The sequence below is a fragment of the Budorcas taxicolor genome, chromosome 18, assembly GCF_023091745.1.
Source record: "Budorcas taxicolor isolate Tak-1 chromosome 18, Takin1.1, whole genome shotgun sequence".
In the NCBI taxonomy this organism is placed as follows: domain Eukaryota; kingdom Metazoa; phylum Chordata; class Mammalia; order Artiodactyla; family Bovidae; genus Budorcas; species Budorcas taxicolor.
The window spans coordinates 35,775,373-35,882,134 of NC_068927.1; the positions used below are offsets into that span (position 1 = coordinate 35,775,373).

The 106,762-nt window shown below is 46.0% G+C and overlaps 3 protein-coding genes across 3 annotated transcripts; 2 read left to right on the top strand and 1 right to left on the bottom strand.

Annotated features, from left to right (window-relative positions):
* Positions 1-11,830: 11,830 nt before the first annotated feature.
* On the bottom strand, positions 11,831-37,440 carry TK2 (thymidine kinase 2). The gene is made up of 10 exons (XM_052656012.1): positions 37,293-37,440; positions 36,384-36,421; positions 30,775-30,849; positions 28,679-28,732; positions 28,015-28,104; positions 25,822-25,895; positions 18,301-18,389; positions 17,652-17,731; positions 14,720-14,800; positions 11,831-13,578 (listed from the first exon to the last, which is right to left on the bottom strand). Exons 1-10 carry the CDS (start codon positions 37,438-37,440, stop codon positions 13,480-13,482), a joined length of 828 nt encoding a protein of 275 aa, XP_052511972.1. The 3' UTR covers positions 11,831-13,479.
* Positions 37,441-39,112: 1,672 nt separating this feature from the next.
* LOC128063915 (CKLF-like MARVEL transmembrane domain-containing protein 1) lies at positions 39,113-71,003 on the top strand. The gene is made up of 4 exons (XM_052656750.1): positions 39,113-39,190; positions 54,255-54,350; positions 68,770-68,868; positions 70,701-71,003. The coding sequence occupies exons 1-4, from the start codon at positions 39,113-39,115 to the stop codon at positions 71,001-71,003; spliced, it is 576 nt and encodes a 191-aa protein (XP_052512710.1).
* A 505-nt stretch (positions 71,004-71,508) lies between these two features.
* On the top strand, positions 71,509-92,943 carry CMTM2 (CKLF like MARVEL transmembrane domain containing 2). Its single transcript, XM_052656672.1, has 4 exons — positions 71,509-71,751; positions 71,882-72,040; positions 92,106-92,207; positions 92,689-92,943. The coding sequence occupies exons 1-4, from the start codon at positions 71,509-71,511 to the stop codon at positions 92,941-92,943; spliced, it is 759 nt and encodes a 252-aa protein (XP_052512632.1).
* Positions 92,944-106,762: the final 13,819 nt, after the last annotated feature.

The following is a 106,762-nucleotide window of genomic DNA, read 5'->3' on the forward strand; positions in this document are numbered from 1 at the left end:
AGCCAGACCACAACAAGGCATCCATCCAGCCTGCCTCCTGGGACCTTGAGCCAGTCCCCATTCCTCTCTCGGTCTCAGGGCCCATGCCCCACCAGCCTACTCTAAGTCAAAGCAGGATGCCAAACGTCCGCCAGCACCCTCCCATCCATGCTGACCTATGTCTCCTACCCAGAAGGGTGATCAGATGTGGCCTGGGCCAGTTACCTAATCTTGCTGAGGTTCAGGATCAGGTGAACTACTGTGTGTCAGAGACTAGCATCCCTACCAGTGGACCTCAGATGATGGATTCAGACTAGCCAAGAGACCCATTCCCAAGCAGCCCTCCCACTGGGAAGTAAGTTCCCAATGGGAGGGGTAGGAACGCTCTGGCCACTGAGCTCAGAAAAGGTGGCAGGAGAGTCAGGGGCTGGGAGCAATGAGACCCTGGGTGCGACCAGCCCAGGTCTGAGGCTGCTCCGAGGCCAAGCACCTGGCAGATCAGATGCCCTTCCTGGTGACTGGAGGGGCAGGAGGCCAGCAGAGCCTGCTAGAAAGCCAATGATGGTCAAGAACCAGATCTACCTCGGCTGTGTGACTGCCAGGTCACAGCCAGCTCGTGCATAGCCACCGTACCTTTCAACAGGCTCTCCAGACAGCGAGCCACTGAGGCCAGGCTCCCATCTGCCTCGGAAGTGTGGAAGGACATGGGCCTCCAGCGGAACTACCCCAAGCACCAGGAGAGAGCCTTGAAAGAACTCAGGGCCTGAGAAGTCAGGAAACAGCACACAGGTTGCCCCTCCTAGGAACTCACACCCCTTAGGAAAGGTCCTCATGCCAAGAAGCCGGGGGATCTTATTTAATCCAGCAGTTCCCAAATGCATTTGGCCACAGGAAATTTTCACTCATGGGAGATTAAGAGCCCCCAGACAAGTGCTCTTCTATGGAGCACACTTTGAGAAATGCAGACCCATGTGGAAGGAAGGAGTGAGTCTCCGAATGACTGAATGAATGAGTGAATCATCACTGAATTAAGTAGTAGGCGAAAGGAAGGAAGGAAGGAAAAAAAGGGGGGGGGGAGGAGAGAGGAGAAGGAAGGAGGGAAGGGATGAGGGCTAGATGAGAGTGCACAGGTGATTGGTCCATCTCAACCCGCTCAAAAACCTGTGCCTGATTCAACCTCTGGGTCTAAGCAGTTTATGTGAGAGGTGATCCCAGGAAGCACAGTGAAGGAACCGGGAACTAAGACAAGGGAGGGAACTGAATCAACAGAGATGAACTTATGAGCAGGTTTTTGCTGTGGACAACTGGGGTGGTCCCACGGGGGACCCTCTCAGACACAGGGTAGAACACAACCTCAGAACAATCCCACCCGTGGCAGGATGCCGGAGTTTGCACCCACAAAGCCTCCTTGCTTGGCCGCAGCCCCAGCCGGCTCCAGGATGAGGAGTAGCAACAGCCCAGACAAGGCCCTGCTTTCTCTTTTGCTAACACAACTTCCTCCTGGGCTTCCTGATTGAGCCGTAGGGCGGGACAGAGGCGGGCCGGCCTAGGCGGCCACGGGAGTCTGCATCCAACCCCTCAGAGCCGCCATGAGCTGGCCCCAGGCACCGGGCCCCAAAGAGGACGCTCTTGAGACCCTCCTCGAAGACCTCATCAGTTTCTACCTGGACGAGGCAGGAGAGGGCCGGCTTGGAGTCTGCAGGCAAGCCGCTCTCACCAGCAGGGCCCAGCAGCTCCTGGACACAGGGCCCCCTCTTCAACTCTACCTGCCTGAGGAGGTGGCCCCTGACTCGGGGGCTCCCCGCTCTGCCCAGCATATCGACCACAAACTGGTGCGGGCGCTGGAGTTCCTGGAATTGGTCTCTATCCACCTGCTCCTGTTTCCCTGGAGGAAGGAAATCAGGTCCCTGAAGGTAGGTGTCGCCACTACCCTGGGAGAGAGGGTCTCGGAGAGTGGCCAGGGCCCTGCCTCAGGGTGGGGGAGGAAACAATGTGTCTGTCATGCCCACTGACATTGGTCCCATTTTACAGTTGAGGAAACTGAGGGCTAAAGAGTTTAATGCAACTGATCTGTAGTCTGAGTCGCTTCAGTTGTCACCAGCTCTTTTCCATCCTACCGCCCTGAGCCCACCAGCCTTCTCTGTCCATGGGATTCTCCAGGCAAGGATACTGGAGTCGGTTGCCCTTTCCTTCTCCAGGGGACCTTCCCAACCCAGGGACCGAACCGGAGTCTCTGATGTCTCCCGCATTGGCAGGAAGGTTCTTACCACTAGCGCCGCCTGGAAATTGCTCTGCGGTCACCAGCTAATACGCAGCCCAGACAGGACTCAGACTCAGACAGTGCCACTCCAAACCACCAGGCTCTCCTACTTCTCTAAAGAACAGGCAACAAGGAGGCCACAGGAAACAAGGGAAAGACCTGGGCTGTGGAAAGCCACTGGAAAGCTTTCATCGCTTCTGGCTCCAGGCCAGGGCACCGGCTGGCTCCTTCTTCTGCTGTGTGACTTGAGACAAAAGTCCTGCCTCTGGGCCTCAGTGTGTCCTTCTGTAAAATGGGACAGGGGTGACGTGCCTGTGGGCCAGGTTTCCTTAAGGCCCCATGCCCTGGCCCTCCTGCTTCTCAGGAGCCTCCATGCCAGTCTTTGATCCTTCCCCTCACAGCCACTCTGCTCTTGCGTGTCCCACCCTAACGAGCACCCCTGTTTGTTTCAGACGTACACGGGGAGCTTTGCCTACTGGGTGCGGCCTGTGCTTTCAGAACACACCCTGCACACCTTCCTGGGCCGGCTGGGCTATATGGCCACCTCTGAGGTTGAGTTTTCCCTGGTCCAGGCTATCAGCGAGGAGGACACCAAACAGATGGTGTTTGAGATCTTCCTGACAAGAGTCGCGTGTGCGGCCGTCCTCAGGACCCGGGGCAGGCAGCTCCTCGGGCCGGGCAGAGAGAGAGTGGCGGGGCCCCACCATAGGCCTGGCTCAGAGACAGGACTGCGGGAGGCCCAGCCTGGCCCGGATCCCTCAGCAGAAGTGAGAGCCGAGAGCGCCCTGGCCGAGCGCCCTGGTGCTCTCTGCTCTCTGCCCGTGGCCTTGAACCCGCCTGAGGTCTCGACAGCCCCCCTCGGACTCCTGACTGGCCCCCTGGTCCCCTTGGGCTCCCTGCGCCGTGCCAGCACACGCTCTGACAGTGAGGAGTTCCTGACCTGCTACAGTGACCTCGAGCTGCACCGGACACCCTTGCTCCCCTGGGACCAGCCCTGGAGCAGGCTGGAAGAGAAGCAACTCCAGGGCCCAGGCCCTGGGCCCAGCCCCGCTCCAGCGGAGGTGGCCACCTCTGGTAGCAGTGGTGAGCAGCCCTGGGTCCCTGACAGGGCTTCTGAGTGTAGAGGAGCCACCGTCCCCAGCCAGCTCCGCCAGAGGCCCGGGTCCTGTCTGTCAGAGAACTCCTTGGCCCCAAAGCCAGACGCTCTGCCGGATCCAGCTGCCCTTGGCATGGACACTGAGCCTCCAAGTGCTTCCTCGGAGATGGAAGAGCTCTGTGAGCACTTCACCCACCTCCTCAGAACCTCAACTCCAGCAAGCTGTCTGGGGGACACCCCTTGCCCCAGGGTTGAAGGGGAGAGACAATCAGAGCTTCTCGTGGGGCCAGAGCCAGCCAGCGAAGGCTGCAGCCCAGACGGTAAAGTTGCTCTGCTCTGGAGGTCTCCGCAGTCCTCTACTTCATATACAAGAGGCCCCAGTGCTCACTACATCCCCCTTAAGGGGCTGGAGGAACCAGTTCCCACACGGGGATCCTACACGAGCCACAGATGAGCATGTCACTCCGAGGGAACAGGGGCGGACTCCCTAAGCCAACCACTCTTCTTCCAGGAAGAGGACACTTGAAGAAATGATGGGTCTGGAACCACAGTGGGGACACCAGCCAAATCCCCAGCATGTCAGCCACGGGGACCAGCCTGCTCATCCCAGCTGGCCTCAGGACCCAGCCCTGCCACCTACAGACTGTGTGACTCTGGGCCACTCCCCACACCTCTCTGAGCCATGCTTCCTTGTCTGCAAAGTGGGGGTGATGTCAGATCCACCTCACAGGGAGCTGAGACAGGTTAGGAGGTGTGTGCACATCGCCGACCTCAGGAGTAGGGGCGCTTCCTGTGCCCTTCACATCCCAGCTCAGCGTGTGACCTTGGGAGCACCATCACCCTGCATCTCTGACCGGCAGCCTCCCTTGGCATCCTTCAGGCACCTGTCACAGGGCAGATTATATGACAGCTGTATAGACAAGCAGATGTGTAATCCGCCCTCCATCTGTTCAGGGTCGTCTGTCAGCCTCCCTCTTCTCTCAGCTAACTTCTGGTTGACAGAGAGCAAGGCCACAGTTGGGAGCCCAGGATGAGCTCACAGGCCTGCTCTGCACCCAGGGTTGGGGGCTCCATCACCCAGGCTGTGTGGAGTGGGGGTGCCCCTCCACCAGCCTTTTCTGCCCCCACGTATGCGTGTATTCATGCACACAAGTGGGTGCAACCAGGGACGTGTACACACATGCACACAGGCATTCCTCACGGTGGCCCAAGAGAGAGTGGTCTCCCTCTCCAGCTGAGAGCCTCTCTGTGGAGGGGCAGGTGGCACCCACCCAGGACCTGCCCCTCAGCTTTGCTTCTGTCCAGTGGGGAGGATGACACCTACCCCTGAGAGTGGTGGTGAACAGGAAAGTTTACAATAAAGGGGGTGGTAAAGGCCCCTTCTGGGGCTCCCCAAGTGGCTCAGTGGTAAAGAATCTGCCTGCCAATGCAGGAAATTTGAGTTCGATCCCTGGGTCAGGGAGAGCGCCTGGAGGAGGGCATGCCAACCACTCCAGTATTCTTGTCTGGAGAATCTTATGGACAGAGGAGCCTGGCGGGCTACAGTCCATGGGGATCACGTACTGTCGAACACAACTAAGTGACTGGCCATACATGCAAAGGCCCCTTCTGGGTATACAGCAGGTGCTTAATGGTGCCTGCCTTGTTGTCCCCAGAGCTGAGCATATGACTCTACCATTTTCAGTCCCCAGATCAAGGGGGACCACAGGAGGGAAGGATTTAAGGAACACTGGCCCCACCTCCCTCCCAACCCGACAACTGGTCAGGCCCTACACAAACTTTGAGACAAATTGGAAAGCAGTCTCTGGGGAGAGAGAGGCATACTGGTCAGGCATCCATCCATCCATCCTTCCTCCAAGCTACCCGTGCCAATCACTCTGCACAGCACCCAGCCGTCAACACCCAAACTGGTGAGCTGTCAGTGTCTGGAGCCAGTGGAGGTCAGAGTGGTGGTTTTGGAGCAGACCCCAGCCATAAGCCTCCATCCTAGGGAAGAAGAACATCAGGACCAGGCTGGGAACAGGCTGGGCTGGGCACAAAGCGGGTCAGGAACCTCAGGAGAAGGGATGAGGTGAGAGCAGGGGCGGGCCTGGGAACCACAGCCGCCAGGGCACCTAGTCCTGGGTCTGAGTCACAGCCCCTCTCCATTCTCCATTCATTATTTTCTGATTATTAACATAATAAATACGCTCAGTCCCAAACCACAACAGAACTTTTGCTCTCTCCGCAGGCTCCTGCCCCCAGTATTCCCCACTTCCTGGAAAGCTGAAGCCCAAGGTAGACATCCTTCTTGATTTCTTTCTCACATCCTTCATCCAACGATAGTTCTCTGTCATGACAAGAACCAAATCTGACCCCGTCCCTCCTCCTTCCACAGAAGGCTGAGCCCCTGACTGAGCTGCCAAGGCCTCCCACTCAGATCCCTGGAGGACACCAGTCCCCTCCCTGGTCTCCCAGCCTCTACCCTCACCCCTGGCAGTCAGCTCCATCCAGCTGCTGAGGATTCTGTTAAAACCTAGATTCTATCATGACTCAGGTGTTCCACTCCTTCCTGGGGCTCCCAAGGCCATACCAAGCCCCATAGGCAGGGCACGTCCTACCCTTCTGACATCCCCTCATGCCCCCTTCCCCACAAAACCCCTGCAGCCGAGCTACCCAGACTTCTTCTGGGCTCTTGAACAAGCTAAATCCACCCCTGCCTCACAGCCTCTGTGAAGACTGTCCCCTCTGCCCTCCCCCCACTGCACGCTCCTCCCCACTTCTCTCTCTTGTTAGTCACGTCTCACCTTATACGCCACCTTCTCACGGAGAACTTCCCTGGCCACCAATCACACCAGCTTCACTCAGCTTTCTGCACAAAGGTATCTTCAATGTGTTTATTCATCTTCCTTTTCACGCACTAGGATATAAACTCCATGAGGGAGACGCTTGTCTCATCCACCAGTGTTTCCAAGTCTCCAACAAATGAAACCGTCAAATGGGTAGGAAACACAGAGAAGACAGGTGAAAGTGAAAACAAAAGCAAAAATGCCCATCATCCCCGCCGTTTGGAGATGCCCAGTGTTATGCTGTGGATGCAGTTCCTTTCAGTCTGTTTTCCTACACAGACGTATATTAAAACTGGGGGATTATAATGTTTATAGTAGTGTTCTGTTTTCATTTCCCATGAAAGGAGTCATTTTAAGGTAACTTTAGACTTAGAAAAAAGTTGCAAAATAGCACAAAGAATTTCCTTCTCTCCCTCACCTGGCTGCCCCTGAAACTGTCATTGTACATAACCACAGTATGGTCATCAAGAACAGGAAACTGATATTGATACAATTATTATCAAACTATGCTGTTTTTTGGTTGGTAAGTCATGTCCAACTCTTTTGCGACTCCCTGGACTATAGACAGCCAGGCTCCTCTCTCCATGGATTTTCTAGGCAAGAATACTGGACTGAGTCCCATTTCCTTCTCCAGGGGATCTTCCCAACTGAGGAACTGAACCCACGTCTCCTGCATTGGCAGGTGGATTCTTTACCACTGAGCCAAACTCTATTTAAATTACATCAGTTTTTCCATTAATTTCCTTCTCTATTCCAGGATCCTCTCCAGGATCCCACATTACCTTTGTGAGTTTTCATCCCTTCCAATCTGTAATAGTTTCTTTTTCTTGTCTTTGATGATTTTATGCTTTTGATCAGAACTGAATACCATTCAGTTATTTTGTTGAATGTCCCTCAGTTTGAGTTTGTCTGGTGTGTTTTTATGGGTGAAGTGAGGTTAGACATTTTGGGCAGGAATACCACCATTCAAAAAGAAAAAAAAAAGGATACTCTGTCCTCAGTGCATCTTATCAAAGGACGTATGATGTCCATGGATCTTGTTACTGGTGATATTTACCTGCTCATCCCTAGAATAAACCACTAGGATCTCTGGTTCCTTGTATTACAGAATAATGTTTAGAGACCAAGATCTAAGTGCCAGGGCTACACATTGTTACTGGGTGTCACTGCTTCTAAGCCCACTCACGGGACAGAGTTAGGAAACACACGTTTGTATACTAACCCATGCATACGCACACATAGCTATATTTCCATATCTAGCTATTATGTAATTTTAAAATCATGAGTTCACACTGAGACCTCGATTCTAATCCAGTACCACAGGGTTTATTCTACCCTTCCTCTTGTTTATAGACATAGCTTTCTAACAGCTCTGAGAAACACAGCTCTCAGAATCTACAGATTATTTAGTCTATTGAGTCTACTAAACTGATTCTAGTATAGTTTCAGAACTGCTAAATATATCCCTATGAGAAATACTTTGAATAACTGTATTTCAGCACTTAACGTGAAGTGACTTTTACCTCTACTCCTCTTGTGTCCAATCTAGATACAGTTTTCCAGGGTTACTTCAGTTAGCTCTTCCCAGCACCTTCACTGTGGTCATTACTCGCTCGTGCTTGATGTGTTTGCATTCCATCTTCCGTTCCCCCTCTATCCTAGTCAACTGTTTGTTTGGGGTGGGGTGGTATGTGAGACATTACTATGGTTCTAAAAGTCAAGAGTTACCCAAAATGATTTATTCACTGAGTACATTCCCCTCTCATCCCAGCAACCCTGAACCCATTCAATTTTCTTTCTTTCCAGCCTTTTCCCACCAACCTGCGTATTTTCTGGATTATCTTTCCTGTCCGCCCTATACATCAGTGTATTTTCCTTAGGCTAGCATACTCCAGTACTCTTGCCTGGAAAATCCCATGGACAGAGGAGCCTGGTGGGCTGCAGTCCATGGGGTTGCGAAGAGTCGGACACGGCTGAGCGGCTTCACTTTCACTTTTCACTTTCATGCATTGGAGAAGGAAATGGCAACCCACTCCAGTGTTCCTGCCTGGAGAATCCCAGGGACGGCAAAGCCTGGTGGGCTGCTGTCTATGGGACTGCACAGAGTCGGACACGACTGACGCGACTTAGCAGCAGCATACTCTAGAAACTCATTTGGACACTACTTTCTTCCCTGAACAGCATGTCCTGGAAATCTGTATCACATCTGTTTGGAGAGCAGCTTCTCATTCTACTTCACAGCTGCATGCTGCTCCACTGTATGGATGTACCATGGTTTATTTAGCCACTCTCTTATATAATAAGAGCCTTTCGGCTGTCTTCAATATTCTGCAGTTACGAGCAATGCTGCAGTAAATAACCTTGGGCATATATATTTTCACATCCTAGAAGCAGGGTTGCTGGATCACAATCAAGATGTATGTACATATGCAGTTTGTCAGGTGTGGTCAAAATTTCCCTCTAGAGGTGTTGTACAAACCTGCATACTCACCAGTAATGTATGAGTGTTTCCCCACAGCCTCAACAGAACGTGTTGAGATGTGTGTATTTTTTTTTCTGCCAGTCTAGTAAGTATCTCAGTATTCTTTTAATTGCTGTCTTAGTCTGTTCAGGCTGCTATAACAAAATACCACAGGCTGAGGGCTTTATAAACAAGACATTCAAATCTCAGGGTTCTGGAGGCTGGAAGCCCAAGATCATGGTGCCAGCATGGTTGGGTACTGGTGAAGGTCCTCTTCCAGACTGCAGATTGCCTATGTCCCCCTGTTCCCTCATATGGTAGAAGGGGCTTGGAACCTCTGTGGGGGTCTCTTACCAGAGCACTAATCCCAACTGAGAGGGGTCCACCTTCATGACCTAATCATCCTGCTCCTAAAGTCCCTCTTCCTCACACCATCACCTTAGACATTAGGTTTTCAACATATGAATTTGGGGGAGACACGAATATTTAGACCATAGCATCTATACTTCTCTGAGTGAATTCGAGTATTTTTCCTATCTTTCAGTGCCACTTTAATATCTCTTTTGTAAATTGTCTGTTTGGACAGTTTTCTCATTTTTCTATTGGAGTTTTGGTTCTTCGTCTATTTTTAAGAATTTTTCAAGAATATTAATCCTTTGTGATATGTTTTGAGTATCTTCTCCATGTCGTCAGATCTCTTTTGACTTTGTTTTCTCACGGCTTTTGTCATAGACATGTTTTAGCCAGATTTAGCCATCTTTTTATTGCTGGATTTGGAATCAGTTACAAAGTTCTCCTACCTTGAGGTTTCAAAGCATTCATTCTTACGGTATGTGCACGGTTTCATTTTCTTACATGTAGATCCCTAAGCCACCTCGAGTTCATTCTTGGGTATGGTGTGACATATGAGCCATCTTTTTACAAATGATGACTCTGTCGTCTCAGCACCATTTATTTAAAAATCCATCTTTTCTCCCAGTTCTGGGCCGTTTGAGATGCTATAGCTCCTGGTTCTCTAACTTTAGGCCGTCTGAATCCTCTGATGGGCATGTTAAGGCATGGTCTGCAGGGCCTGCCCCCAGAGTTTCTAATACAGTGGGATAATCATTGAGATGCCACCTTTATCATGTACTTACATCTACTTCCGGGCTTCCTCGTCTATCCCACAGGTCTATTCATGCACCAGTACCACACTGTTTAAATTATAGACGTTTTATAGTATGTTTCAACATCTAGATCCCTAAAGGTAAGATTTATTTAAAACTTAGCACTTGCCCATGCTCTGGGCCCCTTCCACACATCAGGCCAGTTATCCTCACAACACCAGAAGTGAGCAATGCTCCCATTTGACAGATAAGATAAACCAGCACTCACAAGAGATTCAGTAAGGCATCAAGTTTTCATGGGAATTCCTGGATGTCCACTTCTAGAAAACCTAAAGCTACGAGAAGTGGTCCTCAAAGCGTGCTTCCTGACCAGCAGCCTCACTATCACCTAGATAGCCATTAGAAAATAAATTCTCAGGCACATCCCAGATCCACTGTATTAGAAACTCTAGGGGCAGGCCCTGCAGACCATGCCTTAACATGTCCATCAGAGGATTCAGACGGCCTAAAGTTAGAGAACCAGGAGCTACAGCATCTCAAAGGGCCCAGAACTAGGAGTCATCAGCAGCTGCAGGTGCCCTAAAACAGCACTTACCAACATGCGTTCCAAGGAACACTCACACACCTGGAAGTTAATAACCCCCTAAATGAGGAGTCCTACTGTCAAATGAGTCTGAGAGTCCCTGACTAAAGCAAATTTCAGAAGGCACTTTTATTGCAGGACTTCCTGACTTTACCTAGGCTAACGTACTTTGTGTAGCTCAGAGAGAGTACCCAGGTGCTGGATCTCAAATTTGCTGGACTACAAATCCTTCTTTTCCCAGAGTACCTATTACTATGTCCCCAGACACATGTGTTCCGTGAACCTGTCTTGGAGAAGAAAAAGCCAAAAGATGCAGAAATTCAAGAGGACAGCATTAAGTGCTAATACCCATTCCGATCCCACAAGCTTGGCTTTCTCCTAGCTTCTGTTTAATGACAGCTTTGGCCAAGTTCACCACCTTACGGAAACCAGAGGAACACAGAGTTTACCCCAGCCTCAGGGGGGCCACAGGGTTGAGGTTATTAAGAAAAAGAAGTTGTGTTCCATTGACCCTGGCCTTTGTTAAGTCAGTAATCCACTGCCAAAGCCCAGAAGCACTGGGTGCAATATAATTGTTGTTAGATTCTCAATGGTGGAGGCCTGACATTTCCAAGAGCTTGTCAATTATTTTCATAACTGTTAACTCTTCAGGGTGCAGAGGCCAAGGGAACAAGTGTTACTCATTCTACAGATAATGTAAGCATTTGACATGAGCTCCCCCACCAGGCTCCAGGAAAATGAGGGTGATGCAGATTTGATAGATAGCATCCAGGGGTAGAGAGGTTTTGAAAACACCTCCTACCTGCTCTAGAGCAATAAATACCTCAATCCTGCCTTCCCCAGGTGGGACGCTGGGAGTCTGCAGGAATCCCAGAAGTGTCTCAACCATGCACTCCCCAGGCAGGGAGGCACTTCTCATCTAGGTGAGGGGTTCTGGTGGAAAGGAGGGAGGAATGGGAAAAACCGGCTGGGTGACATCATTTCCCAGAGTCCATGTTTGGCAAGGGGCTCCTGAGAGCTCCACTGTGGGATCCCACTGGCTACCGGTGAGAACATCACAGCACCAGGCAGTGAGGGTGGGTGATGTGAAAGCAGAAGGGAGGGGAGGAGGAGCCCAGAGGCACCATGGAACTGAAACCAGACCGTGTGGCCCAGCCCTCCCGCCTGCCTGTCCCCCACCTCCGAGGTCTCTAGCAAAGTCCACTTAGAACGTTCCAGCTTATCTTAGTTGTGCAAAAATCACCATCCACATCTGAATTTAGGTGTGAATGGTGGGGGAGAGAGGGCAGTGTGTCCGATGCCAACACTAGACAGAATAGGAGCTCCAGAGCCATCTGGACAGTAAGGCCCCTGGAGGAAGAAAGCCTCAAACCAGGAAGTCAGTCTGGGGACAGAAAGGCAGAAAGAGGCTGGGACCCGACGGTCTTGAGCCACCACACCAGCCCTGGACCACCCACAGCTGCACTTCTATGTGAAGGAGATGCATACTTCTATCTTTTGGGGTTTTTTTATTCACATTTCCCCCCAGTACAGATGCTCAAATTGAGCTGTGGGGAAAACTGGACCATTCGTCTGCAAAGTCCCAAAGCTGGTCCCGGCATGTCCAGGTGGCTGGTAGCAGCGGCCGTGGTTCCTGCTGGTCCATCACTGGCGTCTAGGCTGAGACGCATCCCCGCCTGTGCAACTGGCCCAGGACTGGTCCCTCCACGAAGGGCCAGGAGGCAGAGTGCTGCCCTCCGAGCGCTGCCTCTGGGCCCGGGCCACCAGGGGCACCTGTCACCAACTTACATCAGTGAGTTGCGTGCACACGTGCCTCACTCACATGGAGGTCAAGACGAGGCCTTCCAACCTTCAGGCACACCGACCACCACTCAGGAGAGGCCGAGGCCTGTTCCCCCAAGTTCATGATCAATCCGCACCCCCACGTCCGCACACGGCCTCTGGAAGCTCTCTCCAGCCACCTCCGAAGTTCAGGAGCTCCAGTGCTCCAAGAGCCTTTGCTTGCAAGCCCCATCCTTCCCGTCCAGATTGTCCTCGGAGAGAATATTCTTCCTGTCTCTTGCTGCTACTTGACTCAGGAGACAGCTGTGCCTTTGATGCACTGTTACAGCTGAACACAGCTAAGACAGTCTGAGCTAATAAAGATGGTTCACAGTCTGTGGCCCGCGATGTCCCCTTGGATGGAAAAACATTTCAAAAAGACTTAAGGCCACTGGTGTCACTCCCCTGGGCCACAAACTCAGAGAAACTCCAAAGGTGAAGCTCATCATGCAAGCCACTAAGGAGGGAGGGAGCCTCAGAAGCCAGGCTGGAAGCCCCTTGCCCCAGCGTGACACTGGGCACACCAGCCCGGGGGCCACAAGCCACTGCCCTGACAGGTCATCAGCAGCCGCTCAAGCATGACCTCTGTCACCAAGGAGACCAAGCACCATTCAGGAGCCAGTGCATACCTCTCCTAAGTCGGGGAAGCCCTGACGAGGTGGTAAGTACCATATCAGCCTCACGCTAGAGAACGGATGAACCCTGGGCTCAAGCCAAACATGGCACAATTTTGTGAAAGTCAAGAAACGCCAACTGCCCTCAAGGACAGCTCAAAGCATGAGAAAGTGATGATGCCAGCTGCACACACAGCTAGCCCTCCCCTCGCGTGTCTGAGGGTCCCCAGTAGGCAAGGCGGGGCTCTGGGGTGAGGCAGCCTGGGGCAAGAGCTGGGCTGGGAGTCACAGGAGTCTGAACGGTGCTGACTCCACTGTCACTGGCTGTGTGGCCCCGGGGAGCCTCTTAGTCTGTCTGAGCTTCAACTTCCTCCCCTGGGATGGAAGACCACTACTTCACCCTCCGGGATGGCCTGAAGGGCTAGAGACCATGAGCCCAGCACAAGTCAGGCGGAACTTCCCTAGCCTAGAAGGACCCAGCGGTGGGAAACCACCAGGAGACGCACCCGGGGAATGCAAGGCTGTGCCACCAGAGGGCATGGCAAACCCATTGGTCCCATTTACCCACGAGGCCCAGGATCCCAGGATGAAGACACTGGGAAAGGAGAGAAGGCCAGGACGAAGACAACTGTGGGCAGATACAAAGCCCTCCTGAGAGTGGAGTTTTCCAAACTGCTCCTAATAGCTAACTTGGTGGCAGCAGGCATTTCTCGGGCATGATCTCTCCTATCCTATGGACCACGCTTCCGATTCTCCAGAGTTAGGATTCGGTGCCGGTTTTTTTCAAAGAGTTCTAACATTTTCTGCATGTTGTGGTCGGCCTCGATCACCTGGAAATGAAACACAGGGGTCACAGGGCTGCACCTGACCTCAACATCCTCCTCCCTTCACAGAAAGAGAGACAGACAGAGGCAGGCAGGATGAGGCAGGGAAAGGCGCAGAAGCCCAAGGTCACAGGCAGGAGAACGAGGAGGTCGGGACCAAGCTACAACCAGTTCTAGGTCAATCCACATTCTCAACCGTATTTTCACTTAAGAACCCAGGACAGTCATCTGAGAATGCATTTTTTTCTCATCATTTTCTATCACCTACTTTTCTATAAAGAGGGGAAAAAATAAACTCTCTAGAAAAATCCAGTAGAGTAAGATCTCACTTTCCAGCAACCTCACTGCCTGGAAGAGCCATGAGCACAGTGTGTGAGCAGCCCAGACAGATGTCCCCAAGGCCAGGCACACTAGTGGGTGCACAGCCCTCCCTCGGTTCCCACGCTGCTCACACACTCCGAACAGTTCACAGGACCCATCTGCCTGCCTGGAGAAACTCTGAGCAGGAGCAAGTCAGAAAATGAGGGCAAGGGAAGCAGGGAAACACTGACTGGGCAGAAGCATCGAACAGTTAGAAATGGTGAGTGTCAGCAGGAGAAGGTGCGTAAGGGGAAAGCACAGGCGCTCAAAGGCATTAGCAGTCCGAGGCAAACAGTCCTACACACCTCAGCACCTCCTAAGGGCATCCCTGTGTGACAGACCAGAACAGCAACTGGCGTTCCTTTGGATGCCCGGGGTCACCATGAAAAGGTGCAATGAGATTCTGGGCCAGCCACCCCCTGGAGGACGGACAGGTGCATCAGGAAGACCACCATCCCAAGCAGTTAAGGCCAAAACCCAGGTCCAGGGGCTCTGGCCACCTGGAACATTCCTCTAGGGATGATGCTGGATAAGTGAGATGCTACTGTGTCACGGGTGTAGTGACACTGGGACAGGTCACCTTCTCCCAGGTGTGTTCAGCTCACTAAGACTCAATCCAGAAAGGGAACTGAGAGATAGGGTCCCTTCCACCCTCCCTGCTTCCTTCTCTCAAATTCTCCAGCTCTGAGGGACTTGGTCCTTGCTTCCCTAGTCTGCAGACTGGCCGGCATGCCCATGGGTCATTCCTCCTTCTAGAGAATTTTTTTGCCCCCTCAGGGGAACTTACCAGAACGGGGGCTGCCACGGGGAAAAGGCTCCCTTTGATGAGCCACTCCTCGTACAGGTGGTGAATAGCATCCAGGTAGTCCTGTGGAGGGTGGGGAACACAAGAGCTGTCAGGAGCAGGGAGGGGGGCAAACCTCTCGCCTTGGGGGGCTCAGGCAGGTGAGGGAAGGTCAGTGAACACAGAGCACCACCCTGGACAAAGGAGCCTGCAACAGCCAGCCTGACTCAGGTGGGCCAGGCTGAATGCAGCCAAGCACCCCGCTGGCCAGCCCCGACCGCACAAGTCCGAAGTGTCCCTCCAGGGGCTTCCCTGGTGGTCTAGTGGTTAAGAATCTGCCTTGCAATGCGGGGGACACCAGTTCGATCCCTGGTCAGGGGAAGATCCCACATGCCGCAGGCCAACTAAGCCCGTGCACCGCAGCTACTGCGCTCACGTGCTGCAACTACTGGAGTCCACGAGCCCCAGAACCCATGTTCCTCAACAAGAGAAGCCACTGTAAGGAGCCCACACACAGCTCAAGAGCAGCCCCCACTCACTGCAGTTAGAGAAAGCCTGCTCGCAGCAGCACAAAGACCCAGACAGCCAAAAATCACTAATCAATTTTAAAAAACAGAATAGTTATTTAAAAAGAAAAAAATGGCCACCCTTCAGCATACTCGGCTCCACTGGCACTTCAGACACACCTTCCTACCCGGCTGGTCTCGTTTTCTGCCACCTCCCCATCAACCGGGCCATCATGACTGCATGGGGGCCTGGGAAGCCTCTGAACCCTCCCTCCATCCATCCCACCAAGAGGACTGCGGCGGCCCTCACTGGCCCAGGAGCCCCGCTCGGCTGCTCCCACCCCAACAGGCAACTCATAACCTATGGATCCTCGAAGCCTTCAGGACCAACTTCAGCTGGCAGACAAGGTGAGACTCAAAGGAAAACAGGCTCAGCCCTGCCTCAAAGGCAACCTTGGCAGGACTGAGTGGCACACTGAAAGTGAAAGTGAAATCCACTCAGTCGTGTCCAACTCTGTGTCACCATGGTCTATGTCCATGGGATTCTCCAGGCCAGCATACTGGAGTAGGTAGCCTTTCCCTTCTCCAGGGGATCTTCCCAACCCAGGAACCGAACTGGGGTCTCCTGCATTGCAGGCAGATTCTTTACCAAATGAGCTATCAGGGAGGCCCAGGCTGGTTGCCAGCAAACACCTCCTGCTCCCAGCCCCGAGGCTCTCAGGTAAAACGCACTGCTGCCTCTTAATCCACACGCGGGTTCTCAGCAGCAACAGACAGGTCTACAGGCCTTGTCAAAACCATTAAGACAACGCTCTGGATAGTGACTTGGGAGGACTCCAGCCTTGTCATTTCTTCCAAACATCTGGCTCACCGCACAGAGCTGCCATGCCCTGGCCAGCACAGTCCAGCCCCACCGCGTTACACCCTCCCTCTATCACTCCTGTCTCCAGGTTGCAAAGAAGTTGCTCAGACCAAGGCTTGCGACTTCATGGCTGGAATCTACCCTCCTGGTGCCCAGGCAGGTCTCTGGAGCTGGACTGGCTGTCTAGACCCCAGTCTAGCTCACCCTGAGCTCAGACTCCCATATCATCCCAGGAAGTGGTTGCCCAGCCTGTCTGTTCACCTCCAATGGCATTCACACAGGACATTCAGTTCAATATTAACTGAGCAACCCCAAGGTGCCAAGCCCTGGGACACATGTGAGGGATGCAGAAGGGGTAAGATCTAATCTGAAAAGGTTTGTGGTAGCTTTGTAAGGGATGGGGAACAAACACATAAAAGTTTCAGAATATCTGTCCTAAGGGTTGTGACCATAATAAAGCACAGAGGCTGGGGAAGCATAACAAAGGGAAGGTCAGGGAAGGCTTCCTGGAGGAGGTGATACCTGAGCTGAACCTGGAAGGCAAAAGAAACTGCTATGCAAAGACACATGTGTGTAACTCCATGGTAGGGGGCTTCCCTGGTGGCTCAGCTGGTAAAGAATCTGCCTGCAATGCAGGAGACCTGGGTTTGATCCCTGGGTTGGGAAGATCCCCTAGAGAAGGGAACAGCTACCCACTCTAGTGTATTCTGGCCTGGAGAATTCCATGGACTGTACAGTCCATGGGGTTGTAAAGAGTCAGACACAACTGAACCACTTTCACGTAGGGAAAGAGTGTGTGTGTGTGTCTGTGTGTGTGTGTGTGTCTGTGTGTGTGTGTGTCTGTGTGTGTGTGGGTCTGTGTGTGTGTGTGTGTCCGGCATGAAAAGGCGGGGAGTGGAAGGGGACGAAGCCCATCACGCAGGATCCGGATGGCATGCTACAAGTGAGGACTGTAACCTAGAGAGTGGCGAGGCACCAAGGGGGTGGGGCTAGGGAACCGTATGCATGGTGTTCTCTATTAGACACCTCGCCGAGCAGCCGTATTGGGGCTGGATTTCTGGGGGATGTGAATAGTGAGGGGCCAGGCCAGGAGAGCGGTGCAAGCCGGTAGCGACAGCCTGACTAGAGTCGACATGGCCCTGAACCAGCACCTGGAAGGGCGAGGGACTGGACTAATACCAGTGAGTTCCACCTCCTTGCCGGGCACAGTGCCAAGCCCTGGAGATGCAGAAGTGAGCAAGCGGACACATCATAGTGAGGGTCTGGGGGTGAGAGGGCACAAAGGCATGCCATCTTCAGGGGTGGACTGGACAAGCCCTGGGGACACCCGGGCAGGAACTAGAGAAGGACAGCTCTGAGCATGGCAGTGCCCACCACTGAGTCCAGGGGCATAAGAAGTGAAGTGGACTCGGACACGCACAGGGTCTCCAACCTCAGAGGAAGTCAGAGTTCGCCCTCCCACATGTTCAGTTCCTATTTCTCTCCCTGCGACGAGGGCACGATGACCTCACAGAGGGTGGGGCCAGGCTGGGATGCAGTCCCTTTCCCAGGGTAGAGGGCCTCTCACCAGTGGGATGACCTTCTCCTCTTCCCTGCACCTCATCTTCAGCCTCCGGTAACAGGTCTCAGGAGTGGTCCGGAGATAAACTGAGATTTAAAAATACATATACATGTGGTTTTCACTGCTCCATTCAAAGCTTGGAAGTGAAAGTGAAGGGTGGGAGGAAGGAAGGCACAGGGTCAGGGCGTGCAGAGAAGCATCTGCCCGCAGTGCTGAGCAGGGGACGCAGAGCAGCTGTGCGGCCAGACAGGCATCTGACCCTCGCGGCGACTTCCACTGTCTTCCTGTGTCACGAGCCCTGCAGGGTCACTGTAAGGCTGAATGAAGTCCCGTGTGTAGACAAGAGCTTAGCACAGGGCCCAGCACCCGGCTGGTCTCAGTAACCGTTCGGGTTCTGTCCCTCCTCTCTCTCTCATGAACTAAGAAAAACCCATCACATCACAGCAGACCCAGGGGAAAGCAGTTTGAGAAACATGGGCTTCTCCAGGAGGAACCAGAAGCCTGGTTCTGCGTGCCCTTGGGGAGAAGGCTGAGTTAACACAAGAAAGAATCACCTATGGAGAGGGCCCCACCCACCACCCCTGCTGGTTGGGGGCCCAGCCAAGCATATCCTCGGTGGGCCCAGGGGAGGGAGGCCCGGGAGGGGCTGTCTCACCTATCAAGTCAATGGACACGTCGATGTTGCTCACAATCCAGTCAAACCATTCCGACAGGACCACATAGTCCACTTCGGGCATTTTCCCACTGCAACGAGAGTTGTGAGGGTTTTATTCTCCTACGAGATAGCTCCTGGACTACGTCACTCCCCCCAGAACACCTGGGCATGGCTTCTGCCGAAAGGGCACTGCCAGGGGCACCAAAGCAGAGTGTGATCACAAGACACTGGGCGGGCAGTGACGACAGGGACCCTAAGCACCTCCAACCTCCCGATCCCTGGGACGGTTCGTGGTACCAGGTTGGCCAATAAGTTTGTGTCTGTGACACCTCATGGAAAAACCCAAACAAGCTTTCTGGTCAACTCAATAAAATGCAGCAAGTGTCGTGGCACTACCTGAGGGGGGAAATTCAGGATGTGAACTCTAAGCCAAGAAGGGGCTATAAAGCCTGTCCCCAAAGCACAGGGACAGCGCCCAGGCTGGGAGGGGGAGTAGCAAACCCGTCTCACCTTTAGAAATGTATTTTATGGACATGATAGTGGATGCCCACTGTAGCATTCTTTGAAAAATAATGAAAAACTAAATCATGGTATATCTATGTAACAGAAAAACCATGCAGTCACTGAAAGATGATCCCATAAAATAATACTTTATGACATGGAAAACGCTCAGAATCAAGTGCTCATCATTCAGTGAGAACAGTAGGATATAAAACTGTTGCATACGGCATGACCCAACCGTGTTATCAAGAGTGTTCATCCACACATTCTGAAAGAAGATTGGAAAAAAAACCACCAGGATGTTAACACAGCTTTTCTTTGAACAGTAGGACTATTGGAAATGTTTCTTTATCCCTTTCTGTATTTTCTAAAACTTCACAGCATACTAGCTCTCAAATCGCGACTTCACTTTCACTTTTCACTTTCATGCATTGGAGAAGGAAATGGCAACCCACTCCAGTGTTCTTGCCTGGAGAATCCCAGAGACGGGGGAGCCTGGTGGGCTACCGTCTATGGAGTCGCACAGAGTCGGACATGACTGAAGCGACTTAGCAACAGCAGCTCTCAAATCAGGGAACAGAATGGGGGTAAGAATTACTACATATTTAATGTGATAACTGGAAAAGAAGAAAGGAAGGGGACTTCCCAGGCGGTCCAGTGGTTAAGGCTCTGTGCTTCCAGTGCAGGGGGCGTGGGTTTGATCCTTGGTCAGGGAACTAAGATCCCACATGCCACACTTCTCAGCCAAAAAAATTAAAAAACCATAGTAATAATTAAAAAAATAAAATGCTATGCTAAGAAAGAATGCCTGAGAGAGAGACAGACCCAGCGTCTGTCCTCTGCCCTGGTGGAAATGAGCATGGAAGAGGTGGAGGTAGGGGCAGCAGCTGGAGGAAACAGACCAAGAGAGGAATTCGGCCTTTCAACGTCCTCCACCAGTCTTGACCATCATCTTGGATGGACCCAAACTGGGGATGACAAGGCCAGCTACAGGCGAGTAGAGGTGCCTGAGCTGTGTGTAGCTGGGGGAGCTTCTCACTGTTGACTAAAGAAGGGGAGGTGGGAGAAGAGCCTGGGAGAGAGGGTGGTCTGCAGCAGCCTGCCCCACTCCCCACCCGCTGCCCTGCTGCCAGATGCTGGGCACGGACTCCCACCTGGGGCAGGGGGCAGGGCGGGCATGGAGAGAGGCGTTCTGGAGATGACAGGCTTGAGCAGCCCTGCCCGGGGGCCCAAGCGACAGAGCACAGCAGAGACTGGAGGGGGGCTCCTCCTCTAGCGCTTGAGTCCAGCTGACGCCCTCAGGGTGAAAGAGCTGCGCCTGCCCAAGCAGCAGAAGACTGCGCACTGCCGGGGGTGGGGGCTGGGGTACCAGCAGGCTCCCCTGGTGGCTCAGATGGCAAAGAATCCACCTGCAAGGCGGGAGACCTGTGTTTGATCCCTGGGCTGAGAAGATCCCCTGGAGGAGGACATGGCAACCCACTCCAGCATTCCTGCCTGGAGAATCCCCATGGACAGAGGAGCCTGGCGGGCTACAGTCCATGGGGAGGCAAACTCGGACACAACTGAGCGACTAAGCACAGCACCGAGCAGGGTGAGGACCCCCACCCTGAATGAGTGGGGGAGGCTTCGAAGGGGAGGCGGGAGGGAGGAAGTCCTGGGACACTGCAGAGGGGACTGAAAGTCAGGTAGTAGAGGTACCAACTTTGTGATCACAGGCTCTCCTCCAAGACTGCCACGCTGGTATGGCTGCCCACCCCCCAATTCTTTTTTCCTATCTCCTTAAAAGTAACCCATGATCTATTCAGGGTCCATCCCACAGGCCTGAGCATTTACCTTCAGGGCAGACCTACTGGTCTCGGAGATATGCTCTCCCCTGGCCAAGGTCACAGGGGCCCAACCTGAGCAGTGAGACAGGAGGGTTTGCTGGGGTTTATGATAACCAGGCTTCCTCACTCTTAGAGGAAAGCACTGACAAGATACCCACCCTGTGGCCAGCAGATGAGAAGCCCGGTTCTGCCACAGCCGTTTTGTCACCAAGAGGGAATCATATATTGACACAAACAAGATAGAGAGTGCTGAACCACAGAGAAACAGCACTCTGCGGCTGTTGTTCAGTCACTAAGTCGTGCCTGAATCTTTGTGACCCTGTGAACTGCAGCACGCCAGGCTCCTCTGTCCTTCACTATCTCCTGGAGTTTGCTCAAATTCATGTCCAATGAGTCGGTGATACTATCCAGCCATTTCATCCTTTGCTGCCCCCTTCCCCTTTTGCCTTCAGTCTTTCCCAGCATAAGGGTCTTTTCCAATGAGTCAGCTCTTTGCAACAGGTGGCCAAAGTATTGGAGATTCAGCTTTAGCATCTGTGCTTCCAATAGAAATAGCACGAGGGCCACTGAATAAAACCAACCTCCAAGTCTAATGTTAAGACAGCCGGTAACAACCTCAATGTTCACGCTACTCCGAGCTGGGCTGCAGTTAGCTGCAGCTGAGAGTATTTGATATTCAAAGCACCACACCCCTCTTCTTGACATGTTTTCCTTCTTGGGAGCAAAGCTGACTCCAAGCATAAGAAGATTTGCAAAAAGGAAGCTGCTGATCAGCCCCACCCCCTCCACCAAACACAGGGCCTGGGGGACACAGCAGACTGGCAACTCAAGGGCGGGGCAGTGGGCAGCGCAGAGGGAAGGCCACCCCACAGTCTCCCACATCACTGACACTCGACAGTCTGGTGTCAGACTGCCCAAGGACTTCACCACTGTCTGCGAGGCTCTGTGAAATCCCACAGCTGGGAGGATCCCCTTAGCTGTGACCACCAAACTGAGTCACAATTCAGGACACACATAGCACAGTCCTAACTAAAACCAAACCGACTGACACCACAGAAGTGCACGTGTGCAGGGAGGCACATGGAGATATGGGGATGGGGTTCATTCCTGAGGGGTCTCTGGGGCCTGAGAGCTGCTGCTCCAGGGGGGTCTCAGGACACCTCCTGGGTGGCCCAGGCGAACCAGGGCTGAGGGCAGACAGAGAAAGCAGGGCTTCCTTTCCCGAAACTCTCCTTGGAGGTCCTCTATGCAGGTGGCTCCAGGGCAGCCTCCCTGAGGGCAGGATCCGGAAACCTCTTCCAAGATTGCCAGGAGCCATCTGCTGAGGGCTCCAGGACCACTGGCTGCTGGCTGGGCTGAATGAGGAAATGGGAGCTGGCTCCCGTGATTCTGGGGGATTTCAGGCAGCAGGCACTGTTTTACCTGTATCTAGTTTTCCTCCTGGGAGTCTGCCCAGCTCCTCCTGTGTCTGCCTCAGGAATGCGGCGCCCTGAACCACTCCTGAGGCACTGCTTTTATTTCCGCAGAACACACGGAGTGGGTAAGCCTCTCCGCAGACCCACCACTGGTGAGCTGAAGGGGTTTCACCGTGCCTTCCCCTGATCCCAAGGAGTAAAATTTGAGGTCCTGGGTCCACAGGAAAACTGCTGACTGGTCTGTTTGGCACAGTTGGCTGCCACCTTCCCCCTGAGGTCCAGAGAGCCCCTGGTTTGCACAGCACAGGTTAAAACAAAAATCAGACTCAAATGCCAGCCTCCTGTACACATTACTTACTTTACAAGACCTTGTGCAGTCAATGTCCGCCCCAATTTATAGATGAGGAAAACTGAGGCCCAGAGAAGACTGGCCTAACTCTGCCTGAGAAAGCCTGGCTCACCATGGCCCCCAAACCCACATGTCCCCAGTTGCATCACTCGCCCCCGCCTCCCATGTCCCAGGGCATATCCAGTGTCTCTCTGGCCTCTGCCTGAGGAAAGCCACAGCTCTCAGGCCTGTGACCCAGGCAGTGAGTGCCCACTTGGGACTGAGTAAGGAGAAGCCCAAGCCCAGGGCCCACTGGGATGGTGGGACGACCTGCCTGCTGTTCCAAACACCGGGCCTTAATGGATGTCCCTGACCCCCAGCCCCAGGTGAGTCAGTGTGTCATTTCCCCAGCTGGGCCCCACTCGGTCCCCCTCTATACTCTTTGAAAACGCCAACCAGGCAATCCTGTAAAACCTGTGTGTTCAATGATTCCGCCCACGGGGCCGGGCCACACAATGGCCTGCCCGGCCGCCTTAACTGCCGAGTCTTCCTCTCCACCTTCAGCTGTTCATTCCAGCAGTTGCCCACATCTCAGAAGTTCTTTGGGTCTTTTAAGTTTTTAAGGAGATTGTGGAACCAGAATCTTCCTCGTTGCCAATTAACCCCTGGTGGCATAATTGCACGTTCTGCCCACCCCAAAGCCGCTGGGGTGGGGGTGGGGGCCGAATAGGCGGGTTTCTCCGCAGGGGAGCTCCTCAATTGTCCCAGGCCCAAAAGTTAAGAAGGGCCCTCCAGACATTTTGCTTTCAGGGTTAGAATTCCAGTCTGTGGGCTTCTCTGGGCACTCAGGCCTGCAACTGCAATCAGCAAGGCCAGGCCTGTCCTACTTCCTTCCGTCCCAGTCCCTCCAGACTCCAAGCCAAGGCTGCCAGGGCTTCTGAGAAAGGGATCAACCCCAAGGCTGAAGGGGCAGCAGTAAGGGCCGTCCCCACACAAGCTCCCAGGTAGGAGCCGACATCCCACACAAGCCATCTTGTGGTTCCCAGCACCGAGTCAAACTCCCCCGGGGGGGGAACCGCAACATCCTATTCTGGGTATGAGCAAAGGATTCAGTCAAACCCAGCTCTAGATGTCACTTGGTTTAGGCTCACAGTGATGGTAGTCTGTATTTGCGAGGAGGCGAAACCTCTCCACACATCTACCCTCACAGGACCACTTCACTGGGAAGGCCCACTGCCTGGAGAGAAGCTGGGTTTCTACCCTTCCTCCCTGTCATCACTTCTTTAGCTCTGGCCAGAATGCTGTTGACTGAGCCTGCAGAAAGAAAACCCTGAGCGTGGAAGACACCCAGAGACCCTGAGCGCAAGGGGACTACAACAAACACCCCAGCAACCAAACTCTGAAGCCACAAACACGAAATGAAGAAACCGCAGGTGGTGCAGGCAAATGAGGAAACCCTGCCCCTGAAGACCTTTCATCTCGGCGGGCCGCCTCCCCCCACGCCCCACACAGCCGCTCACAAGACTGGGCTCTTGCTTTCACAACCCCAAAGGTCCAGGTGAGGCCCCGAGGAAGCCACAGGGGCAAAACGCCCAGGGACACCAAACGCCCCCGCCCCCAGCGACACCTGTGTGAGGGAGTCTGCTCGAGTGAGGGCAGAAGATGAGTAAAACCGCAAGTGACCACTGGAGGGGCTCCCTCGTCCTCCTCGTTCCTCTCCTCTGCCCGTCCTCCCTGTGGCAGCCCCAGAGCAGAGCGAAGAGCTGTGTAAACCCAGCAGTGGACACCCCTGCTCCATGGACACCCAGGCAGCCAGGCACACACGGGGCTCCAGCAGCAGAAGCGCTGCCTGCCGGAAGGGCAGAGCCCACAAGAAAGTTCTGAGGATGAAGGACAAAGCCCAGTCAGGACTTGCCCTGGCTGCCCACCCCGACCCCACAGCACTGAGGTGGCCTGGAGGGGATGAATCGTCGGCAGCTCAGGACCCAGGGAGAAGCCTTTATGGACCCCTCAGAGGAAGGGGTGAGAAACGGCTGGGGGACAAGTCTGGCTGGAGACCAAAGACCTGCCTCAGGTCCCGACACCCAGCAGGAGTTGACAAGTGTCACCCAAGTGCCAGCTCTGTGCTGGGTCCCAGCTAGGCCAGCAGATCAGACATGCTCCTTGTCTTCAAGGAGCTTACAGTCCAGTTGGTGGGGCGTGTGACAGACAAGAAGTACGTGTATACTAAGCTAAACTGCATGAAACTGCCATTTTTATAGGTCACAGTTGGTCAAGTTTTAACAATTTTATATCGTTCAACCTAATTAGAAGTTGTCTTAAATACTATGAAGGAAACCAACAGAAAGAAGTGATTTTCCCTGGTGGTCCAGTGGCTTAGACTCCATGCTCCCAATGCAGGGGGCCTGGGTTCAATCCCTGGTTAGGGAACTAGTTCCCATATGCTGCAACTAAGAGTCTGCATGCTGCAACTAAAGATTCTACATGCCAAGAAGTAATTAATCAATTTAAAAAAAGAAAAGAGTAACAGGCTCAACCCATCTGGACAAGGGGGCTGGGGAGGCTGGGGAGAGGCGATGTGCAGGACCACAGTTGTAGGCGGGAGAACCAGGGAACTAGGGTGTACAGAGTAGAAGCAAGATACTGAGACCAGCTCTGAGAGGGGTGAAGTTCAAGGCAGTAGGAGGCAGTGACATGCGGGAGATGGCAAGGAGAGGGGAGCAGGCACACAGCTACCAGAAAGGGAGGGGCGGGGAAGAAGCTGAAACTTCGGACCCCAGCCTGCAGCCCATTTCCCCCAAGACCCCTAAACATCAGCAAACAACTGAGCACAGGAGCGGAGGGCCCCACACCTCTGAGGCTGCAGCCCTGAGGGCGCCCAGCCATGTCTGTGTGGTGGAGTCTGCTCCCGTGAGGACAGAAGACATCTTCAAGTGAAATCGCAACAAGTACCACGCACACCGTGCTAGACTGACGCCTCTACTCTCTCTGACTCTCCACCCCACCATGTCTTGTCCCACTCTGCTACATAACCCACAAGGGCCCTGCCCCCTCTCAGACTGGGGTCAGCTGGTGTGACCTGCTTTGGCCAATGGAGGTCAGCCAACATGAAGTCGAGACCTGAGAAAAAACCAGCGCTTCTGCCCTCTGGCCATCACCATGGGAAGTGAATGCCCAGGCTGGCTCACCAGTCCCAGGAGAGGATCAGCAAGCAGATGAGAGATGAGTCACCCCAGTCACCCTCCCCGGGCCACCCCAGACCTGCCAACCCCTGGATGTGTCATCAAGCCCAGCCAAGGTCAGCAGAGCTGCCAGGCTGCCCTCCCTGGACAGTGGAGCCATCAGTATGGTTGGTTGCTATACCATGTATCTGTCAATTGGTAAATGAGTCCAATTTTATTTCGAAAAGTTTAATGGTTGAATAAATTATCGATTGTGCAAACTACAATACCTTCTGTACAAGTTTTCTACAAAAACGTATCTTGCACTGTGAATTGACCGCTCCATCAACCGTACAGGCAACATCTAAAAGAAAATAAATGTTATTTACTAAACTCAGGCAGGAAGGTCAGGAAGCCTGAACAATGACTGTTGCTCCCCTGCCTCTGGTCTATGCTGAATACAGAACTGAGACGCCACCGGGGAGGGGTGAGGGCGGACAACAAAGAACCGTGGGTCCAGCCTCCTTGGCCCTGGACCCTCCCTACGCCCTGAGGCTCAGTGGTCAGTGCAGCAAGGCGGGGCGGAGAGCCTGTGAGCTGCAGCCTTTTTCATGGGAGGGGTGAGGCTCTATTGGACTGTGGGTTTGGGGAGTGCTAGAAAAACTGCTAAGTGACGCCCGGGAAAGTGGTGGCAAGTGTGAAGTGTGGTAACTATTAATGACCCAGCAGGTGCATCCACGGAAGCAGAGGCAGAACTTTGAGAGGACAGGGTGTGGCTTTCTGCAACCCCAGCAGCAGGCCTGCCAACACCTGCCTCCACTCAGGGCTGGTGAGGATCACGCAGTCCTTCACAACTGTAAAGGACCATGACCTACAGCAGGGGAGGACAACACTGATGGCGCCACTCTCCGCCAGCAGGCTCAGACCCTCCACGAGGCCTTCCCTTCGTCCATGGTGTCCCATTGGGAAGGGAGAGCTGCCCTGACTCCAGACACTTGAATGGGCAAACACTGCTCTCACTCAGCCTGCCCATGGCACCCACTGGGACCTGGACCCACAAATCAGAGGCCGATTCAAAGCCACAACCTGATTCAAAGCCATGTCCTCTCTCTCCTATCTGTCCATCCATCTTCCTTTCTATTCTTCCATCCTCTCCTTATTTCCAACTCTCTCCTACCCATCTTTTGTAGCTCCCCATGTATCCCTCTTTTATCCTCTTTCCTAGTCTGTCCATCTCTCTTTCTCTCTCTCTGCCTCCTTCCTGATACATTTCATTAAACAGAGGAACACACATATGGCCCATTATATGTAGATATACTAGACACAATTTCTGTCTGCAACTGAGTGCCCATTCAGGAAAAAGTAGGGCGAGTACCAATCTCAGATCCTCTGACATGTAACTTTTAGACAGATCTCTGGGCTTCCCTTGTGGCTCAGCTGGTAAAGAATCCGCCTGCAATGCAGGAGACCTGGGTTTGATCCCTGGGTTGGGAAGATCCCCTGGAGAAGGGAAAGGCTACCAACTCCAGTATCTTGGCCTGGAGAATTCTATGGACTGTGTATAGTTCGTGGGGTCACAAAGAGTTGGACATGACTAAGTGACTTTCACTCACTCACTTGGAGAGAGAGAAATTCAAACAGTTCTACTTGTATCTTTCTTCATTTTAAAAAACACACAGATTTGTAGAAGGATGAGAGCTATGGCTGCAAGTGCCCAGCCCTGCATCAAACCGCCGGCCAAGTGGCTGTGTCAAGAGACACTGGCCGGTGGATGTCCTGTCTCCTGTAAGGAGAGACGCCACAGCCAGTCTCCCAGGCTGGGCTGCCATTCTGAACCACAGGTGCCAATCTGCATCTCCTCAGAGCCCCTGTTCACACCCCCCAGCTGATGAAAGGGGCCAAAGCAGCCATCTTTGTGCCCAGGTAATTTGCCCCAATACCTGATTGGCCCAGGGCTGGACACCGACCCAAGCTGAGCCAATCAGGTTCTTTCTCTCAAGAATCTGAGCCAAGAAAGTGAACAGGCCTCCTGAAGGTTAGGTCCACGGTTCTCATGCAAACAAACACAGCTTGCGTTAAAATCACCTGGAGGGCGTGATAAAACCCAGATTGCTGGGCCTCATCTCCAGAATTTCTGATTCAACAGGTCCAGGATGGGGTCAGAAAATATGCGTTTCTAACAAGCCTCCAGGTGCTGCTGCAGCTCCCAGTCTGGGGGCCACACTTTTGAAAACTGAGTTAAAGGGCATTGAGCCCAGGAGCCAGCAGGTCATGAAGACTTGGGCTCATGTGGCATCACAGAACTTCTTGGCTAGCTGAGGGTGGGGCTAGGGGCCCTGAAGCCTGGTCCTCAGAGAGCAGCAGGACCAGAGACCTGGACTCCAGAGACAGAGAAGGCTGAGCAGCTCCTTGTAAGGTTTCCCTTCCTGGCAACCAAATGCCTCTCATTTGAAGAAAATTGAAACCAAGCATCTGAGATGTACCTGCGGACGAGTGTGCTGGTCGAGCATGGTGAGCTGCACGTACGTCTGCAGCGTGAGGCCCCATCGACAGGCATCCCGGTACATCAGACCCTGCGGGGTGGTGGGGGGTGGGGGGAGAATGCAGTGCTGGATCTGCAGGACTCCCCGACTGTGGACCCAGACCCCACCCATCCCTTTCTAGCAGCCAGAGCTGAGCCTTCTGACTGGGAAGGAGGTGGAAGAAGCACAGGCACATTGCGGCCCCTGCTCGCTGGGTCCATCCTTGGCAAAGTGCATAGGGTAGCTTCAGAGGGAGCCTGCAGCAGCCCGGAGCATAGCCAAGTGCAAACCCCAACTGGAGGTTTACCAGGGAACCTACAAGGAGACCTGGGTTTCTTCTAGGAGAGGGTCGGGGTAGAATAAGCAGCTGGAGACTGCTCCCCCACCCCCACCCCATGGAGCCGGGGCGAAGCACTTGCGATGGTTTGGGACAGCCGACAGGAGGGCTCCAGGCTCCTTACACGCCCAACCAGGCCTCAGAGAACCTTGACCTCAGAACATCAACCTGCCACCGTTTCCCCCATCCCCTCGCCCGGTGCACAGCGAGGACACACCTCGTGCACTAGCACCGCCGTTCCCGTACACTTGAGAAGCTGGCGGTTCACACAGGAAACCACACACTCACCAGAGGATTATGGCCTCGGACGTTTCTCCACTTGGGCACAGGCTCTGTTAATACCTGCCAAGAGAGAAGACGTCAGAGAGTGGCTGCTCCTCAGTTCTGAGCTCCGTGAAGGCGGATGAGTGTTAGGGGTAGGATGGGGACAGAGTCAAGACCTGGGCACCCAGGCTGGGCTAAAACAGTGGAGCAACCCTCCCTGCAAGGTCAGAGCTCCATCTAGACACGGTTTCTGGTGTGACTTCCAGAAAGGATCTAAGACCCACCCTGTCCACCCCGTATACAAGTATATCCCCTCCTCTGCTGCCATGGGGGCTCCTCGGGGGCAAGGGAAGTTCTCCCAACCACCCCTCCTGTTTTCCATCCTGTTCCTTACTGACCACCAGAGGGCAGGCAGGGAGGTGAGAGAAGCCAGGAGGGAGGCTGCTTCGTGCAGCTTGAGCCCAGCTTCTGGTCTGGGGGCTCTGCCGTGACCCTGGCAGTGAGCTCTGCCTCCATTTCCTCTCTCTGATCTCTGCACTGGACACACTGATGGGCAAAGGATCATGTTTCTTTCAGTAGCTTCCCTAAACTGTGCAGGTGAGTTCTGGAAAGGATTTAAATGGTGTTCTTGGAGCCAAGACTTTGAGAATATATGGGGATATTTCGGGATCTTCAAGTGCATGTGAGCAGGTGCCACAGGTCACAAGAGATCAAAGGAAAGCAATGCATGGGCCCCTTGAGGAGGAACCTTCCCCCACCTTTTACCCCTTTGTGCCTTTGCTCATGCTATTGTTCTGCCCAGTATGCCCACCTCAACTTATTTCACCTCAACTTTCATTACATGGAAAACTCGTACATACCCTTCAAAAGCCAGTTCAAATATCCCTTCCTCTGTGAATCATTCCCAGCCCCCTCCCAACCTTCCTCTCTTTCTTCTGGGTCTTCATTCCATTCCTATCCTGTGAGTAGCAAATGCTGTACCACTCAGGCTCACCAGAGGCTGAGACAGAGGCAGCCTTGACTTGCGCCCCATCTGTGGGACAGTCACTCAACAGCCACTGAGCATCTCCCGTGTCAAGTACCACACTAGGTACCAAGGATACAGCAAGAGCAAAACACCCCAGCCCTGCCTTCACGCAACTTTAAAGGGGCTAGGGAAGTAAACATTAATCAGGTCGTCACAGAAAGTTAGCACGTATTTTCAAACGCTGAGCAGTATAAAATAAGGGTCCAGAGGGGCCAGAAGAACCTCCACCAGGGAGAGTAACCTAGCTGGGGCGGTCAGAGAGCAGGGCTGAGATCTGAAGGGTGGTCTTCTTAAAGCCAAAACATTTCTGTATGCTGTGGAGCCAAACGAGGGCACAGGCCCTGGGACAGACGGCCTGGGCTGGGACACAGCGCCACAGGCACTAGCCAGGCGACTCTGGCCGAGCCATGTGACCTCACTGAGCCTCTGTTTCCTCCTCTGCAGCTGAAGCGACAGTAGGACCTGCCTCACAGGGACCACTCTTCTAAGGATGAAATCAATTAGATCATCATGAAGCCTCAACACAGTGCCTGGCACAGAGTACCACCCTCATTAGCTGTTGGTGGTGGTGTTCATTAGCTCCAAGGTCTTCAGTGAGAATATAAGTGCTTCTAAAGCCAGGGGGCAGCGGGGAGGAATTTCCCTGGTCCAGTGGTTAAGACTCTGCACTTCCACTACAGGGGCAGGGGTTCGATCGCTGGTCAGGGAATTAAGTTGCCGCATGCCACTTGGCTGGGCTGAAAAAATAAATAGAGTGCCAGTGAGAGTTACACTGCTCAGGACAGGTGTGTCAGGAGGCCCCCAGAGCCCCACCTCCCTGGGTCTGAGGATTCACGAGGAGGACTCATAGGATCCAGCATACAGTCATACTCACAGCTAACTACAGTGGGAGGTTACAAAGTATAGGAAAAAGGCGCATGGAGCAAAGTCTGGGGGAAACCAGGCCCACGCTTTCCAGGGGCCCCTCCCTCCTCTTACACGGGATATTCTCAATTCCCCCAGCAGCATTTCTGCTGGGTAGGGCCTGGTTTGCACCCTTTATGAATCCACCAAGCTTTTGCAGTTTCCTTCAAACCTAGTGTGGAAGCCGTACCTCGATGTCTGCTGAGTTGGAGAAGAACTCCAGGCATGTTGTCTTCCCACTGGCAATATTGCCCTCAACACAGATCTAGCAAAAGACAAATGCACGTTAGGACCAGAAAGTGAGTGCCTGGGGGAGTATCAGGACGAATTTCTAGGAAAGCACTCAGGTGAACAGCGTAACTCGTTCAGCCCAAGAGCTCAGTGTGGACAAAAAACCTCCACAGGAAACCCCAAGGTCCGGTTATTAGCAATCAACAACTCAATTCTTCCCACCAGTGGCAGGCTCCAGACCCACCAGACCACCACCCTCCAGGATAGATGCTCCCTTTTGTCACCCCACAGACCCCACAACTTGTCCTCGGCCACCCTAGCTCTGCCTTTCCCTAGCTCAATCCCTTAGACGTAGATTCTAGGCCAAATGGAATATTACTCAGCCATTAAAAAAAGAATGAAACTGGGTCATTTGTAGTGCTATGGATGGACCGAGAGTCTAACATGCACGTTCAGTGAGTCAGAAAGAGAAAAACAAATGTCATATATTAATGCATATGTATGCAATCTAGAAAGATGATACAGATGGCTCTGTTTGCAGGGAAGGAACAGAAATGCAGACGTGCAGAAGAAACGTGTGGACACAGGATGGGGAAGGTATGGGTGAGATGAACTGAGTGGCACTGACATATAAACACTAGTGTGTGAAACAGATGGCTAGTGGGAAGCTGCTGCACAGTACAGGGAGCTCAGCGCCATGCTCCGTGATGACCTGGAGGCATGGGACTGGCCTTCCATGGGCCAGGCACCGTGGACTCAGGAGCCAGTCCCAGCTCCCACTGAGCTCCTAAGTGTGAAGATGGGGACGAAAGTAAAAGGGAATTACAAGAAAAGATGTTCACGGTGCCATGGGCGCACAAGGCCAGCCAGCACCACTGCTCTGGAGAATGCGCCAAAGTTTACCTCCGCCTTCCTCTGTCGTTAGGCCTTCATTCCAACTTCCCATGATTGTAACTGACGCTGTGATGTGCCATCTATCCTTGTTTATTTTTTTTTTGGTGGGCGGGAGGGGTTGCACAGCTTGTGGAATGTTAGCTCCCCGACCAGGGATTAAACCCATGCCTCTCGCATGGGCTGGAAACACAGAGTTTTAACCACTGGACCACCAGGGGATTCCCTATCCTTACTTTTAAATAATAACATTTCATCTTTTCTGAAAACAGATTTTAAGCATTCTCACAATAAGAAATACAGGGAACTGACACACACAAAAAAAATCACTCCTGATTCCAGAGATAACCATTATTTAAATGTTTAATCAGAATCAAAGTTTTCAGAGGCAAACAAGTTTGAGCCCCAAAGCCCCCACCGGAAGAATCAAAATATATATTATCCTATTAAAGAGCCTGAGAAATCTGCCATAAGAAGGGAACTTGCCCAAATGTTCAACCAAGTGGGATCCATGCACATGAGGGAGCACTGTCAGCATTCAGCAATAAAAAGAAATGAAGTGCTGATAAACGCAATAACGTGGATGCACCTCAAAACATAAGAAAAATGAAAACAGCTAGTCACAAAGACCAAATGCTGTATGGCTCCATTTTATAGGAAATGTCCTGAAAAAGCAAATCCTCAGAGACAGGAAGCAGAGTAGTGGTTGCCTGGCTCTGGGGGAGTGACTGTAAATTGGCATGAAGTTTCTTTTCTGAGTGACGGAAATGTTCTAAAATTAGACTGTGATATTGTACAGCTCCATAAATTTACTAAGAAATCATTAAGCTGTAAACTTAAAACAAGTCAATTTTGGGCTATGTACATAACATAATAAAGCCATTCTTTAAAAAAAAAAAAAAAAGGAACGCAGTTTAATTTTAATCTAATAGTCAAAAAATTAAGACTTTCTATTCTCACCCCTCAAATTCTCTCTCCCTCTCCCTCATACATACCCACTGTTATGACTTCCCAACTTTCCTTTAACCAGACTAACAATTTCTTTCCTTCTTTACCCCCTATAGACAGTTTATATATTATTTCATTTGGATCATACTTTATATATTTTTACCCTCTTCTTTTTTATCTTACAAAGTGTACTTTCCTAGGTCATTAAGTATTTTCAAAAACGTGATTCTGAATGGCTGAATAATATTTCATCACATAAGATATACCATGAATTATTGAAATCCCTACTGTTGAATGTTACATTCTCTCCAGTTGCTTTTATTATAAAATTGTGTTATTTTTGATATAATAAACTGTGCTGTAGTGAGCCTTCTTGTACATAAATCCTTGTCACTGGCTCTAATCATTCCCCTTCAATAGACTTTTAGGAGTATAATCAATGCATCCAAGGATATGAGTTTTCATGACTGTTGATGATAATGCCAAATTACCCTCTAAAATGCTGTCTCAATTCACACCCTTTTTTCTAAATGAAAAAGATGGATGGAAGAGCATGTGCCTTTTACCATACTGTGCCAATACTGGGCATATCCCATCCTAAATCTTCATTCATTATGAATAATGATATCTGTCACTAGGCATTCAGTGTTAGCCCCTGTGGGTTCTGTACTTTGCCAACATTGTCACAGTGATCCCTGAAACAATCACAGCTAAGAATTATTTGCATAGTTGGGGAAAACTCAGGCTCTGAGAGGTTAAGGACTTGTCTATCTCTACTAAAGAGCACAACTGAGGCTTGAACCACGTTGTCTGATCCACGCTTTCCTTACTCCATTTCCAAAAGCATTTTTTCTCCGTTAGGGAGGTGGAGCACTTTCTTCTGTTTATTCAGCTCAGTTCAGTTCAGTCGCTCAGTTGTGTTCGACTCTTTGTGACCCCATGAACTGCAGCATGCCAGGCCTCCCTGTCCATCACCATCTCGCAGAGTTCACTCAAACTCACGTCCATCAAGTCGGTGATGCCATCCAGCCATCTCATCCTCTGTCGTCCCCTTTTCCTCCTGCCCTCAATCCCTCCCAACATCAGAGTCTTTTCCAATGAGTCAACTCTCCGCATGAAGTGGCCAAAGTACTGGAGTTTCAGCTATAGCATCATTCCTTCCAAAAAAAACCCTGGGCTGATCTCAGGACTGGTTGGATCTCCTTGCAGTCCAAGGGACTCTCAAGAGTCTTCTCCAACACCATAGTTCAAAAGCATCAATTCTTTGGCGCTCAGCTTTCTTCACAGTGCAACTCTCACATCTATACATGACCACTGGAAAAACCACAGCCTTGACTAGATGGACATTTGTTGGCAAAGTAATGTCTCTGCTTTTTAAAATGCTCTCTAGGTTGGTCATAACTTTCCTTCCAAGGAGTAAGCATCTTTTAATTTCATGGCTGCAGTCACCATCTGCAGCGATTTTGGGGCCCCAAAAAATAAAGTCTGACACTGCTTCCACTGTTTCCCCATCTATTTCCCATGAAGTGATGGGAGCAGATGCCATGATCTTCGTTTTCTGAATGTTGAGCTTTAAGCCAACTTTTTCACTCTCCTCTTTCACTTTCATCAAGATGCTTTTGAGTTCCTCTTCACTTTCTGCCATAAGGGTGGTGTCATCTGCAAATCTGAGGTTATTGATATTTCTCCCAGCAATCTTGATTCCAGCTTGTGCTTCTTCCAGCCCAGCGTTTCTCATGATGTACTCTGCATATAAGTTAAATAAGCAGGGTGACAATATACAGCCTTGATGTACTTCTCTTATTTGGAACCAGTCTATCGTTCCATGTCCAGTTCTAACTGTTGCTTCCTGACCTGCATATAGGTTTCTCAGCCATTACAAATTCCCTCAGGAAAAGTCTGTTCATATTTTGTTCACCTGAAAACATTAGTCACTTCTTTTTAACCCAACTTTGGAATTTATTTTGTAATTCTGCGCGGTGACTCACTCCCCAGCTGTAGCTCAGCCCAGATATTCCCTGTCCAGTTCAATCCCATGGGATGTCCCATAGGCACCTCAATTCATCACTCCCCCAATACCCATTTACAGCTTCTGTTTCCATTCCTGTCTTCAGGAAAGGTTACACCATCTACCCAGACATTCAGAGCATTCTCTCCTCACCCATCAACTCACAACACCTCCCCAACCCTCCTTGTGGGAGCAGCCTTCCTGCTGGCCTTTCCACCTCCAGTCCAGCCCAGCCAGGCCCCCTATTCCCTATCTATGGTCCACCACCTCTTCCTGAGAGGTAAACCAGATCACATCCGGTGAAGTCTTTCAGTGGCTGCGGGTGCTGGGATCTGCCTCCAGTCCCTGTGCCTGACCAAAGGCTCTCCCCAGCCACCTCTCTGGGACAACCACAAACCTCAGGCTCTTACCCCTCTGTGACTTGCCCCTGCGGTTCTCACTGTTCTAACACTCCTGCCTTGCCTTGTCCTCCTTTTCCCAGGAGGCCTCAAGACTCCCCAAGGCTGCCTTCAGTCATCATCCTCGAGAAGCTCTGCCCCTACTCCCTGCGGCTCTAGATCCACCATTGTCCTGTTCACAGTCTCCCCCATCAGACCACAGGCTCACTAACAACAAAGGCTGTGGGAGTCCCAGGTCCACACAGGAACTCAGAGGATTTGTATAATTAAGAGCAGCTCTGGACCAGACTGCAAGCTCCACACTACTTCCTATGGACCATCTACTGTGTGTCTGGGGGATATCAGACCACACCCAGAAAGCACCAAGGACAGGCCTGGCTCACAAATCAATACCCACCTGGCTCGACTTACCAACCCCTCCCTCAGCTGTGGTGCCTGTCGCCATACCCTACCCCATGTCTAGTTTCAACAAATTTCCATAAATCTCGAGCATTTTCATCACCAGTACTCTCCATATGACTACTCTCCTTCCCAGGCCCTCTCTATCACCCTAAATACCCCCAGGGGGCCTGCCCACACCTTCCACCCTCTACAGACCCCAGCCAAGGTACTCCTGCCCACACCCACCAAGTAACTCCCTCTCCAGCCATTATCTACCAATCTGCAGTTCCCTGAGCCTCTGGACCAATGGTGACCAAAATACTGCTCCATCACAACCAGCTAAAGGCTTAAACACCATGGGCATGTCCAGTTTGACCCTCCTTTGACCTTCAACCTCACACCAGGCACAATCCCCCCGCCCCCCCCCCAACCGAGCTAGCATCTCGAAGTCACTGCACTGGCGGAACCCAAGTCTACGGAGCCCCACGAATTCTTTGTGATCGCCCACTCACCTACCCTTCTCAGCATCCGTGGTCTAGGGGCAGCAGTCAGAAGGCCTGCCCTCACAGTCAGGCTGTCACCTACCAGCAGTCAAACTAACCTTCCACTTTACAAATCCTTTGTAATCATTCATCTATTCAAGTTAATAGTCAAAATTCACCCAGAGGCTATGAATACATGTATTCTCCTACCTGTGCAGATTCTTAGCAAAGAGACACCAGAAACTGGTAACAGAGCTGGTCTCTGGGGAGGGAGCCTGGGGCCCAGGAGTGGACAGCTCTTTATCCCTGGAGATCCCCTTGTATTTGTTCTTTTTTTTATGTGCACATATTCCTTCACTCTTCTCCTCAAAACATGTATTGCGCGTGTGTGTGTGTGTGTGTGTATACTACACATATATAATCCTACACCAGAGAGAGTGCACGTTAGAAAGAGACTTACCACTGATTTTTTCTCTTTTTCATTTTCTCTATCTTTATCTAGAAAAGAAAGGAAACCAATTTTTTAACGCAATTTTAAATAGCTCACTCTTTGGTCATTGTTATGCTTGCTCCCTGGCCTAGAAATGTTTTCCAGTAACACCTGGGACCCTCCCTCGGTGGAGGGAGGCAGACCCACCACTGCTGTCTATGCTTTGAAACTGAAACTGCCGCCTGGATCCTGTTGGCATGTCTAGGCCACCAATGTGCTCAGCTCACAGAGTATATTATGCTTTCCATTGTCCACACTTTTTATATTTATGACTCTCACTGATGGGTGTCAAGCCAGTTAAAACGCAGAGTGGCCTCCACTCGAAGCTCCCAGGTGGGAGAGGTCAGTGGGTATGGACTTCGGCACAGGACTCAAGTTTCTCCTGCAGGCCCCGGGGCTGACATCGCGGCCCACCCAGCCTACGGCGGGTTCTGAGGTGCCACTGAACTCCAGAACTTGGCTACAACGGGGGCTCTCATTTCTGAAGGGCAGGGTCTCCAGTCCCAATGGAAAAGGGAGGGCATTGAACCTAACCCACACCCCCACGCCCGCTTGCTGGCACATCCCCCAAGGCCGAAAGAATGGACCTAGGAATGGCACCGGAAACCCTCGGGGAGGAGGTTCTTTCCACTCTTTGGAGGGTTCCGCAGCTCCGAATAGGAGATAGGCCCAGAGCCCCAAGGCGCCACCCGCTACAGCCGGCCAGGGTTCGGAACACCTACCACCGACCGCCCCGCCCCTTCCCCAGGCCGCCCAAGGAAACCCCGGCGCCCGGAAGGAGGGGTTTCGGGTTCAAGCCGGTTCCACGAGCCAAGGGCAGGGAGTGGGGCTGATGGCCGCATCCGGGATGCCTGCAAGGGAAGCTGAGCGACGCGTTACCCCGAGGCCAGGCCCAACGCTGCGCCCCTCGCGACCCTGGGCAGGAAGCGGGGCTCCCGGGCCCATCGCGGCGCAGCGCCCGGAAAGCCCAGCTCCGCAGCGGCCGCAGCAGCACAGCCCGGCCGCCGGATGCCACAGGCCCAGCCATTCTTCCTGCGCGGGCCCGCGCGAGCGCAGCCGGGAGACGGGGCCCGCCTCCGCGCGCAGCCTGTAGCCCCAGCCCGCCCCGCCCCGCCCCGTCGACTCTTAAAGAGACCTCTTCTCATTTCACCCTCCCCCGAGAAGGTAAGGGATTCGCCGTTTAGCAGCCTGGAAATCTCCGCGCCAACCAGACACTGGCAGAATGAACCCATGATTTGGCAAGATTCGGGGCTTGGGTGGCCAATAACACCAGCGACTGATTTGTTAATTAACTATTGAAAGTGAAAGTCGCTCAGTCGTGTCCGACTCTTTGGCACCCCATGGACTACACATGAAATTCTCCAGGCCAGAATACTGAGTGGGTAACTTTTCCCTTCCTAGGGGATTTTCCCAACCCAGGAATCGAACCCAGGTCTCCCGTATTGCAGGCGGATTCTTACCAGCTGAGCCACAAGGGAAGCCCTAATTAACTGTTGGAGATTGCTTGATTGAGCATCTGTTGTATCCAGGAACCAGTGACAACTCACACGCTGTTATTTATTCTTCCCAACAAGCCTACAGATGGGTGCTGTCACTCCCATTCTCCCAGCCGAGCTGATCTTTGGAAACCGGTAACTTTTAAAAAGTAAACAGAAGCATTCATTAAGGGGTGGAGCTGAAATTCAAGCCCATCTATCTTGCTTCACAGCCAGCGCTGTTTTCTCTGAACTTCGACATTTCCAGGATCTGGACTGTAAATATGCTAGATCCCTCTGGAAGCTATTAAAAAACTAAACAGGACCCAAAGGACTCGCTTATGCTAAGCCCCACTCACCAACCAAGACTTAATTATAGTTTTGGCTCTCCAGTCAATCAGGCACCATCTGATCAGCACTAGTTAGATCTGCAGTCCCCATCCTTTTTTGGCACCCAGGACCCGTTTTGTGGAAGACCTCCCCCCCAACCCCCCTGGGGAGGAAGGGAAGGAGACGGTTTCAGGATAATTGAAGTGCGTTACACTTATTGTGTACTTTATTTGTATTATTGTAATATTGTGCACTTTATTTGTATTATTAGGACATCTGGTCCATCTCAGATCAGATTATCAGGTATTAGATCCCAGAGGCTGGGAACCTCTGAGTTAGGTAACCTGATAGACCCCCTGCCATCCCCTAGGAAAGTAATCTTGCAATAACCAATTTCCTTGTTCCCACTCCCTTCTGCCTTTAAGTCTTTCATTTTGTACACCTCTTCAGAGCTCCTTTCTGTTAGACTGGATCGCCGCCCTATTTGAATCTTTTTTGTTGTTGTTGTTCAAATAAAATCTTAAAAATTTTAGTATGCCTCAGTTTATCTTTTATCAAATGTACAATCAATATGTGGTCGTCTGGACAGACAACTAGGAGGTGGGGAGAAGTTGGCCTTCGGAGCTCCCCTGTAGGTTACCGGAAACGCATAGTGCGAACCGAACCCGGCTTTCTGGCTTTCCGCAGAGAGGGAGCCTGTGGCAGGGAGGGGGGGACCTGGCGTGCACCCAAGTGCGGCTGCAGTGACTTGCGTGTGCACGCGCCAGGGCGGGAAGCCTAGAAGCGCTGCACGTGGCCGGGGTGGCCGTTGCAGACTTGGCTCAGGGCCTGGCAGAGAGGTGCGCTGAACAGGGGGACCCGCGGGAAAGTGCTGCTGCTGGGTCTGCAGGGGCGATGCAGACCCTGAAACCGAAACCAAAGTCTCGCCCCTTCTGCTGCAGCGTAAAAGGCCACGTGAAGCTGCTGCGATTGGTGAGGGCGGGGCCGGGGGACTGGGGGGCGGAGTCCCAGCGCACTTCCCTGCTGGGAGATAAAGCCGCCAAGTAAGAAGCTTATGCTCCCTTCTCTCCTCTCTTTCAGCTTTGTTTCTATCAAGGCCTTCTTAAAGGGAAGGCATTTCGCCTTACACCCTGGGGTTAGAAGGAGAGAAATAGGACAACTGTCCTCTTCATCAGGAGCTTTCTGTACCCAGCAGTAGTAGCAAGGGTTAGTCACTCAGTCGTGTCCCGCTCTTTGAGACCCCATGGACTGTGGCCCTCCAGGCTCCTCGGCCCATGGGATTCTCCAGGCAAGCGTACTGGAAGTGGGTTGCCATGCCCTTCTCCAGAGGATCTTTCCTGTTAGCTCAGACGGTAAAGGATCTGCCTGCAGTGCAGAAGACCCGGGTTCGATCCCTGGGTCGGGAAGATCCCCTGGAGAAGGGCATGACTACCCACTCCAGTATACTTGCCTGGAGAATCCCATGGACAGAGGAGTGTGGCAGGCTACAATCCATGGGGTATCAAAGAGTCGAACACAACTAAGTAACTAACACTTCACAGACCCACTCATAAAGCAAGCTCTGCACACCTGCATGAATGGCCTACACTTGGACCCCCAAACCAAATTACCCAGGTTACCATGTGAGGCTGCTACAGTTGTACCATTCAGACGCCAACGAGGTTAAAACCAAAACCAAAAAAATCCACTGAGGGGTTTCGGAGAATGCTGTGTTTACTTACTATAACTCACAAGTTTTTTGTTTTTGTTTTTCCCAAGCTTTATTGAGATATTTCATATATGATAAAGCTTACTGATTTAAAGTGTGACCCCATGGACTGTAGCCTACCAGGCTTCTCTGTCCATGGGATTTTCCAGGCAAGAGTACTGTCGTGGGTTACCATTTCCTTCTCCAGAGGATCTTCCTGACCCAGGGATTGAACCCGGGTCTCCTGCATTGTAGGCAGATGCTTTACCATCTGAGCCACCAGGGAAGTCCCTGACTTAAAGGGTACAACTAAATGTTTTTAGTACACTCATAGGTGTGTAGTGATATTGTGTTTTTTTAATCAATTTTTTTAATTGAAGGATAATTGCTTTACATAATTTTGTTGTTTTCTGTCAAACCTCAACATGAATCAGTCATAGGTATACATATATCCTTCCTCCCTTTTGAACCTCCCTCTCATCTCCCTCCCTATCCCACCCCTCTAAAATAGATACAGAGCCCCTGTTTGAGTTTCCTAAGCCATACAGCAAATTCCCCTTGGCTATCTATTTTACATATGCTACTGTAAGTTTCCATGTTACTCTCTCCATGCATCTCACCCTCTCCTCCCTTCTCCCCATGTCCATAAGTCTATTCTCTATGTCTGTTTCTCCATTGCTGTCCTGTAAATTCTTCAGAACCATTTTTCTAGATTCCGTATATATGTGTTAGAATACAATATTTATCTTTCTCTTTCTGACTTATTTCACTCTGTATAATAGGCTCTAGCTTCATCCACCTCATCAGAACTGACTCAAATGTGTTCCTTTTTATGGTTGAGTAATATTCCATTGTGCATATGTACCACAACTTCTTTATCCATTCACCTATCAATGGACATCTAGGTTGCTTCCACGTTCTAGCTATTGTAAATAGTGCTGCAATAAACAATGGGATACATGTGTCTTTTTGAATTTTGGTTTCCTCAGGGTATATGGCTAGGGGTGGGATTGCTGGGTTATATGGTGGTTTTATTCCTAGTTTTTTAAGGAATCTCCATACCATCTTCCATAGTGGCTGTATCGATTTAAATTCCCACCAACAGTGCAAGAGCATTCCCTTTTCTCCACACCCTCTCCAGCATTTATTGTTTGTAGACATTTTGATGAGGGCCATTCTTACTGGTGTGAGGTGATATCTCATTGTAGTTTTGATTTGCATTTCTCTAATAATGTGCAATGTTGAGCATCTTTTCATGTGTTTGTTAGCCATCTGTATGTCTTCTTTGGAGAAATGTCTGTTTAGGTCTTTTCCCCACTTTTTGATCGGGTTGTTTTCTGGTATTGAGTTGTATGAGTTTCTGGTATTGCTTGTATATTTTGGAAATTAATCCTTTGTCATTTGTTTCATTTGCTATTCTCCCATTCTGAGGATTGTCTTTTCACCTTTCTCATAGTTTTCTTTGCTGTATAAAAGCTTTTTAAGTTTATTCAGGTCCCACTTGTTTGCTTTTGTTTTTATTTCCATTAATCTAGGAGGTGGGTCATAGAGGATCTTGCTTTAATTTATGTCATCGAGTGTTCTGCTTATGTTTTCCTCTAAGAGTTTTATAGTTTCTGGTCTTACATTTAGGTCTTTAATCCATTTTGAGTTTATCTTTGTGTATGGTGTTAGGAAGTGTTGTAATTTCATTCTTTTACATGTAGCTGTCCAGTTTTCCCAGCAACATTTATTGAAGAGGCTGTCTTTTCCCCATTGTATATTCTTGCCTCTTTTGTCAAAAATAAGGTACTCATAGGTGCATGGGTTTATTTCTGGGCTTTCTATCTTGTTCCATTGGTCTATATTTCTGTTTCTGTGCCAGTACCATACTGTCTTGATGACTGTAGCTTTGTAGTATAATCTGAAGTTAGGAAGGTTGATTCCTCCAGCTCCATTCTTCTTTTTCAAGACTGCTTTGGCTATTTGGGGTCTTTTGTGTTTCCATATGAATTGTGAAATTTTTTGTTCTAGATCTGTGAAAAATGCCATTGGTAATTTGATAGGGATCTCATTGAATCTGTAGATTGTGTTTGGTAGTATAGGCATTTTCACAATATTGATTCCTCCTACCCAGGAACATGGAATATCTCTCCATCTGTTTGTGTCATCTTTGATTTCTTTCATTAGTATCTTATAATTTGCTGTGTAGAGTTCTTTTATCTCCTTACGTAAGTTTATTCCTAGATATTTTATTCTTTTTGTTGCAATGGTGAGTGGAATTGATTCCTTAATTTCTTTTTCAGATTTTTCATTGTTAGTATAAGAAATGCAAGTGATTTCTGTGTATTGATTTTGTATCCTGCAACTTTGCTAAATTCACTGATTAGCTCTAGTAATTTTCTGATACTATCTTTAGGGTTTTCTATGTACAGTATCATTCATCTACAAATAGTGAGAGCTTTACTTCTTCTTTTCTGATCTGGATTCCTTTTCTTTTTCTTCTCTGGTTGCTGTAGCTAGGACTTCCAGAACTATGTTGAATAATAGTGGTGAAAGTGGACACCCTTGTCTTGTTCCTGATCTTAGGGGGAATGCTTTCAGTTTTTCATCATTGAGTATAGTGTTTGCTGTAGGCTTATCATATATGGCCTTTACTATGTTGAGGTAGGTTCCTTCTGTGCCCATTTTTTGAAGAGTTTTCATCATAAATGGGTGCTGAATTTTGTCAAAGGCTTTTTCTGCATCTATTGAGATTATCATATGGTTTTTATCTTTCAATTTGTTAATATGGTGTATCACATTAATTGATTTGCGTATATTGAAGAATCCTTACATTCCTGGAATAAACTCAACTTGATCATGGTGTATGAGCTTTCTGATGTGCTGCTGAATTCTGTTTGCTAAAATTTTGTTGAGAATTTTTGCATCTATGTTCATCAGTGATATTGGCCTGTAGTTTTCTTTTTTTGTGTTGTCTGTCTGGTTTTGGTATCAGGGTGATAGTGGCCTCATAGAATGAGTTTGGAAGTATTCCTTCCTCTGCAATTTTTTGGAGGCGTTTTAGAAGGATAGGCATTAGCTCTTCTCTAAATGTTTGATAGAATTCTCCTGTGGAGCCATCTGGACTGGGCTTTTGTTTTTTGGGAGATTTTTGATCACAGCTTCAATTTCATTGCTTATAATTGGGTTGTTCATAAGTTCTATTTCTTCCTGGTTCAGTCTTGGAAGATTGAACTTTTCTAAGAATCTGTCCATTTCTTCCAGGTTATCCATTTTAATCGCCATATAATTGTTCATAATAGTCTCTTATAATCCTTTGTATTTCTGCATTGCCTATTGTAACCTCCCCTTTTTCATTTCTAATTTTGTTGATTTGATTCTTCTCTCTTTTTTTCTTGATGGGTCTGGTCAAAGGTTTGTCAATTTTGTTTATCTTCTTAAAGAACCAGCTTTTAGCTTTATTAATCTTTACTATTGTTTCTTTCCTTTTTTTCATATATTTCTGCTCTGATCTTTATGATTTCTTTCCTTCTAATAATTTTGGGGGTTTTTTGTTCTTTTTCCAGTTGATTTAGGTGTAAAGTTAGGTTGCCTATTCAATGTTTTCCTTGTTTCTTGAGGTAGGATTGTATTGCTATAAACTTACCTCTTAGAACTGCTTTTACTGCATCCCATAGGCTTTGAGTTGTTGTATTTTCATTATCATTTGTTTCTAGAAATTTTTTTATTTCCTTTTTGATTTCTTCAGTAACCTGTTGGTTATTTAGAAACGTATTGTTTAATCTTCATGTGTGTGTGTTTTTTACAAAAAACACTCACAAGTTTTCATCTGAGTGAGCACAAGGCCGATAGAGCCCAGAGCAAGGACAGTGTAACTGTGCATTTCTGGGGGTGTCAGACCTGCCAAGAGATTGCAGCCAGTTCTGGATAGAGGTTTGGGAGAGAATGAACTGTCATTTGGAGGATGGTGACCTGGCTAGTTAGAGAAGTGGAAACTATCATAGGAGACTATGTTGAAGAATTTTAAGAAAAGGGGAAGGAAAAAAATAATTCTTAAATTTTAAAGAGGTGACCTATAAGAAGAGGGGATAGAAAGTTAAAACTTACAAGGAAACAGCTCCGCTTAATAAGAGAAAGAGTTTTCTATTGGGAAAGTGGCAAAATACGTGGCCACTTGGGAAGGCAGTACATTCTCAGACAGAAGAGGTACCAGGTGCAGGCAAGTACCTGGTGAGCACATTGTAATGGCAGCTCAAACTCCAGGTGAGTGGGCAGGACAAACTGCACACAAGGCCCTTCTGCACCAAAGTCTTTGATTCTGAAAAATATAACATACTGCAAGTCAGAAGGCCTGAGGGAAGTTTAGAAAACTACTCGAGTTCAAAGGGCTTCCCTGGTGGCTCAGAATCCCTCATAAAGAATCTGCCTGAATCCGCCTGTAGTGCAGGAGACCTGGGTTCAATCCCTGAGTCAGGAAGATCCCCTGGTACAGGAAATGGCAACCCACTCCAGTATTCTTGCCTGGGGAATTCCACAGACAGAGGAACCTGGCTACAATCCACGGGGTCAAAAAGAGTTGGACGTGACTGGGTGACTAACACACTTTGACTTCAAAGAACAGAGAAATTCCCTTGGGTTGGGAGTAAATAATCAGGAAAGAAGTGACTGGAAGGTCTGGGGTTCTGAAAGCTCTGGAACACTGGAGGAGAAACAGGATTTTGTGAGAAAGTTTTGATTTTTGACATACGAATTTCCTCCACAAACATTTTAAATATTTACTGTCTTCCCAGCCCTGAGTTAGGACTTGAAACAACAGACATCCAAGACAAAAGTCCCTGACTCATGGGGTTCTTCAGTTTAGACAGAGTCAGACACACAAGCAGATAGTTTTGGTGTTTGATAAGATGAAGTTAGGGCACAGAATGAGGCATTTATACAAGGAGGTATCAGGAAGCTTCCTAGGGGGACACGGGTAGGGTTTAAGGGACAGTCACCTGAGTAAAGGATGGAGGCAAAAAAAAAAAAAAGCATGATTTATAAGAAACCATAACAAGTTGAGTGCTGCCTTATTTTTTTCCATTCAACAAATATTTATTGAAAGCTGCCATGTGCCAGGCACTGTTTCTGGCTCTTGGGAAGTATCAGGGAACAAAGCAAAGATCCGTGTACTCACAGAGTTTATGTATTGGGGTGGGAGGGAGGAAAACAACAACAACAAACAGAAAAAATAAATGGTGTAGAATTCTAGAAGGGGGCAGGTGCTATGGAACAAGAGAAAACTAAAGCCATGTAAGAGTATCAGAGAAGAAAGCGTTGGAGAGGATGGTTGCAGGTTGCAAGACTAGAATGGTCATATTAGGCCCTGTTGAGATGACTTCTGAGCGAAGCATTAAGTGAGATGAGAGAGTTAACTATGAATACATTGGGTTAGCCAGAAAGATTGCTCAGTTTTTTCCATAAGATGTTATAGAAAACCCCAAACAAACTTTTTGGCCAACCCAAGATGAAGGAAGACGTGTTTCAGGCAAAGAAACACCCAGTACAATGGCCCTACGGCAGGAATGTACCTGAAGCATTCAAGCAGAAGTGAGAAAGCCGGTATAGCGGGGCTGGAGTGACATGGGGACAGTGGGAGATGAAGGTTTTGAATAAAGGTTTATATGATGTGACTAACATTTTAAAAAGTGCACCAGCTGCTACGGTGACAGTAGACTGGGGGCTGGGGGTTTGGGGGACAGGAGGATTCTGCAGAGGCAAGGGTAAAAAAAAAAAGATGATCAGTTAGAGCTATTGCAGTAATCTGGGCAAGAGATGACTGTGGCTCAGACCAGGCCTCTAGCAGAGTAGGTTATAAGGAATGGTCACATTTGGGATCTATGTTGAAAGGAGCCCCAACAAGATTTGCTGATAAACCAGGTATGGTATGAAAAAGAGAGAGGAGTCCGAGATCCTGCCAAAGTTTTTGGCCTAAGCAGCTGGAAGAATGCAACTGCCATCCACTGAAAGCCTGTGGGTAAAGCAGATGTAGCCAGAGAAACAGAAGTTCAATTTTGGATTTCATTGTTAGAGATGTCTATTAGACATTCAAGTGGCAATACTGAATAGGCATTTGGAATATACAAGACTGGATTGTAGGAGAGATTGGCACTGTAGAAATGTGTGTTAAGTCCCTTCAGTCATGTCTGACTCTGTGCAACCCTATGGACTGTAGCCCGCCAGGCTCCTCTGTCCATGGGATTTTCCAGGCACAAATATTAGAGTGGGTAGCCGTGTTTTCCTCCATGGGATCTTCCTGACTCAGGGATCGAACCCAAGTCTCCTGTAACTCCTGCATTGCAGGCATATTCTTTATCACTGAGCCACCAGGAAGCCACTGCAGAAAGAGGTATTTAAAGTCACAAGACTGATGAGATCATCAAGAGGTGACTGTACACAGAGTGGAGAAGAGGACCATGGATTGAGCCCTGGAACACTTCAACATTAAGAGGCTGGGGAGAGGAGGAGGAGCCGGCAAAGGAGAATGAAAGTGAAAGTCGCTGAATCATGTCCGATTCTTTGTGACCCCATGGACTGTAGCCTGCCAGGCTCCTCTGTCCACAGAACTCTCCAGACCAGAATACTGGAGTGGGAAGCCATTCCCTTCTCCAGGGGATTTTCCCAACCCAGGGATTGAACCCAGTTCTCCTACATTGCAGGCAGATTCTTTTCTGTCTGAGCCACCAGAGGAAACCAAAGAAGAATGAGAGAGAGAGCAATTAGGGAAGTGAGAGGAACCAAGAGTACGGTGTCCTAGAAGCCAAATGAAGGAAGTTCTCAAGAGAATGAACAACTGTGACAAATACTGATGACAGTTCAAATAAGATGAGGACTGAAAATTGAACACTGGAATTACCCTGTAGATAAACTGTCAACAGCTCTTTGCTAAAGTAGACAGGAGCTGAGTCATGGAAGATTCGAACACCATGGTGAAGGGAGGCTCTGTTCTGAAAACCATGGGGAGCCACGGAAGGATTTTAAACAGGTGGAGTGTTGCACAGATCTTCATTTTAGAAATTTCACTGTGGGACCTTTGTCATGTCAGTTCAAGGAAAAGATACTGAAGAGCAATAACTGGAGTGACTAAGTGGATTCCCAAAATGTTTAGGCAAGTCAGCAGGACCTGATGATTGGTCTGTTGTGGGCAGTAAGTTGGAGCAGTGATCTTAGGTTTCCAGGGCAGGTGAAAAGTTAGATGGTCGTTATCACCAATTAAGATAGTGAATACAGGAGCAAGGGACAAGGTGACATCAGTTTTGCCTACGGTGAATTGAAGATTCCTGTCAGTTATTCTGATGTTCTAAATGGCTGTTTATGTGTGAGATGCTGAAGATACACCTGGGATAGAGACTCAGATTTATTGAGCAGGTTGTGGATAGAATCTAAACAAATGTCAGTGTTTTAAAGTGATGTGCAAAAGGAAAGCCCGCCAAGGCAGAAGAGTTTCAGAGGAACAAGATCTGAAAGAGGTGACAGGGGAGTCAAGGAGTAGAAAAGTAGGAAAAAGCCAATAGCAAGTAAGTCATGGGGGTCCAGTAGCATAAGGATTGAAAAATGTTTGTTAAATTTAGTAATTTTGAAATCATTGATGATCTTGGCAAAAGCAGTCTACATGGATGAAATGTTTGAGATATTAGTGAAATGTTGAAAAATTAACTGAAAACGAAGGCCAGGAGACAGGAAAATTATAAGAGCTGTAAGTATGGATTGAGGGAGAACCCCGGGTGACTGAAATCACGGGAAATGTGCCCAATTCCGAGGTTACCGATGCTGGGGACCGAAAAAGTGACCCTTGATTTCATAACCCATGAACTCAAGACCTTATCTGGTTCAGTAGAGTAAATGAAGTGATTTGAGATATGTTGCTGATAGTAATTATATTAATTATAAAAAACACGTTATTTAGTAACAAGTTATATTTACTGTAAAAGAAACTGACTGATTTAGAAGTTTCAAAGTAAGCTACTTTTACACTAATAAAGTAAATGATAGAATTATGAATAAGTAGCCTAGATAGATCCGAGGTTAAAAAGAGAATGTGGATGCTGACAGACTGATCGTAAGTCTAGCCAGCAAAGACTCCTGCCAAAACCATTTTCCAAGTACACAAAGACTTTGGATAAAGCTGTATCTCCCACAAGAACATCACAACATCAACAAACTCTCAGGGACCTACCAGCTTATTTTTTCCTTTAAGTCACTTATCATTTCTCTTTTCTATATCTTCATTTGGAAATGAGGAAATTAGATTAGATTAATTATCTTGGTTTTTTTTCACTTACGTTTTTGTTCATTCTGATTGCATTATGTTTAGATAAGAGAAAATATGTTAAAAAGTGATGTATCAAAATTGGTTTGTTTTTTTTTTTCTTTTCTTCTCCACAGGGTTCTTCGGAGAATTTTTTTTCTCTGACACTTTGTTTTAAACTTTCCTTCCCAGTATTTTTCTTTTAAAAAATAATTTTTATTTATTTTTGACTGTGCTGGGTCTTTGTTGCCACATGAGTTTTCTCTAGTTTCGGCAAGCAGGGGCTCCTCTCTAGTTGCAGTGCACAAGCTTCTCATTGTGGCGCTTCTCCTGTTGCAGGGCGCGGGCTCTAGAGCTCGTGGGCTTCCGAAGTTATAGCACGTGGGCTCTAGGCTTAGCTGCTCCGTAGCATGTGGGATCCTCCCAGACCAGGGATCAAACCTGTGTCTTCTGCATGGGTAGATGGATTTCTCACCACTTAGCCACCAGAGAAGCACCCCCAATGCTTTTCATGGCAACATTCTAAGTTTAAAATTGATGGTAGATTCCAGATTTTTGTTACAAGTTAAGGAGTGATGAGGAGGATAAGGAATTATAACAGCCAGTACACAGGCTTTTTTTGAGAAGCATTATAGGGAGAAGTAGAAAATGGGAATTTCTGTGGGAAGCAGATGAAAGGAAGGGTTGTGTATGTTTTAAGAGAAGATAACTTAGAGACTTCCCTGGTAGTCCAGTGGCCAAGGCTCCATGCTCCTAATGCAGGTGACCTGGGTTCAATCCCTGGTCAGGGAACTAGATCCCACATGCAGCAAGTAAGACTCAGCACAGCCAAATAAATAAATAAATATTGTTTAAAAAGAGAGAAGATAACTTAGATATGTTGAAAAGATGATGAGGAAAGGAGCTAGGGCAGGAGGAGAGAGTGAAGGTGTGAGAGGGAAACGGAGCTATTTAGTGGGAAAAGATCAAGGGCATGGATGTGGGAAGGGATGGCATTAGGTATACAAGTGGAGAACTTAATTAAACAAAACAGGAAGGGACACCTAGTTCTCTAAAATGAGAAGAGAAGTCGACATCCGTGCATTTTAGACCGCCTTTTTCAGATGTGTGTGTGTGTATAAAGAAGAAACCCGTTTATTTTGTCATTTTAGAATCGATCATTTTTACAGCTTAACCTTGTTCAATCATCACTGAAGAGGTCGTGTTTGTTTTTTTTTCCCCCTCTAGGCACTAGCTGCAACATCTATGACCTTTTTCATCCTAGCACAAGCGCCAGAGCCGTACATTGTCGTCACTGGATTTGAAGTCACTTCTACTTTCTTTTTCATACTTTTATATATACTCAGACTTGATCGATTAATTAGCTGTTTATTTTGGCCTTTACTTGTAAGTGTTCAGTTTCATTGTTAACTACTTTTTCCTGCCATAGAGAAACATTTTAATAAACTCTGTTGTTTAGTTTTTGTAAACCTTTAAGGAATCTCTAACAGGCTTAGGAAGGAGGAACGCTATCCACTGCTAATGTGCTCTGGGGAGATCCTCAGGGAACCAGAGCAACCGTTGAGCATGGATTCTCCTCGGAGCTCCATCTATCGGTAGATAACGGCTGATGCTTCTGTTAGGGAAATTCACTTAGGGGTAGATCATCAAAATAAATTTAAGATCATGGTCAAATAAAATCATAGAACATTCTTAATCTTTACCTCCCGTTGACGTTCATGTTGATATGACCTCAAAATTAGGGAACAGAGATAGAGCCAGATACACAAGTATCTACATCTTACATATCCCTGATCACTAAATGGAAAATCAAAATAATTTAGAGGCTGAATAAAGCACAATGTTATCTTACTTTAAAATGTCTGTCATCATTGATGCTAAATAATTTTTAACTCATCTTGTAGAACCGTTTTCAGTAGCATAGGGACTTTACCTGTCATACTCACAGCTTTAGGAATAGCTGCCCAGTGGAGTGCCCAAATGGTCCAGAAACTCTTGAAATAGGCAAATTGAAGATATTAGCTAAGATTCTTGGCCTGTCAGCCTGGACCATAAGCTGGTTCTAGGAAAACCGGAGCAACTTCACTGCTCCTCTTTCAAGTCTTAGCCCCAGAATCCTGTGTCCTTAGGTCTCCTTTCTGAGACCCCTGCTGGCTTTCCACCCTTTGGCCGGACAGGGAGCTGCACTGGTCTCATCCTTTTGGGTTCCAGAGCACTCGTATCCAAGCTGATAACCCTATATTAGGGGACTTGCCTGGTGGCTCAGCAGGTAGAATCCTCCTGCAATGCAGGTGACCCAAGAGCCTCGGCTTCAATCCCTGGGTCAGAGGAAGATCCCCTGGAGTAGGAAATGGCAACCCACTCCAGTATTCTTGCCTGGAAAATCCCATGGACAGAGGAGCCTGGCAGGCTACAGTCCATGGGGTCGCAGGGAGCTGGACACTGAGCAACTAACACTTCATTTCAACCCGTATTAAGGAGAGAGGACTCTAGAGCTGTTCTCAGACCATAAACATGCCTTAAGGTGGCGCCTTCTGGAACCACTTTTGAAGGCCAGTGATGAGCATTTCAGGCTAATCACAAGCTGAGAACATCCCCAAAGTGGAGAGCTGGGGGAAGGATAGGATCTCTGTGGCATCTCTCCAAACTCCTCCCTGTGCTCCACTGTGGAGCTGGACCTGACTGCAGTAAGATCTGGACAGGAGATGACAAAGCCTTTCTTAGGTGGCCCTGTAACATCATTTAGAGGCAGAAAGGACTCAGCTAAATTATCCCAAAGAGATGAAGAACATGGTTCACATCCTGTTCATCTTATACCCTAAAAGTTATATAGTGCTCTTCACACTCTGCTTTTCCAAGGTTAATAAAACTAGCACATTTTAGCATTTATTTTTTTCCCCAAACTGTAATAATTCTCTGGAACTTCTTACATGTCCCAGTAATAAACTCGGAAAATAAATTTCACAGAATACATGGAGAGGGAGCGTGGCCTATGTGCAGCATACTGAAAAGTAGTCTCCAAATCTCTGAGCCTCAGCCTGGGCTGATACTGTACTCTGAGAAACGATGCTATCTGGCCAACTCAGTTATCACTCCATCATGAAACCCAGACTCCTCTCTGCTCTTGAGCCCATGAAAGCATTTATTCAGCAAATGTTAAGTATCTGCTAATCCCAGGTTCTATACTAGGCTCTTTGAGAAAACAAAACACAAGTCTTACACCTGACAGGCTTTCCATCTAGCCAGGAAGCAAGATTGATGAGCAATTCAGTATAATATTAATAGGTGCTCCCTGGATGGTATGGAGGTTCCCAGGAGGAGAAGGAAACCAAATCATAAGAGGCTTGCCTGAGGAAAACTAGGCCTGAGTTGAGGGCTGGAGGATGACAAGTAGTCAGCTGACTGATAACAGGGCTGAGCATTCTCCCAGTACAGGGAGCAACATGTGTGTGAGGTTCTAGGTGGAGAAAAAGCTGGGCCCTCAAGGACCTGCAGGAGTTCTGAGTGGCCGCGAAGCAGAAAGCGGGCAAGAGTAGAGATTTGAGAATGGGCTGCCGTCTAGGGGGTCACACAGAGTCAGACACAACAGAAGCGACTTAGCAGCAGCAGCAGCAGCAGCAGCAGCAGCAGCAGCAGGGGGAGGTCAGAGCATGCAAGAATTCAAGTGCCCTGGGTTTTAACCCAAAAGCCACTGGAAGCTTTGGGAGATTTTTAAGTAGAATGACACAATTAGCTTATATTTGAGGAGATCACTGGTAGCAATGTCAATGATGGCTTGAAGAGGGACAAAACCAGAGGTGGGTCTCGTAGACCCCTTAGAAGTCTGTTATCATAATTCAGACATGAAAATGAGAAAGGCCTAAATCAAGGTTAAAACTGTACCTGGAGAGAAAGAGTGTTGATGAAAACTGATAGGATTGGGCAACAGAAAAAAATCAAGGAGAGCTGCCATTTAAAGAACCGTCTTAAGAGGGTAACAAGACAGGAAGTTTAGGAGGAAGAATAGGTTTATTCGAGGGGAGAGGTGGATAATGAGTTCAGCTTGAGAAATAGAAGGTTTTAGTGCCTTATGGGACATTCAGATGGAAATGTTCAGGTCTGAGGCTTAGGAGAGAAGTTAGAGCGGCAACTCTGGGGGCGTTATCACCTCGTGATGGGAAAATGGCTCCGAGGGAGAGTAGAGCAAGATGAAGGCAAGACTGGGAAATATCAACATCTGGCGTGAAAGGGAGGAGTGAGTAGGCAGAGAAGGACAGGAGAGGACCCAAGGGAGACCCGTGTCCCAGAAGTTAAGAGAGGAGAGCATTTCAGAAAGAAAGGAGAGGTGACTAATGTTAAAAGTAAGGCAAGAAAGCCCAGAAAAAATTTATATATATATTTTTTCACTGTATTAACAGAGGCCCCCGGTGTGGAAAAGTGACAGTAAAGTGGTGGGAACAGTCAGACTGAGCAGGGGAGGAGACGGCTGTGGGCAGAGGGTCAGCACGGAGCTGAAGAAACCTCCCAGGGACCAAGGAGGGTAACGAACAGAGCGAGGTCCCTGCAGAGTGGCCGGCAGGAGCGAGGCCGGAGCACAACTGGGGACAATGCCTGTACATAAGTGAAGGACACCAAGATGGCAGAAGATTCCAGTTAAGCTACGGGGTTGGAGGAAGGGGGAAGGTAACCTGTCAATACTTCGGAAGATTCCAGTTAATCTACAGGGTTGGAGGAAGGGGGAAGGTAACCTGTCAATACTTCTATCAATGGCCACTGTCTTCACTGATTAGGAAAGGGCTTGGTCACCTGCACAGCAGATCTGTGGTGCATGTCATTGTCCCAGAGGTGTAGTACCTAACACAGTTCATAGAGCAGGTGTCCTCTGACTGGTCCCCTCAAGTGCTCCAGCGACAGAAAACACACACAGTGAGGCAACCCAGGTTTTTGTGGTGATATGTAAGAACAGGCTCAAAATTTCTAAGAAACCTCCATTTTTGTAATTAAATTTATAGTCTACTCCATGGCATACTGATGTTCGGTTTTTAATAGAAAAACAAGGCTTGAAACCACTATTAAGGATCACTGACATTCTGGGGCAGACGCATCCTTCCCTCCCCCCCTCCCCCACCCCCAGCCATTATTCTCTGCCCTTCCTAGAACATCATCTTTATCTGAAGCCATTTATATACACTTACTCAAATTACTACCAGGAGGCTGGCTATCTGTCTGAAGCAGAAGTGTGGTCTGTGCCTTGAAACAGCAAAATACCCAGCAGAGAGGAGCATTAACCTAGGACAGCTAGTCTCAATATGTCCTGCAGACGAGGACTTTTTTTCTGCCCAAGTGTATCATCTACTCTTGCTCTGTCCCCATTGAATCTCTTCCTGTTTTCTTTGTAATAACTACTTTTCTAAGTTACCAGGGTTTGGAAGATTTCTGTGTTAATAATTCCTTCCTGCTACAGTTATCTGCTAACATACATAAACTATTCCAGAATAAAGACAACTTACCTTTTCCACAGTATACATCCATTCCAAATATAAGTTGCACCTCTTAAAGCCACAGTTCAGAAATGCTTCAAGAAATTATTACATGAATGAGCTACATCATCAGAAATGATTGCATAATTGGCCAGCTGTTACATACAGATGTGTGAGAGTTTTTCTTTCCCAAAATTAAGTTTATCCTGCTCAAAGTTTTATTAATTGCATTTGGAGTAACATTATAAAGTTGTTTTATGGTGTAGACCACTCCACACTTATCAAAACTGAGCATTCTGACTTCTACTTTAAACCTTCCACATAAGACATACCCAGTCCTAACCAGATGAGTTCTCTCTCCAACTACCCCTCAACAAAAAACAAATAAGCCCTAATAAGGAATTAATGATTGGTGTGTCATACATTAAGAGACCCATTAGACATCATTGTTGACCAAATACAATATACATGTTATTTTACAATAGCAGTTTGACTTCCTAAAACTAAGTTATTTAAACTAAACAAATTTGTTTAAAAAAATGGAACTTTCAAAATCTTTAGGGAGCAGATTGACTCTGTTGGTGATCTTCATGTAACACTGATCTTTCTATTCTGTGTTTTCAGGATATTATCAACTCAGTGGTAGCAGCAGTATTTATGATAGTTGTATCTGTGTTGGCACTGATTCCAGAAACCACAATATATACAGTCCTTGGAGGGGTAAGTGGAGGTTCTTTCCAGTTTCTCCCTTCAGGTTTGATCAGAATTCAAATTTACTTGAAAAATAGATAGAGGAACAGAAAACTAGATCGTTTTCATCCTTGAGGCTCCTATCCCAGTACACAGTACCTAGTGGCTTAATGTTTTTGTGTATGAACACATGCCCTGATTAATGTGAAGGAATATGATTTCACACTAAATTTGAAGTTAACTAAATAAAGAGGTTCCTCTGTATTTCTCACAGATATATAGGGTTCGACTAAACGGAGGACCTACAGTTTAGGAATGAGTTACAATACTAAGCTCTCAGAAACCTGATATCAAGCAAAAATAACGAATGGTGGATGAATTTCACAGCTATCCCTTTTCAAGAAAATGATACATTCCGCTTGTTAAGGAAAGACACACAGTTCTGAGCCCAGTTATTTCTTGTCCAGATCCTGCTACAGATGGAATAAACATGTGTCATGTAAGGGAATGGGTGGTAGGAAGGCTTGTAACAAAAGGATTATTTTGAACACTGCTTGAAGAAAAGCTAATCAGTTTAATTTGGAAGGCAAGCCAAAACAAACCAAGAGTCAAGTAATTTAGTTACAGTTTCATCTGATATTCTTCTGAGATTTCTTAGAGGGGGTTCAAAATCATGACTTTTCTAGGTTCCAATTTAGAGAAGTGAATTAGAAAGTTCTTCTTAAATAAATCTCCCTCCAACTTCCTTATCTTTTCTTAGTGTGGGGCACTTGGGAGAAGTGGCCACACATGTCAGAATCCAGTCCATGCAGTCAAAGCTATGGTTTTTCCAGTAGTCATGCATAGATGTGAGAATTGGACCATTAAGTAGGCTGAGTGCCAAAGAACTGATGCTTTCAAACTGTGGTACTGGAGAAGAAGACTCTTGAAAATCCCTTGGACTACAAGGAGATCAAACCACTCAATCCTAAAGGAAATCAACCCTGAATACTCATTGGAAGGACTGATACTGCTACTGCTGCTAAGTCACTTCAGTTGTGTCCGACTCTGTGCGACCCCATACACGGCAGCCCACCAGGCTACGCCGTCCCTGGGATTCTCCAGGCAAGAACACTGGAGTGGGTTGCCATTTCCTTCTCCAATGCATGAAAGTGAAAAGTGAAAGTGAAGTCACTCAGTTGTGTCCGAATCTTTACGATCCCACGGACTGCAGCCCACCAGGCTCTTCTGCCCATGGGATTTTCCAGGCAAGAGTACTGGAGTGGGGTGCCATTGCCTTCTCCGGAAGGACTGATACTGAAGCTGAATCTCCAATACTTTGGCCACCTGATGTGACAAGCCGTCTCACTAGAAAAGACCCTAATACTGGGAAAGATTGAAGGCAGGAGGAGAAGGTGATAACAAAGGATAAGATGGTTGGATGGCATCACCGACTCAATGGACATGAGTTTGAACAAACTCCAGGAGATGGTGAAGGACAGGGAGCCTGGAGTGTTGCAGTCCATGGCGTTCCAAAGAGTCAGACACGACTTAATGACTGAACAACCACAAAGGCTTTTCCACTTCACTAGGCCCAAAGCAATTTGATGAGGGATGAGAATTACCCTAGAAATGAGATAGTGCCATAGCAGCAATTTCTCCTAGCTATCTTTAAAGATTATTTTATCCCTCAACTAGAGAGAAAGAAGGAGGAGGCACAGAATTTACTTTCATTTCCTCATTGATTCATTGATTCATTCTTTAAGTGCACTTTGGTAGGTGCTGACAAAGTATAGAGCCATAAGCCACAAGTGGCTGAGCACTGGAAATGTGGCTGACCTGAACTGAGATGAGCTGTACATGTAAAATATACACTGGATTTCAAAGACTTACTACTCCCCTCAAAAAATGTAGAATATTTCACTTATAATTTTATTATATTATTGATATGTTGAAATTATATTATTTTGGATATATCAGGCTGCTGCTGCTGCTAAGTCACATCAGTTGTGTCCGACTCTGTGCAACCCCATAGACAACAGCCCACCAGGCTCCTCTGTCCCTGGGATTCTCCAGGCAAGAATACTGGAGTGGGTTGCCATTTCCTTCTCCTATATCAGGCTAAATAAAGTATATTATTAAAATTAATTTCACTTGTGTTTTTTTTTTACTTTTTAGTGTGGAAATTAGAAATTTTCAGATCAATTATGTGGTTTACATTGGTAATTTGTATTTCTTTTGGATGTCCCCAGACTTGAATGTGACCCCTATCCTCAAGTTGCTTAAAGCCTAATACAGGAGACAAAAGTGCAAACAGCTGTATTTAAGTTGTTAGTGGAGTACTATGAAGCACAAGAAAAAGGAAGCAACTTCCTCTCTCTGGCAGGCTTCCCAGGCGGCTTAGTGATAAAGAATACACCTGCCAGTGCAGGAGACTCGAGTTTCATCCTTGGGTCAGGAAGATCCCCTGGAGAAGGAAATGGCAACTCATTCCATTATTCCTCCCTGGAAAATTCCATAGACAGAAGAGCCCAGTGGGTTACAGTCCATGGGGTCGCAAGAGTCAGCTGTGACATAGCAACTAAACAACAACAACAGGACCTCTCTCTGGAATCATAGTTTGCCAGGAATAAAGGGGAAGAAAGGCAGATGCTTACTGGTGGAGGAACCAGCAGCATGCTAGCAGCAAAGTCATGAAAGCATCTATAGTAAGTGTTGGGTTGGCCAAATGGTTGGTTCAGGTTTTCCTGTGACATCTTATGGAAGAACCCGAATGACTTTTTTGGGCAACCAAATACTTAGCGTGGTCAGAACCTAGGAAGCTGTGTTTGAGATTCAGGATGGAAAAGGGACAGAGTCTGAAGCCAGACCTCCTGGGCAGTTGGATGGAGCTAGTGATAGCACTGACATCCCTTTCTCCAGCCCGGGTGCCAGTTCTCAAATAGCCATCAGAGAGCCTAAAGACCATGCTCCAGTTAATCCCTTTTACTCAGGTTTTCCTGAGGCTTATTTAGAATCTCACCGCTTATGCGGATGTGGCCCAGCCTTGGAGAGGTCACGTTGGATCACCTATCACTCTAGTTCTCCTAAGTGCTTCTCACAGCTTAAATCTTGAGCTGATGTTAACCCTGACATTTTCCTCTGGTACAGTTTGCAATAGAAAAATGCAACAGTTGAACACTGGGTATAGAAATGTTGATTAGTAACTAAATCTTATCAGTAGGGCTTTAAACAGTAACATCGGGGAGCAAGAGATCCAGACAAGTATTTGCGTCAGAGCCCACACCACTTCAGTATTGGTTTCTGCTCACTTAAATGATCTTTCCCTTTCTCTAGGAAGGTACTGGTTAAACTTGAGAATGCAAATAAAATAATCTCTGAAATCTCTTCCCATTCTAGGATTAGATGACAGCATAGGGAACCCCAACAGGAGAGGAAGCTGGCAGGCAGACCACTTAGAAACCTGTGTGACCGTGGCCACAAGCAGTGACCCTGTGTCTTTGTTTCAGGTGTTTGGACTCGCGGCCTCGGTGTTCTCTATTGCTGATGGGGCACTTATTTACCGGAAGCTGCTGCTTAATCCAGGCGGTCCTTATCAGAAAACTGATGCTCATGACAAACTATGAGTTTTGTAAATTTATAGGCTTTTTCGTCGATGCTAAGTATTAAACATATCTCTTTTTCTAACACATACTTTCTGCAGTTCTCATTTTCATCTCAATATGGGAGCTGGAAGAAGAGATTTAGGAACTGCGCCAGCGCTCACTGGCACTGTAACTTCCGAGGAAGCGCTGGGAATCCGGATCCCTTTTCCTACTCCTGGGCCCAAGGGGTTGGGGGGCAGGAGGAAGAAAGAGAAAGGGCCGGGACAGCCCGAAATGGTCCCCAGAGCCCACTCCCCTCGGCTGGCTGGCAAGACGGAGGTGGCGGCATTGCGGGGATCTCGAGTTCCCCGGCGTCACATCCCGGTGGCTAAGAGGGTGCCTGGGGGGCTGGCTTTATCCGCGAGGAGCGACAGCTGCGTGCGCCCGCGAGGGAGAGGCGGGCCGCAGCCGTTGGGGCGAGACGCTAGTTCCCAGGGGAGGGCTGGCCGCGCCGTGCAAGGTTCAGAGCTGCAGGGCCCGTCAGACACCACCAGGCCCGGGGGTCCACCATGGATGCTCAAAAGCTCAACCCACCTTCGAAGGGCTCGAAATCCCGGGGGACTCTCTCGCGCTCTGTACACATCTCAGAGGGGCCGCATCCCGAGCGCTCGGGTCGATCCACACTCTCCGAGCACGGCGTCAGCGCGGCGCCCTCAGCATCCTTACTCAAGCAGCCTGCGACCCTCAGCCAAGAAGAGAAGGAGGCCATCCAAAAGCGTGCTGAGGGCCGGGCCAAAGTCCCGCCCAAATTCAGGGACAGCATCAAGCGTTTCTTCTTCTCGCCCACAGGAGCCTTGAAAATCATTAGGCTGGTGAGCAGAGAGAGCTGGTGACCCGCTGGGCGGATGCAAGGGTGGAGGCAGGCCGACTTCGGCCCCTGGGAGTGAGTGATTCCCAGGGGTGCGCCACCTCGGGGGAAGCGTCCCTAATTCCCTTTGCCAGTCTTCACCTTTCTTCCCCCTCTCCCCTGACTCCTCCCACGCACTCAACCCTTGCTACTAAATTTGGCACGCTACCCACCCACCCCTAATCCCTCACTTATATTTCTCAGGTTTTCCCTCACAAAGGGAATTAGGGAAGCAATGAAGATAATAGCAGGAAAGTGTAAGTTAGCAAACAAAAGTAATAGAATTGACCAATAAAACTGATAAGCCACTGGTCCGTTTAACAGGATAAAAGAGCGTGGGGTGGGGGAGGACATATATTTAAAGTTAGAAACCAGAAAGGGAAAATACTGTGAATGGGGAAGGATTTACAGGATACTGTAAACTGAAAGGATTCACAAGTTACTTTGCAAAACAAATATGAATAATTGGGTCAAAGAGTTGATTTTCTAGGAAAATATAAGTTACCAAAACTGATCCCAGAATAGAGACAAATCAAAACAGACCAATATAAGCACAGAGAGGAAAATGAGAGTATCTTTCAAAAATGTATCAGGCCCAGAAGACTGAGGGCAAGAGAAGGGGGTGACAGAGGATGAGCTGGTTAGATGGCATCACCAACTCAATGGACATGAGTTTGAGCAAACTCCAGGAGATAGTGAAGGACAGAGAAGCCTGGTGTGCTGCAATTCATGGGGTTCCAAAGAATAAGACAGGACTTAGCAACTGAACAACAATCAGGCCTAGACTTTTTCGCAGGTTAACCCTTTCAAACCTTCATAGGATGCAATTCTGATACTATTCAATAAAGTCAGTGTAACATTGATCTCAGACCTAAATCACTGCAGATGGTGACTGCAGACATGAAATTAAAAGACGCTTACTCCTTGGAAGAAAAGTTATGACCAACCTAGATAGCATATTCAAAAGCAGAGACATTACTTTGCCGACTAAGGTCCATCCAGTCAAGGCTATGGTTTTTCCTGTGGTCATGTATGGATGTGAGAGTTGGACTATGAAGAAGGCTGAGCGCCGAAGAATTGATGCTTTTGAACTGTGGTGTTGGAGAAGACTCTTGAGAATCCCTTCGACTGCAAGGAGATCCAACCAGTCCATTCTGAAGGAGATCAACCCTGGGATTTCTTTGGAAGGAATGATGCTAAAGCTGAAGCTCCAGTACTTTGGCCACCTCCTGCGAAGAGCTGACTCATTGGAAAAGACTCTGATGCTGGGAGGGATTGGGGGCAGGAGGAGAAGGGGACGACCGAGGATGAGATGGCTCGATGAATGTGAGTCTGAATGAACTCCAGGAGATGGTGATGGACAGGGGGGCGTGGCGTGCTGCGATTCATGGAGTTGCAAAGAGTCGGACATGACTGAGCAACTGAACCGAACTGAACTGAACACTGATCTCAAACCTGACCAAGTTCAGAAAAAGAATAGAAATCTCACTAGTATCAAACCAACAATATTAGCATGTTAACAGAAAACATTCATTGGTACTTCTAAAAAACACATCATGAAGAAGAAACATAAGGATGATTCGATATTAGGACTCTGTTAGACAAATCTACCATAAGTAAAAGGAGAAAAAATTAAGACACTCTATCAAAGAGGATATAGAACACATTTGACAAAATTCAACATTCATCTCTGATTGCAAAAAAAATGTGAGCAAGGGAAGAAGAGAGAAAGACCAGTTAACTAGGAATATATAGATATTTCACTGACATTATAAAATAAACCCCAAAATCAGTATCATAAATAATTAAACCTCAGAAGTATTCCCATTAAAATGAGGGAAATATTCCCATTAAAAACAAAGAAGATGCCCGCTATCAATGCTGTTATTCAGTGTTTTGCTGGAAACACTAGTCATCACAATCAGACAGGAAAAAGGAATAAGTAAGACTATTTGAAAAGGCAAAATATATTATTTCTTACAGCTGATCTGATCAAAGATGTAAAAATAAAATCGACTGGGAAACATGCTAGAACACAATAATTTCTACTAACTCAGTAGAAATGAGCAAACAAGCACTTAGAAGAAAATATTTCTCTTTACAACAACAATCAAGATGGTAAAATAGCTAAGATTAAATGAAATAAATTTGAAAGACCTATACAAAGAAAACTTTAAAACTCTATTGAGAGATATTTTAAAAACCACTAAAACAACTGGAGAGACATACTTTGTTTTTGAAGGGTCAGACTAAATTTTGTAATCTTTCCATATTATACGTTAAAGGAAATTCCAGTTAAAATACCAACAGGCTTAGTTTGGGGAACTTGATCAAGACAAAAATAAGAAACATAAACAACCTGAGAATGAGTACTGAAAGGGGGTCCAAGTCAGACAAAAATACAACATGAAATAAGACATGTGTCTTATTAGAGTGTCTTAATTGCTTGTAATTTCAAAAGTACTAGAAAAGAAGTCAGCAACTCAATAGAGGAAAAGAGTTTCAAAATCAAATACATATGATAATTTAGTATATGATAAAGTTGGATTTCAGATCAGTGGTGTTTCCCAACAAATGATGTTGGGATAATCAGCAGGTGTTCGGAAAGAAAGAAAAGTGGGACTTTAATCTCACTCTTCCTATCAAAACTTGGCCTGTATATACACAGTTCTTTCTGGCATGAAATATACACAGTTAACAGTGATTACTTTGAAGGAGATAAACTAGGGTTAGGACAAGGGAGGAGAAAGAAGCTTCTGTACTGTGTGCATTTTTTATTTGTGTGTATTATTTCATTTCTTTAAAAACAAAAGGAATTTTAAAACTAACATGTATGTGCCAAACAATACAGGCCATTGCAATATAATCAGATTTGCATTCTGGCCATTTATGGTTTTGTTCTGTTTTTTTGTTTTTTTTAATAGCCTATTTGCATTAAAACAAATCCTGTTTGTTTGTTTACCACAGGGCCTTCTCATAGGGGCATTCATTTTTTTCATCATTGCCGAAGCCCCAGAGTCCTACATAGCAATCACCATTCTGGAAACCTGCATCGTTGTCTTTTTCATTCTAATATATATGCTAACCCTTCACCACTTGATGACTTATTTACACTGGCCCTTACTTGTAAGTGTTCCTTTTCATAATTTGCATATAAACTTTGCCCTCGGCCCCAGGGTAAAGGCTCTCCTCGACTGAGCACAATAGAAGGATCTCTTTGGACAAGCACATAACTGAGCTGTGACAGTGTTGCCCTAATCCCAGAGAAGAAGCTAGCCTAAGTCCAGAAAGATTCCTGGAACCCCTCTGTGTATAGAACAACCAGTACACACACCTACTTCCATCTGATTATGGCCCTGAACATCTGGTACTTTTCAGCTGGTCCTAAAGAAAGTAAAGTTTTTACTTAGTATATTCAGCAATATCCCTTTCTCCTCTCCGTTCATGCTCAGTCATGTCGGACTCTTTGCAACCCCCAGGACTATAGCCCACCAGGCTCCTCCGGCAAGAATACTGGAGTGAGTTGCCATTTCTTCCTCCAGGGGATCTTCCCAACCCAGGGATTGAACCCGCGTGTCTCTTGCATTGGCAATCTCATTCTTTACCACTGTGCCACCTGGGAAGCCCATATTCAGTAATATATTGCTTTATGAAATAGCACATGCTTGTCCTGCTTTTCAAACAGTGCCCTCTCTAACAAATTACAAACATCTCTCTGAAAAGCATGTTTCTACAACATGGCAAAGTTTAGGAAACTGTCATGTGTGCTCTGAAAGATTGCAAGAGTCAACTTTTTCATGTGTGCTAAGGGTCCGTCTTCCAAAGGAGTGCCATATGGTGGGGAATTCAGGAAGAGACATTGCAGAGCCTTCTTCAATAGTTTTTTCCCCCAAATCTCATCATTTTTACCAGCTGAGAAATTTCTGAAGCTAATTCCTGAGGTCTCAGAAAAATAGCATTTATTTCGGAGCCTGAGGCTGTGCATCCTCACAGATTAGAGACGTAGCATGGTTTTGGTCCAGACACAGACACGGACCCAGTTCCTGGCGCTGCCACATTCCTAGCTGTGAAAACTTTAGCCTCAAGTTTCCCCATCTAGGAAATTAAAGGAAGGAAAAGATGATGATAGAAACTGTCTAACAGGGTTCCTGTAACTTTAAAGGTGATTAAAGCAAAAATCACAAAAGGCTTGCCACAAAACTAAACATTCGCTACAAAGTGTCCGTGGACCCCAGGAGGCAGTTGGGTGGCTTTTACCCTTTTATCCTCTGCACCTTGAACCATCCTAACTCAGAATGAACTCACACCTCTTCCACATTCCACTTTCTTAAGGTGCCTTTTTCTAACCACAAAGTAGGATTGGTTGTGTTGACTTAAAAAAATTGCACAACATGTGAGTTGTGAGTTAAATTTTATTTGGGGCCAAATAAGGGCTGCAGCTTGGGAGACAGCATCTCAGGTAGCTCTGAAAAACTGCTCCAAAGAGGCAGGAGGGAAGGTCATGTGACTCTGGTGAAGGGGAAGTACATGCCATCAAGCACGTATTTTTCCAGACAGTTTCGATTAGTCTCATGACGCTTTTGCTAGTCATGAGGAAGTCATCACTGTGAAGGATTTTAGTGCTTTTCCAGATATGAAGAGGAACAAGAATTGGACTCATATAATCAGCTCCTGAAAATATCTATCTGAAGAGCTGTCCTGCCAGTTTTTCCCTGAGTACAGAGTGCCTCGTTTCTGCTCTCCACCCTGAACTCCTTTCAGGAGGTGTTGAAAATCAGCAGCTGCATGATTTAATCCTTGTAGAGGCCGACAGCAAGTGCTGATTTGTAGCTGATGGTTGCTATTAAATTGAAACTCAAAGTACTTTCTTCGAGTATCTGAGGGATTTTCTAAAAAGGCCGCTGAGCTCTCTCTGTCCAACAGAGTGCTGAGCAGCAGGAAGCAGAACAAGCAAACTGTGAGCAGCTTTAATTGGACGCATGGAAAAGCCTCTCAGTTATGGAGAGCTATAACCATGGAGAGGTTTCTGAGGGGAAACAAAAATCTCTGTCCATGGAATTTTCAAGAAGGGAAGGTAAAGTAACGGTTTTTGAGTACATTCCACGTACCAGGTACCTCTTCATACAGATTGCCTTATTTCATCCTCACAACAACCCAGTGAGGTTGCGATCACTGCCCCGCCCCCCACCCCCCACCTCCACTACCCGCTTAACGGATGAGAAAATTAGATTAAAGAGACCATTAATATGACCATTACCCATGGTCATATGTAGGCACGTGGAAACTCAGATTTGAGCCCAGGTCTGTCTGACTCTAAAGCCCAGACTCTTTCCAGGCTTTATACCCTTATTGCCTTGTCATGTTTTCTCCCAACCCTTTTTCCTATGTCTTCGCCCTCCTCACATTTTCTAAATTTTATCTTCTCTGAAGATAGAAAGAATTCAGTTCTCTCATGGTTCCTTAAGATGTGGAGCAAACCATGAACTGATTATTCTGGGGTGGGGGCAGGGTACAAATTTTGGGGGGGTCGGCAAATGAGGGCTCCACAGCACCGAGGTCAGCAGCTGTGGTCAAGGAGGACTAGAGCCCTCTTAGGAAAATAGTCCACAGCCATAATGCTGGAGAGAGCCTCAGGGCCCTGTGCTTTGCTGGATGGTCCAAGGCGGGTGTCCAGTAAGAGTCTCAGGGAAAGGCAGGAGCAGGGTCTCCTCAGCACGAAAAGGAAAGTCTCATGAGAGAAGCTGTTCCCACAGTCGTGGGCAGCTCAGGCCAGCCTGTGTAGGGTTGCAGGCCTTCACTCAACCCTGGTAAAGCCAGGCCCCCTTTTGCTACTTCACTCCTTAGAGGAGAACTTTCTCTTTTCTTTGGATAGCTATGGGACCCCAGAGTGTGATGCAGAGCCCCCAGGGGGTGGGCCAGGCCCAGCTCTCCTCACCCTACCTGTGTTGGAATCACTGTCTTCTCTGTTAGATTTCATTATCAACTTTACCCACCCTCGTCCAGTGTCATCTATCAGTATACCCAAGAAAAGTATGAATTATAATCACTGTCTTCTAAATAGTCCATATTTTAACACTTCTATTTCTGCTTTATTGACTATGCCAAAGCTTTTGACTGTGTGGATCACAACAAACTGTGGAAAATTCTGAAAAAATGGGAATATCAGACCACCTGACCTGCCTCTTGAGAAACCTGTATGCAGGTCAGAACTGGACATGGAACAACAGACTGGTTCCAAATAGGAAAAGGAGTACGTCAAGGCTGTATATTGTCACCCTGCTTATTTAGCTTATATGCAGAGTACATCATGAGAAACGCTGGGCTGGAAGAAGCACAAGCTGGACTCAAGATTGGCAGGAGAAATATCAATAAGCTCAGATATGCAGATGACACCACCCTTATGGCAGAAAGTGAAGAAGAACTAAAGAGCCTCTTGATGAGAGTGAAAGAGGACAGGGAAAAAGTTGGCTTAAAGCTCAACATTCGGAAAACTAAGATCATGGCATCCGGTCCCATCACTTCATGGCAATTAGATAGGGAAACAGTGGCTGACTATTTTTCTGGGCTCCAAAATCACTGCAAATGGTGATTGCAGCCATGAAATTAAAAGACGCTTACTCCTTAGAGGGAAAGTTATGACCAACCTAGACAGCATTTTAAAAAGCAGAGACATTACTTTGCCAACAAAGGTCCGTCTAGTCAAGGCTATGGTTTTTCCAATAGTCATGTATGGATGTGAGAGTTGGACTATAAAGAAAGTTGAGTGCCAAAGAATTGATGCTTTTGAACTGTGGTGTTGGAGAAGACTCTTGAGAGTCCCTTGGACAGCAAGGAGATCCAACCAGTCCATCCTAAAGGAGATCAGTCCTGTGTGTTCATTGGCAGGACTGATGTCGAAGCTGAAACTCCAATACTTTGGCTACCTGATGTGAAGAGCTGACTCATTTGAAAAGACCCTCATGCTGGGAAAGATTGAGGGCAGGAGGAGAAGGGGACAACAGAGGATGAGATGGTTGGATGGCATCACTGACTCAATGAACATGGGTTTGGGTGAACTCCGGGAGTTGGTAATGGACAGGGGGGTGCTGTGATTCATGGGGTTGCAAAGAGTCAGACATGACTGAGTGAATAAACTGAACTGAATTGAACTAACACTTCTACACTGTAAAAAATATATATATTTCCTGACACAGTCAGAGAAACTGAATTCTGGTCAAGTTGATTTTTTTTCCAATAGAAAGCAATTTAGAAAAAACATAATGAAACATATTTACTTAAAACTCTATCAAAGGGATGATTCCAAAACTCTCAGCAATATCTTTATATTTATAAGTAAAAGGTATCCGTTTTAGAATGTCCCCTTCAAATTAATGGAAAACAATTGTGGTCTGATTAGGTTCTGCCATGAACTCCAAGGCACAAACCAGTGAAAGCTGTTGTTAGTCAAATACCATCTACTGTTTATTGCATATACATTATTGTTAACAAATACCACATTTCGTGAAACAAATTGTAAAATGTTTGATTCCTTCCTAATATTCACTGATTAAAAAAAAATAATAACCGTTCATCATCAAAGCATCTTTTTTCCCAGTTTTAATTTGACAGAATTTTGTTATCTCTGGGAACAGTTTGGGCACTTTATGGAAAAATAATAATCAAGTCACAAACCTATCATTTCATCAGAGGCAACTATTTGAGTCAATAAGGTAATTTAGTCAAAGAGAGAGAAAAAGATGATGAGTAAAGATGGCATTTATGGGGAAACTAGAAGTGCTTTTGCACGTGGTAAGATTCAGCTGCAGTTCTACTTCATCTGAGAAGACATACCTTTCTGTCTGTCAAACATAAGGCCAACTTAGAGGGTCTGTGTCTAAGGCAAAAGGGAGTGGGGTTAGTCAGGAGAAGGCCCTTGGAGTGAGGAGGATCATAGCCACTTACTGGCTGAGCAACCCCAGGCAAGTCGCTTACCCATCAGTAAACTGGGGATGATAACAGTTTATTGTGAGAATCAAATGAGATCACATATGAACACCCTGGCACAGGATGCAACATATAGCAAGTGCTAAAGAGATGTGAGCTATGATAGAAATGTTCCATACAAAGCAAGCACTACCGCCAAGAGACAGTTCGGGACAGCACTTCCCAGCAAGAGTCCAAAAGTCCAATGAGGAGATGGAATTCTGATGAGACAGTCAATGATTGATTAGAGAGATCAAGGCTGCATGTATTATTATTATTATTAATGCACCTTCATCCAAATTCTCAATGATGGAGACAACAGTTAATTATTATTTTTAAAAGTTCACACTCTGCTTCAATGTCCCTGTTCACATCTTTGAATATCTTGGTTTACACAATCTTCAGGTGCTATGCTTCTGCAAAGTTGCAAACCATTGTACCTGCCCCACTGTGGGCAGACCTGCACCAGTGTGCCCCCACCAGTGTTACCTCTCATGTGCCCAGATAGCAAATATTAGTGCCTTTCTAAGAAGCAAGTCCCATTCCACAATAGGGCTCTTTGCTCACCAATCTCAACAGGAAGAACACCTGGAGTTCACGGAATGTTTACACTCTCTGCACAGTTATGGGCAGATTATCAGGAATCTGCACTTTGATGCATTCCCACTACCAACTAGATGCCAGGTACCTCATCTGATGCTTTCAGATTCATTATGCCATTTAATCCTCAGATGAAGTCAATGAATCCCAATCATTATCCCCATATTCACCATGAGCCTGTTGGGGGACTTCCCTGGCAGCTCAGTGTTTAAGATTCCATACTTCCATTGCTGGGGGCATGGGTTGGATCACTAGTCAGGGAACTAAGATCCGACATGCAGCATAGCTAAAAAAGAAAATGAGCCAGATGGCACACAGGGCAATAAAACATGCCCCAGATCATACATCTAGTACTTGGTAGGCCAAAAGAGTTGATCAACAAAAAACACCCTCACCTTGCTTGTCCCATGCCACTTTGACCCTCCATTACTCATTCCACAGAAAATGCCAAAGACAGGTGCTACACTTCCAACCTAGGGGGACAGGTCATTTCCTCCTCATTTGGGTGTCCGTGATGGAGGGCAATAGTGAGTTGAGTCCTGATTCGACTCCTTGGCAGATATTCAATCATAGGCAATTTAATGATCTTCTTTAAGCCTCTGTTACATTCTCTTAAAATGAGGATTCTAACAGTGGCTTTGTGGAGGGTGTTTGTGAGGGTTAAATGAGATAATGACAGGAAAATGCTCAGCACACCATGGAGCTCCACTTAGACCCAATATGATTAGACAGCAGGGCTCCAGTACTGACATCCAAAAAGAAGGACACAAATAGCCTATAGATGTCTAGACAAATCAATTCTGGCCAAGTTTTAGGAAAGAGAGAAAGTCAATTTCACTCCAGAATACCAGGTCAGCTCCTCAGATGGGTTCCTGTCTTCTTGGGATGTGTGATCCTACAGAATAAATATGATCCACCTTCCAAAGTTTCAGTTCTAGTGATCTGCAGATTTGGGAGTGGAATTAAATCAGTCAAATGTTAATTTAAATTTTTATTTTTATATTAAAACAAATGTATTATGGAATAGAATGCAGAATTTACATTAAGTTAAAATACAAAACTTCAATAAGATTGTATTTATGGCGGGTCAGTCTGGGTCAGGCCCTCAGACCTCTGGGTTTTTTTTCTTGTCCATTTCCCTATGCACTTTAAAAAACCTGATGGAAAAATTGTTATAAAAGAGTATTTTTTAATGAACTTAAACCCCTTTCTGTTGACAGTCCTATCCAGGACCTTATAATCACGTAAATTCACATCTCTGGAAGATATAAGAATTATGCTGCCGAGGGGTCGTTCCTGTTAATATTAATAAAAGGGAAAGTTTTTAAAAGGCACTCATCCTTAGATACGTAACTGACTAATTTAAAGACTTTGACATTTTCATGTAAACCTGACAATTTTCAATTCTGTGTTGCAGGATCTTATCAACAGTTTCATTACTGCAGTGTTCCTTGTAATAGTTGCCATCTTGGCGATACAAGAAAAGGAAAGAAGGCATTTGTTCTATATTGGAGGGGTAAGTAGGAGCCTTCACAAGTCCATTTAAGATCAGTATTTCAAGATTCTTTGAAAAGGGAAACTAGCAGACCATCATTATCACATTTACAGAACACCCCCCACCAACCACCCCTGCTCTTTCTTGTGGTGACTTCTTCAGAGACTTGAAGTTGCACAAGCTCTAAGCTCATGAAAATCTTCATTCTAATACTCATTCTCCAAATAAGTACAAAAACAAGTCTATGGAAACTTTTCTGAAAATCATACACACTACTTTTTTAAACGTTGCCAAAACGTATTCCAAAAAAATGATTGTAGAGAAAAAAAAAAGTGCATTGCCAAAGTAAGCAAGGAAGACATTCCCACACTAGGCTAGGCATCTTCTGTCTTAATCTTTACAACTCTCATTTTTACAGATAAGGGAATGGAGGTTAAATACCTTACCCTGGGTCGCAAGGCTGGGACAAATCCTCATCATATGAAGAGCACAAGAAACGGCAGATTAAATGCCTGGAAGATAGGGGGTGGGGAATAGGGTGGTGAGACTTTGACTCAAGAAGTTAAGTGATGGGAATAGAAATTAATCCAGAAAACAAAAATCAAAAAAAAACTGTAAGTTCTTCAAATTCATCCTATGATCTGTGAATATTTGTCAATCCCATTAGACTGTGCCAGGTCTGAGCTCAGTGTTGGGGACTGAGTCCCTTCCAACTTAGGGAGCTCAAGATTAGTTACAATAAGACCTACCTAGGAAAAGTTCATGAAAGCAGCCAGGGATTAAATGACCACAAAGAGAAACTGGCAAGCTACAGTCTGTGGGGTCACAGAATTAGACACGATTTATGCGTTTCCCAAGTGGTGCATGTGGTAAAGAACCTGCCTGCCAATGCAGGAGACGTAAGAGATGAGGGTTCCACCCCTGGGTCGGGAAGATCCCCTTAAGGAGCGCATGGCAACCCGCTCCAGTATTCTTGCCTGGAGAATCTCATGGACTGAGGAGCCTGGTAGGCTACAGTCCATGGGGTTGCACAGAATTGGACAGGACTGAATCGACTTAGCAACCCAGAAACACAAAGAGAAACATACAAGGCAGACAGGAACTGAGGAGTACTTGGAATCTTGAGTGTTACAGGCCATGATTCCTATCTGTTTACTCAGCCATCATACCTTCTCAGGAGTTCCCACCCCCAGGTCTCCATCAATACTTACCTGGATGGTTGGAACCACCCCACCCCCACCCCAATCCCCTCAACACATACACTGGTCTCCCTGCCTCCAGCGCTGGTCACTCTCCATTCATCGTGGGACAAATGGGCTTCCTGAATCTGGAACCTCCCCTCCTCTCTTGATGAAGTCCCAGATTCTGCACCTCCCCAGCCTCAACTCTGCCCCCTCCCTCACCAGCTCCACAGGTCTCAGCCACACCAGATGGAGACCCCAGTTGGGTACCTGGAATTCTCTTCCTCCCGGTTTGTCTCTTTGGAAACAACTACCTGCCCTTTCAAACATAGCCCGAGTCCTGTCCATCCAGGGGCCTTCTCAGGACTCCACCGCCACCTGGAGCCCCTTAGGATCAGTGCCCTTTTCTCTTCCTAGGGCCTCAGGCCTTAGGCAAGGTCATCCCTGGTGGTAAAGCCCATGTCCAAAAATCCTTTTACTGGTAATGCCCCAAAGGGCTTGCAGCCAAGTGGGCAGACACCAAAGAGGTAGTGGAGGGTCAGTGGGGGACAGGGGGCCACCCACAGGCCCCTCCCCACACTCTCCCACACCCCAGGATAAGGAACACAGGTTTCTGCGGAGCTGCAAAATAACCCCATCTTTCCTTCCTGCGTCTGGTCTTGTGTCTGCCAGGCCCTGTGTCTCACAGCAGCAACCGTGTGTGTCATTGATGCGACTCTGGTCACCAAGACGATGAGGAACAACTTGAAAAAAGCCCTGGGAATCAAAATGGAAACCAGTGGACCCTTGGCCCCGGAACCCACCCCACCCACAAGGACACCCACAAGGGGAGGCCCAAACGCACCTACAAGGGCAACTGTGAAGCAACGCAGCCGGTGGCAGCCACCCTCGAAAGCAGCCTCGCAGGAGGAGCCCTCGGGGACGCCTATGAAAAAAACCCCGCCAACTCCTTCCTCTGGCGGCTCTCGCCGCTGAGCTCTCACGCTGTCACCCATTTCCGCCCGCATGTGATCATAAAATCAGGACTGCTAAACCGGTAGTACTTCTGCTTGTTCTTGCCGCCTTGCGTAAAAGTCGCGTTGCGTTTGCCGGCGTAAACTTACAGCCCTGGGCCGCCTCCAGAGGCCTCGCGAGGTCGAAGTTGCGAGGGGAGTTCAGCGCGGCAGCTGGACCACCACCACCTCCTGAGCCGGAGTCGGGCAGGCCCGGAGATGGAGATGCGCGCGGTGCCCCTGGCGGGGCGCGCCCGCGGAGGGCGGGAGCCGGGGGCCCGGGGCGGGTAGCGGGGACTCGCGTGGGGAGGCCAGGCGCGCGCCAGGAGGGCGCCAGGCGTTGGCTTTTCGCTCCTCCTTCCTGGCAGTTGGCTGAGCGCGGCCTCTAAGTAGGTCGGTGGGCATCTGGCTCGCGCAAAGGCCGAGCCTGGCCAGGGACGGCAAGAGAAATTGGGCAGGCCGTGAGAACCTGAGAGCTTCACGGTCAGATGGCTGATAAAAAGGACAAACCCGGGGAACCGGCGGCAGCAGCCCCAGCAGCCCCAGCAGCCCCAGCAGCACCTGGAGCGCAGGAGGCCGAGAAGAAACCAGGGGAGCCCAAGAAAAAGTCAGAGCAGCCCAAAGATGAAGTGGGAACGAGGAAGGGGTGTCGCCGTTACAAGTGGGAATTCAAGGACAGCAATAAAGAGTTCTGGAGTGTGGGGCACGCTGAGGTCAAGCTCATTAGCTTGGTAAGTTGGGCCTGTATCCCTGGGTGGGAGCGGGATGTCCAAAGATGGGAGGAGGGAGAAGGAGTGGGCTCCCTGAGGCTCCTGTGGCCTGAGCCCTTTGCCATGGCTCAAAGGGCATATCTCCTGGCAGGCCTGCCTAATAGGTTCGCTGGTAATGTTCACGGGGACCACTGTACACCCCATCCTGACACTCATCATCACCATGGAGATATCCATCTTCATCTTCTTCATCATTATCTACACCTTCGCCATCCAGAGATACGTGCCCTTCATCCTGTGGCCCATTTCTGTAAGTGAGGGGTGGTGGGGAGTGGCTGAGCCTGGTGTGACATCCGTGCATGTGTCTTGGCACTTGAAAAGTGACTGAACAAAGAGATACGCCTCATCTCTCTTATTGTGTTCCAGGCATGGGCTTAGCACCTTCAGGTGGGGCCAGAGCAGGGGCAGCTGAAGTTAGGTAAAAAAGGCTTCCAAAAAGCTCAGCTTAAGGGTGGAGGGCCCCATCCCTACCTTGTGGTCAAAGGAAGAAGTCTGCTTTCCTGAAGCTTTGCTCTCCTTGGCAGCAAGGGGCGTGTAGCAACCAGTGGTTCCTGCCAACCCCTATGCCAGCACACTTGACTGAAAAGATCACTTCAAAGGTACCCTGTTGCCTGAAATCCAAGAAAGAAATCAGTCATATAAAATGAGAATTAAAAAGAAAAATCACTTGTAAAGTAGCACCAGATCTACAGTGACTGTCCTTGTAAAGGGATGTTAAGTCCAGAAAGATGTTCAGCCCAAAGCAATCATTCACTGGAATGGGACTGAGCTGGGCAAGTTACCACTCCCAGACTCTGTTTCTTCATCTGTAACATGAACACAGTAATAATCTTGTATTAGATTGTTCCTAGAGAGGAAAAATAACGTGCCTGATGTGAAGACTCACGGAGCTGAACCCTTGCCCATTACCTAGGTAATCATAAAACTTACCTACCTAACTTCCAACTAACCCAAGGTCCCTTGTTCATTGCTTGATCACAGCATGTCTCTAGAGTCCTACGCTCACCGTTCTCACTCACTTTATACACAAAATAGGTTCAGAATGGCCAAGCAACTTGCCCCCAGGTAATTCAGGTAGTAAGTGGCAGAAAAAGGATTCAAACCCAGCTTTTTTAGTAGAGTCTGAGTCCCTAACTGCAATCTGTCCTGCCTACTTGTTAAAAGTTTTTAGAGTCTAGTGACCCACAGGTCTGGAGAAAGGAAAAGAGGGCCATAAAGCTCTTGGGAAAGGGATAAGCAGAGGACACATTTCCAGCCAAAGTCCTTGAGAAGATATTGGTAGTTCCCACAAGATGAAAAATCACTGAACCCTGAAAATCCTCCTGCTGTACTTACATAAAACTATTAGTGGGGAAATGTAAACACTATTGATTTAACCGAATGGCTGAGTTGGCAAAAGAAAAAAAAAGGGGAAACGCACAGATGCCAGAAATGGGAAACAGGAGCAGTGATCTAATCAGCTGCTTCAGTGTGGGTGGAGATGGCCCATGAAGTGTTAGCCCAGGAACTCTGAACATGGATTCTCACATATTCTCAAGTTAAGAGATGCGGCCTTGGTCCTAGGCAAAGTGGAGATTTAGAACCAAAAATCCCATACAAGGCCAGCACCCTGCAAAGACTGTACCCTGAGGGAAAAGACAGAGGAGACACCTTTTCCTTACACAGAAGAACAAGAAAGCATACTCATCTCTACCTGAGTTTTCAGTGATGAAAAACCACAAAAGACCTTGAGAACTATGAACCTTGAGCTTACACTTTGTATGTGTGTGTACCTGCTAAGGCACTTCAGTCATGTCTGATTCTGTGTGACTCTATGGACTGCAGCCTGCCAGGCTCCTTGGTTTATGCAATTCTCCAGGCAAGAATACTGGAGTGAGTTGCCATGTCCCCCTCTAGGGGATCTTCCTGATCCAGGGATTGAACCCTCATCTCTTATGTCTCCAGCTTTGGCAGGTGAGTTCTTTACCACTAGCACCACCTGGGTAGCCCTTTGTATAGATTTGGTCTAAGTTTTCCTCCCTTCAGCCTGGAAACCTTCATGAAGTTTAGAAAACACAGTGCCTGGAAACTGGCATAAAAATCAATCCCAATTTGATAGTATTCTGAAGAAATCCATAGGATTCCTGACAAACGAGTGCAAAATCATAATCAAAGCATAAACAAATCTCACAAGACAAGTTACAGGAGTATTCAGTTCAGTTGCCCAGTCATGTCCGACTCTTTGTAACTGCATGGACTGCAACACGCCAGGCCTCCCTGTCCATCACTGACTCCTGGAGCTTACCCAAACTCATGTCCATTGAGTCGGTGATGCCATCCAACCATCTCATCCTCTGTCATCCCCTTCTTCTCTCGCCTTCAATCTTTCCCAGCATCAGGGTCTTTTCCAATGAGTCAGCTCTTCTCATCAGGTGGCCAAAGTGTTGGAGTCTCAGCTTCAGCAGCAGTCCTTTCAATGAACATTCAGGACTGATCTCCTTTAGGATGGACTGGTTGGATCTCCTTGCAGTCTAAGGGACTCTCAAGGGTCTTCTCCAACACCACAGTTCAAAAGCATCAATTCTTCAGTGCTCAGCTTTCTTTATAGTCCAACTCTCACATCCATACATGATCATTGGAAAAACCACAGCCTTGACTAGACGGACCTTTGTTGGCAAAGTAATGTCTCTGCTTTTTAAAATGCTGTCTAGGTTGGTCATAACTTTCCTTCCAAGGTGTAAGCATCTTTTAATTTCAAGGCTGCAGTCACCATCTGCAGTGATTTTGGAGCCCAAGAAAATAAAGTCAGCCACTGTTTCCTTTGTTTCCACATCTAGTTGCCATGAAGTGATGGGACCGGATGCCATGATCTTAGTTTTCTGAATGTTGAACCTTAAGCCAACTTTTTCTCTGTCTTCTTTCACTCTCATCAAGAGGCTCTTTAGTTCTTCTTCACTTTCTGCCATAAGGGTGGTGTCATCTGCATATCTGAGCTTATTGATATTTCACCTGGCAATCTTGAGTCCAGCTTGTGCTTCATCCAGCCCAGCATTTCTCATGATGTACTCTGCCTAGAAGTTAAATAAGCAGGATGACAATATACAGCCTTGACGTACTCCTTTTCCTATTTGGAACCAGTCTGTTGTTCCATGTCCAGTTCTAACTGTTGCTTCCTGACCTGCATACAGATTTCTCAGGAGGCAGGTCAGGTGGTCTCGTATTCCCAACTCTTTCAGAATTTTCCACAGTTTGTTGTGATCCACACAGTCAAAGGCTTTGGCATAGTCAATAAAACAAAAATAGATGTTGTTCTGGAACTCCCTTCCTTTTTCGATGATCCAGCAGATGTTGGCAATTTGATCTCTGGTTCCTCTGCCTTTTCTAAATCCAGCTTGAACATCTGGAAGTTCACGGTTCATGTATTGGTGAAGCCTGGCTTGGAGAATTTTGAGCATTACTTACTAGCGTGTGAGATGAGTGCAATTGTATAGTAGTTTGAGCATTCTTTGGCATTGCCTTTCACTGGGATTGGAATGAAAACGGACCTTTTCCAGTCCTGTGGCTGCTGCTGAGTTTTCCAAATTTGCTGGCATATTGAATGCACCACCTTCACAGCATCATCTGTTAGGGTTTGAAATAGCTCAACCGGAATTCCATCACCTCCACTAGCTTTGTTCGTAGTGATGCTTCCTAAGGCCCACTTGACTTCACATTCCCGGATGTCTGGCTCTAGTTGAGTGATCACACCATCGTGATTATCTGGGTCATTTTTGTACAGTTCTTCTGTGTATTCTTGCCACCTCTTCTTAATATCTTCTGCTTCTGTTAGGTCCATACCATTTCTGTCCTTTATTGAGCCCATTTTGCATGAAATGTTCCCTTGGTATCTCTAATTTTCTTGAAGAGATCTCTAGTCTTTCTCATTCTGTTGTTTTCCTCTATTTCTTTGCATTGATGACTGAGGAAGGCTTTCTTATCTCTTCTTGCTATTCTTTGGAACTCTGCATTCAGATGGGTATATCTTTCCTTTTCTCCTTTGTTTTTCACTTCTCTTCTTTTCACAGCTATTTGTAAGGGCTCCTCAGACAGTCATGTTGCTTTTTTGCATTTCTTTTTCTTGGGGATGGTCTGATTCCTGTCTCCTGTACAATGTCATGAACCTCCATCCGCAGTTCATCAGGCACTCTGTCTATCAGGTCTAGTCCCTTAAATCTATTTCTCACTTCTACTGTATAATCGTAAGGGATTTGATCTAGGTCATACCTGAATGGTCTAGTGGTTTTCCCTACTTTTTTCAATGTAAGTCTGAATTTGGCAATAAGGAGTTCATGATCTGAGCCACAGTCAGGTCCCGGTCTTGTTTTTGCTGACTGTATAGAGCTTCTCCATCTTTGGCTGCAAAGGATATAATCAATCTGATTTCGGTGTTGACCATCTGGTGATGTCCATGTGTAGAGTCTTCTCTTGTGTTGTTGGAAGAGGGTGTTTGCTATTACCAGTGCATTCTCTTGGCAAAACTCTATTACCCTTTGCTCTGCTTCATTCTGTATTCCAAGGTCAAATTTGCCTGTTACTCCAGGTGTTTCTTGACTTCCAACTTTTGCATTCCAGTCCCCTGTAATGAAAAGGGTGTGTGTGGGGGGGCAATCAAAAATGAATTCACCGTTCAGAACTACAAAACTCATGACTAAGAATCAAGACCCAGCAAAAATAACAATGGGAGGATTAGAACCCTTAGAATATGAGATGGTAAAAGAACTGTCTGAAAATAATTTATAATACATTTAAATTATAAAGACATAAATAAAACCTGAAGAAAAGAATAAGACATTAAGAGGTCAGAATAGACAGATTTTTAAAAAAATTATAAGATATAATGTCTAGAGCCTGAACATATGGTTATGGAAATAAAAATGTCAATAAATTGGTTAAAAAATATATTAGACAAAAGCTGGGGAAGGAATGAGCCTAAGAATGTGGGAAAATTACCCAGAATATATTACTGATGGATAAAGAGAGAAAATATGAAGAGAGAAGTTGAAACATAGAATATGGAATGAGAAAGTCCATCATAAACCTAATAGGAATTCCAGAAGAAGACACACAAGAGAATAGAGAATATTCAAAGTGATAGTAACTGAGACCCCTCCAGATTTAATGAGTGACAGCACTAAAAATGGCAGAGTAGGACTTTCCCTGGCGGTCCAGCGACTAAGACTTTGCACTTCCAATGCAGGGGCCGCAGGTTCAATCCCCTGAGATCCCACATGCTATGCAGCCAAAAAAAAAAAAAAAAAGGACAGAATAGGGAATTCCAAATCTCTGTCCTTCTACTAGAGCAATGATTAGGCTCTCAAAAAGTGTCAGAGTCAACTTTTTCAGAACTCTGAAATCTAATTAAACAAAAACAAAATGCTTAATGGAGAAAGAAGTTACTGAATTTGGGTAAGAGAATTTTGTAGCCTTATAACTTAACCTGCCTGCCATCCCTCAATCCCCAGCTTGTCAGTGGACATGAAGATAGCCCACATTCCTGACCATATTCCTTGCTGGTGGCAGAGGGAACAATACAAATCTTGTTCCCAAAGAATTAAGTTGTGTGCTTGACCTATCTGGTGGCTCCCTGAAGGACTGGCCAGGGACTTGCCTTTGTGTCACCTGTTTCAGAGTTTTCTCAAGGCTGAAGTAGCCTCCTAGGTAGCATTTGTTAAAAGCATTTAAAGGCATATGTACTAATCATAGAAACCTGGGGCAAGGTTTTCCAATAAGTAGACAGATCAGAAGTTTGGGAAGGAGATGCATGGGAGAAATAAGAACTTTGAAAAGCCTCCACCTCTACCAGGTAATCTAGGACAGCACATGCCCAGAAAAAAAAAAAAGGAACTAAGCTTTCACCTTTGGCTGACCTTTAGGCTCTGCACAAGCAGCAAGTAAAAAACTAAGAGATCTAAACAGCTTGGAGAGGTATTGAAGGAGTGCCCTAATATAAAGCCAATTTGCAAAGACTTTTTGTTTCCAATATTTAAGGAAATATCCATCAAATAATCTCCTGATTATTAAGCTGATGAAAGACAAAGACATCAGTGGCCACACAAGAGAAAGAATACAATCTTTTAAAACATAGTTTAGGGAAAAACAATAAACATACAAATGACTTAACTCACAACAAACAGCAACAACAAACTCTAGAGAAGAGAGGCAATATGGTTTCCAGAGTAACTATATTATATTCAAAATGCATAGTTTTCAAAGAATTATAAGGCACGCAAAAAAAGTTTGGCCTATTCACAGGAAAAAAATATATATATTAATAGAGACTGCTGTTGAAGAAACCTAGATATTAGTCTTACTAGACAAAGACTTTAAATGAACTGTCTTTAAAACGCTCAAGGAACTAAAGGAAACCAAGAGAACAATCATGAACCAAATATATAATGTCAGTAAAGAGAAGTTTAAAAAGAAACCAGATAGAAACTCTGGAGCTGAAAACTAATATAACTGAAGTGAAAAATTCACTAGAGCTTTTTAAACAACAGATTTGAACAGGCAGAAGAATGAATCAGTGAACCTGAAGACAGGTCAATTGAGACCATTCAGTTTGAGAAACAGAAAAAAGAATGAAGAAAAAATGAACAGAGTCTAACAGACCCATGGGACACCATCAAGCGTACTAACATAGGCAGAGTCCCCAAAGGGGAAAAACAGAGAAAGGGACAGAAAGAATATTCAAAGAAATAATGCCAAAATCTTTCCAAATTTGGTAAAAGATAGGAATCTATGCATCCAAAAGGAGCCAAGTAGGATAAACTCAAAGTGATCCACTCTGAGACACATTATAATCAAACTATCTAAAGATGAAGACAGGATAAAGTCTTGAAAGTTATAAGAGAGAAATAACTCATCTTGTACAAGGGACCCTTAATAAGATTAACAACTAATTTCTCATCAGATACCATGGAGACCTGAGGGAGTGGAATGATGTACTTATAGTCCTTAAAGGGGGGAAGAAAAAAAAAAACTATCCACCAAAAATTCCATCTTTTAAATGTGCTATCTGTTAGGGGTTGGATTATGTACCCCCCAAGTATGGTGATGTCTTAACTCCCAGTTCCTGTGAACATGACCTTATTTGGAAATAAGGTCCTTGCCGATGATCAAATAAAGATGAGGTTATCAGAGTGGACCCTAATCCAATGTGACCAGTGTCTTTGTAAAAGGGAGGAACTTGAACACAGATACAGATACAAACAGAAAGAAGACAATGTGAAGAGACACAGGAAGAAGATAGGAAGACAAGACAAGAAAAGGAATGCCTCAAGCTACAAGAAGCTGGAAGAGAAGCCCAAAACAGATAGTTACTCTAGCATCTTCAGAGGAAGCAGGGCCCTGCATACATCTCTATTTCAGACTTCTGGCCTCCACAGCTGAAACATTAAATTTATGTGGTTCTAAGCCATGCAGGTAGTAGTACACTATTTTCACAATTTCAAGAAATGAATACAATAACCTTCAAATTTGAAGTTGCCCTTCAAAAATTACCATTTAGAAATGAAGGAGAACCTTTAAAAATAAATAAATAAAAATGAAGGAGAAATGATGATATTCCCATGTAAACAAAAATTGATGGAATTTGTTGCTGATATACCTGCTCTACAAGAAACGCTTCAGGCTAAAATGAAAGGACACTAGACAATAATTTGAAGCCATAAAATAACACCAGTAAAGGTAACTACATAGGTAAATATAAAAGCCAGTATTCTTGTATTTGGGGTTTGTAACTCTTCTTTCTTTTCTGATATGATTTGAAAGACAAATGCATAAAACCATTTAAATCTATGTTAATAGACCACCATGTATAAAGATACAATTTGTGACAATAATAATGAGTTTATGTGTACTACTGAAGCTCAGCTGGTTTCAATGCAAATGAGATTGTTATAAATTTAAGATACCAATAATAATTCCAAAGTGACCACTAAGGAATTAACTAAAATATATAGACAGAAAGGAAATAAGAGAATAAAATTGGCACATTTCAAAAATTTAAATACAAAAGAAAGCGATAATGGAGACATTGAGGAACAAAGAAATATGAACTATAGAAAATAAATAGCAAAATTACAGAAATAAGTCATCAGTAATTCTTAAGAGTCCCTTGGACTGCAAGGAGATCCAACCAATCCATCCTAAAGGAGACCAGTCCTGGGTGTTCATTGGAAGGACTGATGCTGAGGCTGAAACTCCAATACTTTGGCCACCTTATGTGAAGAGTTGACTCATTGGAAAAGACCCTGATGCTGGGAAGGACTGGGGGCAGGAGGAGAAGGGGATGACGACAGAGGATGAGATGGCTGGATGGCATCACTGACTTGACGCACATGAGTTTGGGTGAACTCCAGGAGTTGGTGACGGACAGGGAGGCCTGGCGTGCTGCGATTCATGGGGTCGCAAAGAGTCAGACACAACTGAGCGACTGAATTGAACTGAATTACTTTAAGTGTTCATAGATTAAACTCTTCAGTTAAAAAGTAAAGATTATCAGAATATATTAAAAAAAAAAACCATAATTCTCCTATGTGAGGATCACAAGAGAATTCCTTTAAATCCAAAGATACAAATAGGTTGAAAGTGAAAATGGAAAAAGATACTCTATGAAAAGAGTAACCAAAAAAAAAACTGAGTGGCATATTAATATTAGATTTAATGAGAGACATGAATTCTCGAAGAGGGACCAAGAAGAATAAATAAAAATAAAGCCATACCTAGACATGTCATAGAGGCACAGCTGGTCATCAGAGGCAAATGAAAACAAAAATCAAACCAACAGAAAAGACACTTTACCTTAAAACAGAAAGCTCAAACTATTAGACTAACTTCGTATTTTTCAACAGCAACAAAAGTGGCCAAAAAACAATGGAATAATTTCTTTAAGAGACTGAGGTGGAAAGAGTAAAAGACACAATTAGAATGAGGAAAAGGTGTTTCCCTTTCATTGACCCTCACTGAAGGAACTAGTGAAAGACCTCAGGAAGAATGAAATTACACCCCAAAGAAATGTTTGCAGTGTAAAACAGGAACAGTGAACAAAGAACCTAGTAAGCTTGTGGATTGACTTTAAGCATTTTGACCAATGTTGCTTGGTTTTTAAAAACTTATTAATAGCTTTATCGGCGAGAACACTAAACCAAGGTGGAACCAAGTAGCAGCAACACAATAGCATGTAACTCTACAGAGGTGGCATATGATAAATGAAAGTCCTTTATTGGGAGGAGCGGTAGATTTGGTAATAGTATTAACATTAATATATTAAGACATAATATTGTTTTGCTGAAGAATAGAATTCCAGGATATGTGTGTATGTGTGTGTTAAGTTGCTTCAGTAGTGTCCGACTCTTTGCAACCCCATGGACTGTAGCCTTCCAGGTTCCTCTGTCCATGGGATCTCCCAGGCAAGAATACTGGAGTGGATAGCCATTCCCTTCTCCAGGGGATTTTCCCTGACTCAGGGAGAGAACCTGGGTCTCCTACATTGCAGGTCAGATTCTTTACCATTTAAGCCACCAGGGAAGCTGCAGAATTCCAGGATATGTAACCTCCAACCTGTTGAAAAGAAAAGATGAAAAGAGAATCGAGGGAAATGACTCAATAGAAGGTAAAAAGGGGAAAATAAAAAGGAATGTGTTCAGTTCAGTTCAGTCGCTCAGTCGTGTCCGACTCTTTGCGACCCCATGAACCACAGCACGCCAGGCCTCCCTGTCCATCACCAACTCCTGGAGTTTACCCAAACTCATGTCCATCGAGTCAGTGATGCCATCCAGCCGTCTTATCCTCTGTCATCCCCTTTTCCTGCCCCCAGTCCTTCCCAGCATCAGGGTCTTTTCCAATGAGTCAACTCTTTGCATCAGGTGGCCAAAGTATTGGAGTTTCAGCTTCAAAATCAGTCCTTTCAATGAACACCCAGGACTGATCTCCTTTAGGATGGACTGGTTGGCTCTCCTTGCAGTCCAACGGACTCTCAAGAGTCTTCTCCAACACCACAGTTCAAAAGAATCAATTCTTCGGCCCTCAGCCTTCTTCACAGTCCAGCTCTCACATCCATACATGACTACTGGAAAAACCATAGCCTTGACTAGATGGACCTTAGTCGGCAAAGTAATGTCTCTGCTTTTGAATATACTATCTAGGTTGGTCATAACTTTCCTTCCAACGAGTAAGTGTCTTTTAATTTCATGGCTGCAAATATATCTTAAATGATGGCAAATATAAATGGACTATATCATTCATTTAAAAGAGAAAGGACTCTAAGAATAAATTTTTTAAATCCGACAATGTACAAGGCATGTGGAGAAAGGTTGTAAGAGATAGAAAAAAATTAGAGGAAAATACTAACTAAAAAAAAGCTAACGTAACTCTACCATCGTATGAAACAAATTTTATGTTTTAAAAACTAAGTATGTAAAGAGGATTACTACATATAGCAATTCTGAATTTGTATGTACCTAACAATGCCTGTGTGCTCACTCAGTCATATCCGACTCTGCAACCCTATGGACTGTAAGCCCGCCAGACTCCTCTGTCCATGAGATTTTTCTGGCAAGAATACTGGAGGAGGTTGCCATTTCCTCCTGCAAGGGATCTTTCCAACCCAGGGATCAAACCAACACCGTCTTTTGCATTGTCTTCTGCATTGAGACATTATCTTCTGTCTTTAGCACTAAGCCACTGGGAAAGCCCATATACCTAACAATATAGCTCCCTAAATATAAAAGACAAAAATGAACAATTATAACCATAGTGGGAGATTTTAACATGTCTCCGTCAATAATTGATAGCTTGATCCACTGCCGTATATATGAATAGGACATATAGAACCCTACACCCCAGACTAACAGGCTACACATTCTTTTCAAGCGTACTTAGAACAATCACAAAAGTTATCCTCAATGACACCACAAGGCAAAAATAAACAAATAACAAGGAACTGATATGATATAGACCACATTCTCTAACTTCAATGCAATATAATTAGAAATAAATCAGTAAAATTTAAATCTTTATGTATTTGAGGGAAATTTAATGGTTTTCCCAAACACATAGGGATTTAGTTACATATAGTATTAGCAAATACTATCTGTAGAATGCAGTTAAGCAATCCAAATTCAAGTCTGTATACTGAGAAAAGAACAATGAAAATTAACAATTCACATATCTATATCAAGAAGGAGACAAAATAAGATGAACCAAAAAAGAATTATGAAGGCAATGTCAAAGAGCTAAAATTAATGAAATAGGAAACAAAGGTCCATAGTGAGGACTAATAAAATCTAATTCTTTGAAAAGACTAATAAAGGAGATAAACCATAAACCTCAAGAAAAAAAGAGGACAAAGAAAAATATTAGTATAAACAAGAGGTTTTAAAGATCATAGGGAAAATATGAAACTTTACGCCAATAAATTGGAATATAGAGTTAATTTCTCAGAAAAATATATGAAGTATGTCGTGGTTCAGGTGCGGGTTGGAAAAGAATTTCCAGAGATGAGACAGAATAAGAGGGAATAGGGAGGGAGGCGGGAGGGGGGTTCAGGATGGGGATCACGTGTATACCCATGGCGGATTCATGTTGATGTATGGCAAAACCAATACAATATTGTAAAGTAATTAGCCTCCAATTAAAATAAATAAATTTATATATAAATCATATTTTTGATACGCTGCATGCCAAAAAATATCTACCTGTTCTGGGGTAGAGGGAAAAAAACTAATATTCTACCTTATTGTTAGAGTTTAGAGAAGGCTTTTTTGGTTTAGTTTTAAAGGTCAGCGAATTGCCTGTTTCTGAGCATTTGTCAGTTATTCTGTTTCAGAACAGTTCAGAACAATCCAAATGAAAGTGCAGTGCATTTTTACAAACTAAGCGACTCACTCCCAAACCCCTGGTAGTCATCCTCATTCTGGAAGGTCTCTGAGGTCTCTGAGCACAGACCACTCTGTCCTGTAGCACCAGTAGGCGACAGGGAGGGGCCTGTCACAACTTCCTTCCCATGTGGTGCTCTGAGCACAAGGCCTGTGTGTGTGTGTCGCTGGTGTGACAGGCACAGGTATGTGTGTGTGCGTGTTGCTGGTGTGGCAGACCCAGTTGTAGCAGAGACGGGAAACTTGGTCGCCTATCAAATGGATCAATTGTTTGCTTTCTATTTTATATAGGAAACTGTTTTCTAAAGCTAAAATACTTGAATTGTCAGACAATGTAATCTTGGTGTGTATCCGTTTTTGAGTGATCCCGTTGAGCAAGTGTATCAATCCATGAAATGTGAATAAATGGAAAGTAAACAGAAAAATAAAAAATAAATAAAAGATTTAAAAAAATTTATTAGAGTGGGGGATGCTGTTAGAACAGTGGGCCAGCTCAAGGGAGAACCGGCACTGAACAGGAACCCTTAGTCCACTTTTATACCCAGGGTGCAAGGAGTGGGATAGGGGTCTTGCAGGTCATTTGCTGATTGGATGAGGCACGTATACTGGTGGAGTAAGAGGAAGGCAAATACCTTCTCCATGTGTGGGGTAGGAGGGGAGACAGGTTATACTGCTCAGGAGGACCTGAAATCCGTTAATAGTTACAACATGCGGGAGGGAAGGACGATAAGGGTCTTGTTTTTCCGTTCCTGCATTCCGAGACCCTCCTTGGTTTTAGATAAAACCAAGCAGATGCTTTTTAGTCCTTGGGTCACCACAGTGTACAAAAATTGACTCAAAAAGAAATAGAAAAATAGGCTATAAAGCAATTCACCCATGTTTTCACCTGGGACTTATTTCATTTCTTACATTTAAATCTTTTGATTTATGTGGAATCGTTTGGTAGATGGTGTGAACCATGGCTCCAGCTTGGTATCCTGATGGCTCTCCAACTATTTCCCCCTGTCACTCAGTTTATTCATTTACTGAACGGTACACCCTTCCCCTCTGCTGATTTGAAATGGCATTTTTGTTAAATGCTAAAATCCCATGGTGGTCCAGTGGTTAGGAATCCATGCTTCCACTGCAGGGGGCATGGTTTTGATCTTGTCAGAGAACTAAGATCCTGTATGCCACATGCAGCCAAAAATAAATTTTTTTAATCCCATATGCAGTTAATTTCTAGACTTCATATTCAGTTCCACTGGTCTGTCCCTTTTTTCTCTTTAAAAAATGGGGAGGGGGGAGGTTTATAATATATCGTACCATCTGGTAAGGCTTTGATCTTAAAACCAGACCTGATAAAGAAAGTAAACTATAGGCATATATTATTTGAGTATAGCAATAAAAATTCTCAAAAAAACACTAGCAAACTAAATCAAGCAATGCATAAGCAAGGAGTGCACCATGACATCATGGCCAAGCAGGGCATCTGCCAGGAATATAAAGGTGGTTTCATCTCAAAGTTCTGTTAACATATTTCACCGTCTTTTATTTAAAGGAGAAAACCATTTAATCATCTCATAAGCTGCAGAAAAATTATTTAGTAATATTCAACACTACTTTTTGAAAGCCTCTTAGCAAACCAGGAAAAAGGGGAACTTCCTTAACTTAATAATAAATATCTACCCAAGCCTAAAATGAACATCGTATTTCATGGTAAAACATTAGAAGCATTTCCTTAGAGATGCCTTACTATCCCCACTTCCATTCAACATTGTGCTGAAGATCTTAGTACAATATGACAAGAAGAACAAATGGTATATGGATTGGGAAGGAGAAAAAAACTAGCATTACTCACTGATAATATGATTCTCTACACTGAAAATCCAAGAGACTCAAATTACTAGAACTGACTGAGTTCCACAAGGTAATCAGAAACAAAGTGTTCCCCGCAGCAAATAATGAGAAAATGTGGCTTTTCAAAGAAACCATTTAAAGCAGTAACAGAAACTATGGGTGTCTGAGAATAAACCCGTTCAAAGACTGTAAAACTTCATGTGGAGATAACAACATTTTGTTACTGTACATAACCAAAAAAAAAATCTAAGTAAGAGAAGAAATACACCACAGTCACAGATGTGAAGAGTTACTATCATAAAGATGACAATTTCATTCCAAAGCAGTGTCCACATTAAATGAAATTTCAACCTAACAGAGGTTGTTTATGGAACTTTGCAAGATGATTCTAAAATTCTCATGGAAGAATAAAGAGAATTACAAGGATGGACCCACCCAAGGAGATATTAGAGTAAAGCTTTGGTACTAGCTCAGGGGTTGACAAAAAGACTAATCAAATTGTAATGGACTGAATGTATACGTACCCCCAAAATTCTAATGCTGAAATCCTAATCCCCAGTGTGCCTATACTTGCAGATGGGGCCTTCAGAGTGGTAATTAAGATTAAATGAGGGGCTTCCCTGGTGGCTCAGTGGTAAAGAATCTGCCTGCCAATACAGGAGACCCAGGTTTGATCCCTGGTCTGGGAAGATCCCATATGCTGCAGAGCAAATAAGCCTGTGCACAACAGCTATTGATCCTGTGCTCTAAAGCCCATGAGCCACAACTGCTGAGTCCATGTGCTGCAACCGCTGAAGCCCACGTGCCCTAGAGCTCCACAACAGGAGGAGCCATCACAGTGACAGCCGCGCGCCACTAGGGAGAGGAGCCCCCACTCCCTGCAGCTAGAGAATGCAGCAGTGAAGGCTCAGCAGAGCCAAAAATGAACGGCAGTCAGTTCAGTCACTCAGTCGTGTCCGGCTCTTTGCGGCCCCATGAATCGCAGCACGCCAGCCTCCCTGTCCATCACCAACTCCCAGAGTTCACTCAGACTCACGTCCATCGAGTCAGTGATGCCATCCAGCCATCTCATCCTCTGTGGTCCCCTTCTCCTCCTGCCCCCAATCCCTCCCAGCATCAGAGTCTTTTCCAATGAGTCAACTCTTTGCATGAGGTAGCCAAAGTACTGGAGTCTCAGCTTCAGCATCAGTCCTTTCAATAAACACCCAGGGCTGATCTCCTTCAGAATGGACTGGTTGGATCTCCTTGCAGTCCAGGGGACTCTCAAGAGTCTTCTTCAACACCACAGTTCAAAAGCATCAATTCTTCGGCACTCAGCCTTCTTCACAGTCCAACTCTCACATCCATACATGACCACTGAAAAAACCATGGCCTTGACTAGACGGACCTTTGTTGGCAAAGTATAAAACTATTTTTAAAAAATAGGTTAAATGAGATCCTAAGCATGGAGTCCTGATCTGATAGGATTAGTGTTCCTATAAGAAAAGATAACCAAGACCTTGTTCTCTTTCCCTTCCTCTCCCGTGTCCTCTCCCCACTTCCTCTCCACCCCTACCTTGCCCACCACAGAAAGGCCATCTGAGAAAATGGTGAAAAGGCAGCCATCTGCAAACCAGGAAGAGTCCTCACCAGAAACTGACTTTGCTAGCACTTTGATCATAGACTTCTAGCCTCTGGAACTGTAGGAAAATAAATGTCTGATGCTTAAGCCACCCAGTCTGTGGCATTTTGTATATGGCAACATGAGCAGACTAATACAGGTATTTGAAAAAAGAGAGAACCCAGAAATAGACCTATATACATATGGCAACTTGGCATATGACACAGGTGGCATAACACAGCTGAATGGAGTATTTAATAAATGTTCATTCTTGCCTGGGAAATCCCATGGACAGAGGAGCCTGGCAGGCTATAGTCCACGGGATCACAAAGAGTTGGACACAACATGACTGAACACTCACGCACTTGGGACCATGAGAAAAAGAGAAAAACCATGTATATCATTAAAATTAAAACTTTCACAAAAGAAGACATCATAAAAATTTAAAAATAAGCCCATAGAAAAATGGGGCAAGGGATCTGAATAGACAGGAAACCCCAATGTCTAAAACAAGTTTTTAAAAATGCTTCATTAGTAACCAGCGATCTGAAAGGTAAAACAACAAGGGACCATTTCAATTCATCAGATGGGCAAAGAAAAATAAGACTGGTAATCCTAGGCCTTGGCAAGGACATGGGAAACAGGAACCCCTATACGTTTGTGGGCATAAGTGAACACTGACACAGGTCCTTTAGAGAAAAGCTTGACAGCACCTCAACAAGGAAAAAATGTTCATCAGAGGCACAGACAAAAGTGTTCACTGCAGGCACATTTGGCAATAATAATTTCCTAAAAGGCAGAAGTACCCTAGTGTCTCTAGTTTGGTTTATTCATACATCAGCTAAAATTAATGAATTCAGTCTCACTCATCTCAATCTCATCTATTTCTCAAGATGGGTAAATCTCAAAAATTGTTAAGTTTAAAAAGCACATGCTATAAGATACATCTTTTATTGAAATTTAAAACACAAAATACTATATATTTTTAATCAATATATAATATCATGGTAATCCAAGTCTATGCCTGACCAGTAATGCTGAAGAAGCTGAAGTTGAATGGTTATATGAAGACCTACAAGACCGTTCATAACTAACACCCAAAAAAGATATCCTTTTCATTACAGGGAACTGGAATACAAAAGTAGGAAGTCAAGAAACACCTGGAGTAACAGGCAAATTTAGCCTTGGAGTACAGAATGAGCAGGGCAAAAGTAATAGAGTTTTGCCAAGAGAACACACTGGTCATAGCAAACACCCTCTTCCAACAACACGAGAGAAGACTCTACACGTGGACTGTGCCAGATGGTCAACACCAAAATCAGACTGATTATATTTTTTGCAGCCAAAGATGGAGAAGCTCTATGTAATCAGCAAAAACAAGACTGAGAGCTGACTGTGGCTCAGATCATGAACTCTTATTGCCAAATTCAGACTTCAATTGAAAAAAGTAGGGAAAACCACTAGACCATTCAGGTATGACCTAAATCAAATCCCTTACGATTATACAGTAGAAGTGAGAAATAGATTTAAGGGACTAGACCTGATAGAGTGATGAACTCTGGACAGAGGTTGGTGACACTGTACAGGAGACAGGGATCAAGACCATCCCCAAGAAAAAGAAATGCAAAAAAGTAACATGGCTGTCTGAGGAGGCCTTACAAATAGTTATGAAAAGAAAAGTGAAAAAGGAGAAAAGGAAAGATATACCCATCTGAATGCAGAGTTCCAAAGAATAGCAAGAAGAGATAAGAAAGCCTTCCTCAGTGATCAGTGCAAAGAAATAGAGGAAAACAACAGAATGGGAAAGACTAGAGATCTCTTCAAGAAAATTAGAGATACCAAGGGAACATTTCATGCAAAATGGGCTCAATAAAGGACAGAAATGGTATGGACCTAACAGAAGCAGAAGATATTAAGAAGAGGTGGCAAGAATACACAGAAGAACTGTACAAAAACGACCCAGATAATCACGATGGTGTGATCACTCAACTAGAGCCAGACATCCGGGAATGTGAAGTCAAGTGGGCCTTAGGAAGCATCACTACGAACAAAGTTAGTGGAGGTGATGGAATTCCAGTTGAGCTATTTCAAACCCTAACAGATGATGCTGTGAAGGTGGTGCACTCAATATGCCAGCAAATTTGGAAAACTCAGCAGCGGCCACAGAACTGGAAAAGGTCCGTTTTCATTCCAATCCCAGTGAAAGGCAATGCCAAAGAATGCTCAAACTACCACGCAACTGCACTCATCTCACACGCTAGTAAAGTAATGCTCAAAATTCTCCAAGCCAGGCTTCACCAATACATGAACTGTGAAATTCTAGATGTTCAAGCTGGATTTAGAAAAGGCGGAGGAACCAGAGATGAAACTGCCAACATCTGCTGGATCATCGAAAAAACAAGAGAGTTCCAGAACAACATCTATTTCTGCTTTATTGATTATGCTAAAGCCTTTGACTGTGTGGATCACAATAAACTGTGGAAAATTCTGAAAGAGTTGGGAATACGAGACCACCTGACCTGCCTCCTGAGAAATCTGTATGCAGGTCAGGAAGCAACAGTTAGAACTGGACATGGAACAACAGACTGGTTCCAAATAGGAAAAGGAGTACGTCAAGGCTGTATATTGTCACCCTGCTTATTTAACTTATATGCAGAGTACATCATGAGAAATGCTGGGCTGGATGAAGCACAAGCTGGAATCAAGATTGCTGGGAGAAATATCAATAAGCTCAGATATGCAGATGACACCACCCTTATGGCAGAAAGTGAAGAACTAAAGAGCCTCCTGATGAAAGTGAAAGAGGAGAGTGAAAAAGTTGGCTTAAAGCTCAACATTCAGAAAACTAATATCAAAGCATCAGTCCATTACTTCATGGCAACTAGAGAGGGAAACAGAGGAAACAGTGGCTGACTTTATTTTTTTGAGCTCCAAAATCACTGCAGATGGTGATTGCAGCCAAGAAATTAAAAAATGCTTACTCCTTGGAAGGAAAGTTATGACCAACCTAGAGAGCATTTTAAAAAGCAGAGACATTACTTTGTCAACAAAGGTCTGTCTAGTCAAAGCTATGGTTTTTCCAGTAGTCATGTATGGATGTGAGAGTTGGACTATAAAGAAAGCCGAGCACTGAAGAATTGATGCTTTTGAACTGTGGTGTTGGAGAAGACTCTTGAGAGCACCTTGGACTGCAAGGAGATCCAACTAGTCCATCCTAAAGGAGATCAGTCCTGGGTGTTCATTGGAAGGACTGATGCTGAAGCTGAAACTCCAACACTTTGGCCACCTGCTGTGAAGAGCTGACTCATTTGAAAAGACCCTGATGCTGGGAGGGATTGGGGGCAGGAGAAGGGGGCAACAGAGGATGAGATGGCTGGATGGCATCACCGACTCAATGGACATGAGTTTGGGTAAGCTCCATGAGTTGGTGATGGACAAGGAGGCCTGGCGTGCTGCAGTCCATGGGGTCGCAAAGAGTCGGACACAACTGAGCCACTGAACTGAACTGAACTGAATAGAGAAGAAAATACTGCTATACATCTGGGAAGACTACCCGTAGACTTGGAAGTCATGCAAAAGGCAGGGAGAGGTATGGAATGGTAAGACTGGCTCATCCCATGAAGCTTTTTTGTTTAGGGTTTGTTTTTTTTTCTTTTTGTTTTGAGGGCCATGAGGCAAATACTGCAAGACATTAACATCTGTTTAATCTCAGTGGTTCATGGCCGGTGGAGGTGGGAGCAGGGTTGGGCTGTTCTACAATTTTCTGTATGTTTGAAATGTATTAAAATCCTGAACACTGAAGAGGAAAAGAAAAGGCCTGAGACAAGGTGGCCAGGGAAGGGCAACCCACAGAAAATGGCATCAGAGAAATCAAGGGGAAAGATGGCACTGCCCAACTCTGCAGGGTCAGCCACTGCCCACAGGGTTAAAAGGATGCACAAGCTCTGGGCCTCAGGAGTGATGGGGGAGAAAGCCAACTTGCTGTGGCCCAGGTTCGGCCAACTCTGAGTTAAGTCTGGCTGTGCCAGGGAGCCACAGTGGGTGGTAATTGAGGGGAAGACAGCATAGGAGGCAGCCCTTTTGCTCAATCTGGGAACATCTGGACCTTGTCAGTATAGGGTCACGGAAGCAGATATGGAGCAAGGGCAGGACTGCAGCCACAAGGGATAGGAAAGAGGGTGGATGATGAGGAAGTGATCTGGCCTTGCAAAGGCTCAGGGGAAGAGTGGGCAGAGGGTGAAGACGTCGCTGCCAGGCTTCCAGCTGAAGGACCAGAGTCCAACAGAACCTCCTGTGAGCAATGCAGCCCACCCTGGATTCAGAAAGAGGCACTGGCCCCAAGGGTAGAAAGACGTTGTGTATTGCAAATTTATTTAAGTGAGCATTGGAAGTGGGGAAAAGCATAGCTAAAAACATAGCCACCAAAGGTGTGACTTCACAGGATAGTAGCCAAGGCAGCCCATAATGGCAGTTAAGCATCCTGGACTTTGTGTCTCAACTCAGAGTTCAGCAACTCAGAGTCCAGCTGTTTAACTACAGATATGTCCCCCTAACCCGCTATACATTCATCTTCCTATATACCTTCCTATATCATCTGACCCTGGTGGCTCAGGTGGTAAAGACTCTGCCTGCAATGCAAGAGACCATCTACAATGCAGGGGATGGGGTTCGATCCCTGGTTCAATCCCTCATCTCCAGGGAAGATCCCCTGGAGAAGGGCATGGCAACCCACTGTAGTACTCTTGCCTGGGAAATCCCATGGACAGAGGAGCCTGGTGGCCTACAGTCCATGGGGTCTCAGAGTCGGATACCACTGGGCAACTAACACACACACTTTAGATGGGGCAGAAGTTTGGAAACCATTCCCTTTGGCAGAAGCTCGGTCATTTTTAAAACTATTCCCCTTGGCGGAAGCTATATCAGCGGGTGTTGAAGGGGCCTCAGCCCTGTTGAGAGCTGACTTCTCTCTCCCATGCTTTCAGGATCTTCTCAACGACCTGTTTTGCTGTGGCTTCCTCGTGGGGGGCGCGGTCTTCGCTATCAGAAGTCGGCAAACAGTGCCACCAAACTACGTTACCGCTGTGGTGAGTCTTGCACATTGGGCTGTTTATTTGCTCAGAAATCAGCACTTCAGGAGAACAGTTATTTTCCCAGAAGGAAAAGACCCTGTTTTCACAAAATTTTGCCATCCAAGCAAAGTTGGAAAGTAAAGTTGGTGTTTCTCGTGGAAAAGCCATTTAAATAAAGATGGTGTACAGGGAGCCCACCTAGCTAATGGTTTCCTCTTCAAAGCAGCCTGCGGACCCCAGAGCAAAGGGCCCCACCCAGGCCGGGCCTGCAGAGAAAAAGAAAAGGCGCTGCGGCGAGGGACAGAAGGGATGGGGCTCAGCTGAGGAAGCTGAGGCCAGCGGGTGGCGGGGCAAACCAGAAGTCTCTCTGGGATCTGGCAGCTTGAGGGGTCGAGGGAAGGGGTTAAGCAGCAGCGACTGATCATGCAAGTCAGGAAGGAACTCTGACATTTTGAAGGAAAAGCCCCCAAGTAACGAGGATTCTTTTGTTTCCCAGGTCTTTATAGGTGTGGCCGCCCTTTTTGCTTTAGTGGACGTTTGTCTTCAAAAGAAACACTTCAAAGGCAAGAAGGTCAAAAGGAATGTGCTGGTTCCTCCACCACCAAAGGAGCCTGAAAAGCCAAAGCCTGCAGAAAAAACAGGGGAGGCAGGGAAAAAAAAGGAGGCAGGAAAACCAAAGGAACCCAAGGCAAAGCCAGATGCCAAGAAGGGGGAAGCAGACAAGGGCAAGGCAAAGGGGGGCAAGAAGTGAGGCGGAGGCACACGTTGCCACAGGTGGCCGGGCGTCTCACCACAGAACACGTTCCCACTGTCTGGCCTGTCTTCTCTCTAGAATGGTCTTCTTATCCATTTCAACCACCATCTCTGACTGGAAAAGAAATTTCTTCTTAAATGGATTTTGAAAACCTTAAAGTTGACGTAATGGTAATTTTGTTCATTCAGCAGGAGTAGCCAAAAGTTTTGGTATGGAGGGCAAGGCTGGAGGGGGGCCCGGGGATTTGGGGGGGACCAGAAGTGTGGGTGGCACCCACTGTCCACACAGCCAGCCAGAGTGGCCAACGGAAAAGCAGAGACTGGAAAACAAAAGGCTGCATTTTGTTCACAGTGACCTTTTCATGTCACATTTCTATGCATTTCAGGAACAGGGAAAAACAATCAACTCAGCAGGGCCTCTGCCCAGAGAGGAGATAGAAAGCAAGAGGCATTGGCAGAAAGCGGCTAAAACCTCTGGAGGTGGTTTAGCACCCTGGAGGTGGTTCTTGCTTTCCCTGCGTCAAAATAGTATCAGGCAACACAAGATGGTAAAGCAACTATCCTCAAATTAAAAATAGATTTTCAGGAAATCCAGACCAAAAGAAAAATAAGATTGTCAAGGGCAATATAAAAATAACCTGATTTTTTAGGACTTGAAAATATAACGAAAGCGCAAGTGCCTAGAAGGAGATGAAAATGGCAGAGAAGGACCCTGAGCTCATCTCCCACTAAGAATACATCAAACACACATCTACAGGTGGCGCAGTCCTCACTGAAAACAAGCTGGAGACTGGCAAAAAAGAGCCTTCTATAAGCAAAGCTGTAGAATAGATTCACACAGTGCTGGCTGGAAGGAAACAGAAGCAATGAGGCCAGGACCCATACTCCTGGGAGGAGACACAGAAGAGGCAGGAGAGTTACAGGGGCTCAGAGATTCTCCTTGAGGAATGAGCAGTTCAAACCACATATGGGGGCACCCCAACCCTGGGGTCTGATACCAGGAGTCTCTATTGTTCAGTTGCTCAGTTGTGTTTGACTCTTCGTGACTCCATGGCCTGCAGCAGGCCAGGCTTCCCTATCCTTCACCGTCTCCTGGAGTCTGCTCAAATGTATGTCCACTGACTTGGTAATGCCATCCAACCATCTCATCCTCTGTCGCCCCCTTCTCCTCCTACCCTCAACCTTTCCCAGCATCGGGTCTTTCCCAACGGGTTGGCTCTCCGCATCAGGTGGCCAAAGTGTTGGAACTTCAGCTTCAGCATCAGTCCTTCCAGTGAGTGTTCAGGGTTGATTTCCTTTAGGATGGACTGGGAGTCTCCATAGCACGTTAGAAAACTACTGAGACTTCACAGGAAGACTAAGCAGGGGCTTCCTAGGTGGCTCAGTGGTGAAGAATCCGCCTGCCGTGCGGGAGACCTGGGTTAAATCCCTGAGTTGGGAAGATCCCCTCAAGGAGGGCATGGCAACCCACTCCAATATTCTTGCCTGGAGAATCCCATGGACAGAGAAGCCTGGCAGGCTACAGTCCATGGGGCCACAAAGAGTCGCACACGGCGGAAGCAACTGAGCACACGCACGCATGGGAGAAACCTAGACCCCACTGGTGAAGAGCGCACACATGCTCGCTTACTCCTAGGAACAAGGCAAAGGAAGCAGATTTTTTTTTTTAATTTTACTTTACAATACTGTATTGGTTTTGCCATACATCAACGTGAATCCGCCACGGGTGTACACGTGTTCCCAATCCTGAAAGGAAGCAGATTGAAACTGCCCAGAGCTCTAGCTGGTTCCCCACAACTACCTTGTGTGTACCCCCACCCACGATGAGCCCCTACTCCTGCTCCTCTTACTTCAACACTCCTCCTCTCTGGGGTGAAGGTGTCAATATTGGGATGGGAGAGACGGTACCCTTAGAGGGAACCTGAACTTCAGGGCTTCTGCTCTAGAACCTTGGGACCCTCTCCGACCCCCAGTAGGGTGGTGTCAGGCACTGAGCAGAGGAGAAGCACTGGCTTCGAGTGGGCTCTGGCTCTGGCCCCTGCATGTCCAGCCTCCTCTTCCACCAGGATGACAGCTGACAGCACACCCTCAGAAGGACATGACCTGTGCTCGTTCCAAACCCAGCTCTCCCATCACAGCCACTGGGCACACAGAGTTTGCATAGGGATGCTCCTATGACCAGAATGAGTAACTGTTTCACCTAATTTCATAGAGCCAGAGAAATTAAAGCAAATGAGAGACAGAGGAATTTGTTTCAAGTGAATAAGGGGGAAAAAACTCTGCTGTAATAGCACAATAGCACAGGAAACTCTACTCAATACTCTAATAGCCTATCTATATGGGAAAAGAATCTTAAAAACAAATAGCGGGTATGTGAATATGTATAACTGATTCACTTTACTGTACACCAGAAACGAACACAACATTGTCAATCAACTATACTCCCATAAAATTAAAAAAACAACAACAACAAATGACACAGGGATAACTTACCACCTAAAGAGTTCAATGCATTTGTTTTTTCAAAGCATTTGTAATGAGTGCTATCTGAACCAGGAAAAAGAATATATGAACGCAGAACTGTTAACAAGCAACTAGAAAACATAAAGAACCAGTTAGAGCTGAAGAGTAAAATAACTGAAATGGAAAACACACTAGAAGGAGTTAGCAGCACATAGGTGATACAGAAGGACACGTAAGTGGCCTGGAAGGTAGAAAAATGGAAATCACCCAACCAGAATAGCAAAAATAAAATTTTTTTAAAGATGAGAATAAGGGACCTCTGGGATAAGATCAAGCACACTAATATTCACAGGAGGAGAAGATAAAAAGGGGTAAAAAAAAAAAAAAAAGATGAAATTATGGCTAAAAACTTCCCAAACCTGAAGAAACAGATATCCAGGTTCAGGAATCACAGAGTTCCAACAAGATGAATTCCAAAGAGACCCACACCAAGATATGTCACAATTAAAATGGCAAAAGTTAAAGACAATTCTAAAGGCAGCAAGAGAAAAATAAAGACTCATACACAAACCCACTCAAAAGGCTACCAGCTAATTTTTCTGTAGAAACTTTGCAGGTCAAAAGGGAAGTGGCATGACATAGCTAAAGAGCTGAAAAGGAAAAAAAACCTATAATTTAGGACTCTCTATCGAGCAAGATACCATTCAGAATTGAAATTAGAGCATCTTCTTACACCATATACAAAAATAAACTGAAAGAGGACTTACCTGGCATCCCAGTGGTTAAGAATTTACCTTGCAATGCAGAGGACATGGGTTTGGTTCCTGGTTGGAGAACTAAGGTCCCACATGCCACAAAGAAACTAAGCCCAGACACTGCAACCACTGAGCCTGCCTGCCTGCCTGCAAGGAAAGACCCTGAATGATACAGTGAAGATGCTGCTTGCCACAGCTAAGACCTGACGCAGCCAAGTAAATATTTTAAACAATAGATAAACTCAAAATAGATTAAAGCCCTAGATGTAAGACCGGGAACCATAAAACCAGAAGAAAACATGTGCAGAACACTCTGACATAAATCATAGCAGTAATTTTTGTTTTTTGGATCTGCCACCTAAGGCAAAGAAAACAAAAGCAAAACCAAGTAACTGGAACCTAAAGCTTTTGCACAACAAAGGAAACCATCAACAAAGTGAAAAAACAACCTACTGAATGGGAGAAAATATTTGCAAACGATATGATCATAAGGGGTTAATATTTAAAGATATAGAAACAACTCATACAACTCACTGTCAAAAAAACAACCTGATTTAAAAATGGGAAAGACTAGAGATCTCTTTAAGAAAATTAGAGATGCCAAGAGAACATTTCATGCAAAGATGAGCACAATAAAGGGCAGAAATGCTATGAACCTAACAGAAGCAGAAGAGATTAAGAGGAGGTAGCAAGACTACACAGAAGAACTGTACAAAAAAAATAATGAGCCAGATAACCACGATGGTGTGATCACTCACCTAGACTAGACATCCTGAAGTGCAAAATCAAGTGGGTCTAAGGAAGCATCACTACTAACAAAGCCAACAGAGGTGATGGAATTCCAGCTGAGCTATTCCAAAAAAGATGATGCTGTGAAAGTGCTGTACTCAATGTGCCAGTAAATATGGAAAACTCAGCAGTGGCTACAGGACTGGAAAAGGTCAGTTTTCATTTCAATCTCAAAGAAAGGCAATGCCAAAGAATGTTCAAACTACCGCACAATTGCACTCATCTCACATGCTAGCAAAGTAATGCTCGAAATTCTCCAAGCTAGGTTTCAACAAACAGTACCTGAACAGAGAACTTCCAGATGTTCAAGCTGGACTTAGAAAAGGCAGAGGAACCAGAGATCAAATTGCCAACATCTGCTGGATCATAGAAAAAGCAAGAGAATTCCAGAAAAACATCTGCTTCATTTACTACACTAAAGCTTTTGATTGTGTGGATCACAACAAACTGTGGAAAATTCTTCAAGAGATGGTAATATCAGACCACCTGACCTGCCTCCTGAGAAATCTGTATGCAGGTCAGGAAGCAATAGTTAGAACCGGACATGTAACAATGAACTGGTTCCAAATTGGGAAAGGAGCATGTCAAGGCTGTATATTGTCACCCTGCTTATTTAACTTCTATGCAGAGTACTTCATGTGAAATGCCAGGCTGGATGAAGCACAAGCTGGACTCAAGATTGCCAGGAGAAATATCGATAACTTCAAATATGCAGATACCACCACCCTTATGGCAGAAAGCGAAGAGGAACTAAAGAGCCTCTTGATGAAAATGAAAGAAAGTGAAAAAGCTGACTTAAAGCTCAACATTCAGAAAACTAAAATCATGGCATCTTGTCCCATCATTTCATGGCAAATAGATGAGGAAACACTGTAAACAGTGACAGACTTTATTTTCTTGGGCTCCAAAATCACTGCAGATGATTACTGCAGCCATGAAATTAAAAGACACTTGCTCCTTGGAAGAAAGGCTATGACCAACTAGATGGTATATTAAAAAGCAAAGACATTACTTTGCCAACAAAGGTCCATCTAGTCAAAGCTATGGTTTTTCCAGTAGTCATGTACGGATGTGAAAGCTGGACCATAAAAAAAAACAAGAAAACAAAAAACTGAGTGCTGAAGAATTGATGGTTTTGAACTGTGGTGTTGGAGGAGACTCTTGAGAGTCCCTTGGACAGCAAGGAGATCAAACCAGTCAGTCCTAGAGGAAATCAGTCCTGAATATTCACTGGAAGGACTGATGCAGAAGCTGAAGCTCCAATACTTTGGCCACCTGATGGAAAGAATTGACTCATTGGAAAAGACGCTGATGCAGGGAAAGATTGAAAGCAGGAGGAGAAGGGGACAAGAGAGGATGAGATGATTGGATGGTACCACCGACTCAATGGACATGAGTTTGAGCAAGCTCTGGGAGTTGGTGATGGACAGGGAAGCCTGGCATGCTGCAGTCAATGGGGTCACAAAGAGTTGGACACAACTGTGTGACCTGAAAAGATCTAAATAGACATTTATGTATACACACACACTCACAGACATACACACACACTCATATTTGTATACACAATGGAATATTACTCAGCTATGAAAAGAATGAAATTTTGCTATTTGCAACAACATAGTGGATATCAGGGCTTCCTTGGTGGCTCAGACAGTAAAGAATCTGCCTGCAGTGTGGGAGGCCTGTGTTTGATCCCTGGGTTGGGAAGATCCCCTGGAGGAGGGCATGGCAATCCACTCCAGTATTCTTGCCTGGAGAATCCCACGGACAGAAGAACCTGGCAGGCTACAGTGAATGGGGTTGCAAAGAGTCAGACAGCTATCCTTCAATAAAAAAATTTAAAGAAAAAACAAAAGCGTCAGACAGGACTGAGTGACTAAGCTCATAGCACAGTGGATATTGTGCTTAGTAAAGGAAGTCAGAGAAAGACACTGTATGTTTTCACTTATCAGTGTAATTGAAAAAGTAAACAGGACTCCCCTGGTGGTACAGTGGATAAGAATCCACCTGCCAACTCAGCGGACACAGGTTTGATCCCTAGTCCAGGCACATGTGCCACAACTGCTGAAGCCTGCACATTCCAAGGCCTTCAAGCCACAACTAGCCAGCCCTCGCGCCCTAGAGCCAGCAAGCAACTGCTACCAGGTTTATGCACCTGGAGCCTGTGCTCCAAAACAGGAAAAGCCACCACCACGAGAAGCTCATGCACCTCGAGAGAGTACCTCCCGCTGTCTACAACTACGGAAAGCCTGCAAAGCAGCAAAGACTGAGCACAGCCGAAGTACAACAATTAATTAATTTAAAAAGTTTAACAACAAATTTCAAAATGAATGAATGTAATAAAACAGACTCCCAATAGAGAAAACAAATTAAGGGTTACCACTGGGGTATGGGACATGGCGAGGGGCAAGATAGAGGTAGGGGACTTAAGCTTATAAAATAAATAAGCTACAAGGATATACTTTACAACAAAAGGGATATAGCCAATATTTAATAATAATTTTAAATGGAGTATAATCTATAAAAATATTAATACATACACCTGAAACTAATATAATATTGTAAGTCAACTAGACTTCAATAAAAAAAAAGAACAAGGAAAAATATAGTGAAAGAAATGGAAACCATAGTTCCCTCAGGAGGTGGAGAATGGAGATAGATTACAAAGGGGCAGGAAGGAGCTTTTGGGAGCATGAGAAAGCTTTATATCTTAACTGGAGGAACTGGTTACACAGGTGTATACATTTGTCAAAGCACCCAACTATATACTTAAGATCTGTGTGTTTCATCATAGGTAAATTTTATCAAAAAGCGTGAGCTAGGGACTTCCCTGGTGGTCCTGAGGCCAAGATTCCACAGTCCCAATGCAAAGGGTCTGCGTTTGATCCCTGGTCAGGGAGCTAGAGCCCATATGCCACAACCAAGACCCAGTTCAGCTAAATAAGTAAATATTATTTTAAAACCATAAGGTAAATATGAATGTGCTCATAATCCAATGGAAAAGGGTGGACCTTCCCAAACTTCTCTGTGTAGCCACTCCTCTCAACCCCTGGCAGTGGCTCTCGGAGCACAGTTTTTCCACACCCAATCAGAGAAGGCACAATACACTGGCAGCCACTTGTCATGCTGAAAAGAGGACCCCAAGTCAGGGATGTGGTCACCAGAGATTGCAGGAAGATACCCCTTCAGAGCAAAACCACACCAGGTATCTGCCAGGAACAGCCTGGGAGTGCGCCTATCACCTATGGAACTAGTAGCAGTGTAGATTCTGAAAAATCCTAACAAGTACATTCAGAAAAAAAATGGGGACTTCCCTGGGAGTCCAGTGGCTAAGACTTGGAGCTCCCAATGCAGAGAGCGGGGGTTCGATCCCTAGTCAGGGAACTAGATTCCATATTCTGCAACTAACATTTCGCATGCTGAAACTAAAGATCTTGCATGTTGCAACTAAGATCCAGCACTGCCAAAAAAAAAAAAAGAAAGAATAAAGATGGATGCTGTGTCCTTAAAACAAAAACTGTAATGGGTATGAAAATCTGTTTTTTCCACCAAATATCTCAGTTGATAGAGTATTAATTTTTTTTACATTTTCCAAAGCATGTTAATGAATGTTTATTGAGTATTTATATACACAGAGAAGGGAATGGGTACCCCCTCCTGTATTCCTCCCTGGAGAATTCCATGGACAGAGGAGCCTGGTGGGCTACAGTCCATGGGAATGCAAAGCAACAGACACAACTGAGTGACTAACACTTTCGCTTTTCATACTCCCCCCCAAAAAACTTCAGCAATTCTCCTCCTAAGCATATGTTCAACAGAAAATATTTATTTACCAAAAAGGCATTGACTAGCCTAATAACACAATTCATAATAGCCCCAAACAAGAGACTAGCCAAAACACTAGTAACATTAGAATGAGTAAGCTGTGGTCTAGTCACACGACGATTGCCATAAAGCATCAACAGCTGCAAGCAATAAGGATGAATCTCACGAAATGTTGGACAAAAGTTGCCAGACACAAAAAAAGTACATACTGCATAATTCTATTAACATAAAATTCAATAGCTGATGGAACTCATTTTTTAATAAAAAGAGTGTAAAAAGGGCAACAAGCTAATAGTTTTCTGGGGGGTGGGAGAAACATTTTTAAATTAAATAGACGGGTTGGATACAATAGAAAATCAGTGCTCTGAAAAAATTAAGTCCAGGAAATTTCCCAGAAAGTAAACCAAAAAAGCCAAAGAGATAATTTTTGAAGAACTTAAGAGAGACAGGGAGGATAAATTCAAGAGGTTGAACAATCATCTAAAAGAGATATCAGAAGGTGTGAACAGGAAAAAAAAAAGTTGCAGGGTGGGGCGGGGGGAATAAAGAAACAATAGGAAACATTGTTTTATTAATAAAAAAGCTAGTCTTCCGATGTAAAGGGGCCACCTGGTGGTGAGCAAGTTTACTGGAGAAGGATCCTCACATCACATTTCTTGGTGAAATATGGGAAACTAAAGCTAAAGATGCTGGCCACCTGATGCAAAGAATTAACTCATTGGAAAAAACCCTGATGCTGGGAAAGATTGAAGGCAGGATGAGAAGGGGATGACAGAGGATGAGATGGTTGGATGGCATCATTGATTCAATGGACATGAGTTTGAACAAGCTCTGGGAGTTGGTGCTGGACAGGGAAGCCTGGTATGCTACAGTCCATGGGGGTTGCACAGAGCTGGGAGTGACTGAACTGAACTGACTGAAAGATAAAGAAAATCCTTCAAGTTTTGAATGAGAGAAACCATAAGTCTCTTGTTACTGACAAGAGGAAAATAGCAAATATCAAAGGTCACCCTGAATATTAGAAAACAATGAAGCAGTAGCTTCAAAACTGGAGGGAATTAGCAATTGAGAAAGCAAATAAAAATCTCCATCCCCTTCAGCCCAGGTAATGACTCTAAGATTACCACTGACAAACATTTGCTAAAAAATTAATTAATTAAAACACAGGATTTCCCTGGTGGTCCAGTGGTTGGGAATCCAGCTGACGCAGGGGACACAGACTCTATCCATGGTCCAGAAAGACTCCACATGCTGCACATGCTAAGCCCGTGCACCAGAACTACCGAGCCCATGAGCCTTGAAGCCCGTGCTCTGCAACACGAGAAGCCACCTAATGAGAGGCCTGTGAAGCAACTGAAGTGTGGCCCCCACTCGCTGCAACTAGAGAAAGCCCATGCACAGGGATGAGCAGCCACAGATAAACAAATTTTTAAAAAATAAAAGGATAATACAACAAAAAAAGTTTTTTTTTTAATTCTAAGAGAAACGTCTTTTTGTCTAATCCTTTATTTGCTTATTAAAAAAACCAAAAGAAGAAAATGAAAAAAGAACTGCACCTCAGGCTTAGACATATCAACTTGAAATCTATGGTAACATACCCATACAATTTACCATTAGTGACATCTAGTATGTTCACAGTGTTCTGTAGCCATCAACACGGGTCTAGTTGCAGAATGATTTCATCACTCTAAAAAGAAGCCCTGTACCCATTAAGGCATCATTCCCCATTCTTTCCTCTTCCCAACCCCCGGCAACCAGTAACTTCCTTTCTGTTTTTATAGATTTGACTACTTTGGGTATTTCGTGTAAATGGAGTCATACAATATGTGACCTTTTGGGTCTGGCTTCTCTCAGCCTGTTTTCAACTTTTGTCAATGCATAGTATGTATCAGTACTTTTTCCTTTTTAAAAAGGAATGTGTAAAATTTTTATTGAGGTAAAGTTTACGTAATATAAAATTAACCACTCTAAAGTGAACAATTCAGTGGCATTTGTTACATTCACATACTTGATGTATGAAGAACCAGACAATGTCTCATGAAGCAAAAGGCAATCAACAGATAATAATTCTAAGAATCACACAAATGTTAGGAGGATTAGATGGAGATTTTAGAGAGAACATTGTAACCATGCTATAATAATACATGAAATAAATGGAGTCTTAGAGAAGAAATAGAAGATTATTTTTTAAAAGAAGCAAGAGGAAATTTTAAAACTTCGAACAGTAATCAAACTATGTAACTCACTGAATGGGCTTAATAGAAGATTGGAGGAGATGACAGAAGAGTCAGTGAACTTGAAAAAAGTTCAGTAGAAATAATTGTGTTTCACAAAAGGGAGTAAAAAGATAAAAAGAAGAGTGTCTCAGGGACTTTAGAGATAATTCCAAAAGGTCTAACATTTGTATAAATAGGAGAAGAGAAAGTGAAGAGTCTCTTCATGAAAGTGAAAGAGGAGAGTGAAAAGGCTGGCTTAAAACCCAGCATTCAAAAAACTAAGATCATGGCATCCGGTCCCATCAATTCACGACAAACAGATGGGGAAACAATGGAAACAGTGACAGACTTTATTTTCTTAGGCTCCAAAATCACTGCAGATGGTGATTGCAGCCATGAAATTAAAAGACACTTTACTCCTTGGAAGAAAAGCTATGACCAACTCAGTTCAGTTCAGTTCAGTTCAATCGCTTAGTCATGTCTGACTCTTTGCGACCCCATGAATTGCAGCATACCAGGCCTCCCTGTCTATCACCAACTCCTGGAGTTCACCCAAACTCTTGTCCATCGAGTCAGTGATGCCATCCAGACATCTCATCCTCTGTCGTCCCCTTCTCCTCCTGCCAACAATCCCTCCCAGCATCAGGGTCTTTACCAATGAGTCAACTCTGCATGAGGTGGCCAAAGTATTGGAGTTTCAGCTTCAGCATCAGTCCTTCCAACTAGACAGCATGTTAAAAAGCAGAGACATTACTTTGCCAACAAAGGTCCGTCCAGCCAAGGCTATGGTTTTTCCAGTAGTCATGTATGGATGTGAAAGTTGCATCATTAAAAAAAGCTGAGCACCAAAGAACTGATGGTTTTGAACTACGGTGTTGGAGAAGACTCTTGAGACAGATCAAACTAGTCAATCCTAAAGGAAATCAGTCCTGAATATTCATTGGAAGGACTGATTCGGAAGCTGAATATTTCGGCCACCTGATGTGAAGGACTGACTCATTGGAAAAGACCCTGATGCTGGGAAAGATTGAAAGCAGGAGAAGGGGATGACAGAGGATGAGCTGGTTGGATGCTGTCACTGACTCAATGGACATGAGTTTGAGCAAGTTCGGGGAGTTGGTGATAGACACGGGGGCCTAGTGTGCTGCAGTCCATGGGGTCACAAAGAGTCAGTCATGACTGAGTGACCAAACTGAACTGAACTGAAGAGAAAGTGTGGTGGAAAAAAAATTGAAAAAGTGATGGCTGACAACTTCCCCAGATTGGCAAAAGACATAAATTTACAATGTCACGTTCAGTAAATTCCAAATAGAATAAAATTTTAAAATCCATGCCCAGATACATCATAACTTTTTTAAAACTAAAAATAAAGAAAAAAATCTGGAAAGCAGCCAGAGGGAAATGATGCATTACTTTTAGGAAAACAAAAATTTGAATGATTGAGGATTTCTCAACAGAGACCACGGAACTCAGAAGGAAGTGGCACATTTTTCAAGTGCTGAAAGAAATTAGCTGTCACTCTAGAATACTATATCCAGTGAAATTATCTTTCATCAAGGAAGGCAAAATAAAGACATTCTCAAAAAGAGTAAAACTGGACTTTCCCATTGGTGCAATGGATAAGAATCTGCCTGCCAATGCAGGGGACACAGGTTCCATCCTTGGTCTGGGAAGACTCCATCTGCTGCAGAGCAACTAAGCCTGTGCATCACAACCACTGAGCCCTCACTTTCAAGGCCGCTGAGCTTCCACTATGTATATGTATGTATACATATATCCCCTCCCTCTTGAGCTTCCCTCCCACCCTCACTGCCATCCCATCTTGTCTCATCATCCTAGCTCATCCAGCTCATCACAGAGCATCAAGCTGAGCTCCTTGTGCTATATAGCAGCTTCCCACGCAGTTCAGTTCAGTTCAGTCGCTCAGTCATGTCCGACTCTTTGCGACCCCATGAATCGCAGCATGCCAGGCCTCCCTGTCCATCACCAACTCCTGGAGTTCACTCAGACTCACGTCCATTGAGTTGGTGATGCCATCCAGCCATCTCATCCTCTGTCGTCCCCTTCTCCTCGTGCCCTCAATCCCTCCCAGCATCAGAGTCTTTTCCAATGAGTCAACTCTTCGCGCAAGGTGGCCAAAGTACTGGAGTTTCAGCTTTAGCATCAGTCCCTCCAAAGAAATCCCAGGACTGATCTCCTTCAGTATGGACTGGTTGGATCTCCTTGCAGTCCAAGGGACTCTCGAGAGTCTTCTCCAACACCACAGTTCAAAAGCATCAATTCTTCAGCTCTCAGCTTTCTTCACAGTCCAACTCTCACATCCATACATGACCACTGGAAAAACCATAGCCTTGACTGGACGGACCTTTGTTGGCAAAGTAATGTCTCTGCTTTTCAATATGCTGTCTAGGTTGGTCATAACTATCTGTTTTACACATGGTAGTGTATATACATCAACGCTACTCTCTCAAGTCGTCCCACCTTCTCCTCCCTCCCTGCCACTGGTCATGTCGACAAGTCCATTCTCTGCGTCTGTGTCTGTATTCAATATTCAGTCTTTTTAAATACTCATGGAACATTTATAAAAATTGACTATTAGGACACAAATACTAACAAATTCAAAAAACCAGAACGTATAGAACTATTCTCTGAATAAAATAAATAAAATTAGAAACTAACCACAAAGTACAGTCCAAAATTCATCTAATTAAAAATACCTTTTAAAAGTTATTCTTGGATTAAAGAAGAACTTGAAATTGGAACAACCAGCTAGCTGGAAATGGATTGAAAGCTAGAGCAATATTTTGGGGATGTTTCTGAAGTTATTCTCAGAGGAAAAAAAATATGGCTTTAAATCTCTTCATCAAGCAAAATAAAGGATAACACAAAAAACAAAATGAAACAAAAATTAGAGGTCAATTCTATTTATGAAAAATAGGCAAAAATCCCAAGTAAAGTACTAATAAAGGGAATCCAGCAGCTTATCAAAAGAACAAAAACACCATGACTAAGAAAGGCACAGATATAAAGATGGTGAGCATTAGGGAGCCTGCTACTGTCATTCACTACATTTATAGATTCAGGGAGAAAAACAGCAGGTTCTAAAGGAAAAAAAAATCTGTGTGGCAAAAAAGCCAAGTAAAAGACAATTGACAAACCAGGAAAAATACTCATAACTAACACTCAAGATTAATTTTCTGAATAGATACACTCTTAGATATCAATTTTTTAAACCAGTAATTAATAGAAAAATATGCAAAGGATGTGAAAAGTTGGTTCCCAGAAAAGGAAATGCAAGTGGCTTTTACACATGTAAAAAGCTCAAGTCTGATCCACTCATAACTAGAGAAATGCAAATTAAGACTGTCCCGAGAGATCTCGGTTGCTAAACACCATTCTCCACTAAAAAGCACTTTTAGCTTCTTAGAAGAACAGCTGATCCTAGGGTTGGGATGGGGAGAATATGAAATGAACCTGAGAGCATCTTATACTGTCAGGAAACAAGATCATGGATGGGACTTCCCTGACAATCCAGTGCTTAGGACTTCACACTTTCACTGCAGGGGGCACAGGTTACATCCCTGGCGGGGGAACTAAGATCCACATGCTTCTCAACATGGCCAAAAAAGGAAAGAGGAAGTAGGGGGGGAAATAGATGTGGCATGTTAGATATAGAGGCTCCCACCTCAAGGAGGTAGGTCCTAATGGCCAAAGATGGAACTATGCAACCAACAAAATTAAGCATGATAGTATTTAATTATAACGAAGA

Coding starts and splice junctions, on each gene's coding strand:
- TK2 (XM_052656012.1), bottom strand. CDS start 37,440: ATGGCTGGGCCTGTGGCATCCGGCGGCCGGGCTGTGCTGCTGCGGCCG. Junction 30,850..36,383: donor AAAAAGAGAAAAAATCAGTG/GTAAGTCTCTTT, acceptor GTCTTTTGCTAG/ATCTGTGTTGAGGGCAATAT. Junction 28,733..30,774: donor CCAACTCAGCAGACATCGAG/GTACGGCTTCCA, acceptor CTCTCTTGGCAG/GTATTAACAGAGCCTGTGCC.
- LOC128063915 (XM_052656750.1), top strand. CDS start 39,113: ATGCAGACCCTGAAACCGAAACCAAAGTCTCGCCCCTTCTGCTGCAGC. Junction 39,191..54,254: donor ACGTGAAGCTGCTGCGATTG/GTGAGGGCGGGG, acceptor CTGTGTTTTCAG/GATATTATCAACTCAGTGGT. Junction 68,869..70,700: donor ATTTGTTCTATATTGGAGGG/GTAAGTAGGAGC, acceptor TGTGTCTGCCAG/GCCCTGTGTCTCACAGCAGC.
- CMTM2 (XM_052656672.1), top strand. CDS start 71,509: ATGGCTGATAAAAAGGACAAACCCGGGGAACCGGCGGCAGCAGCCCCA. Junction 71,752..71,881: donor AGGTCAAGCTCATTAGCTTG/GTAAGTTGGGCC, acceptor ATCTCCTGGCAG/GCCTGCCTAATAGGTTCGCT. Junction 92,208..92,688: donor CAAACTACGTTACCGCTGTG/GTGAGTCTTGCA, acceptor TTTGTTTCCCAG/GTCTTTATAGGTGTGGCCGC.